This window comes from Colletotrichum fioriniae (assembly GCF_027942845.1).
Source record: "Colletotrichum fioriniae strain IMI 355084 chromosome Unknown scaffold_2, whole genome shotgun sequence".
Classification (NCBI taxonomy): domain Eukaryota; kingdom Fungi; phylum Ascomycota; class Sordariomycetes; order Glomerellales; family Glomerellaceae; genus Colletotrichum; species Colletotrichum fioriniae.
Genome location: NW_027076838.1, coordinates 303,481 through 441,659, shown reverse-complemented (window position 1 = coordinate 441,659; position 138,179 = coordinate 303,481). Strand labels below are relative to the sequence as shown.

The window sequence follows — 138,179 nt, the reverse complement described above, 5'->3', positions numbered from 1 at the left end:
GGTGCGCGAGCGGATATGCCAGTCTATGCCGGACTGTAAACTGGCGAAGCCGGTGGGCCGCGTTGAGAGGTACGTGAGCATGCTTTGCAGAGCGTCCATTGCTGAGCCCTCCACCACATCCAAAACTCCATACCCGAGCAGGGCGTTGCCCAGCTTTCCCGACTTGGCTAGATCCGTGACGACGGCGCCGCCCAGCGAGTGTCCGATGAGAATGACGGGAGGAAGCTCAGGCCAAGACATCTGGGCTTTCGTCAGCTGTATGACGCTGAACAGATCCTCCGTCAGGACGTCGAGCTTGAGGTCGAGCTCGGTGCCGTCCGTGATGACTGTCGAGCCGTGGCCGCGAGCATCCGGAGAAAGAATGCCGGCTGAAGGGAGGCGTTTCCTAATCTCGGACGAGAGGGCCGCGAACGACAGGCCAGAAGAGCCGGCGCCGTGGTGCATGACGAAGAGTGGCCCCTTTCCCACAGGGGAATTGAGGTAGGCGTGGTACGTCACGGTGGCAGAGTCATCGTCTCCGACCTTGGGCTTCAGAAACAATTCTCGCTCAAAGTAGGTTGTCCACGGGATTTGCTCCAGCGTGCGGCCCCTCGACACACTAGAAGCGAGAATCAGCGTCCCCGCGCAATCGCAAATGTGCTTTCCTTCCTCAGGCCTCACGGCAATAGAGGGAGGGTGGAAAGCAGCAAAGGGCAGAAGAAAAAGTACGTTACCCTTGCGGCCGAGCAAAGAGGTTCTGACTCGGGGACGGGATGATGGTGCCGGTAGAAGAAGCAGAGGAGGCGGACGAGGCCGAGGAGGAGTCTCCGTCGTCCATGTGCTCCGGCAACTCGGGGAGCTGATCGGTCTCGGGTTCCTCGTCGAGGTCGTTAAGAGGCTCCGGCAGAGGATGCATGGGGTCGAGTTTCCTCTTGGCCCAAGCTCTTTGCAACTCACTCATGTTGGGCGGGCCTGAGGTCTGTCGAAAGCTTCCGCCAAAATAGATGGATGGTGTTTCTTCCCCTTCCCTCTTCCCTGTGCCTTCTATAGTACGGTAAAAGCAACTTTCGGCGCGGCTTCCGTTTGTGTGTGTGCTGCAGGCGTCGCCGACCAGCCGGGATGCCAAGTCGATGGTTGCAGATGCAGGAAAGATGGATGAGGGAAGAGATCAGAGACGATCAGAGCCGTGTAACTGAAACGGCCGCAAGATGAGCCCCGTCACACAGGGTAGAAGAAATGAACGCAGAGCAAGGCTGGAGCCGCCAACTTTGAGCCAAGTCAGATGCTGTGAGACCAACTTTGGAAGTTTGAGTTGCCGTCGTGGGGATGACGTTCAGTGGGGTGATGAGGGGCAGCCCTTTTCTTTCGCACTGTACAATAGAGTGTTTTGGATCTGCGGAATACAGTGCCTAGACGCAGTCTTTCGCACCCGCCGATATTGGAGACAACTGGACCCCAAAAACCTCGCTGAAAGAAAGAATGGCCCGTCCCTGCCATTTGTGTTCCTTCCTCGGGCAGCGACAGGACATAGGCGAGCCTTCCTGAACAGCTTCTTTGTTGAGCTGCCTCGAGCTTCTAATCCATTTGAGGAGACCGTTGTTGTACCTGAACTTATCACAATAAAGACACTCCAAGAGCCAATGGTCTGATATCATCTACATCGCCAACCTCCTCATCCAAACTTCACTCATCACTCATCACTCAACAGTCACATACTTCATACTATTAATTTGCGTTCCATTTGTAGGTATATACTTGTCCGAGGCCCATTCCTCCGCTATGCAAACCATCCGCCTTTTGAACCCCAAAGAAGAAGATTACCTTGCGGTCATAAAACGTGTGTATCCCCACAGGGGACATTGAACCTGTTTGGTTGTGTATGCGATTGATAATGACTGCATAAAAGGGTTCCTCCTATCCCTTTTCCTCTTCCACTTCACGACAAAGAGGCAAAAAAGAAACGAGAAACACCAAGAGGCAGCCGTCGATGTCATAACCATTGGTGTTTGCAGAGGGTGTAAAACGTTGTTGTGTATATCCGTAGATATTTCGAGAGAAAAAATGAGAGAGACGGACAAAGGATGAGCAGACCCAAGGAAATAAGTTTTTTTGAAAATATAAAATAAGAAATAAGGAAAGGAAAAAGTAAATAGGATATAAGTGGCTTCCTTTCTGGAATCTCTGTGAACAGCTAAGAGAGATCCATATGTCATACATTCCACACTTCTATGTTCATTGTCATTCCAACAGGTACACACACCAGTCGTGGCGTCTCCCTCCCGATTCTTTCACTTTTCTGTTCAGTGATATACACCCCGGTAATCGCCACCACCATAGCCGCCGTGGGGGTTGTGGTTGAAGTCGCCGCCCACGTTGGGCAGTGTTGGCGCCCTATCGGCGATGGGTGCCGCGCCGAGGACGAGGTTCTCGCGGCTTTGGTCGTGGTGGGCGTTGCCGTACGGCGTGCTTGGCGCCAGAGGGCGGTAGGGGGCGTTACCTGCTGCGCCCATGTAGTGATCGGGAGACTCAGGGCGGTGATCCTTCTTCTCGGGGACGCTGGACATAGAGAACGTGGTACCGGCCTCGGGATCCTTGCGGTCCATGAGGAGGGAGTTGCGGGCGTCCAAAGGAGTGAGGGTATCCATGTCGCGCTGCATCTTCTCTGCAAAGGAAGTCAGTAACGTATAATTCAGATAGCGTGGAAGTAGACTTACCCATCTCCTTTCTGCGCTTGCGGTGGGGGTTCTCCTTGCAGCAGGCGTTGATCGCGTTCCACATAATCAGAAGAGCGAGCACCCCGGTCAAAGCGGACTGAACAGCAATCAAGACGACACCAGTGACAGTCTGGGTGGTCTGCGCAATGCCAAATTCCTCGACAAAGACGAGGATGCAGGCAACAGAGAGGACGCGAACGACCTGGATGGTGATGTTGATGACGTTACCCGACTTGCGCTCAAAGGGACGGCTCCACAACAAAAGGCAAAGCATGAGTCCCTCAACGACGAGCTGGGCAGAGGTCTGGGCCATGCCGTGGCCATCGCCAGCGGCAAGAATGCAACCCTTGGCGAACAGGTAGACGATGACGGGGACGAAGATCCACCAGTAGTCCTTCTTGTAGGACTCGTAGAAGAGACTGTACTTCATCCAGTTGTTCTTGTCATCGTAGAGACCGCTGACATCGCCCTCGGCCTGCTTCAGCTTGCGAGCAGTGCTCCAAATCTTGTAAGAGAAGAAGGCGAGGATACCCGTAAAGATACCTAGACTGACACCAGCAAGGACCTTGGCAGCCCACGAGTCTCCGTTGGTAAACTGGAAGATGCAGTACAAGACCCAGATACCGTAGAGCAACATAATGAGCGAGGTGATGGCACGGGCAATGGATCCCCAGTAGTGCTCACGGAATCCGGCGAGACCCTTGGGGAAGTTGCCGAAAAGGGCCCAGAACTCGAGAATGACCTTGACGAGGAGAATTCCGACAATGATAGCAGCAATGACGATGGCGACGATGAGAAGAACAGTCATGAAGGTGTTGGACTTAGGGACACTGAGAGTGTTAACAAAGGCAGTGATACCCTGGACCTTCTGCTTGATAGTGGTGACCGGGTCGTCAGAGTCGCCGCTGGTGGTTCCGTTGACGCTAGTCTCAATCTCTCTCAAGACGAGGGCGTGGAATGTCTCGACGGCACGCTTGGTCTTGAAAAGGGCGCTGCCACCGTCGACAGTGGAGCCATCGGCGAGAATGAGAGTGCTATTCTTGAGGATCTCAACGCTGTCCTTGCTCAGATCACCGCCGGTCGCACCGCGGAAGTTGTCAATGGCGACCTGCATGTCGGTCCAGGGAATGATGCCGCAAGAGAAACCAAAGTTCTTGACGAAGCTGCTGTAGACGGGAGGGTAGCTGACGGAAAGCATGCCGTTCATGGCCATGCCCTGAAACCATCCGAATACCTCGGTGAAACTAGGGCTGATGGTACCAGCACCTCCGGTGCCGCTGCCACTGAGGGCGGCGCTGCCTCCAGCGAAAGCAGAGCTGACCGCAGACACACCGGTAGCGACAAGAGCGAGACCGGCAACACCGGCGGCAATGTAAGAAACAGCAGCGACGCTGGCAGTCTTACCGTTGGTGACCTGGGACGTGATGCAGGCGACCTCTTCGTTGGTGTCGAGGGTCTTGAGCTGAAGCTTGGCCTGAGCGGCAATATCGGGGACTGCGAAGGCGATATCCGGGACCATGCTGGCATACTCATCAGGAATTTTCTGAGTGCCACGGGCAGAGAAGCTGCCGGCGGGAACTGAGATTAGTTAGCATTTCCGTACCCAAAACGTCAACTCATTCACAGCCGGCACATACCAGGGCAGAGCTGCTCGACAAAGGTTCCTGCTTCGCATGGGTTGAAGGTGTTGGAGTAGATGGCAGTGCCATAGGCGCTGACATCCAAGATGGCTGTGACGTTCTGGACCTTGGAGCTCGTTCCTGCTACATCGAAGGTGACGGTCTTGTTGTCGTTGTTGTACTGAATATCAATCTTCTGGACGCTGATGGCGGTATCATTGCCGCAAGTCGTGAAACTGCTTGTCTTGAGGACGGAGTCGGCGAGGGTGCTAGAAGCAAATGCGGTGGCCAAGGCCAAAAGCCGCTTCGGGCCCCAGTTGGGCGCGGTTCGCGTCATTTTGTTGTGTTGTAAAGAAAGGTTGTGGTAAAAAAAATTCGTTGTTCGTCGTTCTGTCGGGAATCGAAATTGTTCCCCAAAGCCGTGTGATGGTGGGTATATCCAAAGTCTATACTTTTTGAGCCTCTTCGTGCTTCTTTCTCCTGTACTCCCAGCGATTGATGCCGTCCCTTTCCCTACTATAACAGACTGATACGCTTTGATAACGAGTTTGGTGGTGAGAGAGATAGGGGGTTCGGTGTTCGTCGGGGACCGAGTTGTGAGCTTTCTTTGGTGAATCGATTGATACTATTCGAGTCGTCGTCGTCGCGTCGGGAGGGTATATTGCGAGAGTCGTGGACCAAAGGAAACGAGCAACTGGAGTGTACTAGTGAAGTCGAAGGATTGTGAAATGGTAAGAGGCTAACAAGAAGCAAGCACAGCTTTCTACAGAATGACACGAGAGAGATGAAATAAAAGAGGCCGAGGATCAACCTGGAAAGAAGGGGAATATGGGCTGGCCGGGAGGTGCCTTTGCAGAGCCCGAAGGGTGTCGATGGGATGAGCCCGTATGAGGCCTCTTGTACGCCGAAATAGATGGATCAGCGGAAGCAGGTTGAAAACCTATGGTGGTGAGGTGGGCGTCGGAGGTTATGATAGATCGAGAGAGTGAGCAGTGTGTTGGAGTGTGAGAGAGAGTTTCTTCAACAGCCAGATAGGCAAAGAGAGAGACAGTGGCTGAAAAAAGAGGCTAAAGTCCACGGGCGGGTATATGAAACGAGCGAAAGGTGACGATGCTGAGAATGCACGCCGGTCAGGAGGTGGTGGTGGAGTGGGAGGAGGGAGGGAGGGAGCAGAGACAAGACGCAGAGAGAGACAGAGGAGGAAAAGGAACGACACGAACGAGCGAGAAGGGGAAGCGATTGGCGATCGATGGTTGGCGGGAGATGGGGCCCCAAGCCTGGAAGCGACCTCAGCGTCGTCTGTTCTCGTCCACGGGCCCCCCATGCAAAGAGGGACATGGACCCTGGGATGGCGTGCGGATTGGTGTGGATGGGGGCAACGCACGCACACCAGACGCACACGAACAACGGTACGAACAATCTGGACGGTCTCCGAGCCTCTCGCGCCCTCTTCCTCCTGCTTTGCTGCTTGACAGATTTCGCCCACAGAGCCACAGCTGCCAGCACCGTCTCTGATCCGTCTCCTCCTCCCTCCTCCCACTGGGACAAGACAAGACGGGGAGAGGAACCATCTGTGGGAGGTCGTGTTCAACATCCTGGTCGCCTCCACCGGGCGCAGGTTCGATTGGAACCTCGTCCCTGACATGATCCTTGCCCCATCCAGGCACCTCCAAAGGCTCCAGAGTCCAAAGGAACGTCAACCAGCCGGAAGGCCGTCAACCCTGGTCAAGGGCGTCTCTGCCCTTGCGCTGGTTCAAATGTCCAGTAATAGCCCAAGGATTGGGTCGACCCACGCAGCGGCGCTGACGACCTGGGTCCTTGGTTGGGTCCTCTTTGGAGCCCAGCGCAGCCAAACCAACCCATCATCTCCTTCCGTTCCTGATTTCCTCAGCGTGGTCTGGGGGAAGGTAGCGTGAGGATACCATGGCGCCAGACTGGCGGCGGCACTGACATTAGCATACCATGGTGCGGCTTGCTTGTCGCCGACTCTATCTCTCTTGGCCGTTCGACGGCGCGAGGCGTATTAGCGGCGATGGCGGGCGGCTACTGCGAAGAAGAGGGGGCGGGTAGTGAATACGACGACCGGTAGATGGTAAACATCAGCTTACTGTGGTAGAAAGGCTGCAAAATGCGCATTAGTTTTTTTTTTATTACGAAAGTCTTCTGTCAAAAGTGCAGTACGTACCGGGCCTTGATGCAAAGTGAAAACAGACGGCGGCGCAATGTCTTGCAAGTTGTGAGCAAAACCAGACGGGGGAGAAAAAAAAAGTCAAACTAAGGCAGCACCTGCACACCCCATCTGAGCCCCCCGCTGGCATCTGTCTAGGCCAGCCGTGGTGTCGTGTGGTCGAACAGTCCAGACTGGCCCGTCTTGGTCGAAGTCCTTGCTGGTGTGAGGAAACAAGAGATTGAGGGCCCGGGATTGGTGCAAGGAACAATTTTACCTGGAAGTGAGCGACGACGATACGTACCGACAAGCGACTTTCCTCAAAGCCTCGAGCATCAAAGTTGAGGTACTTCTTCCAAGGTGCAGGTTACCAAAGGTGCTCAGGTACCGCCTTACATAAGACACTTTACTTTTAACAAGCAATCACGCAGAGATGGGACCTGCCTGGCCTTCTCGCCTGCGATCAAATTACCGTTGGACAGGGCCGCGGCGGGCAGCAAGGAAGGTGATTGATACCCAGCTTTCCAATCTGCACTCAGCTTACAATGTACATAGGTATGGATACAGATACGTACAGTCTATCCTACGGAGCATTAAACGGCAATGAGGCACGGTAGACCTTCTGTATAAACCGCCATACAGATTCAAGCCGTCCAGGTTTGTATTCGAACACACACACTTTGCACGCCGTGACGCCATGCCGTGGAAAACGTCTGAACACCAAGTTAACCTTACATAAAGATACACGGTTCGCCCATTCTTTCTTGTGGAGTCTGAAACAATGCCTCGAGGAGGAGCAGGTCTCGGCAATTCCGCTCTAAATCAGAGACACTGAGGGACACCAGTGACCAACGGTGAATCATGAACATTCTCGAGTAATCCAACCTCCTCCGCCGTTTTCCCGTACATTGTCTTTGTTCTGTTGCCCGGTGACTAAGGTTCAGCAGTCGTCAGCGACCACGCGTGACGCCGAGCCCAGTGCCTCCTTGGCCTGGCAGATACGCGAGCGAAGAAAACTCTAGACTCAGGGGCAAAAACTAGAGCTAGTGCCGAGTGAAAGCCAGTAAATAAACGGTACCTTTTTATGTACGTGTACGGTGATGGACAGGCACAAACTCAACTCTGCATCCCACCCGTCCCAGCCCGCAACAACCGCACTCCGTCCGCGCGCCCCTGCATTGGCGTCAGGGGTCCCCGTCGAGGGGCTTAGCCAGAATGGGACTGGTGGATCGGCATGGGGACTGGTCGGGACGCCGGACGGCCTCGACTACCAGAACGGGGGGGCTTCCTCATCTTTTTCTGCCAGGTGGTGAGCCATAGGAACCATTGGCTACCGCTGTTCCAAAAGCTATGCGGCAGAAGCAGAGATGGAAGAGAAAGACACAGAGAAAGAGGAAGCAGGGAAGCCCGAACCAAATCATTCCCTGCCACCCCGGTCCTGTCTGAAACTGCGCCATCACAGAGAAGGGGGAGCAACCTCGTCTTTCACCAATGACATTGTCTGATCTATCATCAATTGTCCAGCTGTCAGCTGGAAATCTGGGACTCTGGGAGGCGGGTGGGAAAATTCTTGGTTGTGGTCGATTCATGAATTCACTGGAGCCCTCAGCCCATCCAAGTTTTTGCACTCCGTCATTGTAGAAACAAAACAGAATAAAAAAGACTCAAACACATTCATACCAATCGGTGGTTCTGATTCTGTTCGTCCTTCAACGTTCCAGCCCCCATTTGTCTTGGAGAAGCAGATGAGAATGATCAAAAGCCCAGGCGCTACGGGAAATTCTTGCCGCTGCCACGTTGATCAATTCAGGTCGGTCAATCTCGTCACAAGCCTGTCGAGAACCACAGTAACCACAGTTTATTAACGGGCTTAAACCGACTTTGGTCACTCATTGTGATGAGACCACTCTATATCCAGGTCGGCACATGAAAAGACAGCAATCAAGTGATGGGGACCGCTCGATTCAATCGGATTGCCGTTGGCACCCTACTAAGATTAAGAACCCGGATTACCGTGTAAAAATAACCGTTTGTCTTCCAACCCCAATCTCACACACCCCTCCTCATCTCCATGCTTCCGCCATCTCATCCTCACCTCAATGTCGGAATGTCCCCACGTCACAATCCAAGCCGCGTCGCTTATCCATCATCGCTACCACGTTCATATCGCGATGCTGTGTAGGGATGAGGACCAGTGCGTCTGCATTATCATGTACAATATCCGTCATCTCAGGTCCACATCAGCAAGACACTTTGCCCCCAAACCTTGGACAAATGTACGGATAGAGAAAAAAAATAAACAGAAGACACTGTGCAATCCTCGCGGAGGAAGAGGGCACGGTACTTACAATACCCGCAGGCACAGCCGCTGCATTGTACCTTACCTTAGCATGTGCGGCTATCTGTGCGTCCTGACTGTTTTTTAACTTGCGCAGTCACGCAACTCAGATGTAAAGTCAGGCAGGGCAATCCTGATCTTTCACACACGAGTTGAACCTAAAAAGATGATGACTTCGGATCACCCACTTCTTCCCATCCCATCTCCCGCGCCCGCTTCCCCCACCCACCTTTCCGTAGTCTGCTCACCTGCCATTGGAATGTCAACTATCGGTATGGAAGGTACGAATACGTCAGGTCAGGATGGCCCGTGAAATGCCCCCGGGAGGCCTGCCAAGCCCACATTCCAACCCCCTCAAAGCTTGCTTGCCCATTGTCCAACATTCCACAGGCTCTGCCCTACCCATACTCGACGCTGGCACCGACCATTGCTTGTCCTCCTCTAGTCCTGCAGGATACTCGCAGCCTTTGACAGCCTGAGCCAAGTGACGAATTTTTACCCCTCCGTCCGTCCACCGGCTCCCGTCCGTCCCGTCACCGCAAAAGAAAGTCCGGGCAAACAGGCGAAGGCGCAGTCCGGTGCCGTGCCGTGCATATGCCACCTCACTCCTCCCAAGCCGGGCATACCACGCCGTCTCATCTCATCTCCTCTTACCTATAGGCTATGTGAAGATGTGCAGATACTTCCGTGCTCTGCTCTACCGAGTTGGAGTATGCTGAGCTCAGCTCATCTCAGCTCGGGCCTGGAGCCTCGGACGGCAAAGCAAACGCAACACAAACGACTTGTGCCTCAGAACCCCCGCGCCAAAACTGCCTAGACGGACGCACCGCCCCCTTGGGCCTGAGTTGTCAATCCTTTCATCCGATATTGACGGCATGTCACACCTACAGACCCCCTTTCCTAGCATATGTACGGATACGCAAAACGCCAAAACCTTGATCTTTTTATTTACCCCAAGGGCAACCTTCTTTTTTCCTTCGAAAGGTTACATCCAGTTCGCACGCCGTCGTCAAACAAAGCCTGTTTCTTTCCTTTTTCCCCTCCAATGGTTTCGTCAACAATATGACCTTCGAGTTTCTCTACAAACATCGCCGAAACTCATCGAAGCCCCTGATTTACCCTGATCTACCCCCTCCTCCCATCCATCTCTGTCTCACGGCTTTCCTTCCCGACGGTGGTACCTTGTGATTGGAAACACTCTCCACAAGGGGCGAGAGCAAGTGAGGGGAGCTGTCTAGAAAAAGTAAAAGTGACTTCATCGCCAACATCCCCAAACTATGACTATCAACTACCGTGATGTCTTCCCAAACTTCCCAACGCCCCGGAATACCCAAACGTGTCTCGGGCTTTAAGCGCCTTCTGTCATCCCACCAGACTGGTCTCGTCGGAAGAAACGTACGTAGGCCTCTAGGACGGCCTCCCCGGACCCCTCTCTCTCTCTCTCTCTCTCTTGCTCACTTCTTCGTCATTGTCAAGCATCATCTCTCGCTTGCGTTCTCACTGCCACCCACACGTACGGATATTCATACACTCTCACTGTCCTGTAGATAGGCCCCCTCCATAAACTGTTCTTCGCTTCTGGACCCCGTACCGTGCCCGCGGTATCTGTCTTTACTCTCAAACGATCGGCGACGATGACGACGAGCCACAATAGTACCTTCCAGCTATAACCTCTGTGCCATACGGATGGGTACTCAATAGACACCCAGCGGAAAAGATCCAAGACCTGAAATTTTGACATTGCTCTCGCGCCTTGAGAGACAGGCAGTGCAACTGAAAATGCTTCATCCCCGCCATCTTCTACGTTGAATTTGGTTGTTCCTCCTACTCTATGAGAGGCATCCTTGGCGCGGTATATATACAGTATAGACACCATCAACACGGCCTTCCTCCCACGGCTTGGACACAGGCTCCCCAGAGCTTCACCCTCACATCTTGAGTCCCCCCCCTCTTCCGAGCGGCCCCCAACCAACCACAACCCAGAACCCGTGATGGAAATAGATTAATAAAAGCAAGCAAAGACTGTCACCAGTATTTCCCAGCTACCCGGCCCGGCGCCCTTTTCCCTGCTTTTTGTCTGTACTGTATAGTATGTACCTGCGCCTTATGCAAAACGGTAACAACATATCAAAGGGTATCCCGTACCCCGACAATCAGGCACCAGATCCAGAATAACCTCCGTCCGTCCCAGGTCCCGGTCGGAACCCATCGAGACAAGGAAACCTCTAGTGATCTGTTCCTCCTCCATCAGACTTGAGCCTGTGAGAGCATGAACCGTGGAAAGAAAAGAAGAAAAAAAAAAGCTTCGTCACTTTCACACTCACCACCAGGCTTCACCCGTTCGTTCCGCCCTGGCATTCCACCACCCCAACCATCATACCTCAACCACAATTCACTATCCATACACAAAAACTTGAACCGCGACTCCGCGGTCGCCCGTTCCCCCCTCCCCCTTCCCGGCCCGCGGCCCGGTAAGTTTTGCCGCAATTGCGCCTCGTATGAAGCGGGTCTTCCTCCCCTCCTTAGGTATACAGCGACCTCCCTCCTCCCTCGAGACTGCGACGCCTTTGCCTTGGAAACTGTGGACCCTCAGAACCCAATAGCTCAGTGTTGGTAATCGAGGGGGCTTCAATATCCCAGAAACTTGGAAAGGTTTGTTCCTCGATAAAGTCGGATGGGTAACCTCCGCGGGTGTTGGAAGGGGGGGTCCGACGAACCGTTCGACCCGGAAAGACATGAACACGCTGATCCAACGGGAGTCAAGAGCACCCGTACTCCGTAGATACTTTTGACTGTGGCACTCCGTACTTCGTACCGCTCATTGGGATTCTCTGGAACATCGACTGGAGTCACTGGACCCAGGATGCTAAAAATGCTTCTCTGGTGGGGACCAAAAAAGCTAGGTTGGAACTTGGCACACAGAAAGGGTATGTCGCGTCCGTGTTCTCGCGCGCTATTGAGCGGGTTAAGATGGAATTAGGTACGGATATAAGACTACTCCATCTTAGCGTTTGCACTGGAAGCATATGTATGGCCTTATGTAAGTAAAGCTCAAGTGGTGGTACTCTACTAATTGGCAGATATATCATTGAGGTGTGAGAGCACAATGTAAAACATAAATTGTCCAGATATACAAAAGACTCGCTCCCATAGTTCTGGTACTCAAAACTCGCACTCTTTCTCTGCGTAACATCCCCAGCCACCATAGTGCATGGCATTATTCAGCTTAGAATATTCTGTGACGCCGTTGGCCGTCTATATTTCTTCCCGAACCTCCATCCTGAGCGCCACCGTGCTTGCCCCAATACTGGTATAGGCCGTAACATCGATACATCGTCAAGCGAGGGCCATGTCCGGCGTTCGCATTCCATACAGATGAATAAAAAGAATCGCACTAAATTGCTATGAAAAAGGGTATCTAAATACGCGATCAGAATGAAGCGAATATTTCATGGCCTCAGCATAGACACACAGATACTGCATGATCTACTGTGGTGGGTAGAACCCTGAACCACCTTGGAGAGGAGAGTGAGAGTAGGGTGAGATGGATCCTTGAGAATTGTACTGGTTCTCGTCAATATTGCTCTGCCCCATGAGTCCATCATAAGCCATGCCTACACCCATCTGCCCAGGTTGGTGTAGTCCCAGGGCGTTGTGGTCGAGTGCGGGAAAGGGCTCAGTCTCTTGCGCCAACGACATGTATTGTTGCTGGGCTCCCATGTATGAAGCGGCAGGCATGGCCACGTTGTTTGTGTTCTGATATTGGTGGTTGAATCCCTGGGTTGCTCGGTTGACAGGCTGCATGCCCATCAAGTTCTGAGCCAGTGGCTGACCAGTGTTCGGATACTGGGATGAGTACATGTAGTCTGGGAACTGGGAGTTACCCGTGACCCCTGAGAACCCAAGATTATTCATGTTTTGGTATAAACCATTGTTGTTCGCCATCATGGCGTGAGGTTGATACGACGACGGGTTCCCATAGTTGTGAAGAGATGGCTCACTCTTGACGACTGACTCATCCAGGGGAGTTGGCGCATTGAAAGGAGCCCTGGGCGGGGGATCTTGCACCGGACTGATGATGGTGTCTGGCTCCAGCTCCTTAGCAGCGACCAGACGTAGGATAGGTAGACTGATGTGCTCCATATGCTTGGCCAGATGGACCGTCAACTTCTTCCACGTGGGGAATTGCTTGCCACAGAAGCGGCAGGGCTCCTCCTGTGGCCTCTTCGTTGTTTCGTGACGACACTGCTCTACCTTTTGCCACGTAGGATCGATGCCACCAGCTCGTTTGATAGCGGCTTTAGTCTTGTTCTTCGGTTCGACGAATTTGTGTTCGCGCACAAGATGCTGTAAGAAGTTGTCCCGGCGGTAGCAAGTGTGCCGACAGTCCTCGACATCGCAGGTCCACCACTCTAGATGTCGATGGCCCTCATTCTCATGGCGTACCCAGTCGGCTTTACGCTTGAAGATCTTGGGGTCACGACATCTGTCCCAAGTGCAAGTGAAAGGCTGTACGTCCTCGTGGACATGCTTCGTCCAGTCAGAGGGCTTCTTGGGCTTCTTCAGCGTGAAGCAGAGCTGGCATTCAAACTCTGCCGGGAGAGATTGCGTAGGCGGCATGGGTATGTCCTGTGGGAAGCTGTCCTTGGTAATAGCACCCTCCACAGGGGTTGAGTCTCCATCTCCAGAGTCTGCACCCGTTGACAAAGGGTCGATGTCTCGTGAATCGCCTTTCTGGTCGAGCAGTACTGGACGACCACCACGAGCCAAACAGAACGCTCCGCACGTGCAGGCTTGTCCAATCCCAAGGTGCTTCACCTTGGCATTGAGGAGGCTCTTGTAGCGAACAACCTGCTGATGGGCGATCCGATCAACGAGGTAGTTATTGTTGCTTGCCAGATCCGGGTTCAGGCGGAGAACATGCGTTTGGAAGCCTGCAAAGTTTGGCGAGACATCCTGAATCAACTTGCTGGATTCGTCATTCATGTCACCATCCTCATAAAGGTCATCCTCGTCGTCGTCATCCTCATCCAGGTCAACATTCGTCGAGTTACTCTTGGCAAGGACAGCCACAGGCGGGCCGCCTGTTTTCCTCCACATGCCAACAAGGTTTGAGTGAGTGTCGTTTCCGCTAGCTTTTGGTAGATCCGACTTGCTCCTTGGCCGACGAAGTGTGTTTTTGACTTGTAGACTGCCAAATGGACTCTTTGGTGATGTGATGGGCGTGCCGCCGATTGAACCGTTCCGTGCGTGTGTTGTACCAATTGAAGCCACACTGCTTCCCATGGTGACGAGAGCGGTGTTAATACTAGGCGTAGGTGTCTTCTTGGACCCCCAGCTGCCAGTACGTGCGGTAGGCAGAAGATGAGGCAAACTCTCACGCTTCTCCATAGGGGGCGAAGCCTCCGATTTGGGAATGTTTTCGCCGTTGGTGCTCCTAGACCGCTTAAGCAGATGACTGGCACTCGGCCGACGAACGAGGCCGCGCAGATCCTTGAGGATACTTGGCCTACGACCTCCCTCGCCTCTGCTGATGGAAAGCTTCTTCAATAAGTTTCCACTGGTGACATTCTCGGTGTCCATGTCGATGACGCTGGGCAAACTGCGTCTTCGCGTGCCCCACGTAGCCGCTTTGGAAATGATGGATTCGTTGTCCATACACATTCTGTTGAATCGAGCAATTGCATCTTGCGAAGTTGCCGGCTGGTATCGGTCTGTGTCTGGGCCACTGATGGGATGTACAACGGGTGAGTCACCCCAGACGCGGTTCGAATTCATGATATGGAAATCCGTAGCCGTCATCTCGCCGCCGCGAGCTGTGAAATAAGTTTGCCCTGGTTGGTGGCGGTTTTCAGTCTGGTTGCCAAGATGGATGCCGTCTTCCCCAGCCATGGCATCGGGGCTAGCATGCAACCTGGTCTCTGGCCGAGAAGAGGCTGCGGCTGGGTCGTTGTTCAAGCTACGAGACAGCCATTGATCAACTTCCTGGTTCTTTTCTTCGATCTCACGGCGAGTCATAATCTCGTTTACGCTGGAAACTTCAGTAGACGGTCTATTCGTCGGATCCAAACCCCGGCGGCTGAACGATGTGCGTCTTGGGGTCGTAGTATCAGCGACTGGTCCCTGAGACGAGATCAGGTCACCGGCGGAGCTGACCCCGGCATGTGCTGTGGTCGAGTTCTCGTCATCTGGTGTGAATGTGCGCTCAATTGACTGCACGGGCTCGGTGGCATCTTTTCCCCACATGGAGACGGTCACTCGAGGACTTTGAGCAGCCATCATGGGAGGAGACGGCACTGCACTGTCCTCACTGGAACGGCCACTACCACTGAGATCTGGTGTCAATTGAGATGTGGACTGTGCGGCGAAAGTGGAAATCTGAGGAGGTTGGAATGGCTTTTGTAGCTCCTGAGGTGAGATGGATAGAGGAAGTCGCTCAGGCACAGACTTGGCAATTGTTCTCATATCGCTGCGCGGTGAAGTTGTGTGTAGTGAGGCCGTTTGCTCAGGGGTGAATGGATAAGTATTAGCGTCCAGGTTTTTGCTTCTCGCCTGAGAAATTGTGGCCTGGCCGAAGCTGTCGGTCCTGTGTTCCGGGTCCAGGAAAGAGGGCGTACCCGCTTCAGTATTGCTAAAGTCGACGCCAAAGAAAGGGTCCAGTCCATCATCCATATCGCTGAAGTCGCTCGAATGGTATTGGCTGTAGTTGGAGATGGACTCTGCTGGGGTATCGTTGTAGTTGGGTGAGACGGAGCTGCTCTGCAACTGGGACGAAGGCGAGAGATGATTCGGGTCAAATGAAGTGGCAGTCAGTCGTCGTTGACCACTGCTTGGTGGGGAGGGGTTGTGGGTATCGCTAGCTTGTCCATCGTGGAAGGCCGCGGGAGGTACGGCGTATGTCGAAGCCATGGCTACGACACGACGCGAGTGTATGTGGAAGACTGTAGCAGAGGCTAATCGTAATTTATAGGCCGGCTTGGTGTGAACGCACGATAGATCAGGCGAGACGGAGCCAAAGCCGATGACGGGACTACTCTTTGAGAGTTGTTAGAAGACAAGCGCTGTCATGTTCCGACTTGATTGAGTTGGTTGAGTTGGAAGCGATCAAATGAGCAGGCTGAAGGCGGGGGTTAGGCGACAGTCGCAATAGGGCTCAGGGAGCAGTCTTGCACCAGTTTGTGGATTGAAGGGAAAGGCACGAGACTGTGTTGACAAGGCGATGCGATACCACAGAGCAGTCGAATGTGGACGAGAAGAGCAGTCGCCAGCGAGCAAAGGGAAAGCCACAAGAAGAGGAGGCGGGCGTGGAGGGCGGCGGCGTTTGCGCGGCCTAGACGTGTTGGTCGTTTCTTTCGCCCAGCGCTTATGCTTAGGGTTCGCTGATTGTGTATTCGTACAGGCGCAGTGAGGAACAACTGGGTCAAGCAACAAGAAATAGATCAAGCTTGTCTAGGTATGCGAGTGTTCAGGTACTGAGATGGTTTCGAAAGCAAAAGAGTTGTTTGCGGCGTTTCGCGGTGAGGCTGAGTTGAGGATCGGTGGCAGAGAAGTATAGCCAAGATGGAAAGAGTGACAGTGGGACGGCGGAAGAACGGGGGGTGCGAAGCGGGATATGCGATAGAGTATCCGCGGTCTTGTGTAAAGAGGCTCGGGAATCAGGGGTATGCGAGGGGGTGTACAAGACTCGATGAGATCATGCAGAGACAGTAGAACGAGGCGGAAGAGAGCCTAAGACCGGCGCATGGGTTGAATGTGGCAGAGTCGCGAGCCAGACGGGAGGCAGAGGAGGGGAGAAGGGGAGAAAGAGTTGGTGAGGCTTGTGAGAGAGAGAGGGAGAGGGAGAGATGATCTTGGGATGACGAGGGGAGGGATGGTTGGATAGGCGTACCCAAGGTACGGATACCCAGCGGGCTAACCTTGGAGAAGTAAGAGACGGTTGGGGGTGGGGATGCGATTGTGACAAGACAAGCGCGAGACAGGACGGAATTCATCTCGAGGAGGGGCGGAAACCAATGAGAAGTCAGGTACCTGACCTACCTACCTTAGTTAATAAGGCAATTAGGCGGACATTTGCAGGTGCATGGCGAAGGCACGAAGGTGCGCCTCAGGGTCAATTGAAGCTCAAGATGGGAAGGGCTAAAAAGTACGGTACCTTTTTTTTTTATTTTTTTACCTTTGGTAAGGATAGAGGTACCTCTTCTGTGCTGTCTGTATAGTAAGTACCTGAAGGTCGGTAATTTTCGACACGAGCAGAATTGGAAAGCGAGAGAGACTCAGGGAGAAGTGACACTGGATTGCGAAAGTGAGAGAGTTTCGGTACCTGAGCTTTTCCCACTGCCCGCCAACCCACACACACACCAATTGGATTACCTTAGACCTGGGCAGTCTGCCTGGTGTCTCTCTCTCTCTCCCGTCTCTCTAACAGGTTCAGCTGTCCCGTCCGGTCCGCCCTCGACATTCAGGTTCCATTGTCTCAGTGGAAATGGGAAAGCGCGTGGGAGGTACCTTAGCGGTAGCACGCCGGCCACTTGCGCAGCCCACCGAAGCGGGAATGCGCCACAACGCTGCCCTCTTGTCACCAAGGTTCTTTACCGATACTATGATGTCCTATGGCTACGGGGACGGAGGATTGAGGACGGACTACCTAGTGGCTAGGTACGGACAACAACAAGGTAGAGATGGCATGCGGAATTGCTGCCCGTCTGTTCGCATCGTTGAGAAGACATGCTTCCCAAGTGTTCGGCCGAAATCTGGAGGAACCACGCCTTCTTGATCCCCAGTTTCGGTTAAGAACGCCACTGATGGATTGTACGGTTGAGAATCGCATTATTGTCAGATCAGGTACCTGACATGCTAATCCAGCTTGGAGGAAATGTGACGTATTCCTATCTTGCCATATCTTGTCGGAACCTTGAGGTTCGAGAAGATATTCTCAGAATGCCTTACCTTAGTGATGCTCCTTCTCTACTGTGTAAGGTATGCTCCATGCTTCCTTCCCGTTCATCATTCATGTCGACTGCGACTTCCTCATGGCTCATGCAGCAACGCTGCCCCGCTCCGTCATGTGGGGCATTTGGGAGACTCCGAGAACTGGAAGGAACGTTCACGTCTCTGAATGGTTGACAGCTCAATACGTACATGCACCAAGTACCTTGGTACATGTACCTCTCCACAGGCGCACTCGCTCGTAGGGCGGAATGGGGGCCGGGAGCGAACCAGAAGCGAACCAGATGGCCAGGGACCTGAGACCACCACCCACCTACACGGCAAATCAAAGTATCGTCTTAATTCTTCCATTTGCGCGAGGCGTTCTTCTTTGCTGGCGTTGGGCGCATTTTCTCAGCCCCAGCCCACAGGGCAGTTTTACCTCTCCACTGCAGCTTTGCAACTGGGGCACCCGACCATCCTCGACCTCAGACTCAGAGTCACCTCAGACCTCACACACTCATCCCGTCACCCACTCCCCGTCTTACACTTGCGCCGCCGTATGACCATGGATCCAATACTTACTACATCCATCCCACCTCATGTCTGCCATCTGGCATCCCACCACATCTTGTCGCACAGATGCAAGCTACTGTGGCTTACCTTCAGTCCTCCACTCAGATCACGCTCAGCTCTTACCCTCAGCGTCCATCGCCGCACCTCATAGTACCTTAGTGGACGGGCCACTGGATTCTTGTCCCTGGGCTTGATAATGCCACAAGATTAGTGTCATCTCGGCCTCGACATGACATTTGGTTATCGACCATCGATAAACCTTGGGTCAGCCTGTGTTCACCGAGAAGGCAGATTTCCACTTCCGGCCCTAGCTCCGGATCGTCCCTGGCACCTTCTATCGGCGATGCTGTACGCCTAACACCTCATGCCGACCACATACCAGACACTTGAAAAGCGCTCGTCAGACCTACCGGCTTGCAGATGCTTGATGTCATCCGACGGCATATGCCTCTCGTTGAAAAGCTACAATAACGTACGAATGCATGCCCTTGTGCCAGATGCCACGGATACGCATCAGCCCCTAAGCAGAGTGTCGCGAATATCGACAATTGTTTCCGCTTAAGGATCGCCCGGCCATATGGCAGCAGGAACGCTCTCAGCTCGGCCGTCATATCGCTCTCGCATTCAAGAGTCTAAAAACCGAATAACCCCCCATTATCCGCTCTGCACTGGGTACGAAGTACTGGGGAAAGCGACATTGGCTAGTGGGGCCTAGCACCATTATGCACAGCCGCAAGCGCCGTGATGGAACTCGGACATTTCAGTCGAGTTGGGGATCCTGGGCGAAGCAGAAGCGCTGTGTCTTTGAGCTTGACCGCTGACTTGGCGGTGCACCCCGCCGGCCGCCGCTCCAAACCCGCGGCATCATGGTTGCGCAGCGCCACAAACATCCCCGACCCGTCCGTCCATGTCGGCGACGCCTCACGCTTTGCATGGGAATACCGGTGTTTCCATGCTCGCTTGTTGGTCTCTGTGCCTTATCTGCGGCTAATGATGCTACCGCAGACCCTGATCTGTATATTTATTGGTGGTCTTGGAGTGTGCCTCGAGTGAAATCCCCATCTTCCACCTGATCTGCGAACGGCGGACAAGTCTCCATCAATGGGCGCCTTCAGTAAACGCGATCTCTTGGCGGTTAATTAGATTAATGCTCGACGAAGGGGCATGTTCTACCGTGAAATAGACGCAGCGAGTGCGTCGATTGGACGCCGAGTATGGAAAACTTTCGGCGATCTGGGACCATGAATGGACACCAAGACGCATGGATGCCCACGGAATACCTAGGCTTGGGCCAGGCATCTATCAAGTCTTCTAGGCCCTTAGAGCACCTCGAGATCTCGATGCAAACGCTATAAGGAACAGAGCATACAATCAAGCAAAACCAATCCTATGAGATGGTAGCCAGCCATTCTGGGCTGGCCGCCGAAGAAAGGATACCGGGATACCTTGATATCTAGGTAATGAACGCATCCTCGGGGACGTCTTGGCGGGCTTATCTAATCACGGCACCTGATCCACCTCGGCGACGTCGACAACCAACACCAAGAGCAAGAGTGGAGATCACCTGCCCAGAAACTCTCAAGCACTACACCTCAGCTCTGGATCTATCTACTCTGTATCTCCATGGCGATGGAGCCATTTCAGCCCTGAATTCCGCCATTCATGACTTGACTGTTCGGCCCCTGTCGCTTTCCTATCAGCTTCATTTCTTTCAGTGAAGAAGCCGTCCAGATACGGATACTACCCAGTCATAATCCAACACGGCTCATCGACATTGCAGTCTCGCTCGTAGATATCTTGACTCGGACTCATTCGGGACAGCGACGCAGTAAAGAGCCTCTCAAACACTTGCCATCACAATGTTCCAGGTTCGTATTCTCACTTCAAAAGACGGCATCTTCTGCAATGCCACATCGGGGTCTAGAGGCACCGATTTCGTAATGAACTACCGCGGCTCACCATCGCTCTATCTCATCCTCACAGCCAAACCCCCAAGACCACCTTCACCTGCGCCTCCACCGCGCCCGGTCTGTAATCCTAACCGCCGAAGAGTGAGTCCCAACCTTTCAACCCTCCCCAATCATCCATCTACCGTGGGTATTTTCAGGATTAACCTCCTTCAAAAAAAAAAGACTCGTCGAGATCCGCGCCGCCCAACGAACCTTTGAAGGCGCCTACATGCGCACAGCCCTCTCCCAATTCTCCTTTGCCCTCATCATTCTCAAAATCTTCACCTCGGAATTCTACGCCATCGGCGCCTTATTCGCCGTCTACGGCGCCGCCGTCATGCTCGTCGCCATTTTCCGCCGGCACGAGGGAAATCGCCAGTTCTTCACGAGCCCCAAGGTGGACGAGGGCAGCGGGGTCGTGAGCGGCGGCGTGGTGCGCAAGTTCCGCACGAGCGGGAATAGCGTCGCGATGCTTACCGTGTTGAGTCTTGCTGCGTATGTTACGCTTTTGGTGCTTACTTGGCAGCTTGTGCAGTGAAGTCGAAGGGGGGAGGGGAGGGGAGAGGCAATCTTGGGTTCTTGTGATGGGAGGATGGAGGATTGGTGATCATGGCGGCTGGTATCTCTTTTTTCCATATAATGTACAAGGCCGCGATGATTTATTCTCATCAGAGCATATACCCCGAATCTCAGTTTCCGAACCTAGCCACTAATTACTCATCACTCATCAAGACCAAAGACAAGGTCAGGGCTTCCCATGACCTCTCTCCTCTATCACATGCTCTCAGCCTAGTTATCAGAAACTCGACGCCGTACCAAACGACCGATGGTCCGGAACAGCAACTCCTGATCTAGGCGACGGGTCTCGGCTGCACCAAACATATCCTCACTACCAATGGGCACCAGCGACGGGGGATCGGGACATCAATTTTCTTTGGAGAAACATGGGATCCAAAAATGGCATACTAGTACGCCTCGTGCAGTCTGTAAGCTTACCAGGGAGATAGGATCTCCGTCTACACCGGCGCTGGACGGAAGGGGGGTTGAACAGGTGTCCTCGGGTTTAGGGAAACTTGGAGTTGAAGAAGACAAAGGGGGGCCATATTGTCGAGATAATGTCTGGAAGCTGGCGTTCTGTCTCTGTTTGAAACGACCGTCGTATAGCAGACGAAATTCCATTCATATTCAAGCCAAGAGTCACTCGTTCATCAGGGTTGTTCGAGTGAGCTAGACCTCTCTCCTTGACCTATGTATGCGTTGCCACTCGCGGGGACGGATACCTGAAAAAATAGGGGTTCCGCCAGATTACGGAACCATAAAAGGCCTCCTAGGGTATATATATATATAGAATAAAAACATCGGGTGGCAACGACAAACCTCAACACGATCCCATAGGGTTCTGAGCTTGATCTCACAAAGACAAAAGAAAGAGCTTGATAGATCTAGAAGTAAATTCAATGGCCCAGAGAAGAATGAACGGACTCAATAACAAAATCTGGATTGAAGTATTCGCCACTCCCGAAGAAAATTTTCGGAACTCAGGGAATCTATATACTGATTAGACGCGCGCTCGAGAGAAAAGAAAGGCAAGGAAACCATAAAAGCTGTGGGGTAGAAATGTTGTGCTTTGAATCGAAGGAGTTTTATAGAAGTGAAGACAAGAAAATGAGAAGAAAAGGAACGAAAAAAACGAGCAACAGGTAAGCGTCATGATGACGCCGGTGGTATAAAATGCGTGTGTCTCCATTCCCGACGAATGCGATCCCTCCCCTTTTTGTCTTCGGACCCTTCCTCATCCACTTGCCACCGCTTCTGAACTTCCCATAGCTCATCGATGCTCGCTGCCAATATGAACATAAAAGAAATAAGAAAGACTCTTCGTCCGACTGTCCGACGGTGGGGGTCGCCACGCCCGGCCCGAAAACCCCGTCTCACGGTGCGTTCCCGAGACAAAAGTGATCTCGTATTCCGCCTAGGTATATATAGGCTCCTCCCCCTCCCCGCTTGCTCGGCATCGGCCATACGCTTTGCGCTCGGGGCCCCGCAACATTCCTTCCGCGATGTGCTTGCACTTAAATCTGACGTCTGCCAGCAACGCGTTTTGTACGATTCCGGTGTTGCAGAGCTGTCGTTGACATGACAGTGTCCCTTGCCCCTCGCTTGAAACTGAGGTATATGGTTGCTTTTGCTTTTGAAATCCCCCAAACCCCCATGTTTTGCTTTCTGTCGTTTCTTGTTCTGGGAATCAGCTCCCTTTTCGAATACTTTGCGCCGCTCCAATGCCATATCCGATACATCGGAAACACGACTCTTTCCAAGGGACTCAAAGTTATCGCTTGGAACATACTTTTTCCGGTTTTGCCTTGATTTGAACTACTCTCCTAGCTTCTCTACTTAGCGCCGTGTTTGCTTAGGGTATTTATTTTTTCTTGTTTTTCTCTCATTTCTCAATCATAGGCTCCGTCTCGTCCTCATGATGCGACATGCCAACTTCGATTGAGCTTGAAGCAGAAGTGGGACGCTTGGGATCGGGTTTCCTAAGGTTTTCCGTTGACGATGCTGAACGGTTGCGGCTAGGAAGCACCTAACTTCCGCTGCTGTTGTCATAAGCCGTCCAAGTATCATATCCGTCTGATGGTCTTGAATAGCCGTAGGGGGGCTGCTGCTGCTGCTGTTGCTGTGGCCAAGTACCGTAACCTGAAGGCGGGTTGGCACCTGCAGACATGGAAACAGTGTGCGGGTCCATGTTTGGAAAACTTGTCGTAATCGGGTTCGTGTACATGTCAGTCGTCATCGCCGCCGAAGACCTTCTGGGGAATTGCCGGGTCTGCTGTGACATCGTGGGGTATTGTGTAGGTATCTGCGTGCCTCTTGGGTATGCCATAGGGTTCCCTATTGTAAATGACGAATATCCCATGTTGTTGTGAGCACTGATATCTGCGTTGCTCCAGCTGGCTGGCGGTGGGGCTTGGGACGTATACGGCGAGAATGACGGAGATGGAGTGATCGGGGACTGTTCAGCGTAAGACTTCTTCGTTTCCTTCAAGTCACCTGACTTTGTTGCATAGCTGGAACTAACATCTGGTGATGCCCAGTTCGTGATTTGGGGGTTCGCAAAACCGTAGGGCTGGGAAGACGTTGTAGTGCTCGAAGCAGGCACTGTTCGTTTGTTAGCTATTTGACATGTCTCCGGATTGTGTGGAAACTGACCTGTGGGGTCCTGACCAAGATTGTCAGCCGCAGAAGTCTGAACAGTTGTCGGTAGTACGTTTTGTGACGAGGGCAGAACTCCTTCTTGATGGTGTTGATAGTGTTGGGATCCCTCTAGAGCTTGTCCAGGAAGTACAACGGGAGAAGACGATGCGGAACCGGTGTTGGATCCTCCGGCAGGTCTCGGTTGCGGTTTGGGTCTTGCTTCAGTCGTTTGAGACGGCGCCTGGTCTACTGGGAAGAAGCTACAGTCTTTCTTCAACCTGATGCAGTTTCTGCATCTGCCATCGCCCTGTACCTCTGACATTATGCACCGAATTTTCCGCCTGCGGCAGTGTCCTTATCGTTGCTGTTGTCAGTACAACCTCGAAAGAGACGCGGGGGAACGGGGCACGACCACCTACCACAAGCTACCGAGGTCCGGTGATAGCCCAGCTTATTCCTCTTCTTGTCTCCAGCTTGGCCAGACTGACTTGAATCAGAGATGTTGGCCTGCCGCAGTTTGACATTAGGCTTGTTCATGGAGCGTTTCGATTTTCGACGACTCGCCTGTAAGATGGAATCTCTACGCTCCTGGTCTGTCGGCTCGTGGGTTCCCTGGTCCATCGATGCTTGGCCCGAGCCTGATGCGCCATAGTTGGGCGCGAAACCAGAATGGGGAACCTCCATGTCGGAACCGAGGGGAAGGAAATGCGCAGGATATTGGTAAGACATGATGGGACCCTACGCTCCAAAGTCGGTGACGTTGCAAAGTCGAATCCTTCTCGGACAGCGAAGTCCATATAAAGGTCGGAGACCTAGACTGCTATACTCTTGATAAACCTTTTGACGTCGAAGCGTCACAAGATGGAGATGGGGAATGGCGTTTCGATGTGTTGTCTCCTTTGAACTGGCAAGACAACTTTGGCACCCGGGCGTAACGTTGGTCGAGACTTGCTGATGTTGGTCCGGAATCGATGGTTCGGGAAACCAATCAACTAAAATGCGGTCCGTTCTTGAAGTTTGTCAAGAGACACTCTGTGGAGGCGTTCACGAGGGGACTATCCAAATGACGGGTCAAGATTTGCCGTCGATGTCGCGTTGGGTGCGGTACGGATAGAGCGCGGTTATGACCGATGCGGACACGGCACAAAGCGATGCCAGGGACGGACCAATCGAGATGACTTGAGTGGTCCAGCTAAGCTGCGAGTGCGGTAACGGCCAGGATGGTGTACCAAAGCCGGGAAGCTTTCTGAATGGGCTGCCGTCAAAATTGGGTCGGCTCCCCAAGTTTTTCCCTGTCCCGTGGGCTGATGATTACCACCCAAGTTAGGTAGGAAGAGGGAGTCTAATAACAGCAACTGCAGACAGCGTATTCTCGGATTCTCTGCGTTGGGATGCGTGCCAAGCAGCTGCGGCAGTTATATCGAGAGTATATTGGGTCGAGACGGTTGATGTTGATGCGTGGGAGGTGTGACGTGGAGACAAAAAGACGAAGGTATCGAAGCCTGAGAATGAGACCAAGACGTGGTCAGACAAGATTCAACCCTAAGGACGGTTTTGCATGATGTTGAGGCCAACCACGAAGGAGGAAAGAACGCACGAGGGAGGGATGACGAAAACATCCGAGAAAAGAAAAGAAAGGCACGTACCTTGCCAGTTACAGGCTGCTGAACGATAGCGACTTCCTTCCTTGTTACTCTGGGAAACTCTAGGACTACAACGGCGACAAGGGTGTCAATAACACGTTTGTGGTTTTGGGCATCCAGGTCAAGTATTTTGGAGTCGCGCCGTTGCATGGGAATGGGGCATCGATGGTGTGTACCTGATCTTTGGAGATGGTTGTCAAAGAGAAAACCGCCAATGGGCTTGCAGTTCTAGACAGCAAACGCCTCTCGAGTATAAGGAACCCAGCCTTGGCTTTATAATTCACTCAACCTTGATATCCCAATTTTGAGTTGCTTCGGGGGCTCGCAAGTGTAAACAGGGTTTTTGGTTCACTATAGTAGTCGGTCAGAAGGCAGATGCAAGGCACCGACGAAGAAGACGATTGAGGAGCAAATGGATAGAAACCAAGTAGTTTGCGGGGCATCAGGGAGCCAGTCTCCAAGTGAAGACCCAAAAGGGGGAAGAACTTTGATGTTTTACATACCTTGCTTGACGTGTGGCTGCATTCAAGGAGTGCCCAAGTAGTACCACGCAGCTAGAACGTTGTGTTCGAATGCGAATGGACCGCGGCAGATTGCTGTACCTTTCCAGCGCCACCAGATGAAAATCTCGGCTTATTAGTTGAATGTACGCGCTAACAGGAACTCTCTCGATGATTGATGGACGTTTGGTGACAACTGTACGTGGGGGCCAGGTAGCTTGTCTCAGACTGCAGATAGGATGTTTCCTATTCGCCCGTCTGTTTACCGCTCCTTAGACTCGTCTGATCGTAGGGCAGTCTCTTCGAGGCTGAGACGAAGACGTCGGGCCACGACTTTGAGCCTTTGAGACTTTCGGAGCAGTCGTTGAGAGAGTGCGATGAGTTGCAAAGACTCGAGAGCTGAGTTGCTACAGTGTGGAGCTGAGATGGTAGATGTGGCGGGTTTATAGGAAAGGACTGTTGTAGCGATCTCAGTGGCGAGGGCTCGCTGGAATCCTTCGGTCATTGGAGGAGGCCGGTGTGAGAATTTTCAAAAGAGTCCAGTCTTGTAGGGATGCAAAGCTGGTCAGATGCGGAAGTACTGGACCCTGAAAACCTGGTTCTGGTCCCCTCCTACTTCGGTCCACTCTGACATCGAATGATGATGCTCGGCCCTCTGCTTGCGTCTGCCGTGTGAGGATGAAAAGGGAAGTATGAGTGAGGTCTCAACCAGAGAGGTTGAACCAAACTCTTGATGAAGAGAAGTGATTCAATAATGACAAGGGGAGAAGAACAAGGAGGTGCGGCGGGACGGCATGCAGTTAGCTAGAAGTCGAGGAAATTAGAGAAGACAGCCGGAGCCAAAAGTCATCAGGCCGTTCAAATGACCCCAGAGTCTAGGCGAAAATGGAAAGTAAAGAAGAGCAAATGGGCTTTTGGATTCTGAAAAAGGTATCCTGAAACTGCTTCTCGAAAAGCGCTTGCCCAGAATAGTCTTTGTCCTTCTTCCCTTACCTTTCTGTGACGACCCTATACCATTGATCGTGTACCTAGATCGTTATTCGACTTGATAAGCGCCGGGTAGTCTGGAGGCCCTAGAATCAGCAGTTGCTCTGCTTGTGATCTTCCCTCGACACTCCCTGGCACGATCCCTCGTCCGTGATGCGCACCGAGTAGACTCCCAAGCCAGACGGTGACCCTACAAAGGATATTGAGTAGCAAGCGCTGGGTACCCGGCGTCTCATCTAAGGCAGCGCAGCTGTCGATTGGCTGGTCCTCGTCACACTTCATCTCACCCCATCTCATATCCCATGCTCATCTTGCGAGCTCTTGGAGGGTGCTTGAACTGACCGGGGGCCACTCGCCGTCGAGTTGCCTACAAGCGGCCCTTTCCTCTAACCCCTGCCCCATCACGACGGGGATCCAGGAAGTGTGGGAGGGTGGGTATGAAAAAGCCTGGGCAGCCAGGGTGTGTTGGAGGGGTACGCAACTCCAGATGACAAGACAGAAGGCCAGATGCCATTCTCGAATCTTTTGCCGAAAATCAGGCACAGGAAGCACGCGGTCAGGAACTTCCGGGGGCTAAAGATTGGAGGGCATCGGCTTCTGATGAGGAAATCCCTCAAGGTAAAGTAAACGCTAGGAGACATGGCGAACCGTCTTACTGGTTTGGCTGCCAATGATGACCACGATACTCCGTACCCGTCTCGCCATAGACGATAAGAGACTTACGGACTTGACTCTCCAGTTTTTCCGAACGAATGCCTCATCAGAGTCATTCTACCGCATCCGCTTGTACCCCTGTTTGAGCCTGTCAGTTTTGCGGATCCTGGTGAAAGTAACATCCAAGCACCGGTAGACTTGGGACGAAAGATGTGGGAGCTTGTCCCGCTACTTCCCTGCTCGCGCCATTGCGTCAAAGATTATCTTTAAGCGTTGCTACCAGCCGTTGTTGTTCGCGAACTCCCCCACCTTGAAGTCTACAAGAAAGCTTATTGCTTCCAGACAGGTGTCGGACGTATCACTTGGTAGGTAATGCGAGTGCCTATTTGGTTACAACTTACAAAATTGCTTCCACGCCTTAGTCTCTCGCTTCAGTGATGCTGCGGAGACTCCGCCGAAGACATCAGGCCCACGGCGCAGGAAGTTGATTATGTGCGATTCTCTGGGCCATCTACAATATCTGGCCATACTGTCTGCAGGAATTGAAGGACCTCAAGGTTCGGGCGCTTCCGCCATTCGGTAGAGGCTATATGTGACTCAGTATTGTCTTGTCATCTACAATGCTAGACAGGCTGTGCCTAGTTGAGGAAAGATGGGTTACCGATGGCGGGTTGCAACCTCACCACGTTCGTGGCCCATGCGTCGTCTCTAGGAGCTAGGCCCGTGACCTTCCGTTGCCGTTGCCAGAAATCCCAAGAAATTCCCAAAGAGAACGTTATACGTAAGGTATTCGTAGAGTGCCCGTTGTGATTCAGGGGCAAGTCGCCAAGCGCGATGGAAACCAGTGGTCTGGACCATCAGACCCAGAAAGGCGCATATGGCAATGCGTCGCGCCCATCTTTGATGGATTGAACGACCCTTTCATCTCGCTTTTGCTCTTCATGCATGCTTTGACTTTGTCGCCTCTGCAGCATTCGAAAAGGTTGCAGGGCTAGCGGCCCGCGGCGACACAGCTGCCGAGATGTTCCAGCTGCATGGGAAGTGCCTGAACCATTCCATGCCTCAACTCTCAGGTGCGGGCGGCATCATCCGATCAAGCGACGCTGCGTTGCTGCATGTAGGGCGGCGCGGCAAAGCAGAGCCTCGACTGACGGCCACTACTAGTGCCACCACCACCACTACAAGACTGACTTCTCAGTGGGTGTGAGGAGAATGCTCTCAAGTCCGGGACAGCGGACCAGGAAAACGGCCTGAATAAGTTGAGTAATCTAGTGCAGGCCCATCTCGGAAGATTGTCATGACAACAACTCTGTGATTCAAGGTCTCGCGACAGCGAAGGGCCCGTAAGCAGGCCGCGGCTCTGCACATCAACTCCTGACGTGCCGTTCGACAGGCCAAGAAAAACCAACAATAAATTATTTTAATGATCCGCCAACGAAGTGACTTCTCGGGAGATGTGACTTCATCTGAGAGTTGGGACGAACTAGAGCTGACGATGGATGATGATCAAAGAACGTGTTGCCCAAAGTGTCCGCTTCCACCTTCACTTGCAGGAGTCGATCTGGCATGATGCGCGGCCAGGATATGCTATCAAAAAAAAGCAGCCGCACTTGACGATGGTCTTCCCGAATTATGCTGTGGTGTTCCGCTGCACCCCGCATTTCCTTAGTCGTCGTTGTTGGCCCTGTCGCCGCAAGTCTCGGAGCATCGTCCCTTGAAAACCTTGCCGATCAAACCTGATCTGAATCATCCCAACGTCTTCGGAACTGACAGACATCAGACAACCGAGTCCCCTGGCACCCTGAACAGCAGACGGACAGAGAAAAGCTCGGCCCGTTGTATTGTTATTTTCTTCTTCCCCAACAAGCTCCACCCCTCTGGTAAGTAAGGTCTCTGATCTATCCAATTCCGGGATGGATCAAGAGGGAGCGGTCATGCGTGTCACAGTTCATGGTTGTTATGCGTCTTCTACCTCGGCCTGTTTCCGGGGCCACGAGTATCGTGCTGTAGTGACCCGAGTAGACCCATCGCTGTCACAAGTTTCCCCGCGTCCAACAGCACTCCTTCTCACTTGGTTCAGAACCTCGTGGATTGCATCGCTCTTGTTCGCGTCAACCAGTCGGTCTGGTGCTCAGTCTCATTATACTTTGTTGAGGAGGACAGCAGTACACGGCATGACCATTGCCATCATGCCAAGCACGTGCCAGGCTGACAACTTGGGCCATAGTTTGAGGTATCATTGTCTTTATGAGATCGCCGGCCCAGCCAACCGACAGGGCTTAGGCAACCCGGCTCAGGACACATGGTCCTGCCTTTTCAGCGCAAGGCATTCCTGAGTTCGAGGAGTGTCTGCCCTTTTGGTCTTAGCGTAGACGAGCTGAGCCGCTAGCTAACATGATTCGAGATGGGGAAAAAAGACCGTCTTGTGGTGGTATATGGTCCGTCCACACCTCGCTCCTCAACTCCGGATTTGCGCAAAAGATGATCGACCCTCCAGCTATCCGGGACGGCGTATATGCCACAAAGGGATCGCCATGATCTGGTGCATTTCAGTTGAAGTCAGACTGGCGACAATGCCGTCGATCTCGCGACAGGGACCGGTGCTGGACAACGCGACTAGGATATCGACACCATCTTTTGCTCGTCCAGATCTAGGGGATTCTTCGAGAGACAACTGTATGGATGGATCCCTGCCGTGTCAGACACCTCCAACTCCGAGTTTCTTGCTGTAGATCCCGAGGCTCCTCACGATATTCGGCAGTGGGCCTGCGGGTTCGCCTCGCCCACTTGCCAATCTCTAGGCCTTCGGATAACCTCTTTCCTTGACGCAGGGAACCCGCCAACATCCTCTGACTTCCGCAAACCCTGGCTCGGCACAACTGCTCGCAGCGTTCCGGAGGGTCTGCTACAACATCTAGGCAGGCCTGCATGGCGTGCGTCGACGTCACTCAAGAGTTTGATCTTCTCTCATCCTTGCCCTTCTTGTGTCCGTAGTTAGTCACCCCGGACTCGTTGGTGGCAATCCAGAGACGGTCGATCGCGACTGGAAATTAGCCTGTAATCCTCTTGTGGTGATGAGGCCGTGAAAGCGAGAAAGTCGGCCGGGTTCCCAATTGTCCTGCTGGTTGAGTCATGGTATGGTGACTGTCGGATCGCAGCTTTATCCGACTGGATATCAAAGTCAAATCCGGCTGCTATGCTTCAGAAGTCTATAGGTGCGAGGTTCGGAGGGTCGGCGCTTTGCATCAGTCATGGTACATCCAGAGCTGCGCATTTGTACACTGCTTCAGATGTAAGGTCGCCACCAAAACCAGGCTATGCGAGGACCACGGGACGCTTGCTTCAGACTCGTCAATGCCGGTTCTGAGGTTAGAGCAACCTTTCCGCAGACAATATCCAGACCTCGAAGCGTGATACGAATAGGAGGATACAGGAATAGCCTGAATGTATGATGAGGCTAAAACTGGTCAGGAATTTGACGTCCATGATGATGACTGGTGGACGATCCAGTTGGACGCACCTCAGACGCCCCTCAGCGTGCTCTTCAGTGTGTTTCATAAATATTTCGCTCTCGTAGTGTAGTTCGTTCAAATCCTGTAGGCGGCGTGGTTGATGAAGGCGATTTTAGATGGTGGTTAGCGGGAGGCGTATGGCAGTGGTGGAAGATGGCGAGAGCAGAAGATCAACCTTGAGTACATGGGGAGGCAGCGAGGAGTCTTTGACAAGCTTGGATAAGACAACAAGAGTACCAGACTCACGAGGAGCCACTGTTGGCCAAAAGCGGCACCGTTTCCTTCACTTCTTCGTCTTCTTTTCCAGGAAGGATCGTAACGGAAGGCAAAATATCGCCACATGTGGAGGATATCTGTTCACGCCAACGTGTCGTAAACTTGGGATCAAACGGAAGACTCATCAAAATGGAAGTCACGTCGGCTCGGGCTCGCTAGAGGCCTCGAGCTGCTCCTCCTTCGGATAGTCTCCCCGAAAGGTGGTAAGTGAAGGTTCACACGGCTCTGAACCCTTCAAGGGCAGGCGCCAGCAAAGAGACCGTCCACATACACGAGACAGCAAGGCATGAACTGTCAAGTTCCTTCAAATTTTACAAATCGCATGACATGTTCAGCCCCAACATTTTCTTACCTGCTTTGACACCTTCAGGTTGTCGTGAAAGTTGGCGTCTCCGAGTTAAGCGTAACATCTGGTTCGCTTGCGTTTACGACATCGGCGCAGATCCTGGAGTTTGGTGAACATCAATCCTCACCGGCGTACCAAACAATAGTTTCTACTACTGCATCATGCTAGGCAGCCCTTCAGCAATATCTTAATTGAACAATAGATACGGATCTCGCGGTGAGTGTTCTTTCTGCTAATATCCTCTTGGGCTCACGCTAATTATTCGCATGTGGCTTAGATGCGCAATTGTATTGAATGTACTGACGGCTCGCGAGACTTATATCTGATTCGATTGTAACATTAACCGTTGTAACCTAGCTAGCCTACATACCGAGAGATGTGCGGAAAGGCTGACCTTAACCGGATTTATTCGCCATTTCGGTGGAGGCCCTCGAAAGTCTATCATCCTCAACTCGCGTTCGACCGATGCCAAAGTATGCCACTGTGGCTGACTATGCTCCCCTCGTAGGGCTCCGTGTCCCTTTCCGTCGCATTTCTTTCCCTTCCATGATGGAAGAACGAATCTTTCCTGGAAGGTGCCGAAAGGTTGAGGTCGAAGTGAAGGGGGCAAAGCTTGACCAGGCCCCTCGAGAAAAGACAAGCAGCAACAGCTGAAAGGTTCAGTTTCACTCAAGCAGCCGTCCCAAGTTGGACGCTCGAAACTAACTTGACAACAAAAGAAGGCCACTCTACCGAACATCACCTTGAACCCAACATGGCCCAGTACTCTCCATGCTGGACTGTCAAAGGCCGCGCTTTGCGGCTTCCAATCATGGTTTTATCTTGGACCTCCCCCTCCCCCAGACGCTCTACAAAGCCAAACTATGACACCCATCGGCAATATCAATGTTGGGCGTTGTGACGACGGAAATTGCAATGCTTCTCGGAAACCGCACCACCTTACAGGACAGGTACTCACCTAGGTCATTGCACAACGCGTTGTCGAAGCCTGATATCAGTCATTCTATCTCTGTATCAACGTGCGATTCACTGCGAGGGGCTGTTGTCCAATGTGGAGTCGAAACGGAAATCACGCGCAGAACTTCTCCTCGAGCGCATCAGTTCGCCGGCCACGCTCGGCAAAAAAAAAGTATGAGGGGGGATCGTCCTACCTACTCAACAAGGCATGTGGGCTTGCGGGCGTCCGAACGGGGACCGTTCTCCGTAACGTAGGTGTGGACACACGGAGCAACTGGTGGTCTCCGACCCGGCCCGGCCACTTGTTAGTCAATGAGAACGAACTCTGAAGTTTGAACGGCGACCATCAATTTCTACAGTATTGTGACGTCGAGTCGACTCGGTTTTCCAAGGTGCTACACATTCAAGCGAAAGGCAAGGAACATCATTCAACATAGAAAGATCCGATTCGGATACTCAGCTGCGGCAGACCGGCGCCGATTGACTGGCCCCATATAACCCGGATGAGCGATACCAACTACGGCCCCACCATACCGCGCCGACGCCCCGGCACTGGCGCATGGGACGGAAGACCATCCAATGGTAGCACCTGAAACCAGCCAGTAGCGGCCCAAGCACCGAAGAAATGGCATACGGCAACCGGGCGTATCCGTTCCACACGTCCACAATCTAGTATCCAAACGGTTGCTCTGTGGTTTGCCCTACCGGTTTCCGAGCGAGAGTTACGTTCTGGCTCTGTCTTTGCTCAAAAAGATCAGGCGAAGAACCTTGAACTCCTTATCTGACGGCAGTCAAGTTTACTCCAAGGCGTCCCTCATAAACCGTAAACAAACTTCTCGCAACCGTAACTCCCATCCTATCAAGCTTTTCCAGCCACGGAAGACTCAAGGAGGGACGAAGGATGGCCAACACCTCTTTTCTCTCGGAGTCCCTCCCCGCATCGACGTCAGTACACCACCTACCAACTAAACTCAGTTCCTCCGATCCAGTGCCGTCTCTCTTCCGTTACCTTCCCCCCTTCCACCAACTAGCTCTTCTGCCTCGGTTTCGTCAAAGAAGCCGCCCTGTCATCGCCAAAGTCACACACCCAAAATTCAAACAGGCTCACTCCCTACTTGACCTGCCACTGCTGTCTCTCAGAGTCCTACGGGCGACCCAAGCAACCGGCGCACCGGCAGAGGCTTTCCAAAAAAGACAAGAGGCACAGGCAACGATATCGCTGCTGGGGAGCATTCGCACACCCACCATAATCAGTAATCAAGACTGCAAAGAGATAGATGTCCAATGGGGACGTACTGCGTTTGGGAATTTGACCTCGACCTTGCAGTGGCATCACCTTACCGATCGCGGTGGAAGATTCCCGACGTCCTTAGCTTGAAGTTGTCTCGATCGACTAATGAATCGTCAGCCATGATCCCTTTCCTGCTCCTCTTCCCGTCTGTGCTCCCCCGACTTTGCCCACATTCATTTGCGCAGATGGATGGGTGTCATGTCAGCCAAGCCTGTATGCGCGCATACGTTACCATTACAAGTTTAATCTCATTACGGTCAGGCCCTGGGTGCATGTGTCATAGAAGAACGCCAAAGATAAGAAAAACGATGATGAGAGTCAAGAAACTTTTTAATTTCTGGGAAAACCACCCGCGTTGGTAGGTCCCCCTGGTATCATCTAATGCCGGCCCCATTCAAATAGAAGTATGTACAAGTTTTGTTGAAGAAACAGTATGGACTAGTGTCCGTTTTACTGGACGCCGGCCCTCTGTCGATTAATGCGTGAAATACCAATTTTCCTCCCCTCTTCTATGGGCCAGCAGGAACGGTCTCGACGTGCTCTCTCGGTTGAAGTGAAACTCAAAAAACGCCGCTTTGTGATTTAAGGTTGATTGTAGGTGATGATGATGACTCGTCGAATTTCCGCAAACGGTGTTCAGACGTCACGTCACGCCAAGCCTGCTCGTGCTCATAGCGCGAACAAGACAGCGGCGAAACCGGCAATCATGAGCGAGATGGAAGCGCCGCTGGTCGAGGCCGCACCGGGGAAGGGCACGATGGAGCTCGTCGGCGAAGAGGTGGCGGTAGGGGCGGCGCCGGTTCCGCTCATAGTCGCCGCGGTGGTGGTGGAGCAGTTGTCGTGCGAGTCGGGCTTGGTGATGAGCTTGAAGTTGGCGCAGCTGATGCGGGTCTTGTTGGCAAAATGGAAGACGAAGCTGCGGTTGCCGAAGAAGGAGCCGGGGCCCTCGACGATGGAGAGGTAAGGGTCGACGTAGGTCTTTTCGTAGTCGACGGCGACGGCGCCGTGCTTGCCGCTCAGGTCACCGACTTGGCACGTCTCGGGCTCGGAGCTATCGCACTTGGTGGCCTCGCCGCGGATGAAGGGATCGAGATGGGCGAGAGTCTTGGTGCAGTTGCCATCTTCGGGGACGGGGTCAACGTGGAGGTGGTATGCTGGAGGTTGTTAGTCGCAACGAAAAATAATAACTAAAAATCGAGGGAATAAACATACTGAAAGGACCGCCTTCCTTGGGAAGGTTCGAGAATCGGACTTTGAATTCGACACCCTTGCCATCAGGGGCAGTCACGGCGACGATGGAGCCCTGGACGTTGCCCTCTAGCGATCCGGCCTTGTAGAAGGGCTTCTCGGGAAGGACAGCCTCATAGACAACACCAGCCGGGTTGGAGACGATGGTGGCATCACCAAGTTCCTGAGAGCCATGTTAGTAAGCTTGAACCGAGCATGCGAGGTAAAGACGCGGTGACATACGCCAGTGGACTGAGAAGCGACACGACCAACAGCCGCGGCGGCGATGATGGAGACGATGGAGAAGGACTTCATTTTTGCGGTGATGATGTTGTTGTAATATCCTAGGTTGCTGAGAAACGGGATAAAACTGGTTGGAATGCGGCAAGCGATGATCAAGGGCGAGCTTGTGAAGTTGGGGGTGAAGTGAAGGGTAGGAGGGGTTGGGAGAGCTTCTTAAAAGAATAAGAGACCGTGGGGATGCCCAGACCAAGTGATGATCCAACTGGGGAGGTAGTGAGCGTAGGTTGGAAATGGAAAGCTAATGGAGATCTGCAAACGGCAAGAAGGTATTGGGTTGAGACTCTTTATGGCCCACACACACGCACTCACACGAGAGAGAGAGAGAGACTCGAGAGAGATGTGATGAGGATGGGACCAACAACAGCCCCCAATGTCACGGTAGCTTGGCACCCTACAGGCCGGTATGTATGCGGAATGCCAACGGCAGGGTGAATGACCACACCCCGGCTGCGCTAGCTCCAGATTAATCAAAGAAAGGAACGAGAGTCAAGAGGAGGCCACAACATCGGATGCTTTGAGCCATCGTGTATTTTGTACGACCAGGGGGAGAAAGAAGAGTGGAAGGGGATGTAGTGTAGAAACGGCAGCTAGCCGTCGGCGCGTCTAGGCGAAGGAGAAGAATGTTTCTCTCGCAAGGCACGTATCGAAGCTTTGCGCTGCCGGGGTGGACCTTGTGCGCCCTGTGCTACGAGAGAAGAGATGATGGAAGGGCAAGCTGCAAGCTGCAAGCTGCAAGAGGGAGAGTCATAGGAGGAGAAGGGCCAGGGGTTGGGGAGGAACGTCAAAGAGACAAGGCAGGCAGGTGAGTTTGCGGGCGGTAGAAGGGACCGTCTTGCTCTTTTCGTGAGTCGTGACGGGCAAAGGAAAGTTCAACTCAATGACAAGGAGGCTGGCCATTGCCTCAATAGCCGACGGAGTTTACCTGACTGGTATTGAGTAGAGTACGGATACTTTCGGTACGGGAAGCGGAAGCGAACACAACCTCCTCACTCTTAGTATCCGCAGTCAGGATGAATAGCTACCGTGGAAGTATTCTGTCCCTGTCCCACCGCTTAGAGATCTCCATGACATGGTCGAGCCAAGCAAGCACCAACCTCGGGACTTTTGATAGTGTATCCGGAGCTGTAAGGGTTGGCAGGGGCTGCAAGGCGAGGAAAGGAAACACACAGAGAAGGCCAGAATCCTAGTTGGCATCTTGCCCGATTTGGCATCTCGCTTGCTGGGATTTGTTGCGGGAACAACGGAGGGCAAGACAGGAGGACGAGCTCGCGCCAGGAGCGACGGGAGGGATGGGCGCAAGGGAAGGGAAATCCGTTGGCTGCCACTGGGCAGACGAGACTGGGGTAGCGACTCTGAACTCTGGGCTACCACCTACATTGCATGGAACAAAAAACAAATAGGCGGTTGGTGATGTCTGACTTTGTTTCCCCATGCACTGCGCCACCTGGGAAACCCATCTTGCCCCTGCCAATCAGAAATAGATTGCGCGCTCCAAAGAAACGTGCCAACGGTGAACACAAGTTCGGGGGGTTTTAGGGGCACGCAGCACGCAGCACGCAGATGCGTACGGAGTACCTAGGTATACTGCTGAACATGCAGATAGCCGCTCAAAGAGCAGGACAAGGCTGACGAGTTGGTGGCTGTGGAAAGAGGGGAACCCAAAGAAAACAGCGAAGCAGTGTCACTCGCTACATGCCAGACTTCGGCCAAACAACCGTCCAAGAGTATTGGTAGAAACAGAGACAGGCGCGGAGAGAGAGGCAGAAGCGGCGGCTATCCAGCCTCCTCCAGACGTACAGCAGTCCGCCTTGTTGTTGGTTCGACTGATGGAAACGAGCCTCCTCCAACATGAGCCTGGAGGGAGGTAGACCTTGATTGACCCTAGGCACCAAAGGAATTGTCTTCTGGGACCTGCGGGCGCATGAGTGTGTGACGGGCTATGCTGTTGTTGATGGGATGTGATGCCCATGGTAACGATGATGGTAGGTAATGATGACATTGATGTTGGCGGGCTGAACAATAAGGTGGTGGAGACGGAATGCCATGGGGGCCTCGCTTCAGGCCGCCATCAGCTGTGGGCCAGTGAACAGTCGGCCTTTCTCAGCGTGCCCGTTGAACAAGCACCTTGTCCCGTCATAGACATCCTGGCTTGAATCCCCGACCCAACCAACGTCCAGCTGAGGAGCTGCTGGGGCGAGTTATGAGTGACATATGTGAGCTCGGAAGCTCTTCCAGTTGTCTTCTGCATCCAAGCGCGCTGTCTCTCCTTCGCTCAGATGAGTCCGTCACTCACCTACTCACTCACTCTTACCACATGGAATCCATTAGGCGCGTTTTGAAAGACAACGGCTTCTGCGAGGTCCCGTATTCGACTGTCCGTCCCTTGCCCTAGGACCTTGATCAAAACTGATTCCAGTGTGACAGGGGCTGATGAACGGCCCCCATAGACTCAGGCGCACTTTGATGCCAGACAGGACAAAGAGAAGTGGGCAGATGGGTTGGTGACTGGAAATTTGGGGGTAGTTGCAGACTGCAGACACCAGAACTCTGACGATGAACACCACCCAAACATTTGCTCTTCGCCCCCAACGCTGGTTTGCTTGGCTCAGGGCTGGCTTTCTTTTCTTCTGTGCCTCTCTCCCCTTCTAATATGTTTCAGCAAGCCCACCCCGGGCCCTTGCATTTTGCCCTGCACATTTGGACCAACACATCAGCCAAAGACCAGCTGGGGATGTTTCTTTCAGGTAAGGCGACTGTTGGTAACGATGTTCCCATGACCAGCAGTGCCGCCCCCTTTCCAAAGCCATGCGGTTGGACTGTTTTGATAAACCTCATTCAATTTCGCTCTGTGAAATTGGCTCGCAAACATGTTGCTCAAGGCCTGTGAGCAGGGCTCCGAACTCAGGAGACTCACCTCAGGCTATCAACCATGGGCGAAGGGCAAACATGCCTCGAACCACCAAGAAGAAGTGTGTAGGGCGCAAAGTCGTGCGAATGTGACACTGGAAGATGCTTCCCCGAACTTGCAGCCATCCTCTGTGTGCCCTCTCTGTGTGAGTGCTGTGCCACCTTCCTTGCCTTGCCTTGCCTTGCCTAGCCCCCCAAATTGTTCCAATAAAGTGCTTGTCGCATGCTAATTATCAATGGACTCACCATATTGCCCTGCCCACCTGTGCTGGTTGGTTGACAAGTTTCAAGTTCCATTCCGAGCCGAAGGGCAGCGTTACTAGCGCTGACCGGCTGGGGATATGTGTGGTGCGTGGGAAGCTTTCGGCGCCAGTGCCTTGCAGATCGCTTGCGACTCTGCTAGTCTCGATTGATTGGCATTCGAACCCTGGTTTCCCGATGCAGTCCACCAGTCACCACGTTGTAAGACAAGGTCTTATTGGCCCCGATGCCCTGGACCACCTCTTCCAAAGGCTGACGAGCGCTAGCAGCTCGAGCGAAAGAGTACTTACCGGTTCCGATATTCAGGCAGCGTGGAATGGGATTGTTCCGATACCCGGTTGTTGAAAACCATCAGAGATGCGCCAACCTTTGGTGGTGTTTCGAAGAGGGTGCATTGTCAGCTGCAGAGCTTTCTCGCCGTGTGGAAAGGGTTTCCTTATTCGTAGCCAAGCTTGAGTCGAACACCGCTCCAGGATCGAACGTCACTGTCTATGACTTAAGCCCGCCTTCTCATCCTATCCTGTCAACCTCGCACCACCTTCTCGCCATGCAGCAGTGACGGCTATCGTCCCGTTTGTGCAATCGGCACCTCTGTGTCATTGTCGTCAGAACATTCTCTCTGCCGACATGACGAAAGATCAACGCTTGGTATGGACGTCTGTATCCCAGGCACAGGAAGAAGGGCATGCTCTCATTTGGGCCGTGTTCGGGGATGCACAAAGGGCAGGCCCAAAGGTCTGTTCACCTTGCCTCAAAGCTTCCGTGTACTGCGAGCGTTTCAAGAGAAACAAAATCTGGTGATGTTCAAAAGTTTGGCGATATCGTATAGTTCCGTTCGGAGTTGGACCATCCGTCTGGGTCCAAAATTGCTGTTTCAGCTTGTCATGTCACTGCCCAAGCGATGAACACATTGGCGGCCCTGCCGTTTGGCTGGCTGCTTTGCCAGCTTGATCCCAGACGAAGCGACAGATACCGCCCAGTCAACCTCTTATCAGGCGAACTGCTGCCCACTGGTCCTGTCAGTGTCGGTGACAAACGGCCGTCTCTTGGCATTCGATCTTTCGTGGTTTAAGCTTCTTCCACATCGATGCACCGTTTCTCCACTACCAGATGGGCTAGAATCGTTCGGAATTTGAGTAGAGCCTCCACTTAGCAGTAGATAGCACAGAAGACCGTTCCCAAGGTGTCAGGTGACGGTTTAGCACGTCTAGCTCAGACTGGCCTCGGGCTCGATCCTTAGCACGCTAGACCTGGCGTCACCTTGTGCGGCTCCTCTTCGTGGGTTTTCCCCTTTCCTAACATGCGCTTGGGAAATCCATCGTCATTTTTCTCTAGTTTCGTATTGTCCAAGGTCGGGGTAGAGGAAACGTGTTTCAGGCTTCAGGGTTCTGAGCAGACGAAACCTTTGGGGGCCGACTTTGCCTATCTTGAAAGTGTATGTGGGACGGCAAGGACGCCCATGTCGGATCCTTCCGACTAAAAACCTGAGGCGACTAACGCGGATAGTCGCCGGCAGAGCTTCGTATTGTCCAAAAACATGGTTGATCGGGAATGCGTCTGGTGCGATCTCGCGGGGACAATCCGATGCACCTCGAGATCCGGAAAGGACCGCATCCGCCCAAATTCGGCCAGACAAGCAGAATTTTCTAGAGAGCCGTTGCAGATGGACTGATGGAATATGTCGATCTTGAATCTTAAGCTGCTCTAGTGTGAAAACGAGCATGCGTGCACAATAGGTAGGATGATTGGGTTGTAGAGCAGAGGTCCGGGCACAGATTTGCGAGCGGCCCCACCCGCGCCGAGAAGTGGCCGGACTGCGACCTCGGCGGGTCTTTCTTCCGACCGAATGTGGCTGGTAAGCGGCTGATACGTGGCTGGACTGGACGGTGGCTGTAACTTCGAGCCTGGTTAGTCAGGCAAGCTTATTGGACGTCACTGAACTGGCGTGGAGCTCGGCGAGATAGGTAGCAGCAACAGCCTCGACCATCGCGACCATTGCCAACGACGTCGCCGTACGCATCACGACCCAACGATTTCGCATTCGCGCCCTATCACACACACAGCCAGGAACCCAGACCTTCGCCTCAAACCGCAAATATGAAGCCCGTCGTCAGTGCCATGCAAGCATGGCAATGGTACGCCCTCCCCCATCACAAACCCCCCTTGAGCCAAGCTTTCGAGTACTAACTTATCTACGCTCGATAGCACTGTCATCTCCGTTTTCGCAATCGTCATCCTCGGTGTTCTCGGTATCCTATTCAAGCAAAACCACCCCGAGCTCGTCGGTAGTGAGGAAGATCCCAAGGACGGCGGTGCTGTTGCGGGCACCATCTTCGTGTCTGTGATGATCTACGTCGTACGTCACACACTCTCCTCTTGCATATACCGGCAACAAACACACACTTATGAGAGGGGAAACGTTACTGACCATCTACACTAGGGGTTTTTCGTTTTCTGCGGCCTGCAGGGCCTTCTCCACGTCCGGGAGAATCAACGAGGCGCGATCGCATTGTAATGATACGGAGAACGGGGTATTGGAATGTGCAGAGCATAGCATCAAACACACATTATGGTTTTCCTGGCGTTTGGCATCACCTTGTTGAATTTTGGTACGGCACAGCTCAGGCACCCGCCTCTGACTGCGGCGGGTTCCCCGGCCGGATGAGAGGGGAAGGGTTGGCTCCGTTGAGGAGAGCGTTGTTCCAGGACCCGAGCTTGCTGTTGTTAGCATTTCGCTATGAAAGAGCAGGAGGGAGCATGGGTTTCGATGTACGAAAGATATTCTTTTTAGAGGCTCGCGCGGAGTTTCGTATATAATGAGCAGGCGTAAGCTCTTGGTATCAAAGGTGCGAGGTGAGGAACCTTAACAAGCTGTCGCAATCGTGTCGAGACTATGACCTGGCCAGTGTCACTCTCATCCATTGACGTCTTTTCAAGGACTGGGCCGAGAAACTAACCTACAGGATGTAGACGCGGAAACGAGCCCGCAAGTGACGGTACGGCGTTAAGTTGGACCACGTCGAGGGGGGCATGACTTTGGTAGAGTCGCAGTTCTCCTGCATTACAACGGGTGATCGGATTTGCTTGATGTTTTGGCCAGTATGTACACAAGGTCTTCCTAGCTGTGTCCAGAATTTGGTTCTTTGCACTATACTCTATGTAATTCAGAGGTAGAGAATCACTTAGGCCACAACGCTCTTGCCCATACCAAATTCGATCCTCGGCCCTTCGAGATATCTTTGTCCCTTAGAATCAGACTGGTGGTATAATGCCGCTCGGGCCCGAATATGACCCCCAATTCAATCTACTGATTCGGATTGAACAATATAATTAACTCTGAAAAGCCAGAGTTCAATGATCGCCAACCGAGGTGTCTATCAAGGAGCAGTGCATGTGCGCGGGAAATGGTCAGGCAGGCTGGTGAAGGGGCACTTATTCGCGAAATGAGTGTGTGGTAGCTGAGTAAGATTGAGATATTTATCACCTTAGGTCCGTATTATTTTTCCCATGAAGTATGACTTTTCGAGATCGATACCGATGACTGCACAAGGCAGTGACAGTTCGAAGCATGTATACGGACTTGGGCAATCAGGCCTAGGCTAACTCCGGTAGCAGCATGCTCGAGCATCATCTACAGATCAGCGTCTTGGAAATTTGCTAGAATTTGCAGTGAGTCTCTTCGCTCGTATGGTTCGAGAATCATGTGATCCGGAATCCTCACTTAAGTATTTGTGAGGGGACGCGAGCCGAGCAAGACAAGAAAAATGGACTGCGCAATCTCAATACTCTCCATTCTGACTCTGAAAAGTGAACCATCGAGATCGAACATTTGATTAAAGCGATCTTCTTTCACTAAGTTAATTATCCATTTCGATTAAAAATGACTGATATTAGCACAGATGTTGGTTGTGGTTTCCGTTCTCCTGCGGTGCTGTGTGACCTTGATAGCGGTCACGATGCTTTCCTTCTGGCACATACGACCATACCCATTGGAAAACTCGGGATCCCGTCCGCTCTCCCATAGATAAGCCAATGAGGGCCGGATTAGTAGTTGGGTCGGTGACGACCAGCGAATACCTGGTGTTGTATGTTCTTTTGCTTTTGGTCATGATGGAGCGGGTCAGGAATCTTTGCTGGTCTTGCCTTCTCGCTCAGGTCGGTGACGACCAGGATACTCCGGTGGAATGAAACAGACAAGCAATTGTTTGTTCCGTACTCCCAACCTCGCTTTGATCTTTTGGGGGTGGTTCTGGTAGTTAAGGGACGTCACTGGAAACGTCGCGGTAGACTTACTTCCCCTTATGAGGATGGCAACTTACACTAGAACTTGACTGCCTCTTTGCCGGTTACACAACAGGGCATGAATGACTAGTTACACAAGCCATGCTTCTAGATGGAATGAATGTACTTTAGCAACGATGACCCATGGGTACCCATAACCCATGGGGACCCAAACTCGCGGGACCCATAGGTACTGAACAGTCCACGAGAATCCGAATTGCTAAACCTCAACCCATGGGTACCCAAATCCGTGATGACCCAAAACCCAAAACCCACGGGGCCCAATGTGTAATTACCAAAAGCCCACGAGTGTCTTCAGTTCGACACATGGGGGTTTGGGTCCCCAAACTCAGAATCACCCAAAACCCATAAAAAGCCCCGATAACCCATGGGTACCCACAAACACCCAAACCCGCACGAGACTCTAAAGACCGAAGTAAAAGACCATCGCAGAGCTCGCCACTTACACTTCCGTGGCCACCATGGCTGCGGGTTAGAAAGATCGCACGTGTAGTCAGTAAAAGCAACAGGAAGCATTGAGGCTCGAAGCAGAACTTACTAGAAACCTTTATCAAGCAGTAGGTGGGTCTTTACAAAGATCAGCTAAGACCTGAATATATTCAAGAGCCTCTTTTTCCAACCTATTTGCTTTAGAAAGAGGACATCTCACTCAACGAATCTGAACTTTTGTGGTTATCAATATTATCTACCTCGCTGCATTGTACTTTGCGAAGAAGCATCGTTCATACCCCGACGCAGACATGATAGAAAAGCCGACTAGCTTCGCAGACGGCGTCCATGTTCGGGTCCCTGCGTCGAACCGAACCAATGTGAAGATGATGTGTTCTTCAATAGCCTCCAGGCCGATGTGTCCAGACCACGATGATCTACAATTATCGCGGCATATAAAATTCAGATGAACCTTAGTCGGTTATTTAGTGACCACGAGGCGGCGATTCCTAAGATGGTTCGTCTCGTCTCGTAGTATGGATGTATCCGTTTGTATCCATTCATAGTACAAACATTAAATATTACAAAGCCGCAGTCCTCGCATCCAGTCGAGCCTGCCCCGCCAACCCTCTTTCATATTACACGTTCTCCGGCCCCATCAATACTATCCTACTCTCCCCCTTAGCTCCAGCCTTCCCGTAAAGCTCGAAATCCGTGTAGACGCTACTGATCGCGACCCTGGCGGGGGGAGGCGAGTTCCATTGAGACGGACCGCCCCCGTGCTGCTCCTGCTCCGCAGCCGACCAGGCGTCCGAGCCGACACGGGAAACCTTTTTCACAGTGTTATACGTCGCGTAGGTCTCCCCCGTGCCCGCAGAAGATTCTCCATCTCGCAAAGGCGTGCTCCTGCTCTGCGGGAAGACGCACCGCCACGCGGCACGGAGGGTGGGCATTCCGAGTACGAGGTTGCCGACTAGCATTGCGGTACTCGTCTCGCGCACGCACCACATAAACCAGACGAAGTCGGTTGAGTATGTGAAGACGGCAACCTTGGTAAGGATTGCGCAGAGCATCTGTTTGAGAGACGTTGGTTAGCCAAGCGAGACTTGTATGATGGGAGGAGGTGGAGCCTCTTCAGGATGGAACTTACAACGAATACGCCCATACTAAAAAGACAGATGAGAAGGAGTTTTCTGCAGTAGTATTGTATTTAGCATTCGGATTCTATTCCGGACGCCTACACACGACCATTAGGATGTACTTACTTTCCGATCTTCATCCTCAACCGGCTAATTAATGTAACCGGGATGAGAAGAAGCACCAGGTCCGTCGAAAGGTTCATAATAATTTGCAATATGTTGTAGTTCTTCCATGTCAAGCATTCCGCTGAAGAAGTAAGAGTCAGCTTCCTTCCAATAACCTATTCGTGAGACGACTGATCTAATGTCACCAGCTTCCAACCTATGAAAAGACTCACAATTCTCTGGCTGAAGCTCCATGTACTCGGAAAATGGCCTGCACCAACCTCCGTACAGTGAAACGATGACTGCAACGTATGCGAGCCCGGTGTAAGCTGCAACGCTGACCCAAGTCTTTCGATAATGACCAAAGAGACTGCCAATAGTGAGCAATTTGTGCTATGCAAGCGATGGCAAAAGGGCCGGATACGTACGTCAAGCGATTGTATAATAGCAGTAAACAACACTTATTACCCCAAAGTGTTGTTTGCATCGATGTTTCGGATAGCATGTTCAGTATTCCCATCTTTCGACCAACTGCGGCATACTCATCCGGAGTGAGGGCATCAAAGTCGGTCGTCGCAACGATGTCAAAGTACATGTACAGAGCGGAGATCGAAATCGTGTATATCAGCTGAGAGACTGCAAGTTAGCTTTAGCCGCAATAACCCAGATCAATTGTGGGCATGATAGATATCTGTGGCAGGATTGATGTAAAAAACTTACCACTATTATAGCCATCAATATGTCGTCTACAGTCATCTTGTCGAAGAACCTGCGCTTGCGGACGAGGTACTGTGACTGACTGGATCGGCATATCAGTATGAGACTGGATTTGGGAAACTTCGAATTTCATCTACTTACTATCTCATTACGACCGCGCCAATCGCCAGGCTGTACCATACCCAGCACTCTGCTCTCGTGCTGAGTGGCAGAGCCATCGCGGCGATGCCTCCGGCGAAATGCCCGCCAAGCTGGTGTCGAGAATGTGAGGGCCGCCGATGACTCGATGATGTCGAAACTTTTCCAACCCCAGAATCTTCTTTTCTCTTTCTTTCTTTCGATGAATGAGTTTCCGACCCTCCATCAAAACCAAGGGCACAGGCAAGGTTCCACAGGGAGGGGTTCACTCACGACTATATCGCCTGCGCAGTAGTCTGTCGGAACGATGAGGCATTCCAGTCCCGACGGCCACTGAACCGCATCCGGCTTGCTAGGGGGGAAGCATGGCATAGAGGCCCAGAACAACCCACAAATGCGAGCCTGCCTTGACCCGTTCGACACAAAGATGGCTTTGAGCCAACGACGAACTCAAAAGCCACAATCGCAACTCGAGGTGAGTGGTTCTCCATTGACGGGGGGCTCGCCTCCAAATATCGACGTTGGCACTAGGCGATGCATTAACAGCCGATGGAGAGAAACACACGGATGGCTGGTAGAGGTCTGATTCATGTAGTATCTGGCTGCATTCGGATGGGGGATCGTCAGCTATCGCTGGTGAGTTTTAGCGCCAGCACTACAAAGCACCAAACATCAATGGGGCCGGCAGCTTCCCCCATTTCCCATTCCCCCTCAATGGCGACATCAAAGACATGCTAAAGGGAGACGACACGACTCAGACAGTACGGATTCTGGCCTCCTTCACCTTCGGACCCGCAACGGCGACGCTGCCCAGGAGGCGATCACCGTCCGTGGAAGCTCTTTTTTTACTTTCCAAGCCATCCAAGCGTTCGCCGAGACAAGCGATGGGAGGGCCGACTTGTTGACCTCCGAATCTAAGGGACGGAATCAGGTCCGACTCGGGCCCATATGTGTTTGATCACTTGCAGGTTATCGTCGAAAAGGGTTTGCCCGCCCGCCCGGGAACCCGCCCATGTCGCGTCGCATTAGTGTCTCCCGCATGGCTAGTCACGTCTGTCCGGCACTCCATAACCGATGACAGACTGGTCATGTCTGGCGGGCGTAAATTTCCTATCGCGTCAAGCCCCTGCTGCGTGTCTTGTTCTCCCGGCCGCCTAGGCCTGGCCAGGGATTGAACACGCAAGTATCTCGCCGACTGATCAGCGGCTTGCATTGTAAGAACGCCACCGCTCAGCCACTTTTTGCTGCAGAGCCCGAGAATCAGGTTCGCCAACGGCTCATTTCGCATACAAACTTGGATTTATTGTCTTAGTCGGCTGTTGCGACAGGTAAGACAGCAGAAAGGGAGAGTGGGCTCGGCTGATATTGCTATATAACCAACTGTGATACCCCAGACGAAGCGAAATTTATAGGCACGCAGATAATGCTATATCACAGACCAGAGAATTGGTAGTGCTCATTGAGAGAGGCCTTTCGGAAAGATCGGGCGGCGTAAATGGTGGCTTCGCCCAGACGAGCATTGCCCGAGTCAGTCTTCTACCCGTAGAAGCCCTCGGTAAGAAGCATGCTTGAGGGTCCTGCACGGCGATACTGGGAGGTCGACGTCCGTCATGGCTGAATTATCGTCGCTGACGGGCTTGGGGACAGAAAGTCAAAATTGAACAAGGACAAGAAGGGCTTACTTCAGCCACGAGATGATCTGCCTAGGTCATCAGAGAGGCCAGGGGAAGTTCCGCTGAACAATAATTAGAAGATTTGAAGCTAGGTTTCCCGATGAAGACGATGGCGACATATGGTAAGACGAACGTTTGTCTAACAACAGTTGCTTGGCCAAGGTGCAGGTCTACGATGCAGCTGATCGATACTTGGCAATGCGGAGTACTCAACATCTCCAATCGAACCGACAGAGTTCTACTTCGAAGTTGTGAGGTCTCATTTTAGAGGCAACTTCCTTTGAGGACCGAGCTGGGACATCCAGATCCGAAGCAGGGCTGTAACTGAAGGTGCGGCTGAGAAGCCATCCAAAAGGATCCATGATAGCCTAGTCACCCACAAGATGGGGGCTGATTTGTATCAGCATGGCACTGAATTGTCTGGCCGGGCAAGTCGTGTTCAATCTGCGGAAAACGGGCGTAGAGGTAAAGGTGTATTCGGCCAGCGAGAGATGGCAGGGGCTTAGCTTTGTGAGCCTTTACATTGCAGAGCCTAAATATGCTATGCCATTCTATTCCTCCTGGGAAATAGGAATCGCAATCTTGTTCTCATGTACGTTCTGCATGGCGTTGTACAAGACATTCACGGTTTCATGACTATGCCCAGATTTCCGGATACTGGACTTCGGAGCGGCCTAGAGCTGATCCAGTGATGGGAGACGGAGACGGCGGGCCTCGATCGGATCGGGATCCTCTAGATTGTCACGTGATGATATGATTATGTCATTCGTGCCCTGGCGACTGGTAGGTCCTAGCCTTAGGTAAGCACAAGCATTGAGAAGGTACCTTGGCTGACATAATCTCAGCTCAATTCTGTCCCAAGCTGGTATGTGTATTGCATTAGGTAAGTAAGCCAAAGGACCCGCAACATATGCTCATGAGTTCATTTCACCACGCCTAAGCACCTATTAGTGACATGGTAAGGTATGGTGTTGAATACCATCTACGGAGTAGGCCGCACTGCCTCCCGCCCGCTCTTCACAACCACCTGTCACCTCACCCGCAGACGACCGTACTTTCGGAAAAAAATTCAAGGATGCAGATCGCCGGGTGCCGGGGGCCTGGGGTAGCTTGGCTGGGGCAGGCCACAGACCGACCAAACGGGTCAGGCAGAAGACTCGGGCAACCTTTTTCTTCTGGGCCAAAAATACTGTACCTCCTAACGGAGTGCAAAGTACAGAATGATGGTTTGGTGATGATCCCAGATGGGTAAAACCAATCATGACGTGTGGAAAAGCCCCATCAGTGGCTACCTTGACGTAGTTCTCTCTTTTTTTCCAAGGATCCGAGGGACCGACACCGAGTTTGCGGTGTCGCCGCTCCCGCTAGCTCGGAAAGTCAATTTGGACCTTGTTCGGACTCCGGAGCGACAAAAAAGAAAGAAAAAAAAAGATAAAAAGCTTGGGTGGAGAACTTACTGAGGCGCGCTAGCTCGAGGCGAAGGGGCGAGGGGACGAAGGTCGGAATTCTGAATAGCACCATATCAAAGATTACCTTATAGCAAAATCTCCAAGTCAGCCAGTTTCCCCGCGCGCGTGCGGCTACCATGTGCCTGGAAGGTTGTTAGAAATTGAGCTTCTGACTGGCTGGTTGTTCGGTAGAGTTATCATTACGTAGGATCATCACCACTGTCCCCGTCGCCCATATGTCTGGAAAATCCGGGGAAATGTCTGCTAAATATCCCGCGGGTATCAACATCCAGTACCTACTCCGCAATGTATGAAGAAATGAATCACGGAGCTTGCTACCTTACTTAAGGAAGCAGCCCTCGGATAACTTGGGCTCCTTCTGCATTGGCAAAGTTGTCATGGAGAAGAACTGAGTGTGGATCTCATCTTTCTTACTCTCACTCTCACTCTCACTTACCTATGAAGGTGAGTCAAGACCGTGTCTCACAATGGAAGCAAGCCACTGGGGCTTGAAAGAGCATGAACAGCTCAAGGAATACACAATATTGGAAAAGTGCAAATTGCTTGAAAATTTCCTTTGCCCCCCAGCTTTTCTCACACAGCTTGCCAGGCTTAGGTTCTTCGCCTTCGCTCTTCGGCTAGGGCGAAATTCGCGCAATTGCTTGGCAATTGCCAACACTGTCGCCCCCAGCCTAGAACTACCATATTTTCATGGCCGCCTCGGACCAGGCGAAGCGGACGGGCTGTGGATGGAATTGCGCAATTCCGAGGCACCGCCAGGGAAGGGAAGCAAAAAACAGGCCAAGAGGGGGGTTTTCAAGTGTTCACAAATTGATCAAACGACGACGGGGTACGTAGGCAACCTTACCCATGGCCAGAGAGCATGCAAAAAAAATAAATCCGGGGTAGGACTGCATAGTGCAGCACTGCAGACCCTCTTGATTCTTTACCGCTGGCGGCTGGATTGCACACCGAAGCCCAATTTCGCGATGCCATTCCATTAGATCCTTTCTTCTTGCTTATTGAAGAAGTCGGCGAACCAGCCCTGCTTTGTGATTGCCCTTCCATTAGTTACGAATGCCTAGGGTACACTGCTCCGTCTTGGTTCTCGTCACACCGAATGTGCGTTTCACACTTACACGCAGCACCTTCCCCTCCCGCGTGTTTGCCATGAGGCATGAAGCGAGCGGCTAAAGAATTGCCATCAAGTGACTCGAATTCCCAGGTAAAACCACCTTAAAATGGCACCCCCTCGGGACTTTACCCGTTGTGGTCCTGTAGCTGTAGAAGGGCCGGGGGTGGGAAGAAACGCTGTTCGTGCCTGGTCTTATTCAGCGGGTGCGTGGTGTTTTCGACTGGATGTCGTTATTTTCATTACGTTTTAGTTTGTCAACGTTTGCCCCTCCACACACGGTATACCCCCCTCTCCCATGACTCTCCGCCAACACCTTCGAGAATCGAGGCCTCGTTTCGTTTTTTTTTCTACCCCAGCTAGAACAGAATTTTTCAGGCTTGGCCCCTCTTCTCCCGCCAGCGCGGTTGAGACGTATGTTCTCCACCGCTACAGTGGACAGAGGAGAAAAAAATTTATGGAAGAGCACCTGGACAGATTGGTGGACCACCAAGAAAGCTTGGAAGCTTGAGCAAGATCGTTCGTCGCCGAGGCCGTGCGTGAGCAGCGAACGCAACTGGCAGCGTGCGCACCCCCCGAGATGGCGCGTATGTGGAGAAACCAGCCAGCCAAGGAGCCTGTTGCAAGAAAAGAATGATTGACCTTGTGATCAACTTTTTTTGGCTGGCGCACCCTACGTCAGGCAAGGCCAAGGATGACTTGTGCCGTAGTTGGGAAAGGTCGCGCAATAGCTGCTGCTTGCAGCCGAGAATCCCATCCTTGCTCTTCTCCTTCCCTGTGGGAGGGAAGCACCTCATATGGACGGGTACCTTGGAGGTAAAACAAAGACCAGATATTGTGTGCTTGCTGTGTGTTCCTTCTTCAGTTCCTATAAAGCTCCTTTGTCCCGCCAGGCACCACCCCTTTAGCTCACCCATTCCCACCATATACACATATAAACTTGAGAATTGTATTCCTGAGAAAGCATAGAGCCATACTTTTTGTCTACTGCGCCATTTGCGTACCAATTCAACTCGACATTCCATCCAAAGAGCGATTGCACAGTAGACCACCTTAGACGAAACAGCAGGAACATATCCCGAATCTCATAACCACGTTTTTACTACACACTTTTCCCCAGATCGCACCAAATCCCACTTCACAAACTCCGAAAATGCTTGCCTCACACGGACGCGGCGGTGCCGGCAACATGGCCGACACCTCAAAGTCGCCCAAGATCACCCCCAAGGACCTCGAGACCCCGACCCTCAAGACATCCGTCGTCACCACGGGCCGCGGTGGAAGCGGAAACATGGCCAAGAACGCCGACCCCTACGAGACCCGTTTGCGCCAGGACGTTGAGGCGTAAGTTTGTTCCCATTGAACTTTAGTAGCAAAAGGAAAAGACTCCAAAAACTAACCTGAGTTTCCTGACCCAGTGTCCCACGACGCGAGAGTGCCGGCGCATCCCACTTTGGCCGCGGCGGTTCCGCCAACGTCTTCAAGGGGTCACCAGAGGAGGAGGCCGCGGCCAAGAAGGCCAAGGCCGAGGGCGCGAGCGCCGTCGACGACGACGAGTCTGCTACTACCCTCCGCAAGAGCAAGAGCCCGTCACCGCGCCGCAGCTCCGAGGAGAACGCCAACGGTCTCGCCGCCAAGGGCAAGCAGTGGTTCAACAACCTGACCAAGAAGGCATAAAGCTGTTGTCTGCTTCGTCCTTTCTTTTTTTCTCTCTTGCACTGCAACGGGCGGGGTTTACGCCTATAATGTGTCTCTTCTCGTTCGAGGAGTCATTAGCGATGGCGCATTGTTGAATTGGTGATCACGCCTGGACGCCACAGGGTGTCGAAGCCTTCTTCATCGTTTCGGCGACTTGAACGTCCAAAAGGACTGTTTCTTCACCAAGCCATCATTGTACTACAGCGCTTTTGCGACGGAGTTTTATGGATCGGGGATTTCTTTTCGGAGGCAAACAATTTTGTCGCTAATGGTCAGCGACTTTGTTTGAAGATGTTGAAACGACACAAAAAAAGTTCTTGATACCACGGTTAATATGATTTCGAGGATAACTACGACACGGGAAGGAAAAGCATAATGGAATCTTTACTTTCATTCATACAATTTGCTCGTGCTATAAACCATGATATCTTCACTTGATCATGGAATCTCCTGTTACGGTACCTGCGCAGGAGCGCATATCGTAGCTGATGCCTAAGGTTGTCATCATCGCGGTTCTGTTTACTTTTACTTGTGTGACTTTATCAAAGGGTTCATTTCGTTTGACGAAGATTGTCCTAAAGCACTACCGTCTCTAGGAAGACGCCTTTAAACATTGATGCTATGTCACTGTACTTCACTCCTTTCTCAATCCGCCTGGTAGGTATTGTGACCTGATACTTGAATTTCCACTTCACTTTTTTTCAGTCATCATTTGCCGCTTCTTGATTTTCATCCATCACCCACCGACTCGTTGCCTGCTTAGTTCTTCGTCTGACGGTGAATTTCCGACAGATAGAATCGGAGATCCTCAGGGTTGACACCCGGAGTGATACCTAGTATGAGATTGTCAGCCTTGATCCTTTCCCCGTACAACATACAGTGAATAGAAATGAACGCATCGACATACCGTGGCCGAGGTTTGCAATCCACCCCTTCTTTCCGTTGCCGTAGAAGCCCTTGACCATGGTCTCGACAGCCTCCGTCATGCGCTCATGGGTACCGTACAAGACGCCGGGGTCGGCGTTGCCCTGGAAAGTAACGCGCCTGTCGCCGCGAATCTTGACAGCCTCGGCGGGATCCTGGAGCCAGTCGAGGCCAATGACGTCGTAGCCAATGTCAATAACGGAGTCGAGAGCGTGCCAGGCGCCCTTGGGGAAGACGGTCATGGGCACGCGCTCCAGGTTCATCTCGGCGAGCTTCTTGGGGAGGTTCTCGGAGATGTAGGACAGGTACGGCTGGCTGAACTCCTTGAAGGCCTCGGGGCCGAGCTCGCCGGCCCACGAGTCAAAGACCATGATCATCTGGGCGCCGGCCTTGACCTGCAGCGCGAGGTACTCGACACAGACCTCGGCAATCTTTTGCAGGAGCGCCTTGGACTCCTCGGCGTAGCGGTAGATCCACGTCTTGCTCTGCATGAAGAGCTTGGTGCCGCCGCCCTCGACCATGTAGCAGAAGAGCGTCCAGGGGGCGCCGCAGAATCCGATGAGGGGCACGCGGCCGGCGAGCTTCTTGCGGGTGAGGGTGATTGCCTTGTAGACGTAGTCGAGCTCGGAGGCAACGTCGACGTTCTTGGCCAGGACCTTTTCGTACTGCCCGTCGGTCGGGGTCTTGAGCGGCTCGGGGAAGTGGGGGCCCTTCTTGTCGACCATCTCGACCGTCATACCGAGGGCCTGGGGCACGACGAGGATGTCGGAGAAGATGATGGCGGCGTCGAGGAGGCCGGCGAAGCGTTCAATGGGCTGCAGGGTCAGGGTGCTGGCGACCTCGGGGTCACGGCAGCAGGCGAAGAAGTCGCGGGTACCCTTGGCTTCGTGGTACTCGGGGAGGTAGCGGCCGGCTTTTTCGTAGGTGTCAGAAATCGGCTGTGCATTCATTCATGTCCTGTTTCTTAGGACAGGAAAGGGCGGGTTACCTTGACGCATGATCCAGCATGGCGGGCGCTCGACCGTCTCGCCTGGAAATTTCGGAGGTCAGCATTTGACTAGATGAGGGGACTAGGTGTTGATACTCACCTCTTGCTGCGCGCAAGAGCAGGTCGTTCTTCAATGGCTCAAATGTCAATTCCATCTTGTCGGCCTGCTATGGGAATTGAAGTTGCTGATGGCGGGTGTTGGAGATGCCGTTCCACGGATCATCCAAAAAGTGCCCCGCGGTTCGGTCGCTGCAAAACCCCGCCAAAGCTTCAGGACCCCCGTCCACCGCTTCCTGTGTGCCCCTGCCGCCCTACGCACGTCGCCGAAGCACCCGGTCCGGCAGGTGCACCAGCCACGTTGTGGCTTGACTCCGACATTGAGTGGGCCCGCAATCCAAAGCTCTTTCGACCTCCCTGGCAATTTCCATTTATCGCTTCTCTTCAAACAGCTCTGAATAGTCTTCGTCGAATCAAATCGAGCCAATTGGCAATCTCCCGCCGCGCCTGAACACGCAAAAGCAGCTTCACGACCTGGACGACAATGAAATAGTCCGAGCATGATCAATTGACTACCTACGCGCCCGTCGCCATTCGATCCCTTCCCGACCGGGCTGCAATGCCGCCGTCACGACCAACCGTCCGATGCTGCCGCGCCGTCCAGCAACAGCTTCAAGCTCCGCCCGACAACGTATGGATCACGGATGGTCTGCTGGCGAGCACCTTTGAGCGCTACTGCCACGTATCACGCCTCACGCGACGGAAATCGAGCTCTGTACCCGGCCCGCTGGAGAATCGACGAAGACTGGGCAAGAGGAGGATGGCAGAGATGCACATGGACGGACACTCGACCCTACCTCCCTGGGCCATTGAGTTCCCGGTCGACCTGAGTCAATGGAAGTGGCAGCCGCCGACCCTTCGTACATCAAAGGAGCAGAGGGATGATCTACAGAGCCAGCAAAGTCAATCTCTGCTATCTCGCGTTTACAGATGGTCGGTGTCAGAACAACAGATGAAAGAGGAGGAAGTTGACCGGAACGGCATTGAAAATACGCCAGCCTCCACATTTGACGATCGGCTGTCTCAAGCCCGAGCCGCCGTTGCGGCATCGACACGGAACTCGATCGACTCGAAGTATTACGACTTTATCGAGTGGCTTCAAAAGGAACTGAAATTGGGTGCCCTCGATCCCAGAGCCGTGGACTCGGCTGTTTCGAATTTCCCCGAGTCTTTGACCGGTACAAGCGCTGACGGCGAGACGGTCAGCACAGCCATTGAGCTGTTTCTTTCGGCCGTTGCCAACGGAATCGCATCTTCCAAAGTTTTGGGTCCGCCAGAGTTTGACGCGAGCTTTTGGAATCTTTTGCTGAATCGGACGTCTCAGCTGCGGGCCAATGACGCGACGATTCTCCTATTCCAGGCTACGCTCGATGCGGTCCCTCACCCATACCTGAACGATGTCCACGAGGGCATCATTGCGGCAGTGCAAACACTAGCCGTGTCTCAGTCGCCGGGGCGCAGACGGGCCGCGGACATTGGCGTTGCGCTCCGCGAATTGTCACCCGACAACCACGGTGCGCTTCTCGAGGGGATCGAAACCGCAGTCTACCAAGGTTCAGCAGTCTTTGAGGGGGAAGCCCGCCAAAAGCTTTACTTCCTTTGGCTGCAGGTCTTGGCACACATGCCGCGAGTCGATTCCGCCTATCTTTTTGACGCTTGCGTCAGGTCCAAATACTTTGACCGCGAGCTGCCCTGGCACGACGACCGAGATCTCAGCCAGCTCGTCCTCCAGCAATGGACTAGCCGTGGGTACCTAGGCGATCACGAGGCTGTCGCAGCATTCTGGGACCGCCAATCTTCCAGACATGCGAGTTCGAGCCTTGCTGCGCTGGTAGCCGGCATTTGCGAAATTGAGCAGGATAAACCAAAGCATTTGAGGCGGGAACATGTCTGGCTAATCAAAAACCTCATGAAGCTGCTGAGTCGCTTCGGCCGCCAGGACCAGCTTGTCATCTCGATGCAACGCTTCGCGGAAACCAGGGATTCGATACCTGTCATGCCGTTCATGCGAGTCGCCTCAGCCAGTCACGACTACAAGACGGCCCTGAGGCTCAGGTCGATTTTGCTCTCTCACGAGAAGAAGCTGGAGAGCCGCATCGAGTCACGGTGGCATTGGACGGCTTGGGTGCCCTACGTCAAGTCCATGATCAGAGACGAATCGGTCACATCCCGGGACATTTGGTGGGCAGTCCACTGCGGTGACGGCAAGATGAAGCGGTACGCAGCCAAACGACACGAGCTTTGGATCAGGAGGAAAGCTCTCATGGAAAACATGACGGTGTGGTTCGCGAGCGCGACGAGCCGGTCGGAGAGGAGCACGTTTCGGGACATGTCCAGGTGCATCAGCTGGCTCCGGAACAACAAGGTGCCGCTCAGCGACCGCTCGATGGCGGCCATCGCCAAGGTGGCCACGCGGGAGCTCAGGAGGGGCGAGTTCGGGCGGACGCAACGCCTGCTCTGGTTGTTGGATGTTATAGAACAGTCCAAGGGACCCGAGCAGAGGGCTCTCGTCGCCCGGGTGCTGCAACGGTGGAGGCAGGCCAATTCTGAACTAGAGAGGAAGAGGTGCCGTGAGGCTGAACGGGTGCCGGACGCTGAGCGAATCAGAGAGACGATCCGGGCTCCGGAAAGGAGCAAGTGGTAATTAGTACCTAGATAGTTGGGTGGTGTTGAGAGGAATACAACACACCCACATTCACATATATCCAAATACTATGTTAATCACATACAAGATGAAGTCATTCGAACCCAGCAACAAAGACGTGAAAGGGGAGAGACGATGAGTAGTGTGGCTGTGGTACTTGAGGGTGATCATGGTGGGCAGAGTGAGTAGTGAGACAAAAAAGGTAAGAAGGTAGGCAGGAGCCTACGCATCTACAACCAGCAAAGAAGCGGCACGGCCCAGCGATTGGAATTCTGTAATGGGATGGGAGAGAAACAGAGAGGGCCCCTTGTTTCGTATCGCGCGGGAAGCTGATTCAGTTCGTTTCTCTTTGCCACGAGGGAAAAATACATCATCATGTGCAGCAAGCCGCAGCACGAGAACGCTGGAATGTTGAAAAGGCAACGCGGGCAAACAAAACAAGCAGGGAGAACGACGACGGCGCCGCACGGCAATTCCATTGGTACCTTGACGGGCGTACGGGCTCTCGGCCGGGGTCGCAAGGTTTGATTGATGGAGAGTGTATCCGTAGTGTAGTATAGTGTAGTGTGTGTGAGTGAGTGTGTCGACTTTCTCTGGCCGCATGCGTACAGAAAAAGATCATGTTTGGTGGGCGGGTGGGTACACACACGTTTCCCTTCCGGTCCTCGAAAAAACCGACAAGTCGCGAGGTCGCGAAAAGTCTCGTGCTTTTTTTTTTCCCTCTCCCTTTCCTTTGTTCGAATAGTATGAGACAGGGTTTCTTCATCCAGTTGCCTCGAAGGAAACCTAAATTCTGTTTTCCCATTGTCGTAAGTTGAAAAATGGTTAAACTCAAGAATCCGTTTGGATTTATGAGTCTTTTTTTTCTTCCTTTTTTTTTTTTTTTTTTTTTTTTTGTTGTCCATTCACGTTTTGGACCTTGGTTTTGTCTCTCGTCGCCCGTGGTTGTGTTTGTTTCCTTTGCGGGCAGCGGGCGGAAACTGGGACAGTTGGTTGGATTTGGTGGGCTTAGAGCTCGTTCGGCGCCGCCCGGTCGATTGACACCTCACCCCCGGGACGGACGGGAGGCGGAGGGGAAGAGGGGGGGGATAATCATAGTCATTTGCGGCCCACGAAACGGGGGAGGCGGCCGGACGACTGGTTCTAGGTGAGTTGAATAGACTCAGAGCAACACCTAGTCACTCACCCAGGGTGGCGATGAATAAGGGGCGAAAGACTTGCGAAGGGTGTATCATGTAATCATCCCGTACCTTACATTAGAGCCCTTTCTCCAGCCCAGGCACACAGGCTGGGCGTTTCCAGAAATGTGTTCGATATTGGTGAAAGAGTGAGGTAGACTCTAGTGTAGAGGAAACGGGCAAAGTTTGTTAATGGACGGGAAGCCGGAATCTTCAGGTGGGAGGGGGTGGGCCGATGAGAGAGAGGCGAGTGAGGCGAGGCGATGAGCGGCGAAAGAGAGATGGTGTGCGGGAGAGGTGATGCTACTGTCGCTGCATTTGGGTAGATGAGACTCTGGATTAACCATTTGAGGCTCTCACTTCGCCAGACTGGGGGAGTGGACTACGTATTGTCTGTAAGTGAAGTTGTGAAGAAAAAACGAACAAGACGAGGTCTGGAATGTATGGAAGATGGATGGAAGCGGCGCCATCGTTGATTAGGTTTGGTCCCCTGTGGAGCACTGGAGCTACCTATGTACTTCGTACCCAATGGAAGCTACTAACCTATTACCTGTGGGCTCCTTAAGGAACTGACGTGCGATACCTGCGGTGCTGCGGTCCTTGGATGGGGAATGAGGGGAGGGGCGACGTATCTGCATGGCATTTGATTCTTTCTCAATGGATGGAAATGGGGCAGCTCATGCCCAAATCATAACATTGTTGGACAAATTTTGCTCATCGAGGTGGGGGGTGACTGGCGGCGGAGGCGGGCAGAGATTGAGGATATGTGATGGGCAGGGGAGGTGAGAGGGGGGGAGGATGCTGCAACTTCTTGGAGCTAATACAACCTGCCCTGGAGAGTACATAACTCCGTACGGGTGGAAGAAGCCTAGAAAGGCAGCAGAAAGGGTAAAAGGCAAGAAAGAGAAGGGTTCGTTTCGGCCGAGGCATAACTGGCGTGCCCCTTCCATCTCCCCCAACTGTCCCTCTTGATTACGTGCAGCAAAGATGAGCACGCAAAAAGAAAGAAAAGGAAAACGAGATGGGCGGGCTGTGTCCAGTGAGAGGGCGTGGACGGTGTCGGTTCGCGATTGATGACATAGAACTCGACTGACATTTGCCGTAGGCCCGTTGAGGCGACATTAGCCTCCTCTGACCTTAATATGACCTTTGCTCAGACGAACGTGGCACGCGTGGTTGGGGGGAGCATGGCAGCATGGGGGGCCGGCCCGCCGTCTATCATTCATTAGACTCAAGTCAGAGACTCAGACTCAGACTCAGATTCAGGGTTCAGAGGCAAACGTTTGATGCGAGATTAGAGTTGGTCAGTACGGGCATAGTGTATGGATACTTGTAACTCCGTACGCGACGGATATCCCGTATGTGCCATGATAGACGAAAGCAAAAGAACCCTGCACGTTGAGCAGTGTTGTCCCATTCGCTTCTCTTAATCCAAAGACACCTCAGTACGGAGTGTAAGAGTTGAGTGATAGGCAAGCCGCAAGACAGGGCAGACACGGGACAGGCTGCGGCATGGCCACGGGATGGCGGCATCCTCGTAGGTGGGTGGTGGCATGGCATAAGGTGTCTAGGTACGACCTTTGGTTATCCGCACACGCCGTACGGATAGTACCGCTGTAAAAGAGACAGAGTGAGAGAAGGGGAACAAGTGAAAGATGGGAACGTTCTGGACGGTTTGGAACGCCGACGCCAGCTTCTCCCGTCGGCAACTAAGCAAAGTTGAGGGAACAGTGACCCAGAGAGTGAGAGAGAAGGACGGAGAGAGACATGTACTTCCATTCTCAGAAGATTGAGAGACATGGCGAGAGAAGGAGCTTACCTTATCTGCTTTTGTCTCCCATGGGAGATTGCCTATCGTAGGGTTGATATACAATACAGATATTCAGTAAGGAAGGCAAGCTGTCTCCGGAAAGGTACCTACTTGCCTACGTAGTGACCTACGGATACTTGGTACAAATACGGAGTATATAATATAGACCACCAGTGTTGTGCGCAGATTAGCGAAGAGGCGCCCTGAACATGTTGCGTGATGTTTCGATGAACTATTCCTTCCCGGGAGGTGTGTCTTGGGCAGAGAGAAAGAGCTCAGGGGTGCCGAATCCCCGCATGCGGAAGTACCCGGTACCTGCGGCGGATCACCTCGCTCAGTTCGCACACGCGAACCGGCCCAGTAGGTCTCGCCTGCTCCGTCCGCTGCCTTGCCTCAGGTACTCTACCTAAATATTCGTATACGCTGTACTCAGTACGTCCACTACCAAATACCAAATACTGGACCTTCCGCTGTTCGCTGATTCCGCGAAAAGGGTGCTGCTGCGGTCACCACTGAGCAGCCAGTACGAAGATGCGCAGACTCGGGAGAGGGTGCTCCCCACCTCCCCTCCCCTCTTTGTCTAGGCTCGCCCAAAGTACCTGATACTGCGCACTTTGCCTTGTGGGAAGGTCGTTCTGGGCCACTACATCCTGCTCTGTCTGAGGTGCTCTTCCATTCTCTGCTCTGCTCCGCTCCACACACCTACCTCTCTCTGCCCCCATCCTCCATCCTCCCATCCTCCCGCAACAGTTATACGCCGCTTCGTTCGTTTCGTGTCTTGCTCTGCTTGTTCTGCTTCTTGTTCTCTTCTTCTTTTTCCATGCCGCTCACTCCCACGTTTGTCTCTTCCTTTCTCTCGCTCCTCTCTCTCATACCTAAAGGTAGCTTCCTTTCGGCCACACCCCTCCACCCCTCCCTCTTCGTCCTGTTCTTGTCCGTTGTTGGACAGGACGTGACACAAATCAAATTCAAACCCAGTCCCAATCGAGAATACCCTATCCTTCGCCGTCCTCCGCATCTACCGGCGTCTATGTGAGAGGGTGAGGGAGAGCTGTATCTGTACGTGAATGGGCACTTACATAGGCTTGCGTGCGCCCACCCCCAACTTGTCCTCTTCTCACACACTTGGCTTCTCGCTCGCCTACTCGTCCACCCAACCACCACCACCACTATCTCAATCCTTCTTACTGGGATTAGTCGTCCACAACCCGCAACCTTCATCACACACAACCAGGACAAGGACCAGGACCAGGACCAGGACCAGGGACCAGACTAAAAATCAACTCTCCTGCATGTCCCACCTGCTCCTCTCACATATCTCCGTTCACCACTGGCTGCCCGGCTCGCACCCGTAGGCTGTAGCTTCCCACGTCCCTTTTTACGTCCGTAACTCCCCCCGGAACACCCAGGTAACCCTCGACCGTTCCCAGTTTCTATCCTCTTTGGACCGCACCCTCGACTCTCTTCAACGAATGACCGTCTTGTTTGCTTCGATTTTCATCCCGACAGCCTCTCATAACACCCTCCTTTCCCAAACGCTCGGCCATTGAGAAGAATCCGAGATCTGATCAGACGGCTGCCCGAACCGCCAACCAACCATCAAATGGACTCTGGGCACTATTCCGCTGCACGTCATGCTGCTGCCGCTGCCGCTGCCGCCGCCGCCGGTGGTGGTGCCGTCTATTCTGCTCAGCCCATGGACCACGCGCACGCGCACGCTCACGCACAAGCACACGCCTACCATCATGGTCACTCTCACTTACAAACACCCGCGCAATCACCCCATGGCCAGCCACAGTATTACTCGATCAATCCCGTGAGCCCAACCGCACAAGGGCCTTCCATGACGAGCCCCCGCGTCCTACCAAACTCTGATCTCATGCCCGGCGCTCACTCACCGGGCTCAGCAACATCTTCCGCGCCGCACGGCATGGCCGGTCTGCCACCCAACCGCCCTTCGTCCCCGGCCGCCTCTGTGTCGGGAGCGCCTAGTCCCGCCTCCAAGCCTATCCGGAGGCGCATGCGCATGATCACGTCCTGCCTCGAGTGCCGTCGCAGGAAGCTCAAGTGCAACAAGTCTCAGCCATGTGTCAACTGCATGAAGTTTTCGCGCGACTGCGTCTACCTTAGCCCCAAGCTCGATGAGGCCAGTCAGCTCCGTCTGACAGAGATCAAGGAGAAGGTCGGATCCCTGGAGCGCCAGTTGGAACGCGATGTCGCTAAGACGTCTCGAGCCGCCCAGCAGCAAGCCATCCTCGCCGACGATGTCGAGGACGACTTTGCCGAGGAGCGCGATCTAGAGCCCACAGATATGACGGCTCTCGATGTCACGTACGAAGAAGATGCAGACGGAGCCGACGATCTCATTGATCTGGGAGTTCAGGTTGGTCGCATGCGTATCACTGAGCGCATCGGTGGCCTGTCCAGACCTAGAATAGCCGAAGAGGTGTGTCCAATTCTATTTTTTACTTTTCACCAGATCTTGATCACCTGTCTCGAGCTAGCGATTTTCTAACGCAATAGTCAGATCTCGGCCGGTATATCTGGCCCGGGCGGTCCTCCGGGGGGTCCACCTCTGGGTGGTCCGATGGGTGGTCCGATGGGTGGTATGGGAGGAATGATGGCCATGATGGGCGGTAGGGGCATGGGCGGGGCCGGACGAGGCGGGCCGCCCCGTGGTGGACCGCCTCCTGGGTATCCCGGCTTTGGTGGTCCACCACCCGGCATGGATGCCATGTCTGTCGTGAGCGGAAGCTCTGGTGACTCAATCCCCGACTTTTTGAGGCCTGGCGAATCTTACATCCCCCCCTCCAGTGGCTTCTTCTTTGGCCACACCCCTGAGGCTCTCTCTCTTGATAGGAGATTACCTCAAAAGGAGGCTGCTGATCGACTCACGCAACAATATTTTGCAGCGGTTCACCCCATTGCACGATGTGTTCACAGACCGTCCTTTGAGGCTGAGTATGTGAACTTCTGGGAGGAAGTCTACAGCAACATTGAACCCAGGGCCTCTACACAGGCCGTCATGTTCGCGGCTTGGTTCAGTGCCGCCGTGAGTATGGACGATCCGACAGTAAGGACGTTGTTTGGCGTCACCAAAGCCAACTTGATCGACCGAATGAAGACCGAGACAGAGAGAGCTCTCGGAAAGGCCAATTTCCTCCGTACAACTAGAGTGGAAACTATGCAGGCTTTCATCATGTATATGGTACGTTCTGCATGTCTGTGTGTCAGCATGATCGTTACTGACATCAACCACAGCTCCCGCTCTGCAGAGCCGAGGTATCTCGAGCTCATTCTGTACTGGTTGGTGCAGCTGTAAGGATGGCGGAGTGTATGGGCTTGCACAGAGACGGAGAGACATACGGACTGAATCCTCTGGACACCCACGTTCGTAGACTCATCTGGCATCAACTCTGCTTCCTCGATATTCGCACCTGCGAAGCGCAAGGCCCCAGGCCGGCTATCAGGAGGGAAGATTACGACACCAAGCTCCCGCTCAATTGTGAAGAAGAAGACTTCTACGCCGCCGGACCACCCCCTGAGCCCGCAGACGTGTGGACCTCTTCTTTACTATCAGCGATTCGGACCGAGTGCAACGAGATGATGCGCGTAATCTGGCTGGACCGTCGCAGGCTCGAAACTCGCAAAACGACACTCACTGCTGTTCTCCAAAAGATTGAAAACTTCAGGCGGCGAATGGTGGAAAAGTACGAACATTTACTCGATGGCGAGATCCCTATTCAACGCTACGCCAAGTTGGTCATGAATCTGCTCCTCTACCGCCTCCACGTCATGATCCTCCATCCCTACCACGCCAACGCCAATAGTCCCATGACCCACCGCCTCAATAACCTACTCGTCACTTCTGGCATCATGATCATTGAGATCTCGATACAGCTTGAGAACGACCCACAGTTCCGAGACTGGGCCTGGTATCTAGGCGCCTACCAACAATTCCAGATTGCTCTGCTCTTGGCCACCGAGATCTACTACCGACCGCAGAACAGGGAGGCCGACCGTATTTGGGCTTGCTTGGATTACGTCTTCGGCACAGACCGGACTCTACCGCCTGAGATGAAGGGCTTGCAGATTTTGGGTGAGATCATGAGCAAAATGGCAACATACCAGAGCATGCGCAAGATGCGTGCGCCAACAGGAACCTCTCGAGCACCGCTGAATAAGACGGCCGTTAACGTGAGAAACGAAAACCAGGGGGGACAAAATGCCCAGCCGCCACATCCCGGACAGGGCATGCCAATGGGCTTCAAAGCAGAGCCTGGCATGGGCGGTCCCGGTATGCAACAATCTTCACCGATGAGCGGCATGGGGTCTCCAGGGATGCAGTCTCCGCCCAACGCGCAGATGCAAGGTCCGCCTCCAGGCATCGTCTTTGCGGGTGTATCAAACGGCGAGGCCATCTGGAGCATGCCGCCCGTAAACGCGGACAGTCCGGAAAGTGTCAGCGACGGGGCCAGTATGGGCGGTCACAGGCCCTCGCAACCGATGAATATGATGAACCCTCTCGAGGGTGTAGACTGGGTAAGTCCATCTCGTGCCGTAACACAAGTGATTCGCGATTTGCTGACTTCTTTCTCTCTCTTTAGGAGATCATCAACGGCTTGTTCCCTCAGGATCCTAACACGGGCGAACTGAACATTGCCGGCTTCAACGACCCGACGCTCGGGTTGGTGAACGGGTTCCACTGGGCTCAACGATGAGCGTGGATAGAAGAGGGCATATTTCTTACTGTTTATGCTTGCTTTCCTGCTTTGATGTATTCGACATTTGCGCGACCATGTTCAATGCATTGGATGACTACTGCTTCCTGGCTGCCAAAGCTCAAAAGATCCCACGATACCACGGTTACATTGTTTTAATGCCTGTTTGGTTTGATTCATGCGGAACGCGGAGTTTGATGGAGGCACAGTTATTTAACAAAGGAAGAAAAGTTTCACGAATAGGAAGAAATCTCTTGGTCGTCAGTGTTAATAGAGGAGGACTAGCAATGGGGGGGATGTGCTAATGGTTCATCACGAACGACTGGATTGCTTGGAAGGGGGCTCAATAGGGAGATGATGTAGGTGATGTGCCTGCACGAGGTAGAGCTTAATAGAAGTGATGTCTTGCACAAACCACAACGGTATCTTTTGTCATGATTGTGTGAAATCGAATAATATGAAATATGAAATAATAGTAACCCAAGAGGTATCGTCGTGCACTCTGCAAAAATGAAAATCAACACAAGCCATTCTTTTTAGCCTTGCCTTCCCTTCCCTACCCGTCCGTCCGTCCGTCCAATTCTGTCCCCTCTCCCGATGTGCCAGAACAGTGGGAATATTTCGTAAACTTCGTAATCTTGGGTTTGTTCTTGTTTGTTTGGTATCCCCGTTTCCCTTAAGTCAATGTACTTAATCGTCCCATATAATGTACTGTCCCACAACCTGTTTCTCCAGGACCTCCATCCGTTCCATTACATCTATATCACACCCATCTTTTCCCTTCGTATATTACTTTCTCTCTCTTTCTCTCTCTCTCTCACACACACACATGGCACTCATCGCCTCTGATCAAGACAAGCTCCTTTACCGCAAGTTGGAGGCTTGCTCGGGTAAGAATGTACCCATGCTGAGATCGCTGCGCGTGGCCGCCGTCTGCCCGCCGAGCGACGCACCGCCAGCGTCGCTGCCGGGCGTAAACAGCCTAACGGACTTGCCCTTGGGCCGAGCCACCAGCACCTGGGCAGGACACACAACAATCTCGTCGTCATTGTTGCCGCCGTCGTCGCCCTTCTTGACGACGAGCGGGAACAAGACGATACGCACAACGGCGCTCTGGGCCTCGAGGGCCTCGTTGGAAGCGGACTTGTCGGCGCTGCGCTCATTCATAAGCGCTGCGTTGAACGTGACAGTCTCGGCGAGCTCGCCGTCGGCATCGTACTCTGGTTGCAGCGGCGGGAGCATCATGTACTCGGCGCGCTGAGTGCGCATCTCGATGGAGAGGTCGACGGCCTCCCGCATCACGCGGCGCAGCTGTGATTGGATCTGGTCCTCCAGGTTGGAAGGGGGAGGGAGGACCCTGGACAGCGTTTGAAAGATGGCTTGGACCACGGCCTCAGTGTCGAGGTCGCGCTGGTGCTTGAAGCTGGGGCGCTTGGAGAGCAGCGTTAGGGTGACGGCGCGCCATTGTCGGACGGCCGGGGGAGGGCCGACCTCTGTAAGCAGCTTTTCCAGCGATTTGAGCTTTTGTCGCTGCTCGCGATCCATGCCAAAGAGGTAGCGAGTGAACACAAACTCCCAAATCATGTTCATCGTCATGGACATGAACACATCTCGGCGCCTGACACGGTCGCCGAGATAAGTGTCCACGTCGGTACCATCGAGGATGGCGTTGTCGAGACGGTCAATGACCTTTTCGTCATTGATCTCGTTTGTCTTGCGGCAGGCGCGCATGTCAGAGAACTTGGAGAAGCGCAGAACCCACTGCTGTACGTGAGAGCAGAGCTGCTGACATCTGTGGTCAAAGTGGTCGACGTCCTTGACATTGAGGAAGTCGCTGTCAGCGCCCTTTGATGCCAGGATCTGGCGCTGCATCTGCCGGATCTTGTCCTTGGCCGCATCGAGCTCAGAGCGAAGGCGGCCAATCTCGGCATCCTTTTGAAGAAGTGACTCCTGGAAGTGGTTATGCTCGGTGCGCGCTTGCTCCAATTGCCGGGAGGCGTCAGAGTGCTGGGTCTCCAATGATCGGTAACGCTCATTGTGTTGGGCAGCAAGTTGGGTATTGGCGCTGTTCAAGCCCTCGTTGACCTCTGTCAATCGGGCAACCTCCTTTTGTAGAAATTCTAGTGACTGCTTGAGAACGTCGATTTCGGCGTCGCGCTCTGCAAGAATGCCAGAGGCTCTGTTGCTGTTGTGGGTATCGGTTTGGGATCGGGCGTCTGTGAGCATGCGGTTCTCCGCCATCAATTGTTCGACGCGAGACTCGAGCTCGAGGACTTGCATGCTCTGGCGACGCCGCATGCTGTGTGGACGGGTAGGCGATCGGGGAGAGCCGATGCGGCCTTCACCGAATCCATCCTACGATTGAAGGTCAGTCAAAGTTCGTTGTGTCGGTGGCTAGCGATGCTATCACAAGCGCTTGCAGCAAAAACAAACACCGCCTGGGAATCGCAGGCGGTGAGGCAATAAAGCAGATAGAGAGAAATATTGAATAAAAAATGTGCGTTACTTACAAAGACGTCGGCCATGTCCTTGGTACGGACACGACCTTCGTTGGCGACGGGGGTGTTGGAGGAGCTGGTCGGGTCCTTGGGGTCCTTGTTGAGGTCAAGCTGACTTCGTTGGCTGATGGATCGCAAGTCTCCGCTTACACGCCTGTCGACCCGGCGAAGAGGCGGGGTGGCGGTGCCTGACCGTTGGATGCCTGGGCTCTCAGGCCGGAACTTGAGTGGTTCTGGCGTTAGCGCCCCAGTGGCCCGCCGGTGCCGTGACAGGCTACTGTTGGACATGGATCTGCGCGCTATAGGCTCTGTAGGTGCTGGAGACTGCAGCCGTGCGACCCTATCAGAGACGCTGCGGTTGCCTGGTGGCGGAGTGCTGCGTGGTGACGAGACTGTGCTGCTGATTGCTGCACCAGCCAAGGCAGCCGACGCTAGGTCCTGATACTTGTTTCTTCGTCTTTCAAGCTCTGGGCTGATGCCCCGTTTGTGCTTCTGCGGCTCTGGAGTCAACTCCCTTCCTGCAGGTTCTCGCAGTACGGGTGTTCTGGAAAGTGGGTGATCGCGAGCCTCTCCTTCGATCAGTGATGTCTTCTCCGGCGACTTTGCTCTCTCCAGCTCTCTGGATCGTCGTCTTTCACTTCTGTGAACTCTCAATTCGGGAGTTCGTTGTCCATCGCGGCCTGGTGATCTTTGCTCCTGCCAATCGCGAAGATGAACTCCGCTGTCTCGTTGCTCCTCATTGTCGAAACCTCCCCTTCTGAGAGGATGAGGTGAGCTGGGTACAAACCCGCTGTCTCGGGTTGGGTCAGGTGAGCCCGTGGTTGTGCGAGAAGCAGGTCTGTACAACAATCGAGGTTCGATATCGCTTCCATCGTGACCCTCCTCCTGAACAGGCGGCAAGATGCTCGGCACCGGACTCCGGAAACCACTCATCTCAAAGGTCCGCTCAGGGCTGTTTGGTGAACGTCTAACAAATAGATCGCGACGGGCCTCAGCCTCGAATCCACGATCGACTGCTTCATCCATATCGCTAACCATAGTGTTTGTCATGGGTGACCTAGTCCCCCGGCTTACTGAGCGTTGTTGAGTCGTGATGTTGGCAGGCTCGCTCGGTTGGTCCGTTCCAATTTCTCTGCCAAGAATCGGGCTCTCAATGTTGTCGTCTTGAGCCTTTTCCTTGAGCGGTGCTGTGAGACTCAGAACATCCTTAGCCTTTTCCTCCTCCTGTGACCCTCCTTTTGATACATCCTCTACCAATCCTCGAGCTACTGGAGACGCGCTGGGCTCTTGTCCGTGAACAATAGTATCCTGTGCTTGAATGGGGACGCCCTCCTGTTGCTGTAGCGAGGGACCAAAGACGTCGTCCACCATCATGCTCGTTCTGGTTGATTGCTCAGGCAGCTGGTTATCGGTCGTTTCCTCACCGCCGCCCCAAAAGTCTTCCACCTCTTTGCTTGCGATCTCGCTGACATGTTTCCTATCGGCACCTTCCCAGAGAGAAGGATCATCAAACATGTCTTCCTCTTGTGCTGCGCGCTTGTCCTCGTACTTGGACTTCTTTCCCTTCTTCTTCTTACCGCTGCTCGATTTGCTAGCGAGGGCTGCTGCACCGGCGGCCAGTGCTGCTGCCCCGACTGCGGCGCCAATGCCTGATGACTCGGGTGCCTTCTTCTCTGGAGTGATTGGCTGAATAGATTCTTCCGGCTTATGGTCATACTTGTGCTCCATGTACGAAGCAGCGATGTCGAGGGATGCAGCTGGCTCTGGTTCCCGAAGAGGCTCGTCTTTGCCCGCGCTTGGCCCAGGAATCTCTTTTTCACGAGGTAGATCAGCTTCCGGGGTAGGGAGTTCATCCCCAATTTTGCTGATCTCCGCAGCTGGTGTCTCGCGATCATCAAAGTACGCAGCAGCAACATCTCTAGAGCTGACAATCGGCTCGGGGAGGAGAGTGTCGGACAACTCTCTCGTCTTCATCTTCTTGCGCTTGTTTGGCTGATCGAAAGGCAGTTCATGAACGACGTTGCTCGTCTCCTGTGCAGGAGTAAGATCGATGTCTACTGACTTGTTCGACGTAGGAGACGAGGCATTGACACCAGTAGGCTCTGGGACTACGCCTGCAGGTGATTCGAGGGCTGATGCAGTTTCTGGAGGCGGTGGCGCTGAAGGGCTTCGAGTGATTTCGCGAGGTGCACTGTCGAAATACTCAACCGTGTCTTTCGTATCTTCAGTTCGGCTCGGTCCAGGCACAATCATTTCTTGTTCCGGCAGTAAGTTGGCGCTGATGGGAGAGCGGTCCAGTGAAATTGACTGTTTCTTGCCCTTCTTATTCTTCTTCGACCTTTTAGTGATGGGGATGTCCCATTCATCGTCGTCAGCAAAGACAGGTTGAGTTGTTGATTCCGGTTCGAGCATCGCCGCTGTCTGATGACCTGGGTCTGTTAAGGAAATAGAGCTCTTTGCAACATCAGTCCCAGTAGCGGTGTCCGGGAGGCTCTTTGACATCTCCGGTGCGGTGAAGTCGCCTTCAGGTAAGACTGGCGCGCTAGTCTGCTCCTCCACGATTGTTTCTGGCTCATCCGCGAAGGAAAGTCTCTTGGCCTTCTTCTTGTCCTTCTTAGACTTTTTGGAGTCGAACTCTTCCGCAATGGGTTCTTGCGGCACATCGTCAAAGACTACGGGTTCCTGCACGATCTCCCGAGGGACAACCTCAGGCCCTGGCTCGGCGAAGGCAGCTTGCTCAGAAGCTTTGGTGGTCTCGAGGATGGGAGTGGCCGGCTCCTCGAACTGCACCTGGCTGGTGCGCTTTTTCTTGTCTTTCTTAGACTTCTTGACGACGAAGGTCTCTTCAGCTTCCTCAGTGAGCGCACTTTCACGGACATCCGGTGCGCTCGTTGCCTCCACAGGGCGCGTGTCGTCCTGTTCAGTCACGTCCATTGAAGCGCCAGGCAAGACTCCATCCACCCGGTCAGCAGAGACCGTCTCGTCACCGACAACCTGTTGCGTCGTAGGTTCAGCAGCCAGCGCGCCGTCGGGGATTGCTTGGGCTTGAGTGAAATCTTCGTGGCGTTCAGGTACCATGACGTCCACCATTTGGGGGCCAGCTGAGGCGTCGAGATTAGGGAGAGATTGAGGCACTGAAGTGGAATCTAGGGATTTGTCTGTTGCGAGGATATCCCTTGTGAAGGATGGCTCGTTGCTCGAAGTATGGTCCTCATGTCTCGAGATATCTTCCACTAGAAGAGGCTGTTGATTTAAAGCTCGCTCGGTTTCTTGCTGCTCCGTCGACTCAAGCTTGGGTGTTGCCGTGCCAGAAGCCAGGGGCGACTCGGGTTCGACATCGTCGAATGCCAGGCTCTGTCGCTTCTTCTTTTTCTTGTCCTTCTTGCTCTTCTTCGCAGGCATGAGATCGTCAAGATCAGCAGGGGCTGCGGCCTCTGGCTCAGCCACAACGTTGGAACTTTCGACCGAACGGGCTTGATCAGAAGCACTCTCGAGGAGACTCTCGGCTGCGATGGGAGCGATGGATTCTTGCTCAGTCGAAGGGGCAGCATCAGACTGGCTGTCCAGTCCTTTTGGCTTGGGCTCAAGGTCCGGAGTGGTCGTTGGCACATCTGACTCTGCAACTTGTCTTGGCTGGGCATCTTGGGAGTGAACACCTGCGGGCTCAGTCTCCGGAATCACCGAAGCCGATTCCTCAGTAGATAGGGCCGTTTCCTCCATAGGCTCGACGGCCGAGCTCTCTAAGATGGGCTCTGCAGTGCTTGGATCTTCGACGGAATCGGTGGCAATGGTTTCCAAGGTAACCGCTTGCTCCTCAGCACTTGGAGCGGGAGTTTCAGGCTCGGTCAAGATAGACTTCCTCTTCTTCTTGTCTTTCTTAGACTTCTTGACTGTGAACTCTGACGGCTCTTCGGCAGCCGCTGTCTCTTCGGCAGTCTTCTCGGGCTCAAGCTCGATATTTCTTGAAGAAGCTGATGGCTTAGGCTGGTTCTCGGCTAAGAGTGCAGGAGAAGGTTGTTGTAGGTCTGACACCAGCTGTTCTTGTGAAACATCCTGCGATGAAGAAAGCTGTGCTACCTCTTGAGCTGATGCTTGTGCAGAGTCAACCTCGAGTGGCGCTTCCACTAGGGCATCAGCAAGTGGGATCTCCGAAGCCGTCTTGTTATCAGAGGCCAGGAACCTATCGGTAGTTGTAGCATCGTCAATATGTGCTACTTCCTCTTTATTGTCTTCGACGGTTGTCTCCATTGGTGTCTCGTTTCCATATGCAAGAACAAAATCTTCCTCAGCCATGGACTTCTTTTTCTTCTTGTCCTTCTTAGATTTCTTGACGGGCGCGTTCTCGGGCCATTCTTCCTCAAGTGGTGCGTCGATTGGAAGCTGGGATTCCTTAGCTATGGAATCTTGATCGACGGCGGTCTCCGGTTCAGCCGAAGGCGCTGACGCGAGGGTTTCCGCTACGGAATGGTCCTCCACCTCTTGAATTGGGGTGGAGATTGGCTCAGCCTTGGGGAAGTTGGCATGCGTAGGAGTCTTGACTGACTCGACAGAGACATCGGGCAGCTGCATTTGCTGATTCTCAGCTTCAAGTGCCTCAGCTGGAGTGGCAGCTCCCGATGTGATCTCCATGTCGTCCTGAATCTTGCCTTTCCTCTTCTTCTTGTCCTTCTTTGACTTCTTCTGGGAGGCTGGGAATTCGTCATCGATGTTTGGAATCTCGGCGGAAGCCTCAACAGGGGTCTCGACGGGGGCTACAGCGGAAACCTCAGCGGAAGAGTCTCCAACTGGAGCCGGAGTAGCATCTGTATCATTGGTCGGCAACTCTGCGTTGGCTAAGTGCACCTCCTCAGCCTCACTGGCAACAGAAGGGAGCTCGCTCTCCACCTTTGCCGTCTCTCTGACATCTGCAGTGACGGCCTCTGCTTGTGGTTCCGAGATGTCTACCGAAGTTTCTCTGGTCGATTCGGTTGAGTCAGGTGCAGGAACATCGGTGGTAGCGGCGGCCGGTGCTTCTTCTCGAACATCGGGAGCAGATACATCAAGGGGGTCTGAAGGCTCAAAGACGGTGGGTGTTGTCGTTCCAGAGGGAGGACTCGAGTCGTCCTGAAGCTTGCCCTTCTTCTTCTTCTTCTTATCCTTCTTAGACAGCTTCGGAGAGAAGTCCTCCTCCATGGATTTAGAAGACTCCTGGGCGGCCGCAGCAACATCGGCATCTAGGTGAGGCTCGCCTGTTGCCACCGCTTCGATGACCTCTTTGTCAGGCTCCTCCATAGGTGCTTTAGGGCTCTCGAGATGCATCGACTGGTCGGCAGACTGGTCGATTGTGATACTTGGCATTGATGAAGAAGGCTCCTCTACTGCGGCAACTGTGCCCTCGGCGGCTGGAGTAGGATCGCCCAGCGGAAGCTCTGGCACGGTCTCGGCAAAAGTCTCGATAGAAGGCTCTGCGGCAGGTTCGCTTGCTTGGGCGGTAACCTCAGTCGAAGGACCGGACTCGAGGATTTCCAAGGCTTTGCCCTTCTTCTTCTTGTCTTTCTTCGCCTTCTTCTCGACCATCGGGAACTCGTCATTGGCATTGGTCTCCGGAATAGCGGGAGCATCGAACTGGCTCTCGGCGTTTTCTGACGCCTCCTTCACCTCAAGAAGCTCAGGGCTAACATCCCTGGGAGCTTCCTCGGGTGTCGCGGCAGTCTCTACTTCTGATGCGGGTGGCTGCTCGGGTGAGATGTCTGTCTTGTCCTCTGTAGCCTTGTCGTGGTGGACATCCTTAACTTCAGATGCGATGAATCCGGCGGTGGCGGCTGCAGCTGTAGCAGCTGCTGCCATTTCGGCCATCTTCTTCTTCTTCTGTTTCTTGTTCATGCCCTTAAAAGGGTCCTCCTCGACGACGGCTGGTTCCGGCTCAGATTTGTCGATGGGCCTTTCTCCGGCAGGAGTCTCCTCAATGATTTTGTGCTCAACCGCCACCTCCTCGGGCTTTTCTTCAGGGACTTGTGAAGTTTCAGTAGTGGCAGGCTCGGAAACCGTAGTGGCTCCAGCCAACTCTGCTGCAGCGGCCATTTCGGCCATCTTTTTCTTTTTCTGCTTCTTGTTCATGCCCTTGAAGGGGTCCTCCTTGTCCTGAACGTCGTCCCGGGGCGGCTCTTGAACAGGCGCATCTTCGACAGCCTTCTCATCGGTGGGTCTGTCGGCAAGAGTCGACTCCTCGGCAGGTAGGGCTGCAGCAGGCGTCTCTTCAACAGCTACATCCGCAGGCATCTCATCGGCAACCTTGTCCTCACCAACTGTCTGCTCAATCGCCTTGTCTTCGGCCTCAGCAGCGGCCATTGCAGCCAGTTTCTTCTTCTTTTCCTTTTTGCTCAGGCCAGCGAAAGGATCCTCTTCGACTTGAGGCTGCTCGAGCTCCGGTTCAGGCACGGACTTCGACTCAGCTGCAGTCTCCTTGGCAGCAGACTCCTCAATAACAGGCTCTTCGTCGACGAGCTTGGCTGGAGCAGGGGTCTCCTCCTCGGTCGTAGCAGGCTCAGAAGATACTTTCTGGGCCTCCGAGACAGCCTCACTAGCGGCAGCAGCCTCGGCAGCCTTGGTGGCGGCAGCCATCTCAGCCATCTTCTTCTTCTTTTGCTTTTTGTTCATGCCCTTGAAAGGGTCTTCCTCTTCTTTAACTGGCTCTGATACTGCCTCTGACACTTCTGGTTCCGCCGCGCGTTCCGGTTCGACGGCGGACTGCTCCTCGACCGGTGGATCGATCGTAGTCTTGTCAGAAGTCATCTCTTCGACAGGCGTCTTGTCTTCGGTGGTAGTTTCCGGCTTAGACATGTCGTCTGTGGAATGTGTCTCGATGGGGATTTCATGGGCAGACTTCTCATCGGCAGGTTGCTTCCCAGTGAGCTCCTCCTCGATGGAGGTTTTCTCAGCGACCAAGTCCTCTGTGGGGTGCGCCTCGACAGGCTTCTCAACGGCAGCGTCGTCTTCCGTGGGTTTCTCGACCTCGACGGCCTCAGCAGCTTCAGCGGCCGCCTTCATCTCGGCCATCTTCTTCTTCTTTTGCTTCTTATCCATACCCTTGAATGGATCCTCTCCAGACTTCGTCGACTCCGGTGTAACCTGTGGCGCACTCTTGACTTCATCTGCGGTTTGCGGCTCTGGCGCAGAAGGTTCCTCGGTAGCGGTTTCCTCAGTAGGCTGCGCCTCTGGCGAGGTCTCAAGAGTAGCAGGCGTGGAGTCGACGGTTTGGTCCTCGGCGGCAGGCGTGGGTTCCTGAGCAGCGGCTTCAGTAGCAACGGCCAGTGCGGTAGCGGCAGCGGCCATCTCTGCCTTCTTCTTTTTCTTCTGTTTGTTACTCATGCCTTTGAAGGGATCATCCTCGACCTTGGGCTGCTCCGATTCTAGGGACGCCGTCTCTTCAATACCCTTTTCTTGCTCAGGCTCCGCTTTGGCAGAGACCTCCGTCTGCTGCTCGGGAAGCTCAGTTATGGGCTCTTCCGCGGTGTCCCTCAGCTGGGCGAAAACCTCGTCACCAGGAACGACGGCTTCTTCGCGAGCTTCCTCTACCTGCGATGTGGGTATCGATTCAGGCGTGGTTTCTGCCTCTGGAGCAGGAGAGTCCTCCAGAATATCTTGCGCGATGTCCTTCTTGCTCTTCTTCTTGTCCTTCTTCGATTTCTTCGAGGTGGTAAGCTCTTCCTCCACAGTAGTCGGCGTTTGGTTCTCAGAAATGGGATCCTCGGATACGATAGCTGATGACTCGGTGTTTACCGCTGTCTCTGGTGGAATGGCCTCCTCATCCACGGCTTGAGAACTTGGCTGCTCTGTGGCTGGTGTCATAGCAGATGCTGTTGACATCTCGGAAGACTGCGGTGCATCTGACAGGTCAATCTCCTTCGCCACAAGCTGCGATTCTGGTGTGGCTGGCGGCTCATCAGGGATGTCTGAAGCGAGACCCTTTTTCTTCTTCTTGTCCTTCTTGGACTTCTTGGTGACAGCCGGGAATTCTTCCTCTGCAAGTGGAATAGTGTTATCTGCAGGTGTCTCGAGTGTTGCCGGAGAAGGATCGGTTTGGCTGGAAGGCTCCGATGGCAGTTCCTGCTTGACTTCTGATTCTTCAGTCGTAGGAGCAGAGGAGGCTCCTGCCTCCAGGTCAGTGGGCCGCGAAGTGGCTGGTGAGTCCTGAGCCGGTGGTGCTTTCTCAGACTTCAAGGTAAGGTCATCCTGAGCATCGGCCTGTGAGGGGCTGTCGGGTGCTGGCTCAGATGAAGCATGCACATCTTCAGATGGCATTTGTGTTGCGTCGCCAAGCGAGAGGGCGTCACCAGGTGAAGCAGAGGAAGATTCCTCCAACGGAGTCTCCGGCTGAGCAAGTTCCTGGCTGTCGTCTAATGAAAGGCTTTGCTGCTTCTTCTTCTTCTTTTTCTTGTCCTTTTTGCTCTTGTTCACTGGCTCAAAGTCATTGATGTCAGCCTCTGCTAATTCAGCTGGCAGCTCATCCTTTGTCGTTGGCTGTAGGGAACTTTGAACTTCATCTGATATGCTTTCCGCTGGGGCTTGAGCCTCTTCACTTTGCTTGGGCTCTGCATTCTCCGGGGTGTCCGCAGACTCCTCTGTTGACTTGTGGTGGCCAGCATCAACGCCCTTATAGGTTTCGTCTGCTGAAGCTTGTAAAGGCACTTCTGGCTCAGCGGGAACCTCGCACTTTTCAGACGCAGGCGTAGGCTCGGTGCTCAGCTCTTCCACTGCAGCAGATGCCTGAGCTGCAGCCTTCTTCTTCTTGTCTTTTTTACTCTTCTTGCCAGCTGGTTGAATTGCCCATTCATCCTCGCCAGCCTCGATTGCTTCTCTTACGGTGGCCGCCTCCGGGGCGTCCGTGACATCGGGCGAGGGATCCGGACCCGCCTGCTCCGGTGCTTGGACTGGTTCGTCAACGGCCTTGACAGCCGGGGCTCCATCGTCCACGATCTGTGACTTGAGAGTTTGGACATCATCCTGAGGAATTGGTTCGGACGTTGCAGCCTTGGTCTTCTTCTTGCTGCTTTTCTTTTCCTTCTTGGACATCTTGCTCGAGCTTGAGGGCTCAGAACCAACGTCGTCTCCCTGACCGACTTGTGTCTCGGTCTGTTCAGGGTCGTGAGTGGTATTCGGGTCCCCTGTTGGTTCAAGGCCGGGAAGAGTCTCCGAAAGCGGCTCTAGTTGCGGCTCCGGCAAGATCGGTTGACCCAAAGATTCCGAGAGATCTGATTGACCCGGGAATCCAACATTGGCGGCGAGAGAATCAAATTCCTCTCTCTGGTCCTTTTTTTCTTCTTCCTTCTTTTCGACGTCTGAAATTTTGTCTAGTTGTTGAACGTCTTCCGGAAGGGTCTCGGTCTCGGCAGTAAAGTCAGTAATCCCCGCGTCAGATTTTTTGCCAACCTCCAATGATGTCTGACTGGGTACCTGTCGGTCCTGTGTGCCCCGTCCTAGAGGTTGGGGGATCGCCGTGTTTGTGTCTTGGTTCGCCAAGGCTGTGACCGGGGGTTGAAGTGGGTCTCCAGCCTCCAGAAGCTCCAGGGCCGAGTCGGTGAGGGCCGGTCCCACGGCATGGGCATCCGCTATCCGCCTGTTTTGCGTGTTCTCCAGTGATTTGTCGTCAATCGGCTCCACACCCGCATGCAGGCCGGGGTCCTGGCTGCCGACCTCTCCCGTTTGAGCGTTGGATCCCGCTGATGGTTCGTCAATGGTGTCAGGGCGGCCCGCAGCTTCGGGGTCCGATGTTGCACCAGCCTGGGTACTAGCCACCTGCTCCGCGTCTACCTCGTGCTCCCGTTCTAATGTCTCACCGCCCTTCTCGTTGGCCACTTCAGCGCCGCCTTCACTGGAAAAGGCAGGCGTTGAAGGCTCCCGGGCTAGAATATCCATTGGTTCGCCTGCAACTCCCCGCGTGGTTCTGTTCAGCCCAGGAGATGACGGAACATCATCGCTGGGGGTCGCGGTTGTGTCTTGCAGTGTGGGCAGGGCCTCCTCACTGGGCTCGCCTGCAGGGTGCATCTGAGCTTGGCCATCAGAGTCGAGATCCTTCTCCGCCACAACTGTGGCTGTTTGTTGGTCGAGATCCTCGTCTAAACCTTGCGAGGTCGGGACATCGCCTGGACTGCCTGCTTCGGGCAACTCCCCTGCCCTCGACGCATCCTGAACCGGGCTTGGCTCGACTGCGGAAGATGCCTCAGATATGGAGTCGCTTTCGGTGTTGCTGGCCGTCACCAAGCCATTGTCGTCTTCATGAGGCATTTCAGGCTCAGGCTCAGGCTCAACAATGGTCGAGAAAGACTCCAGTTCAGGTGCCCAGGTCACGGATTTCCTCTTCTTCTTGCCCGCAGTTGTAGCAGTCGGCCACTCAGCCTCTGTTGACGTGTCTGCTTGCGGGAAGGGGATTTCGTCACTGCTAGGCTCTCCCGATGGAGAGGTCAAATAAGCGGACTGTTCTCTTGTATTCGCTACATCTGCCGGGTTTTCGAGGGTACTCTCCGGGTCCAGGGTGGAAGACTTCTTGCCCTTCTTCTTCTTCTTTCCCTTTTTGGTAACAGTTGGTCCTGGGTCTGCCTCCTCTGAAACCTTGCTGTCCGTAGCGAACTCTCCGCTCGCGGTGGGTTCTTGCGATGATTGCTCCATCTCCCCAATCTTGTCTGAAATAGTCGTGTTCGAGTTTCCAATGTCTGTGACTGTCTTGTCTGTGATCGACTCGTCCGTAACCGTCTCGTCCTTAGTATCCATCTTGTCCGAATCCTTGGTAGCGTCCTCAACAGCTGGCTCCAATGTGGTGGCGGCAGCGACAGCTGCTGCGGCGGCTGCAGCAGCCTTCTTGGCCTTTTTCTTGCTCTTCTTGGATGATGGTGCTTCGGGTTCAACTGGAGACTCCAGACCACGGTCCTGCTGGTCCTCGACGATGAGTTCTTGCGGTTTGGACTCAAGCGAGTCACGTTGGCTGTCAACAAGTGTCGGCTCCTGAGAAGCATTCTCGAAAACCTCGTCTGGGCTGATAGGAGTCGCAGGCCCTTGCAGAGGTGTGAGGAAGGCCTCATCCTGGCTTTCACTCATTGTTGGCGTCTGAGGTTCCACTTGAGTTGTCTCCTCTACAGCGAAATCTGTCGACTTGGCATCGATTTCCTGCGATTGACCGGCTTTCTGCACGTCGGTCGCAGAGGACTTCTCATCAATTGGCGGGTTGGATGAACTAATATCTGCGAGTTCGGCAGGGAGCTCTTCGTTGATGACTGCGGGCACATGGTCATTCTCTTCGGCTGCTTTCTTGTCCTTTTTCTTCTGCTTCTTTGACTTTTTAGAGGACTTGGAAGTCTCCTCGGCCGGAGCTGAATCTTGCTGTTGCTCAGAAGAAGGCAAAGAAGACGTGGAAGTCTCAAGAATATCCGCCATGGTTGGGGCCGTCTCCGCTAGTACGTCCGGCTTGGCCGTCTGAAGGTCGGCATCTTCTGGATGCTGTGCGTTCGCAGGAATGGGCTCAGAAGCGTCGGTATCGGTAACAGTTTTCTCACTGGACGGGTCTCCAGCGAGTGCGTCCGTAGTTGAAACCTTCGAGACGGGCACTTCTGCCGCCGCTGTCGAAGTCTCAACCTCCGGAGTCTCAGCGACCGGAGTCTCAGCAGCCGGAGTCTTGATAGAAGTCTCAACGGCAGGAATCTCAACGGAAGGAGTCTCAACAGAAGGAGCCTCAACAGAGGGGGCTTCAGTGGTAGGAGCGTTGACAAAGTACTCGGGAGCGGGGCTCTCGATACCCCAAGCATCGAACGCCGGTGTATCGATGACGGGACCTTCGCCAACAAGGACATCGGTAGCGGCAGTCTCGTTGACAGGGGCCCTGTTGATGGGAGCTTCAGTGGTAGGAGTCTGAACGCCGGGGGACTGGAGAGGTGTCGACTCAGACGACATCACGTCATCCAGCTGTGACAGCGAGGCACCCTTGCCCTTCTTCTTCTTTTTCTTCTTCTTGCCGGATGACTCAGCCTGAATGGGCTCAGCCGGTGGCGGCTCCATAAGACTAGGCTCAGAAGTTGCCATTGTGTTGTCAACAACAGCAGGCACGTTGTCAGAAGTTTCAGGCGCGAGAATGGAGGCTCTTTCGGAAACATCCTCCGGAAGAGGAATCGCAGCTGTATCCTTCTCAGCCGGAGCTGGGTCAGACACCTCGGTCTTTTCAGCAGTGTCTTCCGGAAGAGGCACTCCTGCAGCATCCGCCTCGGCAATCAATTGCTGGGGGGTCTGCTCAACGAAGTCGGCATCATCCCCTGGAAGAGGAATGGTGGTAGCATCTGGTTCAGTATCGGGTAAGACGGACCTCTCCTCCGATGCTTTTGCGATAGGTGTTTCAATTGTTGCATTATCGGCAGCAGGTTCTGCGGGGACAGCTTGAGAAGTGTCGTTATCGGTCGGTACCAAGTCCACTTCCGCAACAGAAGGCTGTGTGCTTGCAGCCATTTCGAGGGAAGAAGGCTTTGCTTCAGATTCAACCAAAGCTTCAGTGGTCTGGTCCTTCTTGGACTTCTTCTGCTTCTTCTTCTGCTTCTTGGACAAGGGAGCAGACTCGGCCCTAGCTAGGTCTTCTGCCTCACGCGATTCAACCGAGGTGTCATCGATGATTTGATCGGCGGCTGGTGGCAGTGAAACCTCGGTGCTCGTTGAAGCAAGGATGTCATCTTGGCCAGAGGCAGAAGGTTGCTGTTGCCACGGGTCCTCGTCTAGCTGCCAGGGATCGTCTTCAAGCGTGGCTGGGCTTTCCTCTTGTGCTAGAAGTACAGGCTGGGTTTCGTCAATGACCGCTACGTTGGTGTCGGCGGGCTTCTTGTCTTGGTCAACAGTTGCAATCTGCTGCTCAGCCAAGCTGTCAGCTGGGCTGAGTGACTTGTCCTTAGACTCGGAGAGGTACGGCAGTGATTCCGATGGTGTGTCGAGCTTTCCCTGGGGGTCACCGATATCGAGTTGTTGGTCATGGAGACTCTGCTGGATCTGACCGGACTTGGTTTCTGGCGCTTCGGAAACGGACTCTTGTTGCACGGGTGCAGCGTCATCAGCGGTGCCGAGCGGCATTGCTCCGATGTCCAGTTTAGGAGCGTCTTGTTGGGAAGAAATAGCTGAGGGCTCGGGGGCTGAAGTAGATAGAAGAGGTTCGTTTGTCGCATCCAGAGATTCCTTGCCCTTCTTCTTCTTCTTCTTTTTCCCCTTCTTAGTGTCGGAGGTTGAAGCCTCAGGAAATGCAGGTGAAGCAGGCAGGTCAGCCTCGACTTCCTCCTTGGAATTATTGACCTCAGGCAATGGCTCTTGTGCCGGATCTAGGACGGGGACAGGAACCGGTTCCTCCGTGACGGGGGTTGCCGGCTGCTTTTCACCTTCATCCATATCCTTGGCCTCATGAACATCAGCAGAGGGTGCCAGAGAAGGCTCGGGAGGGACTTCTGACGCCTCGGGAATCTCAATGGCTTCAGCCGCAGTAGCTTGAGCGGCAGCCTCGGCGGCAGCGGCCATCTCAACCAGTTTCTTCTTCCTCTGCTTCTTGCTCAAACCTGCAAGCGGATCTTCCTCCACCTTGAGTTGCTCTGGCTCTGTTTCAGGCTTCTCCTCCTCAGTGTCTGCGAGAGAAGTGGTTGCAGGCTCCTCAAGCTCGATGGGTTCCTTAGTTTGAGAGATGTTGGTTTCAGGAGTAGCAGTTGCTTCGGTGACTGGATCACTCTCTTCGATGGGCTGTGCGGGTGACGCGGCGGCAGGCTGTTCGACTTCCACCTCTCTGCTGACCTTAGCGGGCTCGGCAGCAGCAGAGGCAGCGATACCAGCGGCCTCAGCAGCATCGGCGGCCGCCTTCATCTCGGCCTTCTTCATTTTCTTCTGTTTGTTGCTGAGGCCAGCGAAGGGGTCCAAGTCAACCATTCGCATCTCTTCGACCACGGGTTTTTCCTCGATTTCGGGCTGCTCTTCAGGCTTGGGTCGTTCAGCCTCCAATTCGAGTGATTCGTTGACATGCTCATCAGGAAGTGGAACGACAGCGGCGGCAACTTCGGAGGCTGCAATAGTGGCAGCAGCCTCAGCAGCTTCGGCGGCCGCCTTCATCTCAGCCTTCTTCTTTTTCTTCTGTTTGTTGCTCAAGCCAGCAAAGGGATCCACCTCATCCATTGGCATCTCCTCGATCGCTGAGTTCTCCTCGGCCACTGGCTTCTTCTCGACCACTGGTTTGTCCTCAGCCACTGGTTTGTCCTCGACCTCGGGCAGCTCTTCAGGCTTAGGATGTTCAGCCTCCAACTCTAGAGACTCATTGACATGTTCGGGAAGTGGAACAGCGGCGGCGTCAATAGCAGTAGCCTCGGCAACATCGGTAGCAGCAGTTGCGGCCGCAGCCTCAGCAGCCTCGGCGGCCGCCTTCATCTCGGCTTTCTTTTTCTTCTTCTGCTTGTTGCTCAAGCCAGCAAAGGGATCAACCTCAACCTCAGGCTGCTCTTCAGGATCGGCCTGTTTGAATTCGGGGTTAAGCAACTCATTGACATGTTCTTGCTGTTCTTCAGGCTTGACCTCTTTAACCTCTAGTTCGAGCAGCTCGTCGACTTGCTCAGGTAGTGGAATGGCAGCAGCAAGCTCAGCATTAGAAGACTCCTTCTCCTTGGGGGCATCGACTGGCTCGACAGAAGCCTCCGGGTCAAGCGACTCGTTGACATGCTCAGGAGGTGAAACAGTGGCGGCGGCGACAGCAGCTGCCTCAGCAGCTGCCTTCATCTCGGCCTTCTTTTTCTTCTTCTGCTTGTTGCTCAGACCAGCAAACGGGTCCACCTCAACCACAGTCTGCTGTTCGGGTTGAGCCTGTTCAACCTCCGGTTCGAGCGACTCATCGATATGCTCAGGTAGGGGAACAGCAGTAGCAAGCTCGACATCGGAAGACTCCTGCTCCTTGGGAGCATTGACTGGTTCGAGGGCTTCTCTGGTCTCTCGAGAGGTCTCCGAGACAGGTCCCGAGATCTCAGGAAGAGGAACACCTGCAGCTGTTTCGGATTCCGTGGTGGTCTCCGTTGCCTTCTCGGCATCAATTGGCGGCTCCGAGACGGCTTCGGGAAGGGGGCCTGAAGAGACGGGAGGCTCCTTGGCTTCAAAAGAGTCAGTTTCGTTGGTGACGATGGCAGCGGCGCTAGCGGCGGCCGCGGCCGCGGCAGTAGCAGCTGCCATCGCTGCCGTCTTCTTTTTCTTCTGCTTCTTACTCAAGCCAGCAAAAGGATCCTCTTCACTTTTGGGCACCTCCTCGGCCTTTGCTTGCTCTTCGACCTTGACCGGCTCTTCAGACACCTCCTTGGTATTCGACTGAGACATGTCCTCAACCTTCTCAGAGAGCGGTTTGGCTGTAGTTTGCTCGATCTCGCGGGTCTCCGCAACTTGTTCAAGGATTGGCAGGGAAGTCGGCAGTGCCGCTACATCGAGAACGGTGTCAGGCTTGTGCTCGATTGAGGCCAAGGAGTCAAGAGGAGAATCAAAAGATTCGTCTGAAGCATCAGGTAAAGGGATCGCCGCCGCTTGTTCAACAGCGGGTAGGAAAGTTGACGGTGCCTCTGTTTCAATAGCAACCTCGAGCTTAGGCGTGGGCTCAACGTCAGCTAGTGACTCCAGAGGAGCTTCGAACACCTTATCCAAGACTTCAGGTAGCGGAATACCCGCAGCTCGCTCGGCTTCGGTCGTCTCCGCAGTCTGCTCAAATACAGGCGCGAGGGCGGGGAGCGGCGTTGTGTCTGCTTCGGAAGCAGCCTTGCTGTTCTGCTCAGTCGACTCGGCGGGTCGTTCGAGCTCCTGCATCTCGGCCTGAGCCTGCTCCCAAGCCTTCTTAATCTTGAGTTGCTTTTTTCTCTCCTTCTTGGAGAGCTTCTTCTCAGATACGTCGTCCTCGAGCAGAGGCTCGAATGTAAGGGTTTCGGGAGCGATATCTTCGACCAGAGCACTGCGATCCACAGGAACGTCCTCCTCCGCGACAGATTTGCCAGCGTGATCACTGCTATCAAGCACAGCTGGAAGGTCCTCGACTGCGTGGGGTGCCTGAACAATAGGCTCAACAGACCGAGTATCTTGGGTTGAAAGCAGTGCATCACCGGCGCGATGGATTGAGGGATCAAAATCGGGTGAGAGAAGCGTATGCTCATCGGCAGACGCAGCGGGAAGCGGTGGCAAGAGATTCAAACTAGTCTCATCGTTCGAGGAGACAGTGACTGAGGGAATCGCGGCGGAGGGCTCCACAGATCTGTCGACTGGCGCAGCGTCAACAGTGTCGCTAGTTGAGGCGTGGGCTGGCTCCTCGATTGGCATGGTGCGAGCCTGGTCGATTGATGGCAAGAAGTCCTTGTCGATAGAGTCAATTGCAAGGGGCTCCGCTGACACCAACGCCTCGTCGGCATCTGGCGTAAGAGCAGAAGAAGTAGGCTCATCTGGAGGGAGGGTAAAGCCATCGACTGACGCACTCTTGCCCTTCTTCTTCTTTTTCTTGTCTTTCTTGGACTTCTTGCCTTCAACCATGGGTGGTTCCGCTGGCTCGGGAGCACCCAAGGTCTTTACGTCTCGGCCAATCTCTGCCGACTTGTCGTGAGACTTGAGACGGTCTGCGAGATAGGCAGCCCCCAGACCAGCCGCGGCACCTCCCAGTAGAGCGCCAATAGCATCATCGCGGGAGTGGCCGTCGTGGTCAACCTCGGCCAAATTGGCGGCAATGTCGCGCGATCGGTTGAGTGTAGGGCTTGATGGTGTGTCTGATGTGTCACGATCCATTAGATTTTTGATGATTGATGGGGGCGTCATGTGTAGGAGATACGAACTTCTTTCTTTGGACGTGGTCTCTACTTGTTCCGGTTCGGGCATCTCAGTTGCGTGCGTCACGGGGCTGTCGGGTAGAGCAGGTAGCTGCTCTAGCTTAGACTCCGGGATATTCGAACGGTGAGTAGGACTGGCAATGGCCGTTGCCGGGGATGTCATAGGGCTAGCAGGAAGTGCGGGCAGCTTCTCTAGCTCATGCTCTGACAAGTCCAGCCCCCTGGCGGTATCTGCAGACGCGGGAAGACGAGGCGATGCCGCATCAAACATGGCACCAGCATGCTGGATTGCGTACTCTGCCTTCGGGGTGGTTTCCTGCGAGCTGAAGCGGCGCGTTGTGTGTTCAGGATAGCGTGACAAATCCGTGTCAAGACGAAGGTCAGGCTCAAAGGGCGATGCCTGAAGCTGATGGAAGTAATTCACATCCTCATCACGCAGGGTGAATTCTGGTGCAGGAGACTCCCGCGATGACGGTTCGCTCGGAGGCAGCTCCGGGAAATCAATGGGTGGCTCCATCGACTGAGCTGCGGATTCCTGACGAGCCTGTTCAAGCAGGTATAGGGGCTTGATCTCGCGACTGTTCTCCCAAGAGATGGGCCTCGAAGGGCGCCGAGACAGGGAAGCGGGGTGAGGAGGGGTGATGTGTGTGGTCTCGGGAAACGTGGGCACTGCTGGAGAGGTGACTGGCGAAACTCCAAAGGTACCGGGAGACGAAGGTGCCGACCTCTGCCCCAGTCGTAGCTTGAAGGGTACGGCTGTCTGACTTGGGCTTCTGGTCGGTGTCTCCATGTTGCTACGCTTGCGCGCGTGTGTCTTTGGCGTCTTAGTCTCGTGCTGACGCCTCCGCTCCTCCGGTGGCGTCTCCGGCCGGCTGTCGGGCAAGGCAGGTAGCTCATCCAAGTCTGCTTGGGTGGGAGAGCCAGGGGTGCTAGGCGGCATTGGGCTGGGTGGCAGGGGGAGGAAATCTCCGTACTGAGGGTCGATGGCAGGTCTAATAGTCCGCGGCACGATCTCAGGGTCGACGATTTCAAGGTCTCGCGGGGGACTGGCGGATCTCTCGCGATCTCGAGGAGCATCTGACGACTCTTCCAACTGCGGTTCGGTGGCGTTGGAGCGGGACATCATGGAGCCCAAAGCTGCCACGGCGCTCGCCAAGCCGGCACCCGCGCCAAGGGTGCCGGCATTATCTAAAAAAGACGACTTCTCGTCCTTGCTAGAAACATCCTTGCTGCTTCTGTTTCCAAACAGGTTGTTGAAGAAGCCGCTACTGCGTTTCTCGTCTTCCTTGGGACTCTTCTTGTCGTCTCGGCTGCGTCTCTTACGTTCGGAGCTTTCCGACACCACCGACTTGGCATCGTCGTCGTAACGAGTTCCGTTCGAGTGTCGGTCAGACTTCTCACGACGAGACGAACGATCAGAAACTACGGAAGCGGCGTCTCGGTCGTCCTCACGGCGACTCTTGGAACGGCGTTCTGACTTCTCGCTCCGTGTGGCGGGATCGGACACAACTGAACTAGCATCCCTATCATCGAAGCGACTGCTGCGGGACCGGCGATCGGATTTCTCACGCCGGCTTGAGGGGTCAGAGACCACCGAACTAGTGTCTGCGTCCTCGTATCGGCTGCTCCGGGATCGACGATCCGACTTGTCACGCCGGCTCGCAGGATCAGAGACAACTGAGCTCACGTCGCGGTCGTCAATCCGGCTACTCTTGGAACGGGGCTCGGACTTGTCTCGCCTGCTCGATGGATCAGATACGACAGAGCTCACATCTCGTTCTTCGAACTTGGAACGGTCCCGCTGAGACTTGGGCGGGAGATCGTCCCATTCTTCAAGATCGTCGCGAGTGCTGCTTCGTTCGACGGTTGGGGTCGCGGTGTAGTCGCTTTGCTTCTCGACGTCTGTCCATTCATCTGAGCTCTGCTTGGATTTCTTGGACTTCTTCTTCTTCGCAGGCTCATCCCATGCATCGTCGCCGGCCTCTCGGGGCTCGTCAGAGCGGTATGAATCCCTCTCAGGCAGTTTCTCGCGGGAAGTGCTCGGCTCGTTGTAAGAAGATGGCTCTTGGGTCTCTGGCTCATCATCGTCATATGTGACAATAATGTCAGATCTTGAGCTACGACTCTTCTTCTTCTTGTCCTTCTTGCTTGTTTTCGTCGATGTGGAGGCTTCAGGGTCTGTTGGGGCAGCTTCGGGTTCCACCGCTCTTGAGACGGGAGTCTCGTCACGAGGGTGTGTTGTCGCAGAAGAGGTGGGCAAATCCCAGGTGGGTGCGTCTTGGAATCCACGAGTCTTCGGGCCAAGCGCCACGACGGTTTCCGGGCTTTGAGGGGTGTCGTAATAGCTACTTGGCCTCTCATAAGAAGGGCCCGTCTCTGCGTAGGGAGCAGGGTGGTCTCGGTAAGCCACTGTAGGCTCGCCATAGTAGCTGTGAGGTCTGTCATAGGCGGGCATTGCTTGCGAGTATGAAGCTGGCGCAGGTTGAGGTGCAGGCTCGGCGACATCGTGGTAACTGTGAGGCCGGGCGTATGCATGATCCATTGGTGCAAATGGATTAGGCTCAGGCCGTGATGTGGCTTCGGGGACGTCATAATAGCCGCGTGGCCTTTCGTAGATAGGGGCCGGCACAGACGAAGGAGCAGATCCAGGCTGTGATCTTGACTCGGGGGCATCGTACGTCTCTTCAGGTAACGCGTTGTCGAGACTTTGCCTTTTTGATGCCTTTTGCTTGCGCTTCTCCTTCTTGCTCAGCTTCCTTGGCGGCTCAGCCTCTTCAACTAGCGGCTCCTGCTCGTTGAACGGCATCTCTTTAGCCTTGCCCTTGTCACGACGTGCCTCTGCACGAGGGGAGTCAGTCGCGTGGCCGTTGTGCATTTCCTTCTCTGCTACTGGCGTTTCTGGCACCTCGCCGATGACAAAGCCGCGGTCGCCTGCAGTGGGCCCATCGTGGACATGATCAGAACCATAAATTCCCAGGTCGGTGACAGTTTCTGCAAAAGGCCGCTGGTAGACAGCCGGCTCACTCTGTCCTGGTGGGCTGTCGCGACGCATGTAGGTAGGGTTATCGATCACAATGTTGGGGTCAAACCCAGTGTCTTGAAGACCAGCCGCCAGCACAGAGGCAAATTCCAGATCATCTGCAAAGGCGCCGGGCATTCTAGATGTCTGAGGGCTAGACGGCTTGGGACCGGGGCCGGGAGGCAAGTCTGCGTCATCTTCGAACGACGTGGTGAGCTTAGACGGGGCAGCTTCGATAATCGGCGATATGGGCTCGACGCTACGAGACTTTGGTGACTCTGGGGGACTGTGTCTCTCTCTGTCCTCTTCAGGCTTGCTCTCGAAAGGATCGCGCATCTTGGGGGCTTCGGAGACGGCAGCCGCTGCAGCTCCACCGGCAACGCCCGCCGCAATGATGCCCCACGGTGAACTCTTGCCCAATTTCTTCTTCTTTTTCTTCGACTTACTAGAGGTGGCGGACGGCTCCTTGATCGGAGGTTCTGGGCTCTCGATCTGGAAGCTCTTGGTCTCATTCTCGCCCCAAGTGACTGACTTGGCTGTGGGCGTTGTCGGCCTTTCCACAACCTCGCCTCTGGGTCCAAAAACGATTTCTGTGGCGGGCGTGGTCGCAGAAGAAGGTGGCTCAGCTGAAGTAACCGATCGTGTTTGAACAGGCTCTTGACTTCTGCTAGAGGGTTGTTCTTCCGCTTGCTTCTCAGGGGCGGGCGTGTGGCGTGGGGTGACAACGGGTGTGGGTAAGACGAGGTTCAGCAGAGGTCGTTCACGCTCAGCAGAAGGATCGCGAGACTGGAAGATTGGCTGTGCGCCAGGATCGAGTTGACGGTGAGGCAAACGGAAGCGAGAAAGCTCGTCGGGAATGATGACATGATCGATGCGAACATCAGCGTTGGGCGCGTCATACGGGCTCTTGTCGTGAGGATGATCCATCTCGGGCGGCGTTACGATGGTGACGATATCAGGGCCCTCATCGTGGTCCTGCCACTTGCCAACGACAGACTCATCATGGGGAGACGCACTGCGCGAGCGGATCTCGTCCTTGGCAATCTTGCGGGCGATGACAGTCTCACGGTAGTACCGGTCGGCCTCTTCCTGTACGGCGTCCTTGGTAGCTCGGGATCTGTCGCGGGAGCCATCCTCGGTCACATGATCGTTGCGGTGCTTGCGCGATCTCTCCTCTTCGACAGCGATGGCAGAAGCAATGGCGGCCGCGGCTATAGGCACGGTAGCATGCTTGGCCTCATCGTAGATGGACTTTGCAGCATGCTGTTCCTCCTGAAGGGAGTCCCTCCGGCGGCGCGGCTCAGGGGTCCGGGAACGGTCTCGTGCACCTTGCTGATACTGCTCCAGACGCTTCTCGAGTTCAAAGGAGTCTTTGCGGCTCATTCGGGATTCGGAGTAGTCGGGCTTCCTCGGCGGGGAATCGTCAAAGTTGGGTTCGCGGTCGACGGTCACGACCTGGGGAGTCAGTGGCCTCTTCGGGGTGGCGTATTTTGGTGTTTGAAACGCATCATCAGCGACCTGGAACTGGAAAGGGTCAATAGGGGCTTGTGCATTGGGGGCCTCGGGATGCTCCACCCCATGTTTCTCTCGGGGTGCCTCAGTCGGCTTCTCTACCCGCTTCGCATCCCGGCGTTCATCCACGACCACCACCGGCTTACGGTCATCCCTACGAGGTTCCTTTGGTTCCTCACGTGGCCGGCGGTCATCTTTTGGGTCGTACTCAACTCGAATCTCGTCACCCTGGGGCAGCTTATACACCTCCGGGCGAGGGTCAGTCTCAACGTCGGGCTTCTTCAAGGCCTCATAGGCGGGATCAGAACGGCCAGAGCGGCGCTTGTCTCGGTCGTCGACGATCTCAACGTTGTTGCGTTGATGGGGCCGGCGCGGGTCGTTCTGATCACGAGGGTCGCGGTCTTCCAGCTCAATTCTTACTAGGCGTTCGGGTTCTTCCTCTATGCGGCGGCTTTGCCAGGAATCGCGGAAGTCGTCCCGATGATAGTCCCGTACTTCACTTCGACGATCATCTCGACGTTCGATGTACTCGCCCGAGTCCCTACGCTTAGCAGCCATGGTCGCACCAATAGCCGCGGCAGCAATGCCTACGCCGGCGATGGCATTCTCAGCAGCACTTCTTCCCTTGGGCGGCTGGCGGGGTTGTTTAGAGTTCCGGCGCTCCTCCTCCTCCTCGAATCTCTCTGCATCATAAACCTTGGGCGGGAGAGGGACAATGGGGATAGGCTGCTGGATAGGGACCGGGTCAGGCCGGGCACGCTGAGGGACATCCTGGCGGGATGAGGTTACAGAGCTACGGTCGTAGTCGAACTTGTCCGGATCTGAGGTCGGCACCGGGTATATACGCTGCATCGGCTGTTTTCCAGTCTTTGGCGATTCGACTTGCGCTACCGTCTCTTCGTGGTGGCGGCGGGAAGAGCCAGCGGACCGGGGATCTTCCTCACCGAAGCCGCATGGACTTTTTACGGCGCCGCGAAGAGAGTTTACAGGGCCGAAGAGGCGTGGGTCCACAATGGTACTCCTCCGTGAGGGTGGCTTAATCTGCTCCGGAGGCTCGGTCGAGATTCTCGCCGACTTGGACGGCTTGATGGAGGAGCCATACGCTAGGCCGTTGTCGGAATCATCCGTAGTAGTAGCCTCATCTTCGGACGCCGATTCCCAGTCATCGTCCGAGGAGGAAGCGTTTTCATTAGGTTTAGAAGTGCCAGATCCTCTGGTCTTGGTGTCGCTCTTACTCTTACTATGAAAATGGCTGAAGGCGGCGGCTGCGGCTGCGGCACCAGCCGCGGTACCGGCTAGCTGGGACGCCCGTGACTTGGAAGCAGACTTGAGATCATGCTCATTCTGCCTGCGCGCAATGTCTTGCAGTTGGCGTCCAATCTCTAGAATTTCCTCGTCGGTCTTATCACGAGGCATGGGGGGCCGCGGTTGTTGTTGGTGGGCGTCAGTCGGTTCGGCGCGGTACAACGAAGGACTCGCGTATCCCTGTGGCCTGGGGCTCGTAAGCTGACTCTTGTCGCGGTCAATGTAGCCGCGACCGTAAGCCATATCAGAGTTGACGGATGAGGAGGAAGAATTGCCAAATGAGAGAATGCGGGCTTTCTGCTTCTTCCTCCTGCGACGTTTGCGCTGCTCCGAGGGGGCTCTGAAGAAAGTATTAAAGATGCCGCCAAACTTGGGGCTCTTTGCTGAAATGTTGAGCATAGAAGAGGAGGTGGACGATGACGAGGAAGAGCTTGAGCCACCTCGCGGGCGCATCCTCTCGGGCTGGTGGTTCCCTTGGTACGTCTGGGGTTGGGCATGTCGTTCGGGTTCGCCATAGCCTAGAGGCTGAACGAAGGCCTCGGAAGGGGGATACTGGTGTTGCGACTGGTGGTGTTGGTGATGTTGGTACTGGTCGGGTTGGGGGTATCGTTGGGGCTCGCCATATCTCTGAGGATCGTGATATCTCTCAGAAGGTGCAGCATATCTCTCGGTTTCGGGGTATCTCTGAGATTCGGTATAGGATTGGGGGTATTGCGATTGCGACGGCGAATACACGGACGGCAGGGGCTGCTGCTGTGTTGGGGCCCGAGATGATGGACCAGGAATGCTCGATACGACGCTCTCGTCGGCAGCGCTGGCGAGTTGCTCGCGAGAATCACGGCGGTCTCTTCTTCGCCGCCGAGAGCTCTCTGGGCTCCGGCGACGCGGATCTCGCATCATGGTCGCGAAGGCGTATCGGAATCTGTCGTGCGCATCTGTCGCTCTTTCGTGGTTTGGGCGCGATTGAATGACGGAATGTTCGACGGCGTGGGGTGTCGAATTGTGTGGTGGTGGTGGTGGTGGTGGTGGTGAATTAAAGATGAGGCTCTGTGCTTTGGAGTGCGCAGACAATAATCTGGCGATGTTATTGTTTTGTTTTTTGAGGAATAGGTAAGCGACTGGACGAAGCGGGACAGGCCGTGAAGCTATATCCCGGGGTGTTCCCCAAAAAAACTGACTGAGCAGGGGGTGGTGGGAAGCCTTCAAAGTGTGGAAGGGGGAGACTTCCTTCCACGGGAGGCAAGGAGGGAAAGGGTGGCTGGGGACTGCACACACAATCTGGGACGATGGGCGCTGGGAAAGGGGACTGGGAGCTAGGCTCTTCCTGGTTCAGAGAGGCAGCTGGCAGCGCAGCATACTCCGTACGGACCGTACCCAAGGTGTAAGGTAAGGTAAGGAGGAACGATTTGAACGAATAGGTACATGGGGGAAGCTGGGCTCACCTCAGATGGCGGCGGGGTCGCCCAGCGGTCGCGGTCCACTAAGACGAGGTGAACAGGGTGAGGCGAGCTGCCTGTGAAATTGGCAATTGCTGCAATTGGGACGAAAAGGAACTCGACGGGCAGCAGCTACGGCCATCCCTGTAGCTTCCCTGGTCCGTTGTTTCCACCTCAGCTCCCATGGTCCAAGTGTCCGACCGGCCACCGCGGCACCCTGTCGAAATTGCCCGCGCTTACCTTGAGTTACCTATCTATGTGCGAATGCCTCATTATATGCTTACCTAATATTTCACACTCACATCGCATACGTAGTACTGCACTTTCTTCTCATCCATCATCCACTCTTACATAGCACATACTACATAGTCGGTATCCATACTACCTACCTTGTGCCATGCATTTTCTCGGCCATGGTTCAGCTCTTTTCTCGCTTCTGCAAGTCACTTTTGAGTCTGGAGCCTTGAGTCTTGAGGTCAGCGAATGCGCCCAATCCCACCATCCGCAACGTCCCATGTGGAGATCAGCCTGGCTGGCCTCCCCGCTCCAGCGCTCCCTCGCCAACACATCCTTACCGCCTCTTCCATGAGCCTTTCTTTTTCTTATCGACAAGACGTGTCGAAGCCGTCGCACAAAGATGCGATACGCTTCATCTCTTGATTCCCCATTGACTCACCAATGGCTTCTCTGATTCTCGTGGTCTGATCCACCCAGCTTGGGTTTTCCTACCTTTTCTCAAATACCTCAACACAGAGTAAACCACGGCGGCGAACAGGGATCTGCATCGTCTTCCTGCAGCCTACTGCAACCTGTCTAAACAGGTCACCTGCGGCAACACGTGTAACCACTCTCACTGTCACCCTCTGCTGTGCTGGGAGATTACCCATTGGGCGACCTCTCCAAAGCACCGCAGAGCGCCACAAAGTCACAGACTGAGAGAGATTCCCAACCCGGTTGTGATTGGGCCGCTGCCCGTAGGACACCGCGTGAGCCACAGTCGCAGACATCGGCAGATCGGGTATCGTGATGGCGCCAGAAAATCTTTGATCCTGAAGAGGGGCGAAATTCCCGTCTACGCCTGCATGGCGGCCTGAAGCAGGGCTTTGGCTGCTGTTGCTCCAAGTCGACTGGGTGCAACAGGTTTTGCAAGTCTTCACAACCTCTCGCCGGTGCAAGTCGGTTTTAAAGCTCCCAGCCAAAGATAGCTTCTTTCCACCGGATATCCACATTTACCGCGTTGTCCGTCGGTCCCACTCTCGCCGACTCCCCGAGGCCGCCGGCCCGGAGGACTAGTTTTACGGCCCTCTCGGCAACCATGGCGGCGACCATGGAAATCATGTGGGCCGCTTGCCAAAAGTGCTATGGAAGAAACACAATCGCATCGTCTATTCTAGCCGACTCCGAACATGTTCTAGGCCTGTCGGGGAATTAAAAACCCTGGGCAACGGCTTGGTTCCGATTCCATGTATTAATGGTCTGGCCAAACTAAACTGCGTCGGAACGATCCCGAACATGGGCTCTATCCAGATCTTTATGGCCATCAGCTCAACCTTCAACACCATGATAAAAGCGATTGGTCTTTTTTAGAAACTGTAGTCATGCTGTCATCACTCTTCTTTGTACCTACCTACATATTCACATTATTCAGATAATCCTCCATCACCAAAATGGTCGTGACGCAAATCCACAACCTTCTTGAACGCTTACGACAAGAACATCTCGTCGCCTCCGTACTCTTCGCCGTCGCAGCCACCACCGCACTTCTAATTACGGTACTACTCCAGTACTTCAAACCAGTCGGAAAACGCAGAGGAAAAGATGGAAGACGTCCCGTTCTACCACCAGGCCCCGAAGGCGTTCCCCTATTCGGGAACCTGCTGCAAGTCAATGCCAGCAAAGGAGACCCCTGCAACAGAGGCGTACGTATCCATCTCTTCATGTGTGAAGCTGTGCGTAAACATCAATCTAACGTCTGATTCAAAATACCAGCTCCTCTCCATGGCAAAATACGGAGAAATGACCACCCTCCACCTAGGCTCAAAGACCCTAGTCCTCCTCAACAGCAGCCGCGTCGTCAGCGAGATCATCGCCAAGCGAAGCAGCCAGACGAGCACCCGAACCCCCATGCCCATCTCCAACGACATCGTCGGCCGCAACCGCAAGTCCCTGATCATGTCCCAAAGGGACTGGGCCGAGCCCCGGCGTGTCATGCACTCCCCTCCTCAGCGGCACCGCCCTCCGCCAGTATGGCGAGTTCCAGGAGCTCGAGAGCACCCAGATGATGGCCGAGTACGTCTTCAAGCCGGGCGCTTGGTACCGCCACCACTACCGCTACGCCAACTCGGTCATCCACCGCATCGCCCTCGGCGAGCGCCTCGTCAAGAGCGAGGAGGAGCTCGTCGACATGCAAAACGCAGTCACCTTCTTCGTCGGCTCCATCGGCAGCTCCATCATCGACTGGTTCCCCGACCTCGCAAAGCTCCCGCGCTTCCTCCAGCTCTGGCGCCCGCACTGGGAGGCCCTCGGCCAGTGGAACTACGACCTCTACGACCGCTGGTACAGCCCCATCGCCGCCAAGGTCGAGAACGGCACCGCGCCCCCGTCCTTTGTACGCGACACGCTGCTCCACCCGGACACAAAGTACAAGGGCGACCACGTCGACGGCATGTACGTCGCCATGCAGCTCATCGAGGCCGGCAGCGACACCACCCGCGAGGCCCTCAACATCATGACCATGGCGGCGCTCGAGTTCCCGGCCGTCTTCCGCGCCGCGCGCGCCGAGGTCGACGCCCTCTGCGGCGTCGACGAGCAGGCCCGCCTGCCCACCCTCGCCGACATGGACGACCTGAAGTACATTTGCGCCATGGCCAAGGAGATCCTGCGCTGGCACGTCATCTTCCCGCTCACGCCGGACCACACGACGTCCGCGGACATGGAGTTTGAGGGGTACTACTTCCCCGCGGGCACCGGGTTCGCCATCAACGGCCCCGCCGTCGCCAACGAGTGCGAGGATCCGGACGAGTTTAAGCCCGAGAGGTGGCTGGACGGCCACGAGGCGGATATCGCGCACGGGTTGTGGGCTTTTGGCGGCGGGCGGAGGATATGTGTGGGATATCGCCTGGCTCAGCGCAGCATGTTTTTGAATATTGCCAGGTTGGTTCAGTGTGTCGACTACAAGCCTGTGAGTGGCTTCTCCTCCCCCTCTGTGTCCCTCCCTTTTTGGATGCGCAACATACTGACTGGTGACCTACGCCTAGAATGGACCGTACAACAGGAACATCCTGAACCTGGAGGCCACGGGCGAGCCCTTCCCCGTCAAGGTTGACATGAGGAACAAGCATTACGAGTCTCTCATCCTGCGGGAGGCTCAGGTTGCTGGTGTTTTGGAGGACGCCAAGCTGATGCGGGACTAAATTACATGACTCTCGCCCCCTACCTTCTTATAGAAAACTCTTGATTTTGGCGTTTGAATCTCGTGTCTACATGTTCTGCGCGGTGTAAGGGTAGACTTTTAGTTGTGGTCTACATTATTGCATACAATATTAAGAAACCTCTGCTTCTTTAATTACCACTTTGATATTATAAACCTCTCTTTCTCCAAAATTGGACGCTCCGTTTTCTATCCAGAGCTCGAAGCCTCGTAACCCATCACCTCCCACCCGCGAAAGAAAGACATGGGATCAGGCTCAAGAAGCAGCGAGACATCGATATTTGCCGGGAGCGACCAGCTCTCCGCCAACCCCGCGCAATTCATCTCGGAGTCAATCTGCTGTCCCGATGGTTCCCTCGCTGTAGTAAAAAACAAAACGACCATGTCAGCTTTTTCTGCAAATATCCATATGCCCAACTCGAGAGGGGCGGGGGTTGAGAATTTGATTGTGCGAAACATACGCATGTTCTCACCTGCTTGTAACTGCGTGACAGCCCCGTCAATCTTGCGCAGCAGATCCAGCGACTTGCGAGCCGAGACGCTGAAGGCAGCGATGCCCTGCAGAATGCTCTGGCACTTCTCCCACGACGCGGACGTTGCCGCGTGGTCCAGCCCCGTCCAGAGGCGCGGACAGAGGCGGCAGACGATCAGGACTAAGCCGGCGGCACAGGCATCTGTTGAGTTCATGTGATCTCGCGTTAGCCTGTCTTTTTTTGGCTTACTATACTGAACGAGGACCATCGCACTGGGAGGGATGAAAGAGAAGAAATGAAATAGGGAGAAGTATCTCACACAAGCTATTCCACCACCACGCCCCCGTCGTGTCCGTCTGATACGAGCCCTGCACCAGATCAATGAGCTGCATGGCCGCGTCCACACACACCCTAGCACACTCCGTCAGGAACGGGGCCCTGAGGCCCTTACCCTGCGACCTAGGCGGTGCTTCTGTTGACGGGCTACCGGTAGCATCCCGATGAGGTCGGGCGTATGCAGCCGAGAGATCTGTGAGGATCGGTCTGTGAAGCATGAGGCGGAGATACAAGAACCTATATGCCAAAAGAACATCCACACATTTAGTTCCCGGTCTCCCGTCTGATATCGATTATACATGAGGGGGCCATGTACCTTGCGTGCAGAACGTGCTTCTGCGTCGCGAGGATACGGAGGTCGTCTGGAGACGAGGCCCCGTCCAGCACAGAGGCATCAGACTCGGGTCCCCACGATAGGAGCGGCGGTACCGAGTCTTCAAAGTCGGTTAATTTGGAGTCGAGCTCAACAATGGCGTCAAAGCTCAGTCCTCCTACTCCTCCCCCTCCCCGCGTGCCGCAACTTGCTCTCTGGGTGGGATGACGGTTCCGCCACGGCTGGTAGACTTGTGAGAGGATGTTTTCGAGTATCAGGCTCAGCTTGAAGCTTTGGGTGATGAACTCTAGCTTGGGCTGCTCGAGACTCTGGTCTGCGCCTGAATAGGACCTGGGGAGTAGTCCATTTGCTGATAGATTGGACGTGACGGTGGGTCGACCGAACGTCATGCTCACGAGGCTGACAACATGTTAGCCGTTTCTACTTTTTTCCCCCTCACGGTCTCAAATGACACTGGCAACGTAGGTAGACAGAGGGAGAGAAGGGGAAACTCACGTATCGAGAACGACACAACCCTGCCACGTCCGCTGCCTAACATCCATCTCCAACGTAAACCCTTCCTCCTCCTCCTCCTCCTCCTCCTCCCCCGCCCCGCCGGCCCCCATATCCCGCGCCGCCACAACATCCATATGAAGCCCAAGCCCCTGCGCAATCCGACACGCGATCCCAACAGCATTCCAGCACCGATCAGGAAACGGCGTCCCCTGAAAGACCAGCCCGCACAGCAAAAGCGTCTGCACGACGCCGAGATTGTTCTTCTCGAGCAGATCGACGCTGAGGCACTTGCGGCTCCGCAGCAGAAAGACCTCGATGCTCTTTGCCTTTTCCGCGCAGGTGAGGTCCGCAAAGTTGCAGGCGAGCGCAAAGATGGAGTTGAGGGCGCTGTGGAAGACGATCGTGTTGGCGTTCGCGCCGGGGGAACAGCCCAGCCCTACGCCGCGGAAGTCCGTTTCTCCTGCTCCGGATGTGGCGGCTGCCGCTGTTGCGGTTGCTGAGGTCGTCGGTTGCCAGAGGGATTCGTAGGCTCTTTCGAAGGCCGGTCTGTGGAATACGGGATAGAGGTAGTGTACTCTCTGAAAGTACAGTTGAAGAAGGTAATCGGCGAACGGGCGAGGGGGTAAAAGGAAGTTGTCAAAGTCGGCGTACAGAGAAGACGGCGTCGAGAAGGATGGCAAAGCCTGCTGGGTCCGAAATGGCGTGGACGACTGGACTCGTGCAGGGACCGACTTCATCGCGCTGTAGGCCTCCTTGAGGAACGCAACGGCCGAGGAGCTGCCGTAGAAGTCCGGCTCCGCCGGATTGTTGGGCGAGTCCTCCAGGTCATCCTCGGCGAGGATGGTGCCCATGGCCGTCACCCGCCTGGCCTCGCTGGAGCTGTCGACGCCAACAGATGAGTACGGCGATGGCAGCTGGGCTGCCGCCTCTGCTGCTTGGTCGTCGGATGTTTCCATGGTGGAGGCGTCTGGTACGGTAAAGTCCCGGTTTCCCCTAGCGGCGGATGAGATGTTGTCCGCAGCGGACCCATGGACGTCGTGCACAGTGGCTTCGAGGGTGTTGATGTCGATGCCGCGCAAGGTGCAAGCCTGTTCCAGCTTACGGATGCGCTCATGAAGCGTCTTGGTGTAGCTTTTCCGTGGGTGAGTGGAATGAAGGAAGAAATTATCCAAAGAATATCACATTGTGAGAAACTCACTCATCGCTACATGCCGTTCTGGCGTTGTTTACCGTGTAGACGCAATGCTCGAGGGCCAGTGATCGTCGTTGACACGTTGAGCATATGGGTTTGCCGCCATCGCAGCGCGCCTTGCGCTCTCGGCATGGCTCACATGCCAGAGTAATTTTGCGACGACGCTGCCGTTCCTGTCGCCCAGGAGGCATCGCAAGGTGCCGTGTTCTGCCCTGACGGTCGAGTGCGCTAACGTTGAAGATATTGAACTTTTGGTGAGAAGCTTGCGCTCCTACGTTACCAAGTTGTTAATACCGAAATAATCTCATGGCGAGGTGAATTGTGATTGTCGAAACCTTTAGGACAGATCAATAGAAGTACTAACAAAGTACCAACACCAGGAATATTAAGAACGCCACGGAGATGTCGGATGGAAGTGTTCATCACAGGGTACCATGGAATGTACAAGGCCCAAGTGAGTTTTGCGGGGTTGAACGGCTATTCCCTTGACGTGCAGATCGGACCGTGAAGTTCCCCGACGGAAGCGGGCCACCGGGACGAGTTGAAAGCCCACCGGGGACTTAGCAGTTACGCTATGACTATCACCACCGCAATGATTGGTGCGTGTTTTCGCCGTTTCCCTCGACAAGGGTACAACTGCCGGACCCGTCAACTACTTGTATTGACGAAATACCTGGCATGCCCCAGATTTGGTGGTCAGATCTTGGTGAGTTTATGTCGATGTTTACTTCGATGCGAATACTTATCTTGAGTATCGAAGCATATGGGTACAAATGGATAGACTATTCTATGTGCAACTCTCAGATACATTATTACAGAAAAACTGAAGACCCCGGGAACCATTTAGCCGCTGACAAGTCAAGGAAATACGTGATGATGGTAATAATGAATCTACTTGGGAATGGAGGAAACAAGGGCATCAAAAGAAAGCCGAGCCTGGGCCACAGCCGCAATAAATCCTGTCTTGTCAAATGTTCCCCAAGCCGCGAGACCAAGCAACGTAGTCAGGAGGAAAAGCAATGCGCGCGGCTGCCTCTTCTTGATCGACGAGACCGAACTCGATTGTCCCTGGTAACGCAAAGAGTCAAGTTAGCTTCGCCACTCATCCCAGAAAGTTCATCGTCTCTACTCACGCTGTACTCCCAGTCGGACCACACCGGAAACAGACAGCGATACCAAAAGTAGCCCTGTGAATAGGGGTAACTCATGGCGTTCCACGTCTTGGTGCCGTCAACTGATTTTTGAAAGTACCAGCTGCTGCACCCCGAGTTCCACACCCGGTGCTGCAGGGCGTCTTGGATGGTGTCGGTGTAGGCCTCCTCGGCCTCGCGTTTGATCACCGCGGTGCTCGCTCTGCCTTCCAGCGCGGGCTTGAAGACGCGCAGGGCGTAGTTGATGGAGTTTTCCAGAGCCATGATGGACGACGTGTGTCCCGTCGCAGCGTTGGGGCCTTTTAGGTGTTGGTTGGTCATGTTAGTAACAAAATCCCCATTTTCAGGATACATCTTTTACCCCTGGAGAACATACCCATAATCATGACAAAGTTGGGAAAGTTGTTCATCATCGAACAGTTGTACCCCTCGGGCCCTCCAAAGGACTTCCAATGGCTCGGTATCGTCTCGCCACCTCGCCCAATCACATTGACCCCGGCAACGAACTCGTTGGTGTGGTATCCGTTGGCCAGGATAATCACGTCGGCCTCAATAAGCCCCATTGCCGTCCTGACGCCCTCCGGCACAATCTCCAGCGCCTTCTCGTTCGTCAACGTCAAATTCTCGGCATGCAGGCTCTTCAAGTACCCGGAATCGAAGATGCGCCGCTTACACCCAATCTCGAACTCCGGGATCAGCAGGTCGTGGTACTTAGCCGGCGCCGTAGACCGCATATACTCCTCCGCAACCTTCTTCTGCCCAGCTCTATACCTGCTCGCCGCCTCCGTCAGAGGAAACCCCTGCAACGAGCTCTCCGCCGCGGCAAAGACGATGAAGCGCAGCAGGCGCGCCAGGCCAGGCACGGTCTTGAGCCCGGACCGAATCACGTCGGGCACCTTTCTATCAATGGGCGGAAAGATCCAGTGCTTCGACCGAACAATCTGCGTCAGCGACTTTGTCTTGTGGACGATGCTCGGGACGACCTGCGCGGCCGTACACCCGTTGCCAAAGAGCACGACCCTCTTGCCCTCGAGCTCGATCTCCGGACGCCACCGGCCCGTGTGCTCAATCACGCCCTTAAAGGTGTCCGCGCCGGGAACGTCAATGTCGTTGGGTGTGACGAGCGCGCCCGTACCGGCGAAGAGGAACTGGCACTCGTGGAAGAAGGTGGCGCCCGACTTGAGGTGGCGGGTCGAGAGGCGCCAGCGGGCGCGTTCCTCGATCCACTCGCAGCGCTCGACGAGCACGTCGAACGACATGTTGCGGACGAGGTTGTACTTGTGGGCCACGTTGTTGAGGTACTCCCAGATCTCAGAGTACGTCGGCAGGACTCGCGTCCAGTGCGGATTGGGCTCGAAAGAGAAACTGTACAGGGCGCTGGGGACATCGCAGGCGCATCCTACGTAGCCAAGACACCAGATGATGTTAGCCCGTTATATACAATACCGCTTAAGAGTCCCTTATTAAGAACGGGATTTCCAGACATACCCGGGTATCGATTGATGAACCAAGTTCCACCTAGCTGGTTATGCCGTTCAAAGAACTTTACGTCTTCGATTCCGTACCATCGCTTCAGCGTTGCACCCAGGCCAATGGCTGCAAAGCCGGAGCCGATACAGGCGAATTGGCTGTAAGAGATATTCTCGGTCTCGCTGACGTCAATAATTTTCGCCATGTTGAGAATCGTCAAGGTTGAAAGAATGAAGTCGGTATCAGACGTTGATGAGAAGCAAGAATTCAGTCTCAAATATATTCTTAAGAGGGCATGTAAACCAGCTGCGCTGCGGAGGCGTGACCATCCCGTTGTTTTATTCTAGACACATCTTACACCTTGTCCTTCCACCAGCCGTTGTCCATCATTATTGTTGATGTGATGTGATCGGTCTCGGATGGTTTCCGTAAATGGACATCTGGGGAACGGCGGGCGCGTTCCTATTGGTCGGGACGATTCCGACTACAGACAAAGTCGGGACCCAAGGAGATACGACGGTCACTTCGAAGCTGCGAGTCCCTCATCATCGTCTTTGTTCTTCGCACTTCCGAAGCTTATGATTCCGTCTTGGCAGCAAAGCAAGGGAGCTTAAGGAGATGACGAGTCGTTACGTGCGTCCCTCGGCTTAGACGCGGTTCTTCACAGTAACGGCTCGGGATGGGTGCTCACCTCAAGGGCTGATTCCACGTCGACCCCGCGACTTGCACAGGTCTATTCAAGCCATGAGGGCCAGCATCTGCTCATCAGCTAAGTTGATTCGGTAGGATGTTATAATTTGAGTAATATGTCCCTCCTGAGAATGAGACGAGACTGAATGGTCTCGTGGTTCTGTTCGACACGAAAGTCTGTGGGTGCAGCAACTACCAAGCCAATTCCTTGCGATATATAGATATTGGACTACATTCTAAACCAGAAAGATTAGCTAATAAACCTCACACCAACTACATATTCTAAAGGCTCTTGCGTATGTGGGAGAGCAAAGATCAGGAAAAGCACCACATCTTCCCGAGCGAGTATGCAAAATCCTCCTTTCTTTGAGAACCGACTCCGTCAGCATGTCAACTTCACCCCCCCTTTCCCACCCAAAATCTCCAACTTTCCGGTCTTGCTATCAACCTTTTGATACCCCTTAAAGTCAACCTTGAGCCCCGCGGTACTCTCCCTCGCAATCCTCCAAAACCACTCGGGAGAACTCCTCTATTTCGCAAACATCCCCACCCAAACATTAGCAAACTGAGAAATTCTTTTTTTGGAGAAAAGGGTTGCGAAAGGATAAAAAAAGGGGGAAAAAAGACTCACCAACATGGTAATGTACCGCATGATACCCGGCAGGTAAATAACCCTCCCGTATCCGCTATACAAGGCCTCCGTAAACGCCCGCAACGGCATCCGGCTCGAGCAACGGGAAGACAAAGGCAGACTGTCCCGTCTCGCCGCTGAACATGGCCGTCTTGATGAAGCTCAGGATACCCAGCGTCAGCCGGACTTTGGGCGCGTTGTGGATGTATTTCAGTTCTAGCTGAAGACTCTGTGTTTTCCCCCGACACTAGTCAGATACTTCTTTTTGAGCAATTCAAGCCCCGTCCGATATATACGGACTTAACAAAGGAAGAAAACATACCTCATGAAGAGCCGCCAACCCGGCCTTTGTCGCCGCATAATCCGCAATCTGCGCAGGCGGCATGACGGAACTCATCGAGCTCACATTCACAATGTGCCCGTGATTCTCCGTCACCATGTGCGGAAGAAACTCCTTGATGAGCAGAAAAGGCGCCAACAGGTTCGTGTTAATCGTCAGCTCCACGTCGGCATACGTCCCCTCCATGACGGTGGCGCCGCGTCCCAGCCCGGCATTATTGACCAGCACCGTCGGGTCCCCGACCTCGGCGCGGATGCGCTGGCAAAGCGAGCGGATGTATTCTTTATCGCTCAAGTCGCACTGGTAGTAGTGCAGATTCGTACCCGTCCCGGGTGCGGGTTGCCACGCCATGGGCACGTAGTCCACCACCACGATCGTCGTCGCCGGGTTCCTGGCGAGGAGATCCCGCACCACGCCCGCGCCGATGCCAATGGCGCCGCTGGCGCCCGTGACGACGACAATCTCTTTGGACCAGTCCCATGTCGAGTCCGTCGTCCAGTTGTTGGCGGTCCCGCGGGTGAGGTACTCGTGGAGCCGGAGGGCCGCGCCTGCGGCTGCGAGCACGCAGGAGGCGAGTTGGAGTTGGGCGAGAGTGAAAGGTATCTTGTACGCGGCGAGGGCGGCTTGGTCTAGGGATAGCGTTGCTGCTCCTGCTACCGCGGCCACGAGGGCCGGGTTGAGGATGGTCCCGCGAAGGAATACGGCGACGGTATCGATCGTAAAAGGCATAATCTCTGGTGGTGGGTGAGTGGGACTTGGGGGAAAATGAATTAGACAATTGATACACTTTGCAATAATTCTGGTCATCAATCTTGAGCGATATTGGGCCCCATATAGAGTGGGATGAAGACCAACATCTAAACAATAACCGTCTTTACAGACTCCGTGATCCCATCCTCTCCCCCAGACCGTTCGCCGATGGGTCCATCCCGGACCCCACACCGGGTTCGTTCCGAATGCAACCCCCGGTTCAGGTTTCTGGAGCTGTTCCGTATGACTCCAAAGTCCGTCCTCCACAAAAACCTGCCAAGAGAGAACAGCCGGAGGCGGGGAAAATAAATCTTGATTTCCCCATATTTTGGGACGGGTTTTATGTTCTCCATGTCGGCCCGCCGCGGAGTCCGTCAGTGCAACGACGTCCCGTTGACTACCTCGGCACGCACTTGCACCAACGTTTTGAAGCTACAACCTGCCTTATTTCAACTGTTCCCCAGAATACCTTAGCTCCCGTCTTTCGAGTCTTTTGGCAGCGAGCTCCTCTTTTCATGTCAGCAAGAAACTCGGCTCAGACCTCTCGGATCAGATCAGCAACTATGGCCCAAGCACAACCTGGTCTCCGACCTCTTGAGAAGTTGGGTCTCGTCTTTCATGTGCTCTGGGGTAGGTCCACAATTCAACAAGCTACGTGATGTAGAGCTCACCGAAGAGAACAGCTTTTCCTACCTTCTTCTCAATCGTAGCTCTCGGGCTACCGCACGCTATCCGCCGAGGCATCCCGTTGAGATTCTGGCTCCTGGCCGCAACCTACCGCATCGTTCTGGGCTGCTTCCAGCCACGTGAGATCCAATTCCTCGCCACTCCGACCCTGCAAGTTTACTCGGCCTGGCTCGCAAAGCAAGAAGCCAAAGAGTCCAAGAACGCCAACGCCGCCGCCCTCGGCCGACTGCACCAGGACGTCGAGCCCCTCGGCGCCGGGGCCGATACCAACCATGTCGCAGCCGGCGGCGGCAGCGGAAGCATCATGTGGCTCGGCAACCGCAAGAAAGCCTCCAAGTTCGTACTCTTCTTCCACGGCGGTGGATACGTCGCCCCGCTGGCCTCGGGCCACCTCACCTGGTGCTGGGAATGCTACGTCAACGGCAAGCCCGGCGATACCAACGGGGATGAGGTCGCCGTCGCGGTCCTGCAGTACACCCTCTGCCCGGGTGCCACTTACCCGACGCAGCTGCAGCAGGCCGTGGCGGCTGTCAATCACCTCCTGCGATCCGGCATCACGCCAGAGAACCTCATCATCGGCGGCGACTCGGCCGGTGGGAACCTCACAGCCCAGGTGCTCTGCCACCTCCTCCGTCCCCACCCCGACGTCGAGCCTGTTCGGCTCAGTGGCCCTCTTGCCGGCACGTTCTTGGTCTCACCATTCCTCTCGCTTCGGACCGATGCCGTTTCCTTTCGAAACAATCACCGCGTCGATATGCTCTCAGCGGCCATCGTCGCCAAGGGTGGCGACTACCTCTTTGCCGACGACCACACGGCGAAGCAAGCCACGAACCCGCACGAACCGCTGGCGCTAGATGGCGACATGGAGTGGTTCGGGGAGATTCACAACATCAGCAAGTCAGTATACGTGACGGCCGGCGCGCAGGAGGTGTTCTGTGACGATGCGCGGATCTTTGCGGAGGCAGTTAGGAGACGGAATCCCGGGTTGGACGTCCAGCTGGAGGTAGCGGCGACCGAGGTCCACGATGGAATTTTGATCGAATCCGAGTGCGAAGTGATCGGGGACGCGTCTCTGAAGATGAGGAGTTGGGCATCAAAGTGTCTTTCTTGATCTTCTGTCGATGAATGAATGCATATGATACCACCGCGCTTGATGACCCTTAGATGCTCATGTCTATCGTATCCATAGCTGAAAACCTCGCGGTAAGATAGCGCCCTGGTCGAGGATTCGATATTGGGCCAATTCCTTGGCCAGCCACCTGCAAGCACTCGCAAGCAAGGGCGCAATGTTCCCATCATATCAGACTCGGTTGAACTTTCTCACGACTCCAAGAAGCATTTGACGTGCAGCAGCACAATTTTGCCCTGTTGCGATGGGTCCATAAGTCCAGCCCCTCGATTCTGAATTGGCTATCTCCAAGAGGCAAGGATGTCTCGAACCGAGGTCACGATGCGCATACCGTAGGTAGTCGTGAGGGTACAGCCAGGGCCAAATACCCCAAATCCTGGATGCACCGCGTCAATTGCCGTCAACACTCGACCATGAAGGACCAAACCGAACAGGGTGAAACGATTCTAGACCACGAGACGGAATTCGAAATCTCGTCCAGTCGTGTCGCAATCAAAAAGGAGCCTCGCCGATTCGTCGCCCTACAAGATCTGCCTCCAAAGAAAAAGGCCAAGACTTTGGCACGTTCGTTCGGGGTACGGTAGCGGCGGCCCCCCTCATCTCCCCTCACCACTGGGGAGTTTTCATCATGTAAATATCGCGTAACCGTTTTCCCTTTTCTCAAAGAGCCGCGTGCCCAGCGCCAGCATGTCCAGCATGACACTGGCTTTTCATCTCGTTTCCCGTTCCCGCGGGTGCGGGAAGCCCAAAAAGACGAACCGAAACGAACCCCCGTTCCACAAAAGCCGAATTGAGGCTCTTTGGGGCTTGCTTTGACGACATGTTGTCTCTACCCAAGGCGGGAAGACGTCAACGGCTCCAACAAGGCCTCTGGTGTCTGGGTAGAGGGTATGTAGTTGTTTAAATCAACGTCGACAATGGAAGTTTTCTTGGAGGATGGCACTCACAAGGCACCTTCCAGATACCTTAGGTACCTTAAGTAAGCTTTACACAGTAAGGTAAGGTAGGTATCTGCAGGTGCTCCTATCTTATCGCAAATCAGACCGTTGCACCTGCCACACCACACCACACACCCAGAAGGCACGCCAACATGTCGTTGCGCCCGCAACGCCCGCCAAACCACCACGAAAACCCACCTCTTGCGGGCGCAAGATCCAAACTCCCGGGCCCTTGATGCGTTTCCCTCTGCCTCTGCCGCATCGCCATCGCGCAACGGGAAGGATCAACTCTTTTCTTTATCTAGGAGATTTTTATTTTAGACATGTATCTAGGTCCCCTAGGGGGATGAACCGCTTCCCGAGATCTGGGGAAAGGGAGAAAAAAGTCCCGTCGAGCGCCCGCTGGATCTTGGGGTGCAGCCAAAGCTTGGAGACAGCTTGAAGAGCCGCATCTTGAATATGACTTCATATTTCGACATCGCGACTACCTCTCTTGCTCTTGCCCCATACACTACGCTGCTCATTTGTCTGGTAGCAGGTGCGTATGGCCCGTTGGGTCCTGCCAAGACATTGAAAGTTGAACCCCCATGGCACGCACCTTCTTGCGTAACAATTTCCCACTTGGCGCCCTCCTTCCTCGCCCACCTTCTCCTCTGCTGCCTCTCCCCTCCTCTGTGTCTCTGTCTCTCCCACCTTTACCCGATATTCCTCACACGTCTCCCTCTTTTCCAATCTTTCAGCTCTCATGACCGCCATCTCTCTTCACTCCCACTTCTCCTATTCCTAGGCAAAGATAAGAGAGCCAAAGGAACCATCGGCATCAAGCAGCCTTCGTATCCATATCGATCCCCCCGTCTTCTCACTTCCGAATTTCCCCTTCACCCGCGCGCCCTTTCGTCAACCGACGCCTAATGCAAGCCGCCAAACCCCCATGATGCATGCTCGACTAAGGTATATCACACTAGCTCGCCCCGACGGCGTGAACGCTCCCAAAAAGTGGACATATTTTCCAAATGGGCAGACCATCTTTGGGGGTCGCGCCGCCGCTTCGCCCACTCAGCGTTCAATTCCTTATCTCTTGGACATTTGGCCGTGGGTGGGGTTCACTAAGGCGACAAGCCCCCCCGACGTCGGTAGCGTGGGCGAAAAAAAAGGGTGCGTCAACAGGGGCCTCAATGTCGATGGGGGGATCCTTGACAAGTTGACGATGCCGCCCCATCCAACGATCCCACCCCCCTCGAATTGAAGACCAGCGTGAAGCGTCAATTCCCGATCGCTTACACTAGGCTACAGTACGTACTCTTTTCTCCTTCCTCGACATGTCTTCATGATTAATGGCCTCGATTACCAACGGAAACGGTGTTGTCTACATCCGCTCGGAGATAGTCGCACCCTTCTTCAGAGCATTAGCATTAGAGCTGGCGCCGACGTCGGCTCGCCGGTACTGTGCCGCGGCGCTTGGTCTGTCAACTTTGGAAAGCAGAAACGAGAATCGTTATCCGAAGCAGAAAGATGTTCACAAGCAGAGGACACAGACATCCTGTTCGGTGTCCCGGGGCGCATCGTATGCAGAACATCATCCCACTCGGCGTATCATCCCAAGGACCCAAGTCGCGTACGAATACGTATGCATGCCGTTTGGGACGGCCGACAGAGGGCACTGCTTACTTTTGCGCGAGATGAACGTTCAATTTGGGCAGAGAGGTAGAGGACCAATTGGATCCGCGGTCTCCGAGCAAACTGGCCGAACCAATCTTAACCTTACCATGGTCGACCGGACGTGGTAGCCAAAACGGAACGAATAGATGAGCACCAAAGCAACCCAAGCAACGAATAACGTAGCTCGTCCGGGGAACTGCAGCCCAATCATCCGCCTAAGAAACACAGTACCTCGAGTCGCGTGTAGAAAGTCAAACCCAAAACTCAATCATCGAGACAAGAGTCGAGACGAGAGGGGAGACGCACTGCCGACTCGACAAGAGTGAGAGAGAGTGTCAGTAGTGAGACTGGATGTGAGTGAACAGGAAAACCCGGGCGACGACCTGATGTCTACTACAGTAGTCGGATTTGCCAACGAATCAAACATGCCAGAAGCAGAAATAGAGCTTGCGCCAAGGCTGATGGCCGTGTTTCGATCCTCTCCCCCTCACCCTCACCCCCATTTGCACAACCTTCCTGACATTCCACAAACTTGTGACACTTGACCGTAACTATCCAGCTCTGCCAAGCATGTACACTGAGAGAAGTGATGCGCTGTTTTTTCCCTTCCTTGTCTACTTGGTTTTCATTTCCGGTCGCACAGGAGGATGAGACATTCGGTAACACCGCATGCATCCTCGTCGTTGTACACCCCTCCATATGCACTCTCTGCACAACTCTCTCTCTCGATGCTTTCGTCCCCTCACACTGTCAAAGTTCTTCACCCGAACGAAATTGCACTTGAGCGTTTGAAAATAGATCAGAGTCGCTTTTATTTGGCGTCACATTACGGATATACCATGGGGTATTATACAACAACTAAAAAATATCTGCTCGCTTCGCATTTTGCGGGATATCCTTCCAACAGGGAAAACAGCTTTAGATCAATCCCATCCTGTAAATAACGCCTCGCTTTTGGAGCCCATGTGGCACCCAAAAATTCAAATCAAAGTGACCAACTCTTCCTCGTAGCCCGGACGTCCTTCACAGAGAAGGAGCCTTCTCGCTCCTGATCTCGCCTTGAGGCGTCACAGGCTTGGGCTCGTCTGATCCACTGCTGGCTCCGTTGTTGGCCATGTGCTGGTGCTCCTCAATTCCGTGCTGAGGAATGAACTTTCCCTCTCCGGCCGGCTCGGCCTGGTGGGGGGTCCATGCAAGGAAATCGCGGCGAACCTCAACGTAGTCGTACGAGAATTCACCGTGCTGGTCGTCGTCCATACCCAGGAGCTCGGCCTCCTCGGAAGCACGGAGCTTCAGGCCAGGAATCATGTCGATGGCCTTGGCCAGGATGGCAGACATGACGAAAGTGTAGGCGCAGCAGGCGACAATGTAGGCGATTTGGATGTACATGAGCTTGTAGTTGCCGTCAACCCAGCCGCCAGAGACTCCCATGTTGACACCGTCGAGGCCGATAATCGAGCTAGAGGCGAAGAAGGCGTTGAAGATGAGACCAACAATACCGCCGATACCGTGCTCGGCGAAAACATCGAGAGAGTCGTCGATCTTGAGGAGAAATTTGACTAAGGACGTTTGTGTTAGAAGTGATCCATTCGGACACGAGGGGAAAATAGCTTACTCTTGGTGCCGAAGTTGCAAGCAACACCAGCGACAACGCCAAGGATGATGGAAGCCCAAGGAGTGATGACACCGGAGGCAGGGGTAGCGGCAACGAGACCAGAAATGGTGCCGGAGCACCAGCCAACAAGAGACCACTTCTTGGCCAGACGGAAATCGAGAAGGCACCAGGTCATGGCGGCGAACATGGCGGTCAAGCAGGAGTTCCAGCAAGCCATGGCGGCACGAAGGTTGGCACCGAAAGCGGAACCACCGTTGAAGCCTAGCCAGCCGAACCAGAGAAGAATAGTGCCGAGAGTGATGAGGGAGATGTTGTGAGGACGGAAGTTGAGCATCATTCTCTCGTTGCGACGGCCAAGAACCCAAGAGTAGGCGAGAGCCGACATGCCGGAACCAATCTCGACGGGGCCGCCTCCGGCGTAGTCGAGAACACCGTACTTGAAGGCCCAGCCGTTGGCGTTCCAGGCCCAGCAGGCGACGGGAGCGTAGACGAGGGTGGCCCAGAAGAAGATGAAGACCATGCAGGGAATGACTCGGCCGCGCTCGGCGGTGGCACCAGCAGTGAGGGCGGCAGTAACGGCGCAGAACATCATCTGGTAGAAGGAGTAGAGAAGGGCGGGAACGAGAGGCGAGCCCTGGGAGGGAGTAGCGAGAACCTTCATGAGGCCGAAGTGTCGGAGATCACCAATGAAGCCGTTGGTGGCAGTTTCGCTGAAGGCAAGAGAGTAACCCCAGAAGTACCACTGGAAGACGATGACTGAAAAGCTCATCATGACCACCCATAATTGGGAGAGGGCCGACTTTCTGCGGGCGAGACCGGAGTAGAGGAAGGCGATGCCGGGAATCATGAGCAGGACCATGGCGGCCGAGACGAGAATGTAAGACTGGTCGCCGGATTGGTACCATTGGTTCAAGTTCGTGGTGGCTATTCACGGATTAGCATCAAAGTCGATCGAGGCGAGCCCCAATTGTTGCGGGAGGTTGTCGACGTACTGGAATCACCACCGTAATCGGCGTTGGTGCCATTGAACTCCGTAGGAGCTCCAGTATGCGTGTAAGACATGATGGGCGGTGGTTGTGTGCGGTTTCGAGGTTGGGGCGAAGTGTTCACCAGAGGGTTGAATGGCGTAGAAGAGTCAGGAGAGAGGGGATGAGGGAGTAATATTATTATTTTTTCCTCAAGAGCAAGCTGTCTCGAATATGGACAGAGCTGGGACGAGGTTGTCGACGGCCAGGGTAGGTCGGGTTCAAGATGAGACGAATTGCCTGGGTGAAGAGGAACAAACAGGCGGACAAAGTAGGGACGGGAGGGACAGGCAGGATCATATATAAAAAAAAATACCAGAAAGGACAGAAGAGATGGGGGTGGCTTCAAGAAGGACGTGGTTGCGGCAGAGGGAGCAATGGATACTGCGGTGATCCCTGGCCGTGTCTGGGGGTGTAATTGCCTGGGCCAGCGGAGCTAGTGTGGGCAATCCGCATACGGAGGAGGCGTTGTGGGAGCGGATGGGGAGGGCATTGCTCTGTAGACATTTGACATTGGGCAACGGGTTAATCAATGGGTGACTTGACAGACAGGAAAGTGTAAGTGAGTTTTGGTGTGGGCAGATAAGAGACACGACACGGGCCATGTTGGGCAAATGATGAACATGTGAGTGGACAAGCATGGTGCGGCGGACGCAGTACCTACGTTAAGGTAGAGAGAATAAAGTGGGTGCTTTCCCTCTGCTAGAGACTACGGAGTATCCGTACACTACGGATAGAGACAGAGAAGGAAGAGGGCGGGAAAAGACTGAACCTGACTGAGCGTTCTATCCCGAACTCAATGCCCGTGGGCCCCAAGGCAAAGATGGCAAAGCATGGCAAGTGTGCAAGCCAGACCCGGCCGTTCGGGGGAAATCCTGGCCAAGAGACGCCCCTCCCCTGCCACAAAGTCGAACTTGCATCGGTACGTACCGCGGAATGTCCTTGCACCTATCGCGCCCCACGCCTTCCTCGGCCGGCCACCATGTCACTGTCATTGTCATTCGCATTAGTCCTGATAAAGTACGTACTGTCCTGACTCTAAGGTACCTACCTACCTTACCTTATACACCAGGGCACACTCAGAATCGAATGAGCTGAAGCAGGCACTCCCGCCCAAGGTCCCTACCTAAGGCACCCAAGTAGAGACAACAATGGCGATGCAGGTGTACGGATAGGCAAGCTTCAATTCTCCTCAGACGACAGCCCATGGTAGTGGATTCAAAGGCAATAGGGTCTGGGGTGATTAAGCTCTTGCCTTGGCTCCTTCTCGCCGTCTATGTGGAGGTCTCCGGAGTAGTGTAGTACCTGTGTCAGTATATGTGTTTGCGCCAGATTTTGGGGCACGAGCCCGTCCATGATTCTCATCTCCTCCAATTCGCATCAACTAAATTTCTGATGCTGATTTACCATATCAGCGCTGGCCTGATCTTTTCCCCTATGCACCCACAGCACCTCTCGCTACCAAGATCAATGATTCGAGTACAGGCCCTTAATGAACAGTGGTCAGTCAACCCTCCACTCGGCCGATATCTGTTCCGCTAAGACAAATACCTCACCGGCTGCCACACTGCCACTCCTGCCGAACATACAACTGCCAAAATACAACTTGCCAAGCGAAGCCATCGAAACTATCGACACAGCTTCAACAGTCACGCTTGGCTGCCTCCGTGTCTCCCCCAAGTTCCAACCACCCTCGGCCCTTGGCTGTCATCATTGAATCAATCATGAACGAAAAGAAATGTCGCCCCGAAAGGACGACCAGATAAGTTAGGTAAAGTAAGGTACGCTTGACAGAACCACAGATAAGACATGCGATAGGCGCAGCCCAAGCGGGACCTGTCAGTGGTGGACAGTAATCGGGCTGAATCAAAGAAATGCTTTTGGTCCACTCAGAGCTCACTGTAGCTGTTTAGTCAGCCAATTTCATTACAGGTTTGCAAATGCTCTCTCTCACTCTCTTTTTCCAGAATCCACGCTTGTCATGTCCCCCCCTGCAGCTTCACGGCCCAGCAGTCCGGCAATCACTCGACCCACCCGGACACCCTCCACCGATGCAGGCGGAACAAGAGCTCACGATGGTGGGACTCAGGGGTGTCGGCCTGGGATCCTCCCAAATCCCTCGCTCCCTTTCTTCTTCAGTGGAATTGCCCCAATGGGGCAATCCTCTTCACGACATTTCCCGTGGCGTCCTCCACCCCCAAACCCCCAAACTTGAGCTATTGATTAGGACAGACCATGTCTCGACCTTATCGTAAGGTTCGAATTTGCTTTTCAGCATTGGCATTTGCTGACGGAGTTTGCTCCCAGGAATTCGGTCACTGCCCTTGCTCGAGCATAGTCCATCACGGTACTCTCGACTAATACACTACGATCTGTCTCACTTAGCACACGCGATGCGTGGTACCGACCTCGCGGCCAGTGACTAAAGCCAACCCACCCACCCACTATGAGGACATGATCCCTCATGCCCATTTGCGTATCAGCTTCAGTCAAGACGCTGTGAGGCGGACGGCCGGCGAGATCGGCCATGCGTTCCTGACAAGACTCTTCATCCATGTTGACGCCGACTGACAGCCTAATCTGCCAGAGCCAGAGATAACCTTTCATGTGGCGCGTACCGTCATTTCGACCGAGCGAGACTACCGCGACTTTTCTACTAGCTCCAACATTGTTGTGGCATGATTTGAATGCTCTCGGTCAAGCTGCATTGCAACACGAAGATGACTTCTGGGGCAGGCTGCTTGACGGCTCTGACGACTGACCAAATTACTTTTCTCGAAAGATCAATACAGCTCTTCACCTTTGCTCGCTGAGTGCTTTGGTTCTTGTAGCTCCGTTTTCGGCACATGTCAAGGAAGAAATCGGCTTGCTGGATCCATCGCTCATTCGGAGACGCGCCTCTCGTTGTGGGGGGGCTGGGATCCATTACATAGTCTTCAGCCTGGCAACCGTTGGCTAACATTTGAGGGCCAAATTCGCGAGGGGCATCGCATCCAGACTCCAGCACCCAAGGGAACTGGAGAACCCAGAGAGGCTTTCAAACTTGGCTTCCTCCACCGTGGTCGATCCCAGGCTGGGGCGCTCCGGAAGCTCCAATCAACGCCATCTGTTTGGCTGTATCTCTACCAGGCGCGAATATATTTGCTTTTGAACCTATTCTATCAATCCCTAACATTATCGACGCCCTTTAAGTCTTGAATTTTTGGACGACGACTATCGAGTCTCGGAAGTTCAAGCGCGGGATGCCACTATCTTCCGGCACTCACGTTACCATCACTGGTTTTGAACTGCCGTTGTGATCCTCACGTTTGAGATGAGTAGCATAATGGGCCGAGATCGATTCGAAGACTTACCGAAACAATGACCATGACCCACTACGCTCTTCGGTCGCCACGCCTGTTTTGTTAGAGGTGGGAAACCCTGGGAGGGGCTTGAGATCAGCAAAGAGGCGTGCCTCCTAATCAAGCTACTAACATGACCATCAGAAAGACACTCATTGCACCGGATAAGCGCCTCAAACAATGACAATCTGCAGACACGTTGCGCATCAAAACGAAAGATGAGCTAGATTGGAGATTTCGCATATTGGTGACGTCCGCCTCACCCAAAGAACCTGATAAGCTCCCGCGCGACCAGTCGAACGCTTCGCGATTATCTGCATCAAATCGCTGCATGAGCATATGTCATCGCGCCAGAGCATCATGCCCTATCGCGCGCTATCCCCTCCGATACTGCTGCACCCCAGCTTTGGTCCCCCATATCTTCTGCTACTGAACTGCCGGCTTCGACCTCCTGAGACGGGGGCCTCTATACTAAGTGCGCGGCGGTGATCGTGTTCGAGAAGAACCCGACTATTGCCCAGTCCGGGACGACGTCCGCCTACTTGAAACCACCCGACATGTGGACATCGCGACCCATAAGTTGGGGGGCAACCGATAAAAAAAAAAAAGATGACGTCCAATGTGTGTGTAGTGTGCCTCTCCCTCTCATCCTAGCGACGCCGGTCGTCCAAGAGAGAGATTCCCTGTTCCCGGCGCCAGTCGACCTGCGCTAAACCTTAGCCTTATCAGCGCCCAGATGAGCCAATCGGAACCCCGGTCGTTTTGTCAGAGCAAAATGTCATTTTCCCTCTCCACTAGCGGGAGAAGGATCCACTTTCGGGGGCGTTCGCTCCTTTCCGGCAGTCAAAGTGGATCCACTCTGCGCCGCCGCTCGGGCCGGCCGAAGGCCGTGAGCTTCCCCTTCTTTTCTCGGTCATTCCCCCTATTTGTTCTTCTGCTTCTAGAAGGATTTTACGAATATGAGGTTCAGGCAAGTCGAGTCGGGGTTACAGATTAGCGTCTTGCTTGAGATGGGCCTATCTCTGAAGAGAGTAGCAACGACATGGCTTTGTATGATGGGATGTGTGAAGTTGAATTGGTCTGGCAAGTGACGAGACTTCCACCATATTATGGAAGTACCGAGACCTAGATGAGAGGCTTCTTTTGACGATATAAGAAGAAGCTTCAGACCACCAACTAACGATATTACACACGTACACGGGCGGAAGAAGTTCAGCTTTGGCTCCTTTCTCACTGATCAACTCGACATCGTCCTGCATCTTTGACCTCTTCAGACGCAAGTGCGTAAGTGCAACATCAAACCTGCTTCACAACATGGGAGATCCTACGGATAAAGATGGCACATCCACGATGCGTATAAGTCAACGGGTTGTATTCTATGTCTCCTAGCCAAACACCCAGACGACTTTGGCAAAGATGAAGAATCCGTACTAGTCTACCTATATCTAGGGCAGCTACCGGCTCAATTTGGCGTCACCCGTGGCCTATATCTTCATCGGCAGTCTACGCCCTTGGGACTTGCTGGCCGGGAATGCAGGACGCTACACAACTTTTCATTCTATTTCAATCATTCTGCTTTTGTGATGTGAGGTGTTGACCGAACGTGAATCAGTCTTGGTGAATGCTCTAGATATCCCGGTCAAGCCTACGGATCAGGGTACGATGGAAAAGATTATTCCGGAGACGACACAGCGATTTACGCGGTGCTACTGTTCTGAGCGCGTTTGACCGAAGGGGACTCCACGCCTCTCTGGATCATCGGCTGCGCGGCTGTACAAGTGAGTTACGACAACCTGTCTGCATTGGCCAGCCTATATCTATACGGTAACGAGTTTGTCGCGAATACTTGGATCTAGGCGGCTCTGTGTTTGATGGCCAGCAAGGGCCAACAATTACAGAAGTATTACAAAGGCTACAAGCCGCGATACGCAGCGAGATCTCTGGAATGTCTGATGATGCGACTGGGAGATTCTTTCGAGGGGCTGGATCAAACGACGGCAGTTTTTCTTCGTCATACCCGTATCATGACACGCCCTTTTGCACCTCACATCTTTTTAAAATCTTCCATGCTGCTAAACAGAACATGACTCCCTGCGTGGGAGCGTTTGGTATCAGATGGGCTGTTATAAGTTAGAGTCCTCTATACCGTTTGGAGACATATTATCCGCCAAGATTTCTGGATTGGTGTGTAAGAGTAACTCGACATTACCCTGAACTACTTCGATGGACCTTTTCTATGTTCAGATAAGGGAGTGGGGGGAAGGCGTCCTAGGATGCTCCGAGAAATCTAGATGACGCAGCGACTGCTCGGAATAGAGAGAGAACCAGAAATTGCTCTGGAATTGTTGCATGTATTTTCATAGAGGATGAAAAGGTCTGACCGAAGAGGTTGTCTCACCATCGCCCGAAGCTTCCGAGATCTCATCGTACAACCAAAGTCTCTAGGTATGTTCCGTGCAGTGAACGTTCTCTCTGGTTGAAAACCCATCCAATTAGACTTGTTCCGCAAATTTCATGGCTACGCTCTATGCTGGCCGAATGAGTACGTTTGTCTAGGCCGGGGCAAGTTGAGATCGGTGCGAGAGTCGAAAAGACGTGTCATGTCATTCCCATAGCTGGAGACAGGGCTTGGATGAAGTGAAGTGTCTGTTGCATTATAACTTGTTGGGGTTCTTGCCTGGGCAAGATATTTGGCAATGGCTCGAGTCCTCAGTAAGACCAGTATGAACTCGTTAGGGGGCTGTGGGGACGAGTCGAGCTAGACAGACAGCAGGATCGTGTAGATCTGCTCGGCTTGCCTCTTATATTTCAATCGTGCTCAGGTATGCACTTTGCTTTTGTCCAGAACATGGTGCTGCTATCTACACAATAGCACATTAGCCAACGGTCCAAAGCCAGCCTTGACTACCTAGCATCCGTCGCGTACACAGACCCGAATACACTAGATGTCAGCAGCAGCGATGTCAGGCTACAGAGCGACTTTCCTTCCTGGCCATGATATATGATGTGTACTTAGTAGATTATGTCCTAGCTGCTCTGCTTTATCGTGCCTGCGGATTGGTCCACTAGTACGCGAAACGGCCTGCTCAGAATATCGTCTTTCCATGCTGATAATGGACGATATTTAGCCTGGTGTTGCTTCTGCTCACCCTTATGAACGAGACCTTTATAGATGTTAACTTCGCAGATAAGATTATTGTATGTGTATTAAATCGGAGCTACTCACGGTAAGTGACATGTGATCCGGGTCTCGATGGCTGTGACTTCATGGATTCCAGAAGAATCGGTCTCCCACTCGATGAGCTCACTGACGAGCAGTTCTTCGAACACACACACCCCTACATCATCGCAGATTAATCACTACGTAATATAATATCACACATAACGCGCTGCTGATAGTTCCCAACTAAAGCCTCCACGCCCCAGGGAATCATAGGAGGTCCCCCATCAAATCTAAACCACGAGAGCCGTCCTTTCGCAGCAGCATAGAGACGGGCGAAGCAGATTTACATATGTATTTCACACTCTGTGAGCTTCACCACCACGATGCAACTCCATCTTCTCCTCGATCAAGTACCACAGCCACCAATCCGTATTACGCCCAGCTTCCGGCCGGCGTTCACATGTAGCTTACTCCAAGCCGGCAAAAAGCATTTTACAAACCATACACAAGACAAAACCCTCAGGAGAAAAGAGAACAGTGGCTTCGGACAAGTTGCCGCCACAAGAAAACATCGAAAAGTAAGAACCCAGGACGAAAGGCGGATAAAATTTCCACCTTGGCCAACGGATACATCATCCACAGATGATCTCATCTCAAGCATCAGTGACTTTCGTCACGACTACAGCTCAAGAAACATATCGTGAAGTTTGGATATCATTTGATCTATAATTAAGTAAGGTATCACATCGCACTTGGAAAGAGAATCCGCGAGAGAGACCTGTTTTGTGAAACTAAGCAGCGCGGTCATCACCCCAGCACCCACCCATTCATTCCCTCTCCCTATCAGTCACTTTCCAGGAGAAGACCAGTCTCTTCAGTGGATTTTCAAGTAGTACACACGTTTCACTGCTAATGTTCATCGTATTCGTCAAAAGGCCTAGCTATCTTTCTGCTAAAAATTCTCCCTCTTCCGCGAGCAAAAGTCCACGAAGAGAGAAGGGGAGTTCACTAGGCCGGGTATCAGGAAAAAACCTTTAAAATGCCTCAAGAAAACGCCATCACTTTGTCCTTAAAGAAAATGCATCACTGCCACCCCGGAGCCTCCAACGTATTCGACGAATCAATGCCCTTGCCCTCTCTCTTCAAATCTCGATTTGGCTTCTCATCATTGTCCGAAAAGGACTAAAAAGCGGGGGGAAAACAGCTTCTCAAAAGATGAGAACGTGCTCATTCTTGTCATCCCGACTAATCTCGTAACTCAAAATACTATGATCCCGATAATGGAGCATGAGCCTGTACCGTCTCGACGCAGGCGACGGAATAGGGGCATCGTCAGCACGCAGCAAACACCCCGTCGCGCCGCCCTCCTGAATCGGACCAGCAGCGATGCCATAGAGTCCCCGAGGCGGGCGACGTCCTGCCTTTTCGTCCGAAAGCGTCGGCAGGACCCGGTCGATCCGGAACCCTTGCTTCAGCTTATACCCGTTCCCCGGGATGTGGTAGCGCGAGCGTGTCGGGGTCAGCAGTATTGCCCGGCCCATGGCGGATCCGATCACCACAAGCGACAGCTCCGGGATGTGAAGAATCATGTTGAGCCGCTCGGAATGCTGCAGCAAGGGGTGAGGGGGGTACATCCAGCTGATTGGGTCCTTGCAGAAGACCGCCGCACCGTCGTCCGGGTTGATGCTGCGCATCTCAATGTCCTCTTCGTAGGTTCGCAAGATGCAGCACCGACTTCCCAGCTCTTCGAGGGCGCCCCTGTCCTGTTCCTTTGTGTTTCGGTTTTTGACCAGGGGTCGACGAAGATACTGAAGGCGTCCAATGACTGTCGTCGGGGCAACGTACGTTTTGCCATCGTGGGGCGTATAGACCATATCCAGCCAGGAAGATTGGAATTCGCTCATGTCGTAGTCCGGCGTGTTTTTGAAGAAGCTGGAAAGCATCTCTGGCGGCGAAATTTGCGTCATGCCTTCGCCAGACCCAACGTTTTCCTCCGTTGCAGAAAGCGCCTCCTCGATGAAGACGATCTCATTCGCATCCTCGCCATTGGGTCCACCCACGTCATCCTCTTCACTATCAAAAGACGAAGACAAATCGTCCCATGCTGCGACCGGAATTTCTTCCTCCTCTTCGCTCCACCCGTCGTCGTCATCGTCTTCGTGATCCGGGGTGAACAAAACCGCATTCTGTGCCGCTGGGGCGCCTGGAGGTGCAATGGCATTCGCAGGAGGTGCAGCACCGCCGTCTGCATTATTGTCATTGTCGCCTGGTGCCGGAGGAGGGGGAGGAGGCGGCGGCGGTGGAGGCGCTGGAAGTCCGAGAAACTGCTGATTATTTAGTATAGCAGCTAGGAAAGCTGGCTGTTGATGCTGGAACCATGCCGCTCCGTGGTGGTGGCCAAACGCTTCCGGTTCCGGCATGCGCTGAGCAATCGGCTCCGCAGGGTGATCACGAATGCGAGAGAGGCCCCGTTGGATCTCAATCCATCGCCCAGCATGGGAGTTTTTTGCGTTCATGATGTCTGACTCCTCCATGCCCAGCAGGTCTGTCACAGATCGCGCAGGTAGAAAACTCTCGTACGGAAGGACAATGACGCCCCAGCCCCTGGAATTGGATTAGCAGACGTGGCATAAAAATGTCCGACAAGGGCCTACATTGGATTGCGGAACGCCCATTGCCCTTGGACGTTAGCTCTGTGCGATATCTTGAATGGCGCCGTTCCGGCCTTCCATATGTCCAAGATCCAGGTCGTCCCGTAGATATCATTCGCAACAACTTTCTCAGCGTAGCCCTGATGATCGTCCCAGAGAGACAGATTGGGGATGTTGTGACCCCCTTCACCCAGGGGTATGCAAATCCTCCAGTTTCGTTTCCTCTTGAGAACCGATCTTTCGCAGAAATCCAAATGTCTCGCATGAGAATCCATATCCTCGGGCAGGCGGGAGAGCCCAAAGGCGAAGACGGTTACTTCCCGCTTGTTGGAGCTAATGGCGATGAGCCGCGACTTTTGATGGATCGCGATGCCCCATGCCGAAATACCCACGTTCTCGCGCAGAAAGTACGTCGGCACCGGATTGGGTTCTCGACAACCGGAAGCTATGCGCTCAATGTACTTTGCAATCTTCCGGGTGTAGTACGCGAAAACCGACCCATCGTCGTAGACCGAAACGAGGATTTCCTCTCTCCCGAGATACCCGACAGCGATGTGGTTGATCTGATGAGAGAAGCGCAAACTCAGCGTGCCTCCAATGTGCCGCGCGATCTTGTCAGGCTTCGTGGCCAGAATGAGATTCGGCTCCCGAGGGAGTGCCTGTTTCGGGATGCCCTTGGGGCGATAGACGAAGACTCGGTTCTCGTACGCAGCGAAGTAGAGCTAGGAAAAGGGGGGATCCGTTAGCCAAATGGTCGTTCCTCACGGCATCCGACGAAGCGGGAAGAGGGGATCCAACATTATATCTCTGCGACAGAGCTGTCAGGTTGTTCCTAAAGTACGGCGTCTTTGGTATCTTCCTCTCCAAGGACGTTGATTGTGAGCTGCCCGCATCCTCATCCTCAACACCAGTCACAATCTGGTCAGACGGGACGCCCTGCACAAGAGTGTCATTCTCGATGCCGTTGACGTGGTCGCGCTCGCGTTGCCGGATCACTTCGATAGCTCCGTCGCCAAACTAAGAAGTAGAGTCAGCATGCAGGTCATTACTAGAAAAGCTGCGGAGGCCTCGCGTCGCCCTAAAGAAAACGAAAGCAGAGATGCAAAAGAAGCAAAGTTGCGTCGTACGTACCCGATCGACACAGGTCTGGACCTGACACTTCCCCAACACAGCCTCACGGAAGCCGCGATCATGATACTGACCCTGTTGGCCCGCCATCTACCGCACCTTGGAGTCTTTCTCTCCCTTTCGCCTCGCGCGCAACATACGAGCCGCCCTCCCCTTTGTTGTCGATTTGTCAAAGTATAGAATCTTGAGGCTTTGCCCGTTTCCGACGGAAAAGGAAATACACTGTCGTTGCGACGACCGAAAAGTGTGTTTGGTTGCGCGAAGAAAGTGGGTTGGTGGAAGGTGAGGTCTGAAGAATGGCCTCTCCTCATCTCCCCGCCGCAGCTCATCCGCAGCTTCCCTCTGGCCGTTTGTCGTCAACCCACACACACCACCACTCTCCGGGACCTCCCACCTCCAACTCGCCCGCGCGGCGGCACACCCACTGAGGGGTGTGACTCCACTTTAATTTGTGGTTATCGATAAGGTGATGGCCTGATGACGGGAACCGGAGGTCAGGTGGCACCTGCGTCTCCCATTCCATTGCTTTATCGATAACGGAAGCTTTCACTGATGATGCTGGGGTCACCTTGCTGGATTGCTTGTCTGGAGAGGAGGGGTCGACTGTTTCAGCGAGCACGTTTTGCGGGGAGGAAACATTCCAGAGACGAGGGCAGCTATACCTAAGGTATCCGTGAGCCTCTATTACCAGGGCTCACAGAGTGGCGTGGATGAAAGTCTCTGTTCACGGACAATGGTCGCATCTCTGGGTAAAGAGACAGATTAAGCATCAAGGCCACGGACGTGCCATCTGACCGATATTCCCATCATCATAGCCATTATAGACCATCCACCGAGTTCTTCATCGTGTCCTCCCACGTGGACTAGCATGATCAGCGCAAACATATCAGTCCATAGCAATAATGCTTTGTATCACCCATGGCGAATGCCTCACACGGGACGAGAGAGGGATCAAGTAATTGTCCAATGGTCTTTTATTCATTGACTGCGTGGCCATTCATAAATCCAATTGCTTATATCAAAACTGCCATCCTAATCCCAACGTATGACTTATTCGCCAGTTTTTATGACATAATCGTCAGTGACCGTCTAGCTCGTGCCTGACCAAAGCCGGGTATCCGAAGCTGGCACTCCCAGGGAATAAACCAAGGTGCCTATAGTAAGAACCATTCCGTAAAACGCCATTAGAGGGGAAGTGGTAAGAAACAGGGAACCATTTTCCATCTCCCGTGTCATCAAATACACATCGTCGCCAAGAGCTCCTTAATTCGCGACTCTAGCAGGCACACCTCATCATCCAGCCAAAACTGCGGAGCGCACTACGCCCTCATAATCTCAACCATGTCCTTCATCCGGTAATCCAGCACGGGCGTGACCCAGTCGTCCTCGACGAGCGCATACGTCTCCTTGACGTTATCCTTTGGCTTGCGCGGGTTAACGGCCCAGTACCCAAAGTCGGCGTCAATGACCTTGAGATAGCGCAGCAGGTTGTTCCAGTAATTCGCGTCGCCGATGCTGGGCTGGTGCGGAGCGCCAAACTCGCCTACCCACACGGGCGCGACGTCGCCCTCGACGAGATAGGCCCAGTTGTGCCGCATGGCTTTCACAAAGGATGCGTATGCCCGCTTCGAGTACCGGCCCTCGAGGCTGCCCCAGCCGGACCAGGCGTATACGTGGGCCGAGTAGACGACGCGGTCGGGCACGTCAAGCACGACGGGCCGCTTCGCGACGCCGGTGAGGTCGTTGCCGGACTCGGTGCCGCCGACGATGACGAGCCAGTCCTTGTTCATCTCCAGCAGCCTGTTGCCGGCCTTCTCGGCCGCCGTGGCCCACTTGTCCCAGGTCATTGTGCCCCACACGCCGCGCACCTCGTTCCGCAGGTCGACGCCGATGACGCCCGGGTTGTCAACGAGGCGGAGCATAATCTTCTCCCAGTGCTGGATCCAGTCCTCCTCGGTCTGCTTGATGCGGCACAGCGGGCCGAGGTGGTCGTTGGCCCAGTGGGCGTCGCAGGGGTCGGCGCCGCAGCACCAGGTCGAGTGCGTGATGTGGTTGTTGACGATGACGGCGATGCCCGCGTCCGTCAGTGCCGTCACGCACGCCTCGAAGATGTCGAGGGCCTTGAGGCCAATCAGGTCCGGGTTGGCGGCGACCAGCTCGGCCGGGATCGGGGGATCGGTGATGACCATCTCGTCGCTGTAGGGCAGGCGGACGCTGTTGAAGCCCAGCCCGCGAATGGTTTGTGCAATAACGTCGCGGTGCTGAACGTCGAGTCCGCCGGGGATGTTGAGCTCGTCGCTGGCGCCATACCAATTGACGGATAGGAGCTTGAAGCGACGTCCCTCCTCGTCGACAATATCCCGGCCCTTTGTGTGCAGCGGCAGCGAGTACGTGTCGATGCTGGTCTCCTGGGCCGGAGGTAAGAGGGGCCGCTGCTGGAACAGCTGGGCCTCCGGGTCGGGCACCCAGGGGACACCGAGAGCGGCCTCTGCTTTCCACAGGTAGTGGACGTAGCCGCCGAGGAAGACGAGGGACAGGATGAGAAACATTCTAAAGGACGAGAATCTGACGAAACCGAGGTGGCAGGTTCTCCTTCTTAATCTCGAATGTGTTGTTGCTGTTGGTGAAGAGGGCTGGGGTGAGGTTGAGATCTTGCGGAAGAAGAGGCCAGTGGAGGAGGCTCCATGATCTTCAGTTGTCGCAGAATTGTCTATGCTCGGGAGGTAGACACCGCCTCTAGCTGGCGGAGTGCTCGGTTGCTCGATGTCATCAATCGGCGTCCCAGGTTGGGGACGTCCCGCGCTCCAGCGCCAAACCCTGGCCGGCGTGCCGGGGTTCAGCTTGAAGATCTCGGAAAACGGCATCACCAATGTTCCGATACGATAAGCGATAAGGTTGGGGTTATGGAACTTGCTGTCCAATCAGTGGAGTCCGGTGTCACCACCTTGAGGGCTGAGGGGTGAGTCCGCTGAGAGGCTCCCCTTGGCGGGATCGGGAAGCGGTGGGCTCTGTGCGGGAGGTGGTGGTGTCAAGCCGGGTCAAACTAGTCTCTTTCCAGCGCCAGCCCTGCTGCAAGGACAAAGCCTCAGATCCGACAGACGACGGACGAGGGGTGCAGACTGCAGAGCTTGTCCCGACGATGCCGATAACCTAACAAACGGGCAAGATGACCTCACACACTTTGAACCTGCCCGTTTTCTGCTTTTGCTTTTGCCTTTTCCCTACAACGAGGTGTTCCTTACTTTTGATTTCCTCGAGAGACTTCAGCCTGGGCAAGGTATAAGAGTGTTTCGACCACGTGCTCGGGAACGCAACGCTTCAATGTTCGGACTGCTCGTTTCGCTCCTTCGCAATGTTCCCTTTCGTCTCGTTTTGATGTCGCCCGGTGAAATGCTTACACCCAATACGCGCACAGCCCTTGCCGACGTCAGGCCGTTTCCGTCTTGGCGGTATTGATGGGTTTTTTTTCCTGTCAGTCTGATTTCCCTTCCCTTCTTTATTTGCCTCTCGGTCAGGTTCCGCTGTCGTCCGTGGTTTTCGCTTTCGGTATGTTATTCGATGCCGCCCAAACTTTCAGGCCAAACCTCAGTACCGCCTACAATTGTTGATCGTCAACAATTCTGACGCTGGATCAAACGTTTTTCTTCTGTTTTGTTGTTCGTGGTGGCTTGGATCAAGTGAATTTAAAAACCCAGTCGGTTCAGTACCTGAAACAATGACTTGATATGACTGTCCTTGTTGGTGTAAGCTAGGATCAACAGTTCGTCGTTATTGATGTCTCGTCGTCAGAAGTCATGCACACGTTTCGGTCACAGTCTCTCAGTATCAATGACGAGACGTTTGAATACAAGTGTAAGAAAAAGGGGCTACACTCGTCTGTGAAAATTCCTGCCGTTTGGAAGCCCAATCTACTTATAATCAAAAGAATGGGCAGATGAGTGAAAAAGTCCGTCCACCGCCCGAACAATCAATCTGCACTTCCCGCTTACATCACATAAGCCTAGCAGGAGTCAAGACCTGGGTCCCTCCGAAGAAGCCGGAGCGGAAAGCATTGGGATGCAATGGAATTGAATGACATGGCACTTGATCAATGGCTCGCTCTAATGCGATTGCTGAGATTTGTTTGGCCCCCCTCCGCTGCTGCTCCTCGCATCACTTGTGAAAATCCCGACCATTCCGCATCTTCCGGGCGGGCTTATCCCATAATCCCACCCACAACAACACCACCACCACCATCCTTGTTCGGTAGTTTCCTTATGTTTCCACCCATTGGGCCGTTGGGGGAACTTAGGACATGCACAATCCGGTACTTGATAAGGCCATCTCGCATTAAGTAGTCGCGTGACTCTTCTATTTTTCGGACTCTCAACTGCTCCTACATGTCCGTCAATCGTGATTCGTTCCGCCGATCCCGTTCCCTCTCCCGCCCCGATACTGAAGCGCCGAGGCCCATGGCCCCCATCCATCAATAAGAGAGAGGCTCCCGCCGCCGACCTTCCCACAATCCTTTCTTTCGGGTCTTTAAATTGTGGGGGCAACATACTCTTCGCGTTCCTTCGCGGCATAAACGAGACCGAGACGCCGACGCTGATATTACATTGATTTTTTCTTGACATATTGACATGGCCGACGAGGCCGGTGGTTCCTCCACATTACATCATCTTTCTCAAGTTCTTTTTACAACACTGGTCAGTGTTCACCGTCAGCGCGGATCAACGCGGGCAACATCCAACTTCGGCCGAATGGTGCCACTCCTTTTAGGGTGTCGGGTATTGTTGCGCGCGCTCGCTTGAAAGTAGGCGCTTGAAATATGGTTTCGTCCGATTTCAGACGCATTGTTCTCTTCGTTTGAATTTTTTTCTTCTTCTTCTCGTTCCGTCATGACCAGCCGCTTCGTCTCATTATATGCGGTTCATCCCAAGTGGGTTCATGTCATCGAAACCGTCCCCTCGGGATCGTGACTCGGGCCGAGCGTAAGTTGCTCGCGCATCCCAGGTGGGAGGTGTTTGCGGCGGTCGAGGACTCGAGAACGACCGCATCGGCGGCTGATAGCGAGCGGTCTGCCCAAAGTAATCCGGCGTTCTTCGTCGTTCGCTGTTGGGACTTACGATGGGGGATTTGACTGGAGAGATTGGTGTTACAACAGCGCTCGAGTCTCTAGACAGCATCTCGTACGCACGTGTGTCTTTCTTGACATCGTATCTGGCATCCACCGATACGAATTCCTTTTTGTTTCTGCCTAGGCAGGAGCTGAAGAGGTCAACCCAGCCAAGGACCATGGCCCAGCGACCCAGTAGGAAGAGCAGCCAGATACCATTCATCTGGATCAAGTCAGTCACCTGTGAAAGTGTATAGGGCATAGGGGCGCGTGACTTACCGCCAGAAGGATCAGGACCGCCGTGATAGTTGCCTCGTTGACAACCATGTTCTTAGCCTTGTCCAAACACTTCGTCCTGTCACCTTTGGTGCTGACCAGACAGAGAATCCAAGCCTGGGCTATGCTCTCGTCGTCATGTACTGCCTGGACCGTGTTGTCCTGGAACACGAAGACGACAGAGAAGAAGATGACGTCGGCAATAATGATGAGAACAATAGCGATACCTCTCCATTGAAGAGAAATGACACGTCGCACTCGGCGGTACGCTTGGCGGGGGCTCATCGTCTGGATGCTATTGCTGTACGTGGGCAAGCTCGACCCTTCTGTCGACGCACTGTTATCGGCCAGGGAAGCAAGATAGACCTTGATACAATATCCGAAAGTGGCGAATTGGATGATGACCGTGAGACCGGCGAATACAAGCAGAGGTATCCAGAAGTCGGCAAGACTGTTCTTGTGGTTGATGTGACAGGTAGCGCCAAATCGGAAGGACACGCCACTGAAGACGAGGGCAACGACGATGCCAACAAGCGGAATACCCCAGCCCGTAGCTTGGGCAAAAATCATGAAGTTGCGACCCACGACAACTTGCCAACAAATCTGGAGATGCAGGGACAACGATCGCAAGAAGACCCACATGACACCGGCCCAGCCTCCGAGCAAGAGAAAGGCCCCAGAGGCACCGCAGACTTTACTAGATTTCATGCTGTGCGGTGTAATGTCGTTGTAGCATTGCTCTGGTTGATCGGCAAGTGGCACGACGAAGCCAAGCTGAAGGGAAAGTCAGTCTCCCTCGTCCCTATCCGAAGGGCAGGCGAAGGGCAGGCTACTTACGTTCATAATGAACACGGCTATTGTCAAGCAAATGCTGAGGTAATGTCTATAGGTTTTATCAACAGGCAGAACAGCCCATGATATCAGGAGGAAGAGGCAGCATGCTGCGCTTGCGACGCAGACCCAGTTGGCTGCCGTCGTCAGAGTGTTGAAGTAATCCGGGTAGACCCAGTCTGTAAGCGGGCAGGGCAAGCAACACTGCAAGGTCGCGCTCAAGTTTTGGCATAACCGGCCTTCGATAACTATGGAAGGTCAACGACTTGACCCGTCATGCTGTAGCTCATCAAACTTACACCCTTCGTCGATTGGAAACAAGCTCGCAGAGTAGAATGGTATGGGGCAGCCTCCCCTTGCGAGAGATTCGTTGGCCATGGTGGAATTATAGCTGACGGGCGACTTAAATTTGTGCGGCGGTTCAAATTTCCGTTCGTGGTCGAGTCGGGCAGCCGCTTGGTGATGGTCCTCTTCCAGCAGCCACTACTACTTTGGACAATGCGTGGACGGGTATCGCAGTATAGCGATGGTGCTCAAGCGTAGAGATATATCGAGGTGGTGATGATCGTGGTACTGACGGCTATTTTCGGTGCCAGATGCCTTTCAATGGCGTGTAGTTTGAACAATTTCCCCAAGTAACGTCCTCAGTCCCGCTGAAGTCCAAGGTTTGTTTTCACTTGAACCGTATCCCAGATATTCGTATATATTCCGGCGAACGAGGAAGGACGAAGCGGCGTATAAGTTGTCGGCGAGGTTTTGCAGCATGGGGCAGAGACGTCTCTGACTATTTCGCTACCGTCATGATCCGTGAACGGAGCTGACAGGTCAGGTCAGGGCGAGGCCGGTTGATGGTAGCGTAGCAACAGCAACTCGGGGTATCAAGGAGAGACGTGAGCAGAAGCAACGACGAAGAAGCCCAGAACCGATCAAGAGGACCCTCGTGTGAAAAGAAGGAGGGTGGGACATCATTATGTACATAGATGCGTGGGCTACTGGGTAGCGTCCGCTCAACTTTCTGCAGAGGCGTGCGGGTGTGTGGTGTCTGTCTGTGTCTCTCTCCTTCACTCGGCCGCTCTGGTGTGTACTTCGTAGTGTACTCCGTACCCTCAGGTTCAACCAGTCGCGGCGCTGGTCCCGGGGTCCAGGCCAAAGATGCTGGGGTACCACGACTCCACGGACCAGGCAGGACTCGGGAACGGGTATTTTGTGTGTGATGGGTCGGCCAACTCTGGAACTAACATGGGCAGACCACAGTATAGTTGGGCGTGGACAGGGGCCAATTAGGGACGTACACTAGGTGACGATGATGGGCGTCCTTGTAGGAAAAATCCCGACGACCCTCTCTGGCGGCGACGGTGGGACGGAACTCAGTGAGCTTCGCGTGAGGCGATGCATCGTCGTCTGCATGCCTTATTGGGGAGGCGACAGTCTTCATGGCAGGGGTGGGGAAGTTAGCGTAAGAATGGAAGTGAGGGATTGATGGACCAGGCCCAGGATAGAAGAGAGGCACAGGCACAGCGAGAAGGGAGGAGGGATTTCATGGCCTTCCATTGTGTTGTTGGATTCGATGGACGGAAGGGGGGAGGGGGGTGAAGCCTGGTGGGGTAGGGGTGTGGATTTCATGGATGCCGACCAGGGAAAAAGAAGCACCAAAAGGAGAGGAGAAGCACAGGGTGGAATAAGCACAGGGACAGACGCAGGAGAGGAAGAGGAAGAGGAGGAAAGCCAGAAAGAGGGGGAGGGGTGTACTTCGTAATCGCGGTTAGGAAAGAGGGGGCGTGGTCGTGGGATGTACGGGTGGGGCCTTGTCAACAGACCCATATCGGCGGGCGGGGGACTCTTGACCTGACCGGGCTGCTGTCGTGTGGCCGGGAATTCCACCTCCAGACTGCCACTGCTCACCTCGCTCCAGGCAAGGTGCTGCATCTTCCATGGCGGACCAAATCCTGGATGCCCATCGAGTAACCCCACCAGCAAAGAGACCAGTCAAGGCCGCAGACAGGCCTCAACGAGGGTATTCAGTGGATCTTTCTCCCGGTGTTGTTCAGCACCTGTCCACAGTCCACGGCGTCCCGCTAAACATTTCACCACTCACAATGCTCACAACCCGTGTCGACAAATGTGCTGAAAACATTCCTGGGCACCTTTACGGAGTATCACCCAAACGCAATATCTCGGTTGGCTTGAAATGTGCTTCTGCAGTCCCTCATTCATCAATGCCTTTCATCACGCGAAGGAGGCACAGCACAAATTGCCCCTGGTTTGATGGGCAACCATGCCGTCCAATTTGCCCTTCCAACAACTTGTCAGGGTGGCTTTTCTCTCTCTTTCCATGACTCTTCATCACAAAAGACTGCTCAGGTCTCCTTCCATGATTGTCCATCCTGTACCTGCCAAGTTGGCATATACACTAGTGGGCAGTGGCGTTGCTCAAGGCAGGTTGAGGATGGATACTCCGTCCAGTACCTTCCAGGTTGAGTACGAATACCTTCCGTATTGATAATAAGGCAACCTGAAGCTGGGAAGGAAGGCATCTAAGGAAGGCATGGAAGGAAGGAGTCACGTCTTCTCTACGGTTGCCCGTCACCCATGTCGGTGTCCCGTGTCAGACATGACATAAGGCAAAGTTCGATGGCTGAATTGGGAAAGATCACTGCGAGCCCCTCGGACTCCCCTGCTTCCGTTATTCATGCTCTTTGCGCGTCGAGCCTATCATTCGAGTTATCCAGCTAGGTCCCTGTGATGTGTGCTGTTGCCGCCGTGGCCGCTGCGCGCCGGCCGCGCATCTACTCAACCCCAACCGTGTGACCCAATCTTGGGCCACCTAACGACCTCGATCTACCGTAAAGTTGACCTCGATTCAACCCTCTCTACGGATACCTCAGTCTTTCGTCCCTCCGGAGACCTTACTTCTGGTCTGGTCGACCAACGTTCGGCAAATCGTCCCCCAGAAAACTCAAACAAAGCATGCCGCGCATGGCTTTTCAAGGCCTCCCGCCAACCCCATTGAGGGCTCTCACTCGCAAATCCCAACAGTGCCGTGCTGTGCCGATACCACCTCACCTCAGCCTCTACCAACCGTTCATGCCTTGGGGCTTATAACACGCCCAGCTATATCGACGTTGTCTACGCTGTACACATGGTGTGGCACGTATCGGATGCACCACCGACCGTCAGTTGACTCAGATCCCTCACCTCCATCACCGACCGCTCCCTCGGCACGGCAGAGAGCGAGACATTGTCAGTCGAATGTCTCTCACTGACGTTTTCCTCGTTGCAATGCGTCTGCATGTCTCACCTTAGCCCTTGCCATCACGAAGCCCGGTGACAATCATGGCTCGGCTTCAGCTTTGCCCGTCTTCTTTCACCGCTTTAGCTTTGCTTCCTGAGTCTATGATCCTCTTGTGCGGGACTCCAGCAACGAGATGGATCGAAATAAGCCAAACAAAACCACTTTAGCCATTCTCCATTGTTTGGTACTCGAGCGAGCGTTTCGAAGGCGGCTGAGCCATAGCTAAAAACTGCGTGGCTAGTGCCCGCGAGTCAGCTGAACGGAGCCTCTTGGAATCCCAGCCTTCTGGTGCTGCTGGCAAAGTGCCGAGAACGTGCGTGCATCTCGCTGTGCACAGACAAGTTACCAAAGCAAAAGGAGCCAGAAGCGACGCCTGGTGCGCTTTCTCTGTATGTGTACCTCGTCTAATCGGTCTATTCCGCGACCAAGAATAAACGCAACATGTTGACGACTCTTTGCCACGTTGGCCCACAATCCAGTCCGGACGTTGCACTTTACTACCACTTCGCAGAAAACGCCTCTTAATGTCTGTCAATATAGTCCTGGGCCACGTCAAAGGCCTGACATGGCACCCCTGGACTTACAAAGCTGTGACACTTTCATGAATTCTCTGTACGGAGTACGGATACCCACGGCTCGTACCTACATAGCAGAGGGAGGGCGAAAGCAGCCCGCCGTTTTTAGGGCTGAGCAATGCCCTGCCTGTTACGTCGCTCGTCCAGCTGAAAGGGAGGCAAACTATCGGCTCCCCTTGCTTTTTCGCAGGAACCTTATGCTCAGATCTTCTCAACAATTGCAAGAAGCAAAGATACCAAATCGAGAGAGACACAGAGGAGACAAGCAAAGGAGGGTTTCATAAACTGTCTTGTAGGAGTCTCGTTCCAACGTTCAACCAATATCCAAGGGCCCAGCCGCAATTGTGCTGGCTGCGACTAAACGTGGTGGCTTCGGTACTTGGCAGCTGGCACGCAGAATGCAACAAATGGCCACCATGACAGGAGGATAATGTTCGCCAGCAACGTGCCTCCGTGGACACCAGTCTTGGTATCCAGCCAGCTCGAGCTACTGGAAAGCGTAATAACAACCTTGCGATTTGGCGAGGGAAGAGATGCTGGCAGCGATGCCCATTGCCCGCAACGATTCTTCTGAAGACCGTGTTGTTGGTAACGATGTTCTCGACGGCCAAGACCAACAAGGACGCCCGGAAAAGGGGGCTCCACCGTTCATTTTGCCAGGCGCCTTCAATCTCAAGAAACCATGCTAATAAGGCATGCCAATTGCCATGGCGTTCGGAGCCCTGTCAGCCAAAAAGAGATCTCTGGGGCAAGATCCCGGTGTTGCATCACTTTCGATGGATGAATGAATGGCCATCTACGGAGCAGATTGACCAAGTGCGCGCACAAAGATGAAGTTTGCTTCCTAGCAGCCTGGAAGGCGAGGTCCGGCATTCAGCTCCAACTCCACCTAGATCGCGAGGCGCTACAGCTCCTGGCTAAGGTGGCCGTGATCGTTGCGGTCGTCAACGATTTTGTGACCCGAATCAATCGTCAGCGCGCATACGCCGCCGAGTTCTCATATGGGCGTGTCGTCCCCGAGCCTCTCAGCGCTCACGACACGATCGGAAAGATATGAATGGCCAATGTGTCTCATTGCGTTGCCCATACGAGCCCCTGCTTTGCAGATCGATTGGCAGTCACCGTGGAGCACAGCACTGGAGCAAAGCTGGGGGGTTGTGCTTCTCTTCGCTTGGCTCGGCCAACCACGAGGCCTAACAACCTGGAAAGAATTCCAATCGATCGACGCGAGAGGATGGCCTTGAAGTTGCTGGATTGTGTGCTTCGTTGACGGGCTGTGAAGCCCTAAGTGCTTCCTCCGAGCCTAGGACCCGTTGAGCAAAAAAGCAAATTTCAACTCGTGTCTCGGCGCGCCTTACAGCTCAATGCCCGTTACTGCAGGTTCTGAACCATCCTGACTTCTGCATGAGCTACGCAGACGTATGTCTTTCGCAGAGCGGAACGACGTGCCTGACATAGGGGTGCAGCCGACACTGCGCAGCGCGGTAGGAGAGACTTCCCGTAGCTCCGCGACCCTTGATGCCACCCCCTCGAGTTGGTTGTCCCCTGTTCTTGCACAGACATGTCCATTTTGGTTAGCCAAAGATGACCACCCAGCAGCCATCCCACCCACACCTTTTACCCCTGGCACACCACCCCGCAACACACCTCCACCACCACAAATCACAATCACCACCACCACCACCACCATTGCAGGCTCCTGCTCAGCTAGCCTGGCGTGCCTGGACGTCACAAAGGTGTCTTCATCTACGGATGTTAGTCTCTACCAGACGACGCACTAGATGAACCAGCACGCTATAGTGGCTCTGTAGCCGCGTACTGGTGACATCCGACCAAGTTTAACTCAGTATGAACCTCAATGCACTATCGAATTGGAAATTCCGCAAGTCAGAGAAGGGTTCCGAAGTCAATCTCATCAGTCACTGGTTCGGCCTATACGGCTCCTGTCAAGTCTGCCTGCCCTGCATCCATGACCCGGGTGTCAGGCTGGAGATGAATTTTGGTAGTCTCGAAACAGCATTATACACAGTAGTTCCGTACGGCAAGCCGCATCGCCGGAATATCTGCACAAAGTGGAAGGCGGCTTGATCGACTGTACTCGACAGATATCTGAGATTCAAGGTATCCATCCTATTGGCTCGAGTTGAACTTATGGGCTGTCAAATTGTCTGGGTTATCAACCTCGCAACCAAGTTGAGGCGTGATTTGAGTCGTCGCAGCTGCAGGTTCGAAAAACACTTAGACAAGGAACTGCTATCACCATCTTGATTGACCGTTCTGAACCCCAACAGTGCGCCTTAGAGTCGATAGCGCGCAGCCCGTCCTGTCACATCTGCTGGACCCAAGACCTTCCAATAACAGAAGCCACAGGTAGGGGTCCTAGCTTGGCGTTGGCGTTCGCACTGCCCTGTTGTGACAGCCTTCGGGAGAGCTTCTCGAACATACGGAAATGCGAAATGCCGCAAGTATGTCGCTCGGCCGCGATTTTGAGTCCAGACAATGAACGCAACATTAGCCTGCATTCAAAGGACAAAGCCGGATTCTCGTCAATTTCCGTCATCTCATTATGGCAACCAACATGGCGCCAGCCAACCTCTAGGTTGTTTGGAACATCTTGCACATCGACAAACCCGTTGCCCGGATCGGATTGGTGCGCTGAGCAACAATTTTCAATTCTGCTCCCAACGGCGACCAGCTCCATTTCGGTCTCAGACAAAGAGCCCCTTGGAAAATGCTGAGAACTTCTTGAGTACGGCATAGTAGAGGGGCCACCATCTCAACCAGGGAGTCGACTCTTTCTGGAAAGGTTGAGGATCGGGGAAGAGGCTTGACCACATCGTCGGGTCCTGAAGCCGAATCATTGTCATCGCGAGAGCCCCGCTGTATGCATGCTCAATGTAACAGCTACCGCGGTCCACGAGCCTAGCCCTTGCCAACAACAAGAAGAATTTTCTGGAGCAGGCAAGCCAATGGCCAGCTTTGTTTTGCTGGTTGCACCGGCTTCAGCAGGGGGATTCCTATCCTATCGTCGCAGTAGAGGAGGGCATACACGGCTCACCTGTGACGTCGGTACCAGATAATGGAACGGCAGCGGATGACCGACAACTTCCCTTGAACCTACGAGGTATGGTCTACCGAATCAATGGAGGATTACGCCACGATGCCCAACGCCCGACGATCGGCTCCAATCACAGCATGGCCGGCTAGGCTCTAACAAGATCCTCGGTGAGAGGGCCCGGAGCCGGACCAGATCGCCAAGGTAGCTCGGAGGCGGGCTGGCTGGCAGACGGCGTCCAACATGATCGATCCAAAAGCGAAAAGCATGGCTCCTGTTGCGATAGAAACATTGATCGAGTCATATCCATTGGTTGCAGGCATCTATCAGCAGACACTGAGGACCCTGGATCAACGCGATGATGACACTAGAGCCGGCTGTAATACCTACCGTTGATGGTATACGTCGCCGTGGTCCATTCCGAACCGCCAAGGCCCGTCGGGGTTTTAGGTCGTTCCCCTTACAATGAGACTCGGGTTACAGTGAGAAGACACGCACGAATAGACAACGGAGTCCACCGGGTAAAATACACCAAATAAGAGGCGCCTATCGAAGCCTGAAGGAGTCTTGGAGAGAAAAACCACTCAGATCCGTGGGAGGCGTAGACAGCGCCGACCGAGCGGGTCCGGCACCGGGCGACCAGCAGTTTTCGGGAGGTCGCTAAAGGCGGGCGGAACGGGAAACTAGCCCCATTTGGCCAGCCTCCCGAAATGGTAATCCAGGGGCAGCGAAGCGTCGAAGCTACGCCGCACTCCGCATGCCTGGTGGCCGAGTGGTGGCCGACCAAGGACGCGTCGGCCTGTCTTGAAGCTTCTAGGGCGCACCTTGAAGAATTCCGTCAACGGCTGTCAGTGACGGATAGTCGTTTGTCTACACTAACGTAGTACTAACGGTACGAAATGCTTACCATAGTATGGTACGGAGTACAGAGTAGAGGCGATGGATGGGTTCACACCTTTCCCAGGGCGCCCCGTCAGTGAACCCAAGCCAAGATCTCTCTTCCCCTCATCAATGCGTTACGACACATCCTGATATCAAGAGCGACGCTTGTAAGCACGCGTTCGTCAAGGCAGGCCCACTGGCTCACTCGCATAGGTCCACCGTCCACCAAGCAAGCCGTAGAGCATGTCCTCTCCGATCTTGAGTTCTCAGAAAAGGCAACGAAGCACACAAGGGGAATGGCTTCCGCTACCCGGGTCCGGATGCCACCCACATGGCGTGCCTGTGAGCACGTAGTGTACAGTGCAGCGTGGCATAGGAAGCGAGACGTTCCATCGAGACTGGAACCCGTCATGCCATCTTCTCTCGTCAGCCGCAAGATAGCATCGAAGAAGAGAAAACGACTGGTCGCCTTGCGAGACTTCAAGAGGCAATTCTTGTCGGCCTGGGCGCAGGGCATGTATGGGAGCGGAAAGGCCTCGCCGCGCCGGGAGAACATCCATTTTGCAACAACGGCAGGGTGCTATTCAGGCACCCTCGAGAACGTGATTCGACCTCAACCGAGTTTTCTCTGCATGCAGCCCATTGCTCACATCCGATAAGGGTCAGTCACAACATGCGGATGGAGATATCCGCATCCGTACCAGTCTACACTGGCGTACAAGAAAGCAACAGCAGACGGCCCCTCTTTGGGCCGCAATATATCAATGTGCCCTTGGACCAAATGCCGCTCGGGGGCTCGGAGCAGTGTAAACCTTATCAACTGTCAAAGTATTGAGAGCGGAGGCATTTACGATTGATTCGGACAAAAGAAAAAAGGCTCGTCCACTTTTCCAAGGCACCTTATCCACGTCGCGCCTCGGGAACATGATCGCATCCTGGGCAGACTTTACAAAGACCAGGACTAGGTGCCTTTCCACCACGTTCATCTCATCCACTTCTCCACTAGATTTCTGTTCTTACCCCCTGGCGCTCCAAAGAACTTTTGGGTCTTTGCCCCCCTCCTCGAAATCTCGAAAACCAACAGACCAACGGTTCCACTGCCTTCCAAAAGAAATAAAGCAACAATGTGTCAGACTGGCCAGGGCCGAGCTCGTACCCTTGATATGGTAATTCAGGCCAATGGACCGTCTGATTGTTGAGCTGTTTGCCTGTCAAAATACCAAATTGAAAAGAGAGCCAGGAAGCTTGCCCCCCGCAAAACAACTTCATCAAACAGGGCTTTGCTCGACGCGATACTCTTTTTGGGTCTCAGCCCATGACGGGCCCGACTTGAATCCACAGCACAGGCGGACAGGCAGAATAAACCTTGTGGGTTTGGAACCGAGCACACGGCTATCCTCCCTCAAATATATGAACCTCTGGTCAAAGAGGCGGCGTTAGTGGTACGATGACGACGATAAGAGCCAAACTTCACTGCAAAATTCGACATCTATTCAGGAGCTCACATGAAACACTGAATCGACAGATATGGGCTGCCACCTCGACGCTCCTGGTTCGGGATGTTGAAGCAGCTTCTACCTGGGACGAAGAAACCCAAAACCCTTTGTGCAACTGATCTTGACCGACCCCCTTCAGAAGAATCTTCTTCCGGGTTGGATGCCAAGGCACGGCCCACCACACGATTTTGCCATTTAGCCTTCATTTGGTCCTCCTCAAAAGCCTCGCACCCACGACTATGAACTTCATGGAATCCTTCAAACTTCCAGGATGTGTATGCACCTCAGATGCAGGCACAAGTCGCATTGAGGCCGCGGGCCGTAGGTGTGGTTGGTCAAAGTGAAGTGAAGGGTGTGTAAGATGCATCTTGGCATCGCGGGTACACGCCATGCGCTCGCAGATGCTTACTGAGGAGTCGTGGGAATTGCATCACTATCCATCCCTCCTTCCACGAGGCCGGATTGGGGGCCCTTTCTTTGCACTTGCTATGCAATGATCTATCGTTCTCCGCATGCCGTCATGGTTGTTCTCTATTGTTTCACGAAGCCTGGCCCCCCGGAATCGTGCCTTGGGAGTGGAATCTCTTTCGGAGGATCAGACAAGAAGGTCCCCCTCTTTGTAAATCGCCCAGCCTTCTTTCTCATGGTTCATGGCCCGCCAGGGCGGTGCTCAAGCCGCAAGAAGACTGACGGACATGGGAATTGGCCGGTCCGATTGAATCCTCCAGTGGGCCAAGTCCTGGTAAGGAAAGGCGCAACGGGTCTCTTCTCAATTCTCACACCGGGAGCCTTGCAGCCTGGGGAAGCGCCGGTCGACTTTCTACAAGGAGACATGGTATGACTATGGGAGACGAACCATCAAGGGCCGCGATGCGGAGAAGAGCGACGAGGCTTGCGGGAACCCGCGGGAGCTCATTTCACGAATGATTTCCCCGATTCTGTAGAGGGGTCTGGAAGAGGAGAAGCTGACCGGTCTCTGGTCTTGGTGCGCGGCACAGCTCGTCAACGCGACGCACCTGCTTCTCATGTACATTCGGTTGAAATCAACAACATGCAGGCCAAGAAATCTATACAGGAGGCCCAGGCCGAGGATGGCGTTCGCTAAGAAGCCCAGAGGAAGAGAGGGAGGGTAGGAAAGTGAAGAGTAGCGGAGGACCACAGACGCCCATGAGCTGTTTTGCCTTACGGTAATATGCCACCCCGGATTCCGCCAACTGTCGATTTTGGGAGAATTTATCCCACTCACACGCCGTCTGACAATTCATTTCGCGAAATCAATCCGCTTGTGGACTGTGCGTCTGGAAGGCACAGATGAGGCTAATGATGAGCGGGCTAGCGTCGCGACTATTGACATGACCCTCGCTGCAAATCTACCAGCAATTTGGAAAAAGCGAAGCCCCAGGGGGCCTCAGCGACGAGGATTTTGTCCCAGAGGAGGTCTGCATACGACGTTGGGGTTCCGTTCAGTGGGATTATCCGTCTTTGTGATCGACATAACTGCTCCGCCGTGGTGGGTGGAAGGAGAGAGATAAGAAGAAACAACAGATTTGGGGTCCGATGATCCGACGATGGGGGTTCACACGTTCGTCCCCGTTTCTAGTGTACTCGTACTACGGACATTTCTTTCTTTTTTTGGTCGTTGTTTTTCGTTCCAACTCCAAATCCGTATCTGTACCTAACGAGAAAAACGACGCACCGGTTCCAACGACGAAATATCCACACTGGATGAAACCTCTAGAAGGACCATCGAAGAGGTCTAGCTGTTTGACTAGAACTGAGACATTGCTAACTTTGGCCTAGAGCTGGCTTGCTGGCGTCAGGTAGCGTCGTATCGCGCGTTCTGTCAGAGAGCTTCCACCTGGCGGTATTTCGTGCTCGTAGGGCAATGATCAACAGTTCTATGGCCCTTTTTCGGTTTGGTCATTCGAGGCTTGATTTTGTTTTTTTCTGGTTCTGTCTGGTCTGTCGAACCAACAAGTGGAGGGAGACGTCTTTACACTTTCCGAGCGATTCCGATACCACGTCGGCATTACTCTGTAGTGTACACGTAAGGCTCTTTTTCTTCGATGGCATGTCTCACTATCTTTTTCTTCTAGCGCTTCTCGCGGGGCAAAGGCGGGGTGAGAGTTCTGTCTAATTTCTGATCTTGACTAAAGGGGGGTGTAACGGGCTTCGATATTTGCTATACACCCTCTCAGACATCTTGGAGGGGAGACCAAAAAATTGCCTGAGTTGTTGACCGGCCGTGGTATCGATTCGACTCATTCGAGTCGGTCTGGCTGCGAACCAGTGGTGTTCTTTCGCTATTGACACCCACAACGGTGGTGCGTCGGTCGAATGTCTCAGTCTCATTGTCTCAGTTGTGCATCGCCGAGGTTGGGAGATCTTGGAGAAGGGTGCCTGAGGCGGGTTTGGTCTTGTGAATCAGTGTTCACGAGGTCCCGAGGACACTATCGCATTCGAACCCTCGGCCGTACGCTGAGGGATGTAGTTGCCGGCCAAGCTTACAACATACACAGGTGCCGTATTCTCATGGGATGAATGAGGCGTAGTTTGCGAATGACGGTTTTTCGATCCCTCTGTTGATTGCTCAGGTAGGAGAAGGGGGGTTGATGTTCAGTCTTGGTTGAAACCGAGGCAGACGGTGCGGTGCATTGGGGGGAAGATCTCCAAGTGTTGATCATGGGCTTGTCGATGTGCGGGGTTGGCGCGGGTGGCCTCGTGGCTTTTTTTTTTCTCTCCCTCCAATGATTGGCATTCGCAAGTGTTGCTACCTCGGTTGATGATGATGATGTTCTTTGGGCTATTCATCTTATGATATTCCCTGGTTTGCGACAACGCGAACGTTAGATGGGGTGGGCTAGAGAATCGCCGGCTTGCAGACTATCGAGCTAGGGGGCTTCTTTCTCGAGGAGACGCGTTTTGGGAGAGAAATGGGCGGGGACGGGGATATGGCAGACCGAGCAGTCGGTCCTTTCTTCGTCGACTTTCCGTCCTAGTTCAGCCTTTTTCCGGGTGGGAAATTTCCGGAGAGAGTTCATTGCCTTGAATCTCTTTTGGTCTGGTCGTTGATGATGTCGATGATATTCTTGGATAATTTAATCCCACCCTCATCTGTACTCCACCCCCAAAGAAGTCGCGGGGGTGTTGGCATTATTCGTGACTTGTCGTGTTGGCCGTTGCTCGGTGGTAATGTTTACTGTGTAGCTGATTTACATGCATGAGGCAGAGAGCACGTCACGGCTGGGGTGTGAGCTTTTGGAGAAGGGCCTCAAGTATAACTTTGAGGTATTTCTAATGGTTTCCAGGTCGGGTTTGGGGCTTTGATGGGACACGCTGCCAGGTTCGTGAGCGGATGAGAGTAACTGATGGGCTTCGGGAATGGGTCGATTGGCGGGCATGTCTGATGCCTAGAGGTCGTAGAAAGATGTATCGAGCAAGCTATTCCTATGTTTCCAGGGGGGTAGGGTATTGACAGCATCTGGAAGCATCTTAGTGTAAGTTAGGTGATTGCGCAGAGTATGAAAGGATAAGTATCAGTTCACAACCTGGGTCAAGGATGGTTGTGCTGTCTAGCATGCTCCTGTTTGCACGCCAACCTACGCTTGCTTTTATCATAGAGCCGAGTCTATATCACACATGTCTTCATACAAGCTTCACAGCCTCGCGTTGGTGGATAAACTGTCTGTTGCTCTTCATGGGATACCTCTCTCCATCTCTATCTTCAGTCACCGGTTCCAACTCACGGGACTAATCCAATGCCCTTATCATTCGATAAAGGACCCCAGTGTTCTTCGAGTGACAGTTGAGTAAAGCAGCTACTTCGCGGTAGGTGACTATTAGCCCCCTAAGTAAGCGATAAAATATCAAGCTTCTAGAGTAATTTCTGCTACCATCGTTAGTCTCTTTGATTAGAATGTTCGATATGATTGACGTTATTGCGGTTCCTCTATTTCCATAAAGCGGTCAACTACCTGAATAGCCTTTCCCCCGCTCATTATCCCTTACTCAGTTTGAGTGTCCGTTTCATCTGCTCGGG

At 54.0% G+C, this 138,179-nt stretch overlaps 23 protein-coding genes across 23 annotated transcripts in view; 7 read left to right on the top strand and 16 right to left on the bottom strand.

The window, feature by feature from the left end:
* Nucleotides 1–940, bottom strand: part of PPE1 (Protein phosphatase methylesterase 1) — a gene marked incomplete at both ends in the record, with an annotated part of 1,416 nt that extends 476 nt beyond the window's left edge. The window contains 2 exons of the mRNA XM_053195116.1: nt 1–598; nt 714–940. The exon at nt 1–598 is cut by the window's left edge and continues 235 nt beyond it. Of these exons, the coding sequence (XP_053047387.1) occupies nt 1–598; nt 714–940 (825 nt within the window). The remainder of the gene's footprint in view (nt 599–713) is intronic.
* Nucleotides 941–2,279: 1,339 nt separating this feature from the next.
* N0V96_001975 (uncharacterized protein) lies at nt 2,280–4,649 on the bottom strand (the record flags this gene model as incomplete). The annotated part of the gene is made up of 3 exons (XM_053195117.2): nt 2,280–2,641; nt 2,694–4,271; nt 4,331–4,649. The coding sequence occupies 3 exons, from the start codon at nt 4,647–4,649 to the stop codon at nt 2,280–2,282; spliced, it is 2,259 nt and encodes a 752-aa protein (XP_053047388.2).
* A 7,654-nt stretch (nt 4,650–12,303) lies between these two features.
* On the bottom strand, nt 12,304–15,726 carry N0V96_001974 (uncharacterized protein; the record flags this gene model as incomplete). Its single annotated transcript, XM_053195118.2, has 1 exon — nt 12,304–15,726. One exon carries the CDS (start codon nt 15,724–15,726, stop codon nt 12,304–12,306), a length of 3,423 nt encoding a protein of 1,140 aa, XP_053047389.2.
* Nucleotides 15,727–20,177: 4,451 nt separating this feature from the next.
* On the top strand, nt 20,178–20,805 carry N0V96_001973 (uncharacterized protein; the record flags this gene model as incomplete). The annotated part of the gene is made up of 3 exons (XM_065756392.1): nt 20,178–20,186; nt 20,302–20,369; nt 20,451–20,805. The coding sequence occupies 3 exons, from the start codon at nt 20,178–20,180 to the stop codon at nt 20,803–20,805; spliced, it is 432 nt and encodes a 143-aa protein (XP_065614761.1).
* Nucleotides 20,806–23,591: 2,786 nt separating this feature from the next.
* On the bottom strand, nt 23,592–24,191 carry N0V96_001972 (uncharacterized protein; the record flags this gene model as incomplete). Its single annotated transcript, XM_065756391.1, has 2 exons — nt 23,592–23,708; nt 23,892–24,191. 2 exons carry the CDS (start codon nt 24,189–24,191, stop codon nt 23,592–23,594), a joined length of 417 nt encoding a protein of 138 aa, XP_065614760.1.
* A 10,106-nt stretch (nt 24,192–34,297) lies between these two features.
* On the bottom strand, nt 34,298–35,170 carry N0V96_001971 (uncharacterized protein; the record flags this gene model as incomplete). The annotated part of the gene is made up of 3 exons (XM_053195121.2): nt 34,298–34,782; nt 34,841–35,039; nt 35,099–35,170. The coding sequence occupies 3 exons, from the start codon at nt 35,168–35,170 to the stop codon at nt 34,298–34,300; spliced, it is 756 nt and encodes a 251-aa protein (XP_053047392.2).
* Nucleotides 35,171–40,423: 5,253 nt separating this feature from the next.
* On the top strand, nt 40,424–40,841 carry N0V96_001970 (uncharacterized protein; the record flags this gene model as incomplete). Its single annotated transcript, XM_053195122.1, has 3 exons — nt 40,424–40,461; nt 40,532–40,682; nt 40,767–40,841. 3 exons carry the CDS (start codon nt 40,424–40,426, stop codon nt 40,839–40,841), a joined length of 264 nt encoding a protein of 87 aa, XP_053047393.1.
* Nucleotides 40,842–43,695: 2,854 nt separating this feature from the next.
* On the bottom strand, nt 43,696–45,057 carry N0V96_001969 (uncharacterized protein; the record flags this gene model as incomplete). The annotated part of the gene is made up of 2 exons (XM_065756390.1): nt 43,696–44,130; nt 45,052–45,057. The coding sequence occupies 2 exons, from the start codon at nt 45,055–45,057 to the stop codon at nt 43,696–43,698; spliced, it is 441 nt and encodes a 146-aa protein (XP_065614759.1).
* A 5,505-nt stretch (nt 45,058–50,562) lies between these two features.
* Nucleotides 50,563–51,086, top strand: N0V96_001968 (uncharacterized protein; the record flags this gene model as incomplete). Its single annotated transcript, XM_053195124.1, has 2 exons — nt 50,563–50,753; nt 50,828–51,086. 2 exons carry the CDS (start codon nt 50,563–50,565, stop codon nt 51,084–51,086), a joined length of 450 nt encoding a protein of 149 aa, XP_053047395.1.
* A 780-nt stretch (nt 51,087–51,866) lies between these two features.
* On the bottom strand, nt 51,867–53,174 carry HEM12 (Uroporphyrinogen decarboxylase in heme biosynthesis; the record flags this gene model as incomplete). The annotated part of the gene is made up of 4 exons (XM_065756389.1): nt 51,867–51,940; nt 52,015–52,944; nt 53,020–53,061; nt 53,120–53,174. The coding sequence occupies 4 exons, from the start codon at nt 53,172–53,174 to the stop codon at nt 51,867–51,869; spliced, it is 1,101 nt and encodes a 366-aa protein (XP_065614758.1).
* A 461-nt stretch (nt 53,175–53,635) lies between these two features.
* Nucleotides 53,636–55,720, top strand: N0V96_001966 (uncharacterized protein; the record flags this gene model as incomplete). The annotated part of the gene is made up of 1 exon (XM_053195126.2): nt 53,636–55,720. One exon carries the CDS (start codon nt 53,636–53,638, stop codon nt 55,718–55,720), a length of 2,085 nt encoding a protein of 694 aa, XP_053047397.2.
* A 4,591-nt stretch (nt 55,721–60,311) lies between these two features.
* N0V96_001965 (uncharacterized protein) lies at nt 60,312–63,429 on the top strand (the record flags this gene model as incomplete). Its single annotated transcript, XM_053195127.2, has 4 exons — nt 60,312–61,154; nt 61,236–61,916; nt 61,970–63,250; nt 63,316–63,429. The coding sequence occupies 4 exons, from the start codon at nt 60,312–60,314 to the stop codon at nt 63,427–63,429; spliced, it is 2,919 nt and encodes a 972-aa protein (XP_053047398.2).
* An 864-nt stretch (nt 63,430–64,293) lies between these two features.
* On the bottom strand, nt 64,294–89,471 carry N0V96_001964 (uncharacterized protein; the record flags this gene model as incomplete). The annotated part of the gene is made up of 2 exons (XM_053195128.2): nt 64,294–65,784; nt 65,940–89,471. The coding sequence occupies 2 exons, from the start codon at nt 89,469–89,471 to the stop codon at nt 64,294–64,296; spliced, it is 25,023 nt and encodes an 8,340-aa protein (XP_053047399.2).
* A 2,552-nt stretch (nt 89,472–92,023) lies between these two features.
* Nucleotides 92,024–93,420, top strand: N0V96_001963 (uncharacterized protein; the record flags this gene model as incomplete). The annotated part of the gene is made up of 3 exons (XM_065756388.1): nt 92,024–92,169; nt 92,234–93,188; nt 93,265–93,420. 3 exons carry the CDS (start codon nt 92,024–92,026, stop codon nt 93,418–93,420), a joined length of 1,257 nt encoding a protein of 418 aa, XP_065614757.1.
* A 206-nt stretch (nt 93,421–93,626) lies between these two features.
* Nucleotides 93,627–94,124, bottom strand: N0V96_001962 (uncharacterized protein; the record flags this gene model as incomplete). The annotated part of the gene is made up of 2 exons (XM_053195130.2): nt 93,627–93,796; nt 93,899–94,124. 2 exons carry the CDS (start codon nt 94,122–94,124, stop codon nt 93,627–93,629), a joined length of 396 nt encoding a protein of 131 aa, XP_053047401.2.
* A 386-nt stretch (nt 94,125–94,510) lies between these two features.
* Nucleotides 94,511–94,989, bottom strand: N0V96_001961 (uncharacterized protein; the record flags this gene model as incomplete). The annotated part of the gene is made up of 2 exons (XM_065756387.1): nt 94,511–94,910; nt 94,985–94,989. 2 exons carry the CDS (start codon nt 94,987–94,989, stop codon nt 94,511–94,513), a joined length of 405 nt encoding a protein of 134 aa, XP_065614756.1.
* Nucleotides 94,990–95,071: 82 nt separating this feature from the next.
* N0V96_001960 (uncharacterized protein) lies at nt 95,072–99,093 on the bottom strand (the record flags this gene model as incomplete). Its single annotated transcript, XM_065756386.1, has 5 exons — nt 95,072–96,206; nt 96,306–96,538; nt 97,401–97,717; nt 97,795–98,817; nt 98,907–99,093. The coding sequence occupies 5 exons, from the start codon at nt 99,091–99,093 to the stop codon at nt 95,072–95,074; spliced, it is 2,895 nt and encodes a 964-aa protein (XP_065614755.1).
* Nucleotides 99,094–100,264: 1,171 nt separating this feature from the next.
* Nucleotides 100,265–101,278, bottom strand: N0V96_001959 (uncharacterized protein; the record flags this gene model as incomplete). The annotated part of the gene is made up of 2 exons (XM_053195132.2): nt 100,265–100,438; nt 100,532–101,278. 2 exons carry the CDS (start codon nt 101,276–101,278, stop codon nt 100,265–100,267), a joined length of 921 nt encoding a protein of 306 aa, XP_053047403.2.
* Nucleotides 101,279–101,862: 584 nt separating this feature from the next.
* Nucleotides 101,863–103,097, top strand: N0V96_001958 (uncharacterized protein; the record flags this gene model as incomplete). The annotated part of the gene is made up of 2 exons (XM_053195133.1): nt 101,863–101,929; nt 102,010–103,097. 2 exons carry the CDS (start codon nt 101,863–101,865, stop codon nt 103,095–103,097), a joined length of 1,155 nt encoding a protein of 384 aa, XP_053047404.1.
* Nucleotides 103,098–106,735: 3,638 nt separating this feature from the next.
* Nucleotides 106,736–108,389, bottom strand: MEP1 (low affinity high capacity ammonium permease; the record flags this gene model as incomplete). Its single annotated transcript, XM_053195134.1, has 3 exons — nt 106,736–107,271; nt 107,328–108,251; nt 108,320–108,389. The coding sequence occupies 3 exons, from the start codon at nt 108,387–108,389 to the stop codon at nt 106,736–106,738; spliced, it is 1,530 nt and encodes a 509-aa protein (XP_053047405.1).
* Nucleotides 108,390–116,064: 7,675 nt separating this feature from the next.
* On the bottom strand, nt 116,065–118,725 carry N0V96_001956 (uncharacterized protein; the record flags this gene model as incomplete). The annotated part of the gene is made up of 4 exons (XM_065756385.1): nt 116,065–117,460; nt 117,511–118,229; nt 118,306–118,524; nt 118,639–118,725. 4 exons carry the CDS (start codon nt 118,723–118,725, stop codon nt 116,065–116,067), a joined length of 2,421 nt encoding a protein of 806 aa, XP_065614754.1.
* A 1,229-nt stretch (nt 118,726–119,954) lies between these two features.
* On the bottom strand, nt 119,955–121,499 carry N0V96_001955 (uncharacterized protein; the record flags this gene model as incomplete). The annotated part of the gene is made up of 1 exon (XM_053195136.2): nt 119,955–121,499. The coding sequence occupies one exon, from the start codon at nt 121,497–121,499 to the stop codon at nt 119,955–119,957; it is 1,545 nt and encodes a 514-aa protein (XP_053047407.2).
* Nucleotides 121,500–123,536: 2,037 nt separating this feature from the next.
* Nucleotides 123,537–124,852, bottom strand: N0V96_001954 (uncharacterized protein; the record flags this gene model as incomplete). The annotated part of the gene is made up of 3 exons (XM_065756384.1): nt 123,537–123,974; nt 124,013–124,783; nt 124,847–124,852. The coding sequence occupies 3 exons, from the start codon at nt 124,850–124,852 to the stop codon at nt 123,537–123,539; spliced, it is 1,215 nt and encodes a 404-aa protein (XP_065614753.1).
* Between the last annotated feature and the right edge of the window lie 13,327 nt (nt 124,853–138,179).